This window comes from Cibotium barometz, chromosome 39, assembly GCF_041138505.1.
Source record: "Cibotium barometz isolate CiBa-2024 chromosome 39, ASM4113850v1, whole genome shotgun sequence".
In the NCBI taxonomy this organism is placed as follows: Eukaryota; Viridiplantae; Streptophyta; class Polypodiopsida; order Cyatheales; family Cibotiaceae; genus Cibotium; species Cibotium barometz.
The window spans coordinates 48669815-48775030 of NC_141084.1; the positions used below are offsets into that span (position 1 = coordinate 48669815).

Below are 105216 nucleotides of genomic sequence, written 5' to 3' on the forward strand. Positions count from 1 at the left end.
GGCATTCTATTTCCCTCAAGTCATTACAATCTTGCTACAAACCCCAAACAACACAATGATGTTACACACTTGTGAGCTTTGGGGATTCCATAATAATACGTGTGGGTGTGTTGGTTGGTGTAAATAATTTGATTGCATGCTCTACTCACTTGTGATGCCCCCGAGCAGAAGAAATGGCTGACTGGCAAGGTCCCTTGAAGAAGATGAGTGCAAAATGTTAGCATGCGCTTAGGCCCATACAATCTAAGCTAGGCTACGGTCCTCATCCTAAAACAGATCACAGCCAGAGAAATGTTCTCCTAGCTCATCACGTCCAACCACTTGGTTTAGCAATATAAATGCCTATGTGGTACCTTCACAAGCTTCCACAACAATACTTAAAATGAATACATAAAATAATCATCAATATCGAAAACATGATCAAGTAGTGGTACATCAAACATGTATTGAGAATGAGTAAACCTTTGCAAGCTCAACGAGACATTCACTACTCTCCATTGAATCTCCGAACAGCATTTCTCCAATCTGTTATGATCCTTTGGATAACTTAATCCAATGTTATTTAAGTCTCATCGAATGGCTTGCTTCGGAATGATAAGATCTCAATAACTACAAGGATTCTCTTTTATCTCCAAAAGTTTGGCACCACATAATGATAGTCGAGAAAACTTGTGAACAAACTTGTTCAGGTATACAAAAAGTCCGTGATTCTTTCACACCACACGAAACTTGACCTCTAATTATACTTATAACACCTTGGCATAAATAAACAAATTGATCTATGTGCATTCGTATTGCCATCTCGAGTCGTATTAATTAAAGTCAAAATTCCATCAAAAGGTGTGTTTTAAATGAGGGCAAAAACATAACGCTGACGGTTTGCATAGGCATTATAATCTATTTCCCTTGAATCATTACAATCTTCTTACAAACCCCAAAAACGCAATGATGTTACACAGTAGTGAGCTTTGGGGATTCCACAATAATACGTGTGGGTGTGTTGGTGTAAATAATTTGATTGCGTGCTCTACTCACTTGTGATGCTCCCAAGTAGAAGAAATGGCTGACTGGCAACGTCCCCTAAAGAAGATCAGTGCAAAATGTTCAACATGCGCTTAAGCCCATATAGTCTAATAAGCTGGGCTACGGTCCTCATCCTAAAACAGATCATAGCTAGAGAAATATTCTCCCAGATCATCACGTCGTACCACTCAGATGACATCCGTCCAACAACATAAATGCCTATGTGGCATCTTCATAGGCTTCCACAACAATACTTACAACGAATATAGAAAACAATCATCAATATAGAAAACATGATCAAGTAGTGATACATCAAACATGTATCGAGATTGAGTAGACCTTCGCAAGCTCAACAAGACATTAGCTTCTTGATAACTTAATCCAATACTATTAAGTCTCATCCGATGACTTGCTTCAGAATGATAAGTCTTAAGATCTCAGTATCTCTAGGGATTCTCTTTTATCTCCAAAAGTTTGACACCAGAGAATGATAGTGGAGACAACTTATAAACAAACTTGTCGAGGTATACAAAAAGTCAATGCTTCTTTCACACCACATGAAACTTGACCTCTAATCATACTTACTTATAACACCTTGGCATAAATAAATAAATTGATCTATGCATTATCTTTCAGCATTTGTATTGCCATCTTGAGTACTACTGCATACTAGTTAAAGTCAAAAGTCCAAATGTGATTTAAATGATGGCAAAAACATAACATTGATAGTTTGCATAGGCATTATAATATATTTGCCTCAAATCGATTACAATCTTGCTACAAACCCCAAATAACACAATGATGTTACACAGTAGTGAGCTTTGGGGATTCCGCGATATTACGTGTGGGTGTGTTGGTTGGTGCAAATAATTTGATTGCATGCTCTACTCACTTGTGATGCCCCCAAGCAGAAGAAATGGCTGACTGGCAAGGTCCATTGAAGAAGATGAGTGCAAAATGTTCAGCATGCACTCATAACCGCCCTTAAAAACTAACACAAAAAATTTACAAAAAACCATTTTCTCCTGAAAGACATTACAGTTAAATCTTTTGGGAATACACATATTGAAAAAAGGCTGTGTCAAGCCATAACTGCTTTGCAGCTGTGCAAATAGCTGTTACAACAAAAATCACTCAAGATTTACTAAACTTAGACGAATGGGAAACAAACTTCTTGTGTCTCGCCAAAACATCATGATGTATGCAAGCCTAGTTCACAGATCTTACCAAATTAGCAGCCAATTGTGAATACAATAAAAGATGGCCTTTTGCAACGACCATGTAAAACTACTCTGATGTAGCTCTCCAACTGGGTTCTCTACCCACTTTCTAACAAACAGAAACAAGGCTCATAGTACTTCTCGGACTTCTCGTACCCAATCATGCCTCAAGGCATGCAAAGCTAGTCTGCAGATCTCAGTTGCGCCAGGTGGTGCACACTGGGAATCTGCATATGTAAGTTCACAAACATGCTTTTTAGCAACTAGAGTAGCCCACCAAATTACTGCATAGGATACAGCATTATTTCTGTTAAAAGTTGAAAGTGTAGCACTAGCCATACCTTCACACCCGATGCCGTTATGCAGTTTCTAGCAATAAACCCCAGGACAATCCTTGCAAGCTCATCAGGAACGTCTTCCTGCGAAGTGAAAACATCTCAATATGACGTTAAAAAGACGCAAGTTGCATGCATGCATTTGGGAGATGGTGTGAATAAATTGTGCCAGCTGTAGGAGTAAGTCTCAGACCTGAATTGCGTGGCCAGTGTTTCTCAGCACAACCATCTGAAACTTGCCTTGCATCTGGCCAATAGTCAATGGCCTAGAGGAGCCCAAATGAAGCATCATCAATATATTTCAGTTTCAAAAAAACTACATGGTAAGAAAAGCAAAAACCATTCATTTAGAGAAGGAAAAGACGTTTACCGGTCTAGTCTGTCCGTTCCAGCTAACATCAGAATCTTTGGCACTGGGCATGATAGAAATAAATCAGACAACCCTTTATACCTGCATTGATTTAAAAAATTTGAAGTTTTAATTTAGAAAGAGACTGACTCAACACTTCATGTGTGACCATTTGTGCTTGCATTCATAGACCACACTTAGGTCAAGCTAAACATCCTCGTTCTAACGAAAACTTCTTAGCCTTTGTATAGATTGAGCACATAGAATGGCACAGCAGATTGATGGGGTTCCTAGCGAATGTGGCGATACCCCTGTACAGTCTGACCGTGAAGGATGCAGAATATTTCAACACATTAATTGGACTAATCCTTTTCTTTTTTAAACACTTCTTAGTTTGGCAGAACTGTTAAAGGTTTGGTGTGTTTTGAGAGCTCATATACCATCCTTTCCAATGAGCTTCAGTCTCCTCGAGTGGTGTAAGCCAAACATAACTGCAGCAAATCACACAAGATGGATGTCATTTGTATCGAAGGCAAAAGTTTTAAGAAGGCTTATCTGCATCAACAGTAATACCTCATGAGCATGCATCCAAAAATCAGAGAGACGAAACTTTTGCATTGTGCAGCATCTCTATGGATCAATGGCTTGACCAAAAGAAGAAAACGAAGTCATACTCATTGATCTTACCACTGTTTTTCCTCATTGTACTTGAGAGTTGAAGCAACAGAAATGCGTGCAGAATCAACATTTCTCAAAGAGCCTCCCCTTACACTCCATTCAATCTAGCAAAGTAACTTAAATGACATTAGATTCAACCTTAAACACATGGCCTATCTGAAGTGCCAGCAATAACTTTTAGCCAACCATTAAAATCCTCTCAAATGCATGTATCATGCAAGCACTACTAGTTACAGTTAGGGTCTTGGCAGAAAAAATAGCCTATGTTGTGAGTGCTGATCTATAACAGGACAAAGAGGCTAAGAGAATTTGAGGCAAGGTGCCAAAACACATGGTAGTAGGCCGCCTATGGAACTATCAAAAGGGTGAATGCAAGTTGTGCAAAAACGTGAACTAATGCAAGTAGGCCGACCCCTCTGTAGGAAAAATGGGGGAGAGACAAAGCTAAAAACTGAAACTGAAATAAGAGCAAGACTAGAAGGAGACACAAAGCATAGACATACCTTGAGATGAGTGTAGACAAGACACAAGATTGATTGATTATTGATGTGACACCTACAATTTATAGGTGAGAAGTACAAGATTGAGTAGACTCACTTATGGGATAAATGTAGAGGTACCACATGGCACTAGACTCAAGACACAAAGACTCAACTGAAACTAGACTAGAGAAATAGTACACCTAGTGTGCACTTATTTCCAACACCCTCCTTAAGTGGACACTAGGAGGAAGACAAAAAGACAAGACTATGACATGACAAAAGATAAGACCAAGACAGAGAGACTAGACAAGGATTGAGAGACAAGCTAGAAGACAAGATGGACAAGACTAGAAGACAGACATAAAGACTGATAGACTGAGAGACAAGACATGAGAGACAAAAGATCCTGAGACACCCCTTATCCTCATATGGGTCCACAAGGGTAGGGACAAGAGTGGATCATAGACAGAGAGAGAGAGAGAGACAATCAGCTAGTAGAGTGGTCCCACAGAGAGAGAGAATGTCAGATAGACATGAGAGAGACTGACAAATAGAAGATAAATGGGGACATAGACAGAAAATGCCAAGAGAATGTGGGTAGCTAATCCACAAGAGAGAGGCATATAGACTGATAGATAGAGTGTCAAAGACATGTGACAGGATGGACACACAGGATAGACACATAGACAGAGAGACTGACTGATTGTAGATAGACAAAGAGATGGACCTTGATAGATAATCCCTCCTCAAGGGCAATCCTCCTGCTAGAGTGAGTAATGCAGGGGTGCCTCTTGGATAGGGACAAAGATAAGTCCATGTAGACAAATAGACATGACATTACCCCATGATCTACACCATTGGTGATCAATGGTGGTAGATAGCATGAAAGCATAGACAAATATGAGAGAGATGGGAAGGTCTTACCATATTTGGCAGTGTCTAATCCCGTACAAGATAGAGAAGTAAGGGAAGGTCTTACCACTTGCTGAGGATGTGAGGCAAGGGCAGTGTCTAATCCCTAAGAAGAGAGATCTTTGTAGTTTGATATTTTCGAGAGGAGATAAAAAAAATTCAGAACTGAGATTTTTAATTTTCAAGAGATAGAAAGAAGACTGAAAATAGAACACAACATACACTTGATTTCTGCTTTAAATTTGCTGCTGCAGGTCTCGCTGGTCCAATGGACAGCTAACCCACATGTGAAGATGAAGAGGAAATGGGAAATAACAAAGGGGGAAATGCCCTTTGCACAGATGTTGCAAATCAGGTCCAAAATCAGCATTGGAGTTTGCCTTCACAAAAGGAGGTGTCGAGCTGATGTCGAGAAGACCAGAGATCCAAAAAATGACGAGTTGTTGCATGAGTTGAATGTCCAGGAGGTTCACGACTTGAGAAGACATGTTAATGAGGAAGAGAGTGCGGGGGTAGCTGCTGCATGTGCAATACTAGAGGACAGGCCGCCGGCAGTAGAGAGAGAGAAGGTAGAGATGCATGGGCCTGACATGGGCAGGCAGATCTGAAATTGTGCCTTGAGCTGCTGCTGTAGAGGTTGCCGCTATGTGAAAAAACGAAGGGGAAGATCAGGGCAGCGATGAGGGTAGGGGCAGCACGGGCTGCACCTAGAGAGATGCCATCGAGAGAAAGAGTCGCCCAGCTGAAGGAAAAGATTCGCACCATAATGAAGAGCCTTATGCTGATGGAGTAGATGAAGAACATCGTCAGGAAGAAACAGGAACCCTTCAACTGGAGTATGGCGAGGCAGAACTGATGGAAAACAGGAGTGGTCAGAATTCTGTGGCGGGCAGAATAATGGCGACCAGCAGAAAATGGCGGGGTTGAAGTGAACTGAAGCTTGAGGCAAGGATGAGGGGAGCCAGGATAAACCTGCTCTGATACCATGTAGGAAAAATGGGGGAGAGACAAAGCTAAAAACTGAAACTGAAATAAGAGCAAGACTAGAAGGAGGCACAAAGCATAGACATACCTTGAGATGAGTGTAGACAAGACACAAGATTGATTGATTATTGATGTGACACCTACAATTTATAGGTGAGAAGTACAAGATTGAGTAGACTCACTTATGGGATAAATGTAGAGGTACCACATGGCACTAGACTCAAGACACAAAGACTCAACTGAAACTAGACTAGAGAAATAGTACACCTAGTGTGCACTTATTTCCAACACCCTCTCCCCCCATTCTACAACTCTTCTATAGATCTTTTGAACCAACGACACAGGGAGAGAGCACTCATCTTAAAGAGCATCGTATTCCAGCATCGCCACTCAACGTTGCAAAAGAGAGAAAGCCAAGGTCAACATGACTTTAGAGCCCCCGAAGTCTATGGAAGCCAAACAATACAAGTTGAAGCAACATTAATACTGGTTTGTCCAAGAGCCAATTGGGGAAAATGAGCAAGAGAAACCATTCGCAGTTTACGCAAAGAGAGGAGCCAACTGCACAAGAAAGCTGTGTGGCACTACTGCATCCAGCCTCTCAGCGCCCCCAGAGGGTGTGGATGATGTCTGTCCAAAATAGTCTATACCAGGAAGTTGACCTCAATGGCCTCAATGTATTGGTGCGCCAAATATGCCATGCCGCAATTTTGCTGATGAGTTCCCATCTCTGACTCACACGAAACTCTGAGGTCCACTAGGACACTAGGACCGAGGAGGTAAAATGTGAGCTGAATTCCAAGACAAAAGCCATCCTCCTAGTAAAGTAAAGTCACTCCAACTCCCATGGACAGCAATCATGCCCCACGTGACAAAGCAGAGAGATTGTTGGGTTGAGAGGTGAACAATCGAAGAATCCTCCACCAAACCTGTTGTCCCTTTGGGAAATCCCAAAGGCAGTGGCATTGCGACTCTTGGAGGGTGCCACAGCGAGAATGCAAGAAGCTGGAAGGCTTGCATTGGCTAACCAATAAGCTGCGGAGGGCGGAAAGGAACAGCATTCCAAGTCAGATTACTCTCCAAGAGCCAATGCCAAAAGTCCAAGAGAAAACTGAAAGAGAGACTCTCTTGGATACTACTAAGGTTTCAAGTGCAAAGCTGAAAGGTGTAAGGATAGGCTAGAACAAAAATAGAAAATAAATAGGGTAGTTTGATACTCAAAGCAAGGAAAAAATAGAGTTAAAGAGTCGTGCATGCCTTGCCAATTTTGGATTCATCTTTGTAAATAAAGGGGCATTCCCCCCCCCCCCATAGTAAAATATACTTCATCTTGGAACTTGTGTGTGCTTTTGTTAATCTCAATCAACTTAATCTCATTTTTTAGTTATTGCATAATCTTCTTCCTTATGGCCTTCCATACTAAGTTTGATTCTAGATAACCAATGGCCTCAAGGAACACATTGACTCAAAAGTTTACTTATGATATCACAATCTATCGGCAAGGAGGGTAATTTAATGAGCTTTGCACATTGACTCGAAAGTTTACTGATGATTCACAATCTATCGGGGCAAGGAGGGTAATTTAATGAGCTTTGCAGCTGCCATCAAAGTTCATTGCATGGCCTCGTGCTAGAATCAATTGGGGAAAGGCCTATCGCTTCTGGTTTAGCAAATCTCTCCTCCCAACATGGGGAGAAGACATTACAAAAAGGACTCCCTTTGTGCAAGCAGCAGATCCATATGTATTAGTTACAAGCACAACATCAGAGTGATTGGCACTACATAGAACCAAGGAGGTTAAGCCTTTGCTCAAGTCATGTAAAACTAAGTTCCTAATGAAGCCACACAAGAGGGGATTTGTCAGTGGGTTCTTTGACTAACATTCTTCTTGTAGACAAAGGAAAAAAGCATGATCACAACCTCCACAAACTGGAAAGGAGTATAATATTGAGATCATAATGGTGGCTTGTCTTAACTCTATGGTACAGGTACAAATCAGACGATGTTAAAATGTACTTGGAATCACAGCAGCCCATTTCTGGAAGGGGATATAAGGAGACAAGCTTGTCTGGCCAGCAGCAGAGAGGTACATAGTCATGGTATGCTACACATGTACATGATGTTGGCATCCTAGACTGCATGGCACACTCACACAAAGTCACTTCTTAAAGGGAATACAATAAAAGATCCCCCAGCCCAGCAGTATGGTAATATGGTGGTATGCAAGCGCTCCTGGAAAAAATGAGTAGCCTCAAGTGTGCTGTGCAAGGCCATAAACCAGTAAGTAATGTAGCAACAAATCCACTTGCACATCTTAGACAGGTTTCATACTAGCCCCAAAGGCATGTGAACCTTTGGAACTCTGATTAGATTAGATTGTATTTTCTGAATTGAATGGTGTTTATTTATGCAATAGAAGAATGTCCATTAGCAAAGATAGCACATCAATCACACGCACCGCCTTCTCCACGGATGAGAAATGAAGGGGACGACTTGATAGGAAACTTTGCATGTAAGCCAAGGATGCCAATGCGGTACCCTGCAATGTCCACAAAACTCTCATGTGTTTCCCTAGAGTTGCTCAAAGAAAAAGCAAAATCTGTTTGTCAAGCATTCGCTACCTCGACCACATCTAGCACTACAAGGGCTGCCAAAGTGCGAAGTCTCCTTTTTGCTGCACAATGCACCGCTACTGCACCTCCCATACTGTAATAAACCCAACCAGTTGCAGAAGATGAAGGTTAAAATGTCAGTTTAATGTACCATACCAAAGGAAATTTATACATTTCACATTTTACCACAAACTTGTCCTGTGGATAGACTTTCTTCATCAAAAACTCCCAGTAAAAGTAAACAGACCTGTGCCCAATAAGGATGATGGCCGGAGCATCATTTCCATAAAGTGTATCTATGACATCAAAAACATCACTGCAAAGGGTCTGCTTTCACAAAGAACAAAATAAATTTGATAGCATTTAAAAGAAACATTGTTTATAATGCAAAAGAATTTTGTATTTATTTAACTTGCCTCGATCGAGAGATCAGTATCATTGCTTGTCTCTGATAAACCATGGCCCCTTAAATCCATTGCTACTACTCTTACTTTGTCTTTCATTAAACCCGCTGCCAAGGCAAAGGACAGTCTGCAAGTCACAGAGCAGCATTACGCAAGACAAAAAGAAATCCAATCTTCATCTCCACACACACACACACACCCCCCTATGCGGGCAAAAATATTAGGTGACTTTTCAGAGTCAGCAAGTCATTAGTGCTAGAAGATTGATTACAGCCTTCTTGAGCCACACATTATGAAAAAAAAAAAACCAATCAAGATGATAATAACTCAGTTTTATCGATTGGTGGTGCTGTTGCCTTTACTGTGATTAATCTACCCCAAATTCTTTGAAGGATTTTCACACATGGTCACTGTTTGAAAGGTGTGATACATACAACAAACAAATCAATTTAGAAAAGAAAAAAATATCCATTTCAAGCACTCATTTTCCAAGGTCTTGACTGAGCAAAAAAAGGGGAGAGGAATCACCTCCTTTCTTTATTCAAGACGATCTTTTCATCTGCAATTTAAAAAATCATTCTCTCTAAGCACATAAACACTGCCATGAATCATGGATGTCAAACACTTCACATCTTTTCCCAGAGCGCAGGTCAGAACAGAACCAAAGAGACACATGAAGAGGATGGGCATATTCAACAAAGTTGCTGATCAGAGCACAACTAGAGCAACCACAGCTATGGCATATCCTCGTGTGGACATCCCAGCTAGCTGCCTCTAGGCACCCGCATGTGACTGACACTGCTCGTCCGAGATGTAAGACCCCTTCCCCGGCGCTGAGTCGATCCCTATCGAAGTCAGGCAGCTAGGGAACACCCTTTCTGATCTCATGGTGTCTCAAGAGGAGATTGTCACACAATCGTCTATGTAACCCTATCAATCTCTAATGTATATTAGAACTCCTCGTCTCAAAGAAACTCATGATTTTAGGATTCCTTTTTGTTTTTTATGTTATGCATCTTGGATCACAGTCCCACTTCTTGAAGTGTATTACTTTGGGTCTCATCGGCCAATTAGGTTTCCCCCATAGTTGCCAAGAGTTTCATAAAACACATTTCAAAGATGTTTCATAATTTCAGACATTTACAAAGCGTTTTGTAAAAGTTTCACATAAACATGGGGTTAAAGGTCAAGTGTAAACTTGGGACATGCAAAAATGAGCCCTTTGCTTCCATGGAAAATAGATACGAAATAAGCCTTACATATGCAAACATTCATTTATCAAGCTTCATTGAAGCAATCATCATTAGAGTTCAAGCCTAGTTGATTTTCAATCCCATAGAGTGAAGAGAAAAATGAGTTACCAAAACAGCAATTGACAAAATAAAATTAAAAAATTGGAAGTAATTTTTGTATCATATTAAGATATCCACTGAGCCCTTAGCAGGCATTTACACACATATCAATCTGCTTATATACACTACCTTCCCAAGCTCCTCTATTTATCTATCTCCCTCTCTATATGCATATTCAAATTCATAACTTTTAGGAGAGGAGAGATTTTGACCAGACTTCCCATGGACGAGTATCTGACAGCAGTGAATACACAATTCCGCTATCACTAGAGGGTCCAATACTCTTTCCCAAAAGCCAGTTAGAGCAAGAGATATAGCCCCCAAAGACATCCCTGCACCACCTTGACATTTTGGACCACATGGGTCTGATAGCTGGGCAACTCCTCCACACAAGACCTGCATCTAGGACAAATGCCTGCAGAGAACCCCCTTGCCAACATTTTTTTCTCCAATGGTAGGGTCCCCTCCAAGAGCCCCCATACCATCATCTGATGAGGTAATCCAGAGTCCCATTCCACTGCGAAGTTCGGTTTCCATAATTTGTTGAGATGAGAGAAGTCCACCTCATCCTTCATCAACTGCTCACTGGCAGTGTTAGGGCCAACTAGCAGGAGAACACCATTCACCCATGCCCAACCAGATCTCCAAGCCTTCCAGTTCATTATACAATCGACTTGAAGACCTTCCAGTTTCATCAGAACCTTTGCCAACACTTGTTTATCAAACTTGGACACCCCAAATATCACTACCATCTGCTCCACACTATTCCCACCCAGCAAGAGTCCAAGTCACTCAAGTGAACAATTTCCTTATTGTTGAGCCTCTTAGCCACCTGTACATCTAGAAGAGCTGAAGGGGGCTGGAGCTTGTGAGACCACCAACTGAGTATCCTGTTCCCTGTGCACCTTCCTGAACCTTGCCACTCCACCAAGTACCACAGCTCCTTCCAGCTCCTCACTAGAAAAAACAGAGAAAGCTAATCCTTTACGACCTTAAATAGGAGCCATAGAGAATGTCTTATTAAGTCAAGAGAGGACTTCCCATTTACCCTTCAGCTTCACCTCCATGTGATGAGTTAGTTCTTTCAACATCCAAGTCCATGGTTGGGATCGATCCAGAATGGTGTCTGCTACTTTACCTAGTCTGTCTTTAGCATGAATAGGAAAATTGATAATGCCCAACCCTCCACATCTTCCTCCAATCTGGGAAAGAAGGGGTTTCTTATCCCTCTTGTTTCTCCAAAGAAAAGCTTTGACCACCTTAAGAATCTTGTTCCAATGAGACATTTTAAAGTCCAAGAGAGGAGTAAAGAACTGCACAAAGGCCAATATTACTAACTATAACCCTAGAGTGAAAGGGAAGGAGCACAGAATCCCATTTCCTCAACTTCACAGTCAATACCCATGTCACGTGCACCCATGCACTGTGCACAGTACATGGTGACAAACTGGCTCATCAACAGTGCAAGAATCATGTGAAGAAGTAGTACCTTTTAGGATATTTTGTCATATGCCGTGACCCCTTTGTGAGCCCCAGTCGTCTGGAACATGTCAGGCACGAGCTACGTAAGTCAGTCTCCCAGCCGTAGAGGTTAGTATCAGGACAATCCTCTTAACCCACTATGGAGAATTAAGCAAGTGTTCATCATATAGGTGCATGTAGAGGTCAACCATAGCAATAGGATGCATTGTAGGCATTCAATTGCACTCCATGTAGAAGGGGCCAACCCTAAGGCCAGCCCCAAGGCAGCCCCAAAGATGGGCAAACCTTGCAAGGGGTGGCCAACACCCCTAGCCATGCATATGGTACCAGTCGGCAGCCTATTGGGGGGGCTAAGAAGCAGTCGGCCAGGTCATGCAGCCAGCCGACCAGCCCAAAACAGGCCGACCAGCATTAAATGCTATTCATGGGCTTTTCCTGCAGGCCAACAGCATCCTTAGGCAGCCGACCAGCACCCAGTAGCCATACAAAAAGGCAAGATCTGTTCAGTCCCAGAAATCAGCAGGTTAAATCAAAGATTATCAAGCAAAGTCAAGCATGTATGCTTAGGCTCCAGCCTTTGCATACCTAAAGCCACTCTTGCGCTTTCAGCCCAAGGCAAAGAAGCTCAGTCTCTTCAGGAGTATTCACCACACCAACCCTCAGTCTCGGGCCGGTGTATTCTCTCAAAGATAGCTTCACGGTTGCCTACTGCTTATGCACAGTTCTGCCTAGTGTTTGGTCACTTTGTCCTTGTGTTTGGCACTCAGTTAGTCAGTTTGTCCCCTCAGTCTTGTGGACACAGTTCAGCTTGTATACAATTCTCCAGAAGAAGAAATAAAGCAAATACTCCTGCTTGCAGGGGGGGCCCTTCACTGGGTAATTTGGGACCCCGTCTGGTGTCGTCTCTACTACATCTCTTTCAAATTCACGTATGTTGTTTAAAGGATTGCTAAAGACTCACTAAACTCAGGTTTAAAGAAAGGCTTCGTTCTTTCACTCGGCGCATGCTACATTGGTATCACAGCTTGGGACGTGATTCAACCAGGCAACCTACGGTGAGGGCATCCTATGGATGGTAAAGCTGAGATCGGGAAAAACCACTTGCCCATCCACCATGGCATCAAGCTCCCAAGGCATCACTAAAGAAGAAGAACCACTCAAAGAAAGGCTTCCGCAAAAAGAAGATGAAGACAACCAAAAGCTAAAGGAGCAGATAAGGCAACTCTAGATTCAACTCGAAAGAGTGCAGATGGAAAAAAAAAACTGGTAGAATAACAGGCAACCTTGGCCCAGCAGGAGACACCTAAAGAACAAAGTTCCTCAATGGAACAATGGTGTTGATGGATGACCGAAAAGAAGAGCGAGACCGTGAAGCAAGACTAGCTGAAGAGCTGACAAAGAAAGTCAAACGCAAGGCCAAAGAGGAACGATTGCGGGCGGAGCTCAAAGCGAAGGCGAACCACGAGCGACAGGCCCGAGAAGACTTGAGGGACCAGTTCCAACGGACACTCCGGACTCTGGTAACTTCTTTCCACCCTTCTCAATCCTCCACAACCCCAGCCATAGCCTCGACAACAGTTATCCATGCTTCACCGAACTTCACCAAGTACGATGGCAAGTGCAACCATTCGGTTGTGACTCAGTTTATTCACCAGTTATTTGCCCACTCTCCACTTTCCAAACTCACAGAGACCCAAAACAAAGTCCATCTGGCGGCTCCACACCTCACAGGTGATGCAATCACTTGGTGGCAACATTGGTCCCGTTTGCACACAGATTCTTACATTGGCTTACAGAACTATGACTCGGATACCTTTGTGTCTGATTTGAAGACCAGATTTCTACTTTCACAGTACATGACAAATCTTGAAGATGAGTTCTACAAACTCACCCAGAACGGTTCCCTTGTGCTCACCTACTCCAACAAAGTGATCAACTCAACAATTGGGCAAATCCAAGGAGGAGAAGCTCAAGCAATTCATTCGGGGATTGGATCCAAACATTTGGTTCCCCGTTCGAAATTTTGAACCCCCGACTTATGACAGGACTTTGACTCTTGCGCAAAATCATGAGATGATGCTCAATGGAGACGAGCCCAAGACCACTCTAGCCACCCCCAAACCTCAGCAGCAACATATGCAGACCACCCAGCAAAACCAAGGGTCTAACTAGCAAGCAGGTAAGGGGGCTCCCAACAACAAGGATCAAACGAAGAAGAGGTAGGATAGCTCTTTTAGTGGGAAGGAGCGACAAGATGGACCTAAGAAGACCCCTGAAGAAAAGATCAAGGAGGGCCTTACTAGAGGATTCTTACAATCACATGAGAAGGAGCAGTACTTCAAAGAGAACCGTTGTTTTTTCTACTGTTACAGGACTGAGTATTTTTCCTCTTTTTCTTAAGCATTGTGATTATGTTTAAGCATGTTTAGCATTCACTGATCATGTTTTACTTTGTATGTGCATGTGTAAGTTTGTACACTGTGTGGATGCAGATACATGTTTGGTGTGTGTGTGTACATGTATGTGCATGCTCATATGTTTGTACACGTGCATGTATACGTTTTTGGGTATTTCTCTTACCTTGTTGCAGGTGCAGTAGTTGAGATCTCCTTCTTCTGTTGGGCACTCAAGGCAGCCTGTGGGGCAGCATAGGGGTGACCAGAGAAGCCCTACAGAAGGGGTTGCAGCCAGTACAGCAAGGGGCAGCCAGGTCACAATGTAGAGGTGGCCAAGCCTAGCTAGTCAGCAGCCAACGCAGCAGGTGACATGGCGCTGCCATGTGGCATAGGCGGCTGATGCAGGTAGCTGACGTGGCACAAGTGGCTGATACAGGCGCTGATGTGGCAGACTGCAGGCGATGCTTGATGGCAACTGACATGGCATAGGCGCTGATTGCTGAGGCAGCCGACTCTAGCACAAAACGGCGATCAGTTGAGCCGGCGCCCAAAACAGCTGCGACCCCCCAAAAAGCGTCGAAGAGAAACGCCGGGCAGCCAACAGTGTGCAAGAGAAAAGCTACGTGGAATTCGAAAAACGCATGTGCCGTGTAATAAATTTTTATAAAAAAAGAAGAGAGAAAAACCTTCGAAGAGTTTTTAATAAGTGAAAAGCACTCATACGTTTTTTTTTTCTCTAAGGGGGAAAAGCATAGCTTTTCACCCCCAAACTCGTATAAAAAGGGAGCCGAGGCTCTTGTATCCCACAACACAAACTGGGTGAAAGTTTGAGAAGATCTCCTCCACGTGAAGCAAGGAGGCATCTTCTCGGGAATTGTACAAGGGCTACGCCGACCTCCAGTGATAAATAAATACCTGCGGGGGCGCCACGCTTTGGGGCCAATTGGTCATTTGTGCCGGAGCACTCTAGCTCCACTTATTCTTTTTCTTCTTCTTCCAAGTTTATTATTCCAGTTCGTAAAGAGATTTAAGTGTGATTAAGTGTGCTCACCGCCCGTCAAGTTTCTGAAGGCCGGTTTCAAGGTTCCGTTGCCGGGATTCATCGTCAACTTTTTCAAGGGGCGAGCCTGTGGTCGACACATTTAATTCTATGATTGGAACTAGTGCGGAGATGAAGGATTTATCTTCGGAAGAGGACGACTACTTCGATGAAGATGAGGAAAGTGAGCAAGAAATACCTTTCGATATGCCAGAATTTGAAGATGATGATGTCACCTATGAAGCAAAAATGTAGAGCTTGATGGAGGGATTAATGGAAAAAGCAAAGGACTCAGTTTTCCACAAAACTTCAAAGCTGATTCTAAGCCACGGAAGCAGGTGTCTCAGAAGAAAGCCAAGCCTCAACATTGCCTTTTGGTCTTACGAATGCTCCAGTGAATTTTAACAGGACGATGGATCGACTCACTAGCATTCTAGTCAAGGCCCACATATGCCAAAGCATTTGAGATTCTTCACCTTTCCGGCATCTTCCTTGGACTCCATTTACATGTCACTCTCTCCACCTCATCTTCTCAAGAGTAAAAAAATATTAATGGTAAGATATTCTTCTAGAAATTGTATATCCTACTATGGTACATTTTCCGACCACACCGTGCTTTTGTGGGCACCTTCTTTGATGATATGATTGTGTTTTCTCATTCAGAGAAGGAGCATTGGGAGCATTTGACCAGAGTGTTTGAGGAACTCAGAAAGCATAGGTTGGTTGTCAACGGAAAGAAGAGTAAATTTTTCATGCAGGAGATTCACTTTCTTTGGCACATAGTGTCTAAGGATAGCGTCAGGATGGATCCAACGAAAATTGAAGCGATAAAGAATTGGCCGGATTTGCAGACTATACATGATGTGCGAAGTTTCTTAGGACTTTGTTCATATTACAGGAGGTTTATCCGATTCTTTGCAGAAATTGCTTCACCTTTACGTCACCTGACCAAAAAGGATGTAAAATTTCGATGGACAGAGAAGGAAGTGGAAGCTTTCAACAAGCTTAAGGAAAAGCTAATCATTGGTCCAGTTTTGGTTCTACCAGATCTACATAAACCTTTTGTGGTACAGTGATGCATGAGGGAATAGCATCGGAGTTGTTCTTATGCAGGATGGACATGTTATTGCTTATGAGAGTAGAACTTTGTCACCAGCAGAAAGGAATCTACAAGTGTATGAGAAGGAGCTTCTTGAGATTATTCATGCTCTTTCTACTTGGAAGCATTGATTTCATTGTTCAGAGTGATTATCAGACTCTACAATACTTCCTTACTCAAACGAAGCTCTCAGAAAAGCATATGAGATGGGCAAATTTTTTGTCCATGTTTCACTTTCAGATTGTTCATGTGGATGGCAAAAAGAATGTGGTTGCGGATGCCTTGTCTAGGAAACCACATGTGGCCGCTGTCTCTATTATCTTTCATCATGAACTTGATGATATGCGAGAACAGTATGCTCATGATACAAATTTTGAGCGGATTTTTGATCGTTTGACTGAAGAAGAGCACGTTGATTGTTATTCTCTCAAGGAAGGATTTTTGATGATGCATGACAAATTGTGTGTCACATCTCAGTTGAGGCAGAAGGTTTTGACAGAATGCCATGCTCCGCCTTATGCAGGCCATCGTGGTATTGAGGCTACAGTGAAAGCTTTGGAGGCATTCTTTTATTGGCCTACTATGCGTAGGGATGCTGATGCTTTTGTTCGTGATTGTATCATTTGTCATAAGGTGAAGTATGACCGTCAAAAGACACCTGGGTCACTTCATCCTTTGCCTATTCCAGATAGACCATGGGAGAGTATTGCTATGGATTTTATCTTTGATCTTCCTAGGACAAAGAATGGGAATGATGGCATTTGGACTATCGTGGATCGTTTCAGCAAGCAGGCCCATTTCATTCCAGTTAGGAAGAAGATTAATGCAGAGCAAATGGTGAGGATATTTTTGACAAATATCTTCAAGTACCATGGGATGCCCACATCTATTGTCAGTGACCGAGATCCTCGAATGATGAGTTTATTTTGGAGAGCGTTGTTCGAGAACATGAAGACTTTGTTGAAGTTCTCATCGTCTTTTCATCCACAAACAGATGGGCAATCGGAAATTGCCAACTCAGTTGTATTGGATCTTCTAAAGTGTTATGTTTCAGATCATAAGGGGCAGTGGGAAAAGTATCTTCCTTTGGTGGAGTTTGCTTACAACACCACCATTCACACTTCGATAGGTAAGGCACCTTTCGAGATTGTGGAAGGCGGGAAGAAAGTACCTCCGATCCTACATACAAAAGATAAGATCTTCAAGGCAGATCGTTTTGTGGAGAATATGGATGAGGCTTACAAGAAGGTCAAGGTGGCTCTTCAGAGGACTCAAGAGAAACAGCAGAAAGCAGCAAACCTTCACCGTCGATCATTGGTTTTTGATTTGGGTGATTGGGTGCTTTTGAGATTCGAGAAGGCTAGACTCAAGAAAATGAAGGGTAAACAGAGCTTATATCCTAAACTGAGTATGCGGTACTATGGGCCTATTCAGGTGATTGAGAAGATGAGTGATGTTTCTTATCGTCTTCAGTTACCGTATCATTGGAGGATTCATAATGCATTCCATGTGAGTCTTCTTAAACCTTTCAGAGGTGAGGTGCCTACAGATCAGGTTGATGAGACACAACCAGAAGTCGAAGAACTAGATGAGATTCTTCAACCAAAATAGATTTTGGCACATAAAGAAAGAAAAGTCAAAGGAAAAGTTTCACGTCGATATCTGGTGAAGCTTGTAAAATATTCACCTATGGATTCGAAGTGGATGGAGGAGGGTGACATGGCAGATTCACCGAGGATACTACAACTTTACCTCGAGGCTTTTGGTTTGAAGCCTACCTTAGAAAGTGCTTCAACACGTTTAGTTGTGGATTCTGGAGTACTACCTGTTACTCAAGAGGGGGGTGACTCCGCTTCTTTGTCACAGAGTTCACTTGGATGAGATCTGGAAGTCGCTTGGTGTTCTTATCAGCACACCCGAGATACTGAACTGACAGTGTATCTGCCTATGGGATTTCTATGATATATGTGTACTAGTCAAATGGTTTGATTCATGGATATACGAATCTTTTGAGAGAATGGGGACGCCTATTCCAGACTTTCATTTGATATGCATCAGTGTTTACTCATGTTCCTGATGTACTGCTGATCGTGGGTCCTGTGGGATGGCCATGAGCGGAGCAGGTAAAGCATCCAGGGGGACATGACTATTCACGAGGTGGATGCTCTTGATTTATGTTATTCAGATGTTCTGTTTCAGTTGGCAAATCCTTTGAATGAACAATCGAGGACGATTGCTTTGTTTTAAGAGGGGGGTATGTTGTAGGACTGAGTATTTTTCCTTTTTTTCTTAAGCATTGTGATTATGTTTAAGCATGTTTAGCATTCATTGATCATGTTTTACTCTGTATGTGCATGTGTAAGTTTGTACACGTGTGTGGATGCAGATACATGTTTGGTGTGTGTGTACATGTATGTGCATGCTCATATGTTTGTACATGTGCATGTATATGTTTTTGGGTATTTCTCTTACCTTGTTGCAGGTGCACCAGTTGAGATCTCCTTCTTCTGTTGGGCACTCAAGGAAGCCTGTGGGGTAGCATAGAGGTGACCAAGGGGGCAGCCGGGTAGAAGCCCTACAGATGGGGTTGCACCCAGTACAGCAAGGGGCAGCCGGGTCACAGTGTAGAGGTGGCCAAGCGCAGCCAGTCAGCAGCCAACGCAGCCGGTGACGTGGCGATGCCACATGGCACAGGCGGCTGATGCAGGCAACTGACGTGGCACAAGTGACAAGCGGCTGATACAGGCGCTGACGTGGCAGGCTGCAGGCGATGCTTGATGGCGACTGACATGGCACAAGCGCTGATTGCTGAGGCAGCCGACTCCAGCACAAAACGGCGATCAGTTGAGCCGGCGCCCAAAACAGCTGCGACCCCCCAAAAAGCGTCGAAGAGAAACACCGGGCAGCCAATAGCGCGCAAGAGAAAAGCTACGTGGAATTCGAAAAACGCATGCGCTATGTAATAAATTTTTATAAAAAAAGAAGAGAGAGAAAAACCTTCGAAGAGTTTTTAATAAGTGAAAAGCACTCATACAAGTTTTTTTTTTCTCTAAGGGGCAAAAGCATAGCTTTTCACCCCCAAACTTGTATAAAAAGGGGCCCAAGGCTCTTGTATCCCACAACACAAACTGGGTGAAAGTTTGAGAAGATCTCCTCCACGTGAAGCAAGGAGGCATCTTCTCGGGAATTGTACAAGGGCTATGCCGACCTCCAGTGATAAATAAATACCTGCGGGGGCGCCACGCTTTGGGGCCAATTGGTCTTTTGTGCAGGAGCACTCTAGCTCTAGTTATTCTTTTTCTTCTTCTTCCAAGTTTATTATTCCAGTTCGTAAAGAGATTTAAGTGTGATTAAGTGTGCTCACCGCCCGTCAAGTTTCTGAAGGCCGGTTTCATCTACCACCACACAGGACATGCCAAGAAGGATTGTACCAAATGGCAAGTGAAAAAAGGCAAACAACCAACCTCTACAGTGGCTACCGCCACAGCTATACCACCCCCTCCACCCCCGCCCTTAACCACCAATGGTCAACTTTTGCCCGCTTTGAATGCGGTACCCACAATGGTATTCGATGATAAGCAGAAGAGTGGAGTTGATGAGGGTCAGAAAGGTCTTATTCGAGCTTATGGCACAGCGAAGGGGCAACAATTTGTTGTTCTCTTCGACATGGGCAGTTCAGAAGATGTCATTTCTCTGTACTTGGCGACCAAGATGAAATGTGCCCTTGTGCCGTATCATTTGGATGTGGACCTCCCGGCCTATGTACCCATATTTCCTAGAAAGCTCACCAGTTTGCCTTCACAGTCTAGAAGGCTTAGTTTCACAAGGATTTCATTGTCTCACCCCTTCTCGGGTGCGACATGATTCTTGGGATTCACTGGTTCCGCCAGTATGCGCCCAATCTTGATTGGAGGTTGGACACCTTCACTATCATCGAAGGTTTGCTTGAGCCTACTATCATTCGTGGGGGATCGGAGCATTCAAGGTATTCCGCTTATTTCCCACCTTCAAGCTAGTAGAGCTATTAGAAAGGAAGCTGAGTGTGGGATGATCTACATCCGTCCATGGCAGATAGCGATATCCACCACGACTCCATTAGAGCCACAGATGATAGGCCTCCTCCAGCAGTTTCGGGAATCAAGACATCATGTTGAGGAATGATCTTCCACCAAGACCTCCACCCTCTCGTCCCGAAGACAATCGTATAGATTTGGTACCTGGAGCTGAGCCACCCAGTAAGTTTTCGTATCGTCTTTCCAAGGCGTTGGAAGAGATGCAACTAGCACAGTTGCTTAGGTCTAGTTTCATCAGGGTTTCATCCTCTCCATTTGCTGCACCAATTCTTTTTATGCAGAAGAAAGATAAGAGTGCACGTCTCTGTGTGGATTACCAAGCCTTGAACAAGTTGACAATCAAGAATAAGTTCCCCATGCTAAGGATAGAGTATATCCTTGAAAGACTCAATGGTGCTAAGTAATTCACCAAGATCGACCTCAAAAGTGGCTATCATCAAGTCAGAATTTTCAAGGCCGATATCCCAAAGACGGCCTTTCGAACAGAACGAGGTCATTATGAGTTTGTGGTCCTGCCTTTTGGTTTGACCAATGCACCGGTGACATTCAACAAGATGATGTCACGAGTCTTCGCCGTACTCATCGGTATATGCCTATTCACTTTTTTGGATGACATTCTTATTTTTTCTGCCACTACAGACCAGCACCTGAAAGATGTGCAGAAGGTCTTGCAACTTTTGCGAGACAACGAGCTCTACATTAATGCAAAGAAGAGCATATTTAGAGTTGAAGAAGTCTAGTACCTGGGCTATGTGATCGGTTCCGACGGAATTCGCCTTAGCACCATTGACAGATTTGCTCAAGGAAGTGGGACTAGAAGTCTAGAAGACAGAAAGTTTCAGTCCACAGGTAAGGCTTTGGAGGTGGTCTTTGCTCTGCAAAAGGCAGCTTCTGAAGCACTAATCCTTAAACTCCCATTATGGGATGATTCCTTTGAGGTGATCGCCGATGCCAGTAATCTCGCCATAGGAGCAGTTTTGCAACAAGAAGGCAGACCCATGGTGTATTACCGTAGAAAGTTAAATGATGCAGAAAAAAATTATTCTGTCTATGATAGTTGCTAGGGGTTATCACGGCCTTGAGCAATTTTGCAACAAGAAGACAGACCCATCGCGTATTACAGAAGAAAGTTAAATGATGCAAAAAAAAAAAAAAAAAAAAAAATCTGTCTATGACAAAGAGTTGCTAGGGATTATCACAACCTTGAAACAGTGGAAACCTTTTCTTTATGGACAGGAATTTACTGTGATGAAGATAGACCACCAGGCCTTGAAGTGGTTGCAAACTATGCCAAGTGCCCAGTGGTGCGCCAGTGGAGTCAGTGGTTCCAACAATTTGGCGGAATGATTGAGTATGTACCAGGTAACCACAACCCTGTAGAGCATTTGCTCTGAGTCACAAAGGTAGTATTCAGACAGTACAGGAGTCCATTGTGTTGGAGATACAAGGAAAAGATTTAGACAGCATGAAGACATAGTATATAGATTGTCTAGAATTTGAAACTCCTTACAGTATGGCCCTTATTTAAAACTGGGTCATTATACCATTCAGGACGGTTGGCTCTTTTACAAGGGTTGGCTTTGTGTTCTCAGGGAGAAAAGACCGGCACTCCTCCATGATGCCCATGATTCTGGTCATCGCAGGATCAACAGTACCTTGGAGAAGTTAGAAAGATCGTTTTATCGGCTGAAGATGTGCAGGGATGTGTAAAACTATGTTTTCGCATGTTCCATATGCCAAAAAGTGAAAGTACCTCATATACCAAACAAGCAGGGTTGCTTTAGCCATCGCTTGTCCCTGAGGGTCCGTTTCACGATATTTCGATGAATTTTGTACATCTACTGGATCTCGGAATACTCAGTGTATGATGATAGTTGACAGATTCAGTAAATTTTGTATGCTTATGCCATGCAAGCAAACAGCCACAACAAAAGACATAGCTTTTTCTCCGACATTGGTATCCAGTTTGTAGTTTGCCCACGGACAATTACTTCAAATTGGGATCCAAAGTTTACATCTCACTTCTGGCGAGCTCTGTTCGACAACTTTGGTACCAAATTGCAATTGTCCAGTGCATTCCATTCCCAGACCAATGGCCAAACCGAGATTTACAATCAGTTGGCTTTCGATGTGCTTAAAGTGTACTGCCATGATCAGCAATCAAAGTGGGAGCTTCTGTAATTCGCGGCGGGTGCCCGGGGGACTAGGGCCTTTGACACACTTGTTGATACCATCAATGCATATTAAAACATTTAAACATGGCCACAGCCTTAACATATATATCCATCATAGCCTTAACATATATATCCATCATCATCACTTTGCATGAAACATATATATCCATCATCATCACTTTGCATGAAACATAAAAGCTAGACAAAACATCCACTAATGCTGAAAGTGGAGCTTGCACGTGTGACACCGCAAAGAGGCCGAAATGGGCTTGGAGTATTTTATTACCCAATGAGAATAATATCATGTACAAGCTTTGAGGGCCTTACTCTCCCCACAGGAGATGCCGGATTATCCATATACAAATGCCATAACACAGCCCAACACGAGGCAACCAAGCCGGAACACAGGCTGTAGAAATGCCGAGCCGACAACATAATCCATATACCTCCATGTGGGTACTGATTCTTCCCCAAAAACCACGAGTCTTCATGCAATAGAGCTGGTACTGCAAGCACAACTCTCCATTCAGCTGGTACAACAGGTACAATGGCTGGTACAATCGGTACAATGGCTGGTACAACAGGTACAGTGGCTGGTGCAACAGGTACGGTGGCTGGTATTGCAAGTACAGCAAGTACAAATGCTGGTATAGCATGTACAGTGACTAGTACAACAGGTACAGTGGCTGGCACATCAAGTACAAAAGCTGGTACAACCGGTACAATGGGTGGTACAGCAAGTACAAGGAAGAGTATAGCCAGTACAATGGCTGGTACAGTAGGTACAAAGGCTGGTACAACAAGTACAATGTCTAGAAATCATAATAAATGATTAAATACCCTTGCCTTCAGTATTTCTTCGCGATGGAAGCCTCCAAAACAGTCCCCAATAGCCGGTATTCTTCATGAGCAGCCTTCAAGAGAGAGAGAAAGAGAGTAGCCATCATTAGGGAAGCCTTCAACGGTGGTAGAGGCTAGTGTGCAGCAAGAGAGCCTCTATTAATGAAGAGAGAGGGCTCCAATTTATAGATTTGGGCCTCCCATGAACTAAAATGGCAAGAGAAGGCTACAATGACGAGTGGAGAGCCACACAATAGCTGAAGTGACAAGTGTGAGGCCACTTGTCTCACTTTGATCCACTTTCTAACAAGTGTCAGGCCACTTGTCTCAGTTTGATCCACTTTCTAACAAGTGTCAGGCCACTTGTCTCACTTTGGTCCACTTTCTTGCCACATGTCCCAATCTAAGAGATGGGTCCTTCCATAAACTTTATCTCTAAAAATATCCCAACTGGTAGACATTTGTCATAGGCACTTTGCCAACTCTTGGTATCTGCTCCATTCCAGATGTAATGACGCGAACAGAATTTCCATCGGAATCGGGCCAAAAATAGCAACTCTCCTAAATTTTAGGAGTGTGGTCCTTTGTATTCTAGGATAATCCCCCATTCCCAAAGCTTGTACTTTCCAAATATTTAGACATCCGGGAGTCCACCAGACCCCTTTCATACTGGGAAATGTCCAGGATGGTGACATCCTCCCCAGCTTCTTAAAAGTTGTCCGCAACTTTAAGCTTCAAGTCATATATTCAAGATATAATCATGTCCCATCAAGTGGGCGAGACGAGACCGTCTCAAAAATCCAATATAACTGAAGAATTCCATGAGTGAGACTAAATAAGTCTCTATAATACCAATATCAAAATCATGTCCCAAAATAAATGGGCGAGAATTCTGTGGAAGATATGCTAGACACAAGCACAAGAGCCAATTGTGTCTCAATCACCAATATCAATGAGATAATCATATGCCAATGAAAATCACCAACCAAGTGCTAAGACACTTAAATAAGTGCCATGCACAAGAAACTAGTGCCTCGCATAGAAACATGTGCTATGCACACAAACTAGTGCCATTCAAGAGCACAAACCATGGTGACAGAAAAGCTGGTTCTCCATAGTTCTGGCAATCCTTTCTCCCAATCCCAATAGTTCCCACGTTCTCCCATACAATCCCAACTCTGATCAACAAGCATGGTGTGGAAACAATGAAACACTCACTCCACAATCGCAATACGAATCCACGTGTATGGTGGAGTGTTCATTGAATTGCCCTCTCACAATCCCAACATGAATCCACATGCATTGTGAGATGAACAATGAACCTCTTGGCCTCTGTATGGGGAGATAGTGATTCTAATATGGCTGAAAAAAAATAAAATGAATCCATGTCCCAAATAAATGGGCGAGACAAAACAGTCCCATAAGTCCAGATATCATAATCATGTCCCAAGTAAATGGGCGAGACAAATCAGTTCCATAAGTCCAGATATCATAATCCATGTCCCAAGTAAATGGGCGAGACAAAATAAGTCTCCTGCCAACAAGACATCGGTCCACATGACCCTTGGTATAGACATAAGTCCCGTGCCAACCAGGCATCGTGTCCACTTTACCACTTACACTCCGTGTTGGTACTCTGACCACACACCTTGGATGAGAGGTGGACTCAAGTAACAAGATAAAACAATCACTCGCAGGCATAGATAGCCTGGTGTTCCATAAGCATTTCTGCTACACATAGTTTATAGGCATTTCGGCCACCAACTCACACTACCCTCTCACATGCCCATGTTCCCTTCCATCTGCTCTCTATTGTTCCACCCACACATGGTAGAAACAATCTTCAAGAGAGCACGTAGGACAAGAGAACACTACACAAGGTATGTTGTGCTTGTCACTACCCTTTGAAGTGCCCATGTTCCCTTCCATCTGCTCTCTATTGTTCTACCCACACATGGTAGAAACAATCTTCAAGAGAGCACGTAGGACAAGAGAACACTACACAAGGTACGTGAACCATGAGTTCCATAAGTCCAATGCATCCCAAATAAAGGGAGTCATAAACATAATCCATAAACCTGAGGATGGATCCAAATCCCTAGAAAAGAAGACCAGGAATCCATAGACCTGTATACCATAATCCTTGAATACCATAACTCTTACCACATACTCCGTGCTAACCACACACCTTGGAGTAGAGGTGGACTTTTATCCATAAAAGCATCATATCCATGAGATATCCAAATATTCCTTCTCTATAAACTGGGACAGATTCGTGCATAATCTTATCCAAGAAAGAAATCTCCATAGATATAATCCATCCCAATAAAGGGAGCCATGAAAAGAATTCATCCCATTAAAGGGAGCCATAAACAATGTTTCCCTGAAACCATCTCAAGGCAAACAACAACACATTTCTCCTTGCATAGCTATACAAGGATTAGTGAACATCAAAAACACTTCATAGCAAAAGTACTAACTTTGCAAACTCAAAGTATACTTAGCTTTTCCTTGCCAGGTTGGTCATGAAGCCAAAAGAAATATCTCGTCACCATATCCTTAAGATATCCTGAGATATATCTCCATATAGCTTGCCTGTAAGCTTGATAATATAATCTACAATATTCATATGGAAAGAGTGCTAAACGTGTGTACATAAAGCCAACTTCACACTTCCAAGATAAAATTTTGTGAATTCATAAATCCTTAGATCAACAAGCTGTCTACTACTCATGCTCATGCTCTTGCTTCATAAGCTCTGAAGTGGTTGGCCATGCTTAATAGCAATGATGGTAAGTGTGGTCCCCACTTGAGATCTTTTCTCTTCCTTATTGATAGAAGGAAGCCTCTGCTTCCAAGAAAGCCTATGCTCTGATACCAATGTAACTCACGGCGGGTGCCCGGGGAACTAGGGCCTTTGACACACTTGTTGATACCATCGATGCACATTAAAACATTTAAACATGGCCACAACCTTAGCCACAGCCTTAACATATATATCCATCATCATCACTTTGCATAAAACATAAAAGCTGGACAAAACATCCACTAATGCTGAAAGTGGAGCTTGCACGTGTGACACCGCAAAGAGGCCGGAAAGGGCCAACCCCCCCCTTGGAGTATTTTATTACCCAAGGAGAATAATATCATGTACAAGATTTGAGGGCCTGACTCTCCCCACGGGAGATGCCGGATTATCCATATACAAATGCCATAACACAGCCCAACACGAGGCAACCAAGCCAGAACATAGGTTGTAGAAATGCCGAGCCAACAACATAATCCATATACCTCCGTGTGGGTACTGATTCTTCCCCAAAAACCACGGGTCTTCATGCAATAGAGCTGGTATAGCAAGTACAACTCTCCATTCAGCTGGTACAGTAGGTACAATGGCTTGTATAGCGGGTACAGTGACTGGTACAGTCGGTACGGTGATTGGTACTACAAGTACAACAAGTATAAATGCTGGTATAGCATGTACAGTGACTAGTACAATAGGTACAGTGGCTGGTACATCAAGTACAGAAGCTGGTAAAGTGGGTACAATGGGTAGTACAATATGTACAACAAGTACAAGGACTGGTACAGCCAGTACAATGGCTGGTACAGTAGGTACAAAGGCTGGTACAACAAGTACAATGTCTAGAAATCATAATAAATGATTAAATACCCTTGCCTTCAGTATTTCTTCGCGATGGAAGCCTCCAAAACAGTCCCCAATAGCCGGTATTCTTCATGAGTAACCTTTAAGAGAGAGAGAAAGAGAGTAGCCATCATTAGGAAAGCCTTCAACGGTGGTAGAGGCTAGTGTGCAGCAAGAGAGCCTCTATTAATGAAGAGAGAGGGCTCCAATTTATAGATTTGGGCCTCCCATGAGCTAAAATGGCAAGAGAAGGCTGCAATGACAAGTGGAGAGCCACACAATAGCTGAAGTGACAAGTGTGAGGCCACTTATCTCACTTTGATCCACTTTCTAACAAGTGTCAGGCCACTTGTCTCACTTTGGTCCACTTTCTTGCCACATGTCCCAATCTAAGAGATGGGTCCTTCTATAAACTTTATCTCTAAAAATATCCCAACTGGTAGACATTTTGTCATAGGCACTTTGCCAACTCTTGGTATCTGCTCAATTCCAGATGTAATGACGCGAACAGAATTTCCATCGGAATCGGGCCAAAAATAGCAACTCTCCTAAATTTTAGAAGTGTGGTCCTTTGTGTTCTAGGATAATCCCCCATTCCCAAAGCTTGTACTTTCCAAATATTTAGACATCCTAGAGTCCACCAGACCCCTTTCATACTGGGAAATGTCCAGGCTGGTGACAGCTTCATCTCCCATTGGTATAGTCGATTCTCAATGACACTCACTCATCCAATGTTGTTAGAACTCCGTACCAAGCAACCTTTGGTCAAAGATTTTAGATCCTTCTACATCGCTCGAAGCGTGGTTCTGGACGCCATCTTCGCCAATTTTATACAAAGTTCAAAGACTGAGGGACCCATGAAGCCATTTGGCTAGATGAAGAATTCTTCCTTGAGTATCGACGCTTATTGGCGGACTATCTCCAAGCTATGAACCTACTGTCAAGCTAAGCAGGAGGGAATGTCATGTGCACCCATGCACTGTGGTACACAGTGACAGACTGGCTCATCAACAATGCAAGAATCATGTGCAAAAGTAGTACCTTTTAGGATATTTTGTCATATGCCGTGGCCTGTGAGCTCCAGTCCAGAACATGTCAGGCACGAGCTATGTAAGTCAGTCTCCCAGCCCGAGGGGTTAGTGTCAGGACAATCCTCTTAACCCACTGTGGAGAACTCAGCAAGTGTTCATCATATAGGTGCATGTAGAGGTCAACCATAGTAGTAGGATGCATTGTAGGCATTCAATTGCACTCCATGTAGAAGGGGCCAGCTCCAAGGCAGCCCCAAAGATGGGCAAAGCTTGCAAGGGGTGGCCAACACCCCATGCATATAGGACGATTGGGCAGCCTATTGGGGGGGCTAAGAAGCAGTCAGCCAGGTCATGTAGCCAGCCGACCAGCGCAAAACAGGCCGACCAGCCCAAAACAGGCTTTTCCTGCAGGCCGACAGCATCCTCAAGCAGCCGACCAGTAGCCATACGAAAAGGCAAGATCTGTTCAGTCCCAGAAATCAGCAGGTAGAATCAAAGATTATCAAGCAAAGTCAAGCATGTATGCTTAGGCTCCAGCCTTTGCATACCTAAAGCCACTCTTGCGCTTTCAGCCCAAGGCAAAGAAGCTCAGTCTCTTTAGGAGTATTCACCACACCAACCCTCAGTCTCGGGCCGGTGTACTCTCTCAAAGATAGCTTCACAGTCGCCTTCAGCTTATGCACAGTTCTACCCAACGTTTGGTCACTTTGTCCTTGCGTTTGGCGGTCAATCAATCAGTTTTTCCGCTGAGTCTTGTGGACACAGTTCAGCTTGTATATAATTCTCCTAAAGAAGAAATAAAGTAAATACTCCCGCTTGCAAGGGGGTAATTCGGGACCCCCGTTGCTACAACATCTCTTTTGGATTCATGTATGCTGTTTTAAAGGATTTCTAAAGACTCACTAAACTCAGGTTTAAAGAAAGGCTTCGTTGTTTCACATGGTCCTAACTCAGCGCATGCTACAACCTAGTCCACCAATGATTTGTTTGTAGCATCTACCCCAACTGGGCACCCCAGATGTCTCACAATCTGACCTTTGTTAACCACTTTACATCCCCATCTGCCTAGGTCAAAAAAAAAATCCTCTATTAAGCTTATCATTCTAGATTTGAAAATATTAAACTTAGAACCTAAAGCCCTGGATTCTTTAGCTCCCCCCAATATTCAATAAAGAACTCAATTGAAAGTCCATCCCACACTGGAGTCTTGTCATGCCTAACTTTTTGGTAATTGAGCCATGGACTCTCTTCTTTCCATGGCCTTTCTTTTGCCTACTTTTCGGATGACTAGCTACAATTCATCAACAAATTTTCTCCAAGCATGAGAATCCTCGTAAGGTCTCCCTATAGCCCCTAGAGAATCATGCCTCAAGAGTCAAACCCCTCATCCCTGAGAAGAGAGTAATTGACCATTAGCTTCCTTTTAGGGAAGGGCAATTTCCCACTCCCATCCCCAAAGAAGGATGACACCCCCAAAGAAGAGGAAAGTGATCAAAGAGGATCTCAGAAGTGGCTATGGACAACTTGAGAGTATGAGGAAGCCAGTTTATCCCATTACCGAAGTACGTTGTATCTTAACCCAGTCCCTTAGATCGTGTAATTCACCCCGCTGGGTGGGAGCACGTATTGGGCACCATCTTGTAAATAACAATCACTTAAAACACTTTATGAAATGGAAACATCACAAAACAGAGACAAAGCTAAAAAATAGAATATGATAAAGACACCACACTAGGGCTGGAACCTTGGCCATAACCTTGGAAAACCCCCCTCAACACCAAGTATATTATTGGAGTATTTTATTTGTACAATGCTCCATGGGCTATGATTGCCAGTTTGGCCATAAACAAAAGATGAATACAAATACCAAACGATATGTCGAAGAAGAATCCGTCCATGAAGACTACTTCAACAATTTCCCGTCTTATCACTGGAGATATGCAAACGCATCACTGGTGTTCCCGGTCCACACACGACACAGTGTACCCGTACCAGCACCTGGCTTGCACTCTCACAACGAAGAAATGCTGAAAAACAAAGGACTAGCCCTGGGCACAATACCAGGCAGTGGAGTCGTTGACGTCAGAGCAAGACGGGAGTAACCAGCTGGACATGGGTGATGACCATTGGCACACGGCTGTGAAAACTGCCAGACAGCACCAAAAATCGTGTACACCACCAGGCCGATTGGCGATCAGCGGTAGATCAAGCCGACCAGCTATGGGAACCAGCCCAGCTGTCCGTACAGGTTATACTCCTAGTCATACAATCAGCCAGGAGGTCGGACAACCAGTTTTGTGCACGTGCCAAGGTGGAGTGGGTCGCTCTCAGCTTGCTGAATACAGTTATGGCCTCAAAATCTCGAATGGTTGTGTGTAGCACCTTCTATGAGTAAAAACGATGGAGACGTGGGCGTGTAGGAAAAACGACGATTTCATCTAGGAGAGGAGAGGAGAGGAAGCTTACGATCATGCAAGGGTAGGTGGTCAACTCCTTGAGCCACCCACATGTGGAATGCCCATCCACTTCTGGGGCATCCAACCACTTACGGGGTGTACACCCACACTTGCAGGCCACAAGAGTGCTTAACCGGGTGCCCACCCACTTTTAATGAATGTGAACCTGCAAGGGATATAAACATTACGAAGCATTTGTAGGAGATTTACACATTTTGTAGTGGACATGTATGTAGGAGTTAGGAGTTTATTAGTGCTAGGCAATTAGTTTTATACCTTAGTGTCACTTATATGCTTTACGGTGGCACATGGCACTTTGTACTTGGGCCCCTTGGTCCTTAGATGTAGGGGGGCACTTTTTATATTAGGTGCAAAAGGATTCCCTCAAACTTTAACATGGACGTCTTCTTCCACCGCCAACTTCTCCCCGAGTGCAAGTCGACTGTTGTGTTTTTATCTCTGTTTGTATGAGCTTTCCATTTGCTCGTCTTCTTACCCTACACCAACAATTGGTATCAAAGCTTGTAGGACAATAGGATTATAGGTGTGTGTCGAGCTGTAAGCAAAGCGGAAGTCTCAGTTTTCTCATGACTTGGATATCGTGGGCAAAAGTGGCAAGTCGAAGTTTGACTGTGTGAGCGGTGAGTGTTGGCACTTGGGTGGTTTTTGCTGGACACGTCCACAACAGCTGTAAAAGCATAGTCATAGCAGTGGTGTAAACTTGAAGACCAACGGTGCATGTACTCTATATCAGAGTACGTGGCAGCGTGTGGCTGTGACGTGACCACCAGAGGCATGCATAGAAAAAGCACCTGCAATGATTGGTTGTTCCTTCATGGCCTTGCTTCTTGGCATTCGTAGCCTTACTTCTCGGTCGACTTCACTTTGCAAGCCCAAACTTCGTATGAAATTGGTCAACTTCAGTTCGTGTGTCCGCTTGGTGTGTGTGCCTTGTCCACACACTGCGCCTACAGAAGACTATGCATGAAAGAAAGCAGAGAAGACCCACCCCTGATCCTTGCCAGGCCTCTCTCCTGAACCTCCAGGGGTAGCTACCTGTGTGCAAGCCAATCTCCAAGGGACCTGGCAGGTCCTATGCTCAATGCGCCCCATGATACATGTGGTCAGGCCCCCAACATATGGTCACTAGGTAAACAGATCAGGGGATTCCAAATCAGTGGATGCCGAAGATGCTCCTCTGAGGCAACCAGAGCTAGCTGCCTAAGGGCCGGCCTGAAGTGATCCCAAGCGTGAAGTAAGCTGTCCTCAAAATCTCGGCTGAATCCGCCAGCCCGCATCTCTGTGAAGATCCATCTGGTACTCTGCAGCCAAGGGTCCCCTAGGCTCAAGGTGCGGGCTGAAATCCACGCCAAGAGGAAGTCCTTCCAAGGCTCACCACTAGAAAGGAGTCCTCTAACAAACAATCAGCTTGCCCAACAGGGTGCACGCCTCGGTCCATGATGCCTAGGGCCCCTATGCGTCGTGGCTGAATGATCACTCTCCATGCCACCTTGGCTCGGGCAGGCCACCCGTCATTGCCAGCCCACAAGAAGTTCCGGATCAACCGTTGTACTCGACCAATGCATGTTCGGGAGAAGGCCCAACAAGAAGTAATGTACCACATGGTGGCAAGAAGGACCTGGTTCGCCACCACCACTCAACCAGCTAAGGAGAGTCGCAGAACTCCAGTACAAAAGCTTCTTGCGAATGCTCAGAAGAAGACGGATGAGTTGCTACTCCGGAGAGATATTGATGCCCACTTGGCATCCAAGACAGCGGACTGGAGTGCCCCTCAAGATCCACTAGAAAGCCTCAACTGGGTGCCAAGTAAGGGCGGTTGCAGAGCCTACCCAGAAACCACACGACTTGTCAAAGTCACGCAGTAGCAGCACGCACACCACCCTAGGGCATTGAGCAACGTCAGTGGTTGGGCTCCCATCTCCTAGCCGTTGCTCCCCCCCAAAAACCCGGCCGGAGGAGGTATCTATGACAAGGTGCCATCACACCCTATATATGGCTCTTCACCTTCCCATGCTCTTGCATATGGGATAATCCACCACAACTTCTAGTCATGCGACAACCCGAGAGTAGCTACGAGAATTGCCACCTCCAACACCCTCCTTCGATTCGAGCACCTCGATCAAATAGAGATTAGGACCGCCCAGGACCACACAAGCCGAGCTTTGATACCATGTCAAAGTCACGCAGTAGCAGCACGCACACCACACCCTAGGGCACTGAGCAACGTTGGTGGCTAGGCTCCCATCTCCTAGCCGTTGCTCCCCCCAAAAACCTCGCCAGAGGAGATATCTATGACAAGGTGCCACCACACCCTATATATGGCTCTTTGACTTCCCATCTCTTGCATATGGGATAATCCACAACTTCTAGTCATACGATAACCCGAGAGTAGCTACGAGAATTGCCACCTACAACAGACTTGTGCCAGTTGATTTGCGTTCCTGATGCGCGACAAAAGATCTCGATTGCCTCAACGAGTCTCTAGAGATTCCTCACATCTCCAGATAGGTAAGCTGCTGTGTTACTGAGTCCACCAGCTCCTCCTGCATATATGGAGGGGAAGACGCAATCCCTGGAGCCCTGTCTCCTGAGCTGAGAGAAAATTGCTCATGGCCTCGGCAATGAATAAGAAAAGATAAGGTGCCAAAGGACAGCCCTACCGGGGCAAGCGGGAAAGGGGAAATCTGTCACCTCCGGCTCCCTGAACAAGAACCTGATGTGAGAAGCTGAGTACAGTCCTGAAACACCACGAATCCACTCCACACGGACCCCCATCTGGCGCATCGTGCGCATTAGAGAGTCCCCTCCAAATTGAGTCCCTGGCCCACACATTCCAACTAAATATGCTTGGATGGTGATAGATTGCACCCATGAAGAGGTCACTTTTGCACTAGTAATTCATTCCAGATTCTTCTCTCAAGACTCAGCCACCAATAGGAAATTCTCACTACCCATTCTGTCCTTTTGATACTCCACCATGTTAAAGTCCCCAAACAGCACCCATTCTTTCTGGTTGTCCAAATGAAGAGAAGCCATTTTAAAGGGGAAATCTGTCACCTCCGGCTCCCTGAATAAGAACCTGATGTGAGAAGCTGAGTACAGTCCTGAAACACCACGAATCCACTCCGCACGGACCCCCATCTGGCGCATCGTGCGCATTAGAGAGTCCCCTCCAAATTGAGTCCCTGGCCCACACATTCCAACTAAATATGCTTGGATGGTGATAGATTGCACCCATGAAGAGGTCACTTTTGCACTAGAAATTCATTCCAGATTCTTCTCTCAAGACTCATCCACCAATAGGAAATTCTCACTACCCATTCTGTCCTTTTGATACTCCACCATGTTAAAGTCCCCAAACAGCACCCATTCTTTCTGGTAATGAAGAGAAGCCATTCCAGAGATTAGACCTTTGCTTAGTGCCATTGGCACCATACATTTTAACAACCCAAACCATGTCTTCCACTCCATTGATCTCCACCACCAAGGCTCTCCCTGAAGGGTGATTAGCAATAACCACTGGATCCAGAGACTTGTGTCCGAAGTCATGACCCCAATCTACCTATGTTCAAGACCCCCATAAAACACTTGAAGCCCTTCGAAGGATGATTTCCTCTTGGCCTTCTTCCCAAAAAAGTAATGTTCTTGCACCCCTGACACCTGACACTTCAGGTCAGTAGCAAGATATGCCACTTGCTCTCGGCCTTAAGCCCTTCACATTCCAAGTGAGGCTTCTCATTGAGAACTGTCCACAATAATAGCATCCCCCTCTTCACCTCCCAACTAAGAGCCTGGGACCACTTCCATGTTCCCCACCCCTTGCTTCCTTCTTCTCCTCTCATCCAATCTCACCTGAAACTCAAACCTCTGTTGGGAAGAGGTGGCACTGTCCTCACTCCCCAAAACATTGTAGGAATTATCAGAGAAGGTAGGAGGAGAAAGGAGGTAGCCCTTTTTCCTACCAGGTTTCTTACCAAGTGCTTTCTGACATCAACCCCATTACTATCTTTTCCCCTTATTCATAATACCCCCTTCCCCTACCAAATTCTCACCTTTCTTTGAGTCCAAAATCACCTTCCCTTTTCCCTTTGCATCAGACTGACCTTGAGCACTTACCTGCAAAGCCTGGCCATCCTCCTTTCCCTGCCCAGAAGAGGGAGTTACAGAGGAATCCAGACCCCTCTTGAGAGGTGCCCCAGCATCAAGACCCTTCTCCCCCTTTAGACCTTTAGGAACCAAACAAGATCTGGCATACCGATCAGACTTACCACAATGAAAGCAGGCCCCCGCAAACGAGCCAAAGTTGAGCTTCGCCTTCAACACCTGCATGTGTACCAGCTGTATATCATGTCTTAAGGGGTCATCTTCTCCGTATCTAAGGCTATACACACTTTGTTGGAAGCCTTGCCAAGAGAGGATGGCACAAACAATGGTCTTCCCAACGCACTGGCAGGCCCTAGCCAAGGAGGAAGATCCACCAACTTCACCAATACAGGATAGGCCTTAATCAAGCCCTGACATACAAGCATAGGACCCCAAGGGCAGCACATGCACAAAACTCTTCTTGAAGAACAGTGAAGCCTTTAACAAAAGCTTATGGAACCCAACAGGAATCAATAAAGAGGACGTTGAAGAAACCCTTACCCAAGTAAAACAACTGCTGGATCACCTTCGTTTGAAGCACCTCCTTCTCAAGCCAAGTCACCAGGTCCTCTCTAGGTGGTATTTTGCCAGTGCAGAAAATTGTCAGAGCACAAGTCACGAAGAGCCCAATTCGCCTTTCAACAAAGGCTTGAAGAGTGTCCACTTTTGATCGACCCTTCAGAACCATTGGCAGCACCTGCTCCTGGTTTGAGTTGTCCACCCCACAGTGACTCCACAAATGATCTAGGCCTCTTCTCTCTGAGCCTCCTCCTCCATGTTCTCAAACGTCCTCTTCATGCACTCCTCCCTCATCCCCCCACTCCGACTTCCACATCGTCTGGCCCCCATAAGCTCAGTTCCACTCCATAACTTGGCCCACCCCCCCTTCAGCCTGCATGGCGGTGACCGACATCCCCACCACATACACCTACAATGAAAGCACACCCATAAAGTAACTAGCATTGACATTCTCAATGACAACACATCCTTCTTTCTAGGTTTTTCTAACCTCCTTGTTATACACTTACATTCCCTTGGTTGAGAACCTTTAAAACATGCCTAGAAACTTGAGAGCCTGACAAAAACAGGTTTCGTATAACGAACTGTTTCGTACAGTTCCAAATATCTGTTGACGCAACTATGCCAGACATGTTAATACAATTTTTTTCTTTTTTCAAAGCTCCATCTCACTAGAATGCAAAGGTATTGAGGATGAAACTATTTTTTATACAAGCTTTCAAACATAAAAGTTTCTTCTTGGTTCCCCTATTTCCTTTCTCAAGCAAGTTAGTATAAGTCGTGAAAGATCCTGAAAGGTGCGTGTGTGTGAAATTATAGCTAGATCACAAATTGTATTCTTGAACATACAATGTTTAATAATAAAAAACAACTCTAATGTAGTTATATAATTAAACAACTTGAGCATAAATTATGAACAGTAACTTTCACAAATTTGCAATGTTTCTAGAAAAGAAAAGACGCCCTCACAGAGTGAACTACATTGTATTTCTGTCTAGCCATTCACTTACCCCGAGTAGCCGCCTCCATGAATACAAAAGACGACAGGGCCTTCTGTTCCAGCCAAGTACACATGAAACTTCTGTTTGCAACAGATCAAATCTGGTTTAGAGAGTGTTTATATACATCGAACAGCATGCCCAAATATGCAATCGTTGCACAGATTCTTACCCACAAGCACACAGAAGTCAAGCATAGCAAAGATTGATATCACTACACTATACAAGTCACATCGTCAGTACTCAACGAGGATGCAAATAAATATGAATTATAATATACTTGGATCCAGACGCCCTGCCTTCAAGATCCCATCCATCCTCTCATCTGGGAGTTACTTCAGCACCACAAAGCAGCACCCCTAGGATTGGTATGAAGCGTGGAGTTCTTCCCTTGTCTTGGACTTGGGTGGTGGTGCCTCTCCTCTTGCTAAGTGGACTGAGTAGCAGGCACGCGTCTCCCCTTTCCTTGGGCTTGGCGGTGGTGTCTCTATTCCTGCCAAGGGGCTTGAGTAGAAGACAAGCGTGAAGTTCTCCCTTTATCTTGGACTTGGGCGGTGGATGGTTCTTGCCTTGGCCTTGAGGCTAGGGTATGAAGCCACTGTTTGATTTGTTTTCATATACCTGGAAATATGGTGTTTCGCACCCTCATTCTTGTATCTATCTATACATGGTATAACACGCAACTGGTATGATCGTGTAACACACAACAAGACCGTCTTGATACCTTTATGTTAGTGAGCATGAAGCAATCCACTTTAATCTTTATTCACAGGAGACAGAGCTGAAGAGAGAGAGAATGCAACGACCACACTATATTGGGTCCCAATCTACCCACTTAAGGGCCCCCTCCTGCAACCAAGAGTATTTACTTTATTACTTTGGAGAACTTCTGTTACAATGCAGAAAACTTACTGAAGATGATTGATGGAGAAATGCCAAACGCAAGGACAATGCAGACCAAACGTCTGTTGAACCATTAAACAGGTTGAAGACAACTGCAAAGCCACTTCACAGAGCCTTATGTGCCCCCACATCTGCTGAGGGAGATGTCCTGCTGAAGGCTGAATGCTGAAGAGAGCTTCAGGCTGCCTTGGGAATGAAGCACAAAGAGTGCCTGGCTAAGATAAATGTATGCACAAGACCTAGGTCTCAAGCACACATACTTCTACACTTTTCTATGACTGAATTCTAGAAAGAATGAGATGATTTATGCAATGGCTGAAGGGATGCTTATATATGGGCTTATGCTGCTGGTCGGCGCATAGAATCTGCTGTCGGTGTATTCCAAAATTCCCACGACTGATGAAATAATCATTGAAATGCTATTTGTCCACCATCGCTTCACACGTGTGGGTCAGGGCTCCTGAACTGACGGCGACTGCTGTCCCAAGCCTTGTAGGGCTGCTGACTAGATCTTAGGCCCCTGCCCCTTGTATGCCTTTTTTACATGTGGCCCATGGTGGCCCACAAGGAAAGGTACATGGGCTGGCCCCAACAGCTGGCCTAGAGCCTTAATTCTTTGCTATACCTAAATGCTTCTATATGTATGCTATGCTAGGCTGACTTATATGCACTGATTGTTCGCCAAGTGGGTTAAGTGACAGACTCTGACACCAAAGGATTGGAAAGACCTATGTAGCTCGTGCTTGCCATGTCCCTAGCTTGGAGTTCACAATGGGGTCACGGTATTCCTAAAAAGGGTACTATTTCTGAGCAAGTGTAGCATTGATAATGAGCCCATGTGTCACATTGCACGTCAATGCATGGGTGCATGTGACATTGCCTCCTACTTAGCTTGGCAGTAGTTGCATGGCCTCCAAGTAGTCTCCCAATATCTGTGGGTACTCTTGGAAGAATTCCTCGTCCAACCAAACGGCTTTGTGAGTGCCTCGGTCTCTGAAATTGGTTGTCACATGTGGAAGCTATGGGAGTCTTCTTGTCGCGTGCACCCTGCACTGGGGTACATAGTGACACACTGGCATATGATCTTCAGTGCAGCATTTGTACAGAAGGAGAACCTTTTCTAGGATTATTTGTCATACACCGTGACCCCATTGTGAGCCCTCAGTCCAGGGATAGTCAGGCACGAGCTACGTAGGTCAGTCTCTGAGCTTTAGAGGTCAGTCAGTTGTCAGTCCTCTTAACCCACTTGGAGAAAGCATTCAGGAGCATGTATGTGTCAAGCTTAGCATTAGATGCATGTAAAGCATTTTAACTGCATTCATATAGAAGGGGGCAAACCCTAAGGCCAGCCCCAAGGCAGCCCATACTTGGGCTTTGCCTTGCAAAAGCATCCAAGGGCTTTGCCAAGCAGTCGGCCAGCAGCCGACAGCTGTGCAACAGCCCGACCAGCATCTTGTGGCCAGCCAACAGGAGCTAGAGAATCGACCAGCATTTAATGCTATCCGACTGGCATTTTTGCAGTCGTGAAGGTCCTTTCTACAGCCGACTGGACACTTCTCAGTCGTGGGACTGTTTGCATCAGCCGACAGCCTCCGACTGCTGTTTGTGGAGGTATAAAAGGCATGGCCTCATTCCCACAATATTCATTCAGATATTCAGCAGTGAAAATCAGCGCTCAGCAGTCCTACTCATCTCCAGGCAACAAGGAAGTTACTCTACATCTCAGCCAGCATATGTGCAGTCCTTCAGTCATCTGGACTTGCATTAGTGGCCAAGGAGAGTCTTCAGCAGAGCCTCGGGATAGCTGGATACTCCGCTGACGTTTGGCCCTCCTCGTCCTTGCGTTGGGCATTCATATCATTTGTACTCAGCATTGTACAGCATTTCTCCAAAGAATAATACAAGCAAATACTCCTGCTTGCAGGGGGGGCGCGGGGGGGCGCGGGGGGGGGGGGGGGGGGGGGGGGGGGGGGGCTTCAGTGGGTATTGGGACCCAATCCGGTGTTGTCTTCTACATTCTCCTATTCTCTAAAGTTGACGCTAGAAATTCTCTCCACAGAAAGGTATAAAGAAGGCCCTGTTGCGCGTTATCACGATCAACCTCGGTGCATGTTAACATTGGTATCAAAGCATCATGTTGGTAACCCAACTCGGCTACCTAAACAAAAGAGAGTATCCGGTGGATGGTTATACTTCGGTCGGGAAAAGAAACCCAGGCCTCCACCATGTCAGGAGAAACATCACATCACGAAGAAAGCCAGTAGGAAGGAAAGGGGGCACAAAGCTTCCAAACAAAAAAAGCACTTCCCGCCAAGCATAGAAGAGCTCCTGAAAACGATGATGGAGCAAATAAATTCTCTAAAGATGCAGCTTGCCGCCGAAAAGGAGAAACCCAAAGAAGGCATCTCAGATCTAGCACAAGTCCTTCTACATATTGAAGAACGACGAAGAAAAGACGACGAAGTAAAAAGAAAAGCAGATGAAGAAAGAGAATTGAGATGTGCAGAGGAACATAGGGATAGGGAAGCCACACGCAAATTTGAGGAAGACCAATGCCGTAGAGAGAAGGCTGACCGAGAGTTCCAGCAAAGACTCGACTCGGAGTCTATGCAAATCCAGAATCAACAAACCATGGCACAAATTCTGGCGGCTCTCCCTCATCAAGCAGCACCTTCCTCGTCCTCCTCCACTGTCATACGAACCTCTCCAAATTTTAGTAAGTATGATGGTAAGTGAAATTTTAGTAAGTATGATGGACACCTTCGTGGCTGATCTCAAAGCCCGTTTTCTTCCACCATAGTACATGACCAATCTTGAGGATGAATTTTACAAACTCACTCAGGGTGATTCCCCTGTTTTGACCTATTCAAACAAGGTCATTACACTGGCCCAACAATTGGGCATATCAAAAGAAGATAAGCTCAAGCAGTTTATTCGAGGTCTAGACACTACCATTAGATACCCAGTGCGGAATTTTGAGCCTCAGACTTATGCCCGGGAACTAACCCTCACTCAGAATCAGGAGCTGATGCTGAACGGAGGTAAGCCCAAGCAGGTACAGTCTACCCCAAAGCCCCAACAGCAGTCATCCACCCAACAGTCATCTACCCAAGGTAAGGGGGCTCAGAACAGCAAAGACCAAAAGGACCAAAAGAAAAATTATTCAAGTAAATCGGGCCATAAGAAAGATTCTATGCCCAAGAAGACTCCTGAGGAAAAAGCTAAGGAGGGTATAACTGGAGGTTATCTCTAGCCTAATGAACAGACACAGTACCGGACAGAGAACCGTTGTTTCTTTTGTCACACTGTGGAACACAGGAAGAAAGATTGTCCTAAATTCCACGCATCCACTTCCATAGTAGCCACCATTGGTTGAGTACTTTAGGTACGGTGCGATATGGTACGAGTACGTAAAGTACGCATAAAGATAAGTACTTTAAGTACGCTCAAGTTTTTTACTATATATATATAGTGAAATAAGGAATATCTAGCATCCATACAAAAATAGCATGAAAGAAAATGGTAATGCTAAAATGAAAACTAATCTATTAACTACTGAGCAATGACCACTGACTAAAATAATTAAAAAATGGGCCAAATAAGTGTTGTATGTTGAACCTCATATTTGGTACGCAGACCTTATCCGTACGAGGTACGGTACATATGGAGTGGTACGGAAAGTACTGAAGGTACACATCGGATGAGTACGGGTACGGAATGCAACTATGCCATAGAATCATTCACACCTCCGCCATCAGCCTCGAATGCCGTTCAGCTTTTACCCTCTTTGAATTCAGTGCCACCAATGGTATTTGATGATAAGCAGGAGGGGGAGGTTGAGGGCAAGACAAAGGCTCTCATCCATGTCTATGGCACTTCAAAGGGACAGCAGTTCATTGTCCTCTTCGACAGTTCTGAGGATGCCATCTCTCCACAGTTGGCTACCAAGATGAGTTGTACTTGGACGTGGACGGGTTTACTCCTGGTCTACGTACACACATTACTCATAAAGCTCTACAATTTGAGTTCCAGGTTAAACGGACCACATTTCAGCGGGATTTCATCGTCTCCCCTCTCTTAGGGTGTGACATGATCCTCAAGATCCAGTGGTTTAGACAATATGAACCCATTCCTGATTGGAGGTAGGACACTTTCACCATCATTGAAGGCTTTCCTGAGCCTTTCATGATTCACGGGTATAGGAGCATTCTTGGCATTCCACTCATTTCCCACATTCAGGCCCAAAGAGTGATCAGAAAAGGAGCAAAGTGTGCGTTACTGCACGTCCGCTCTCAATCTAATGCAGTTCAAGAAGCACCCGCAGGGGAGAAGCTGATGGTTGGTCTTTTGTCTCACTACAGCAACATCATGTTGTGAGACGACAGACCTGAGGACCATCGCATAGAGTTGGTTCTTGGTTCAGAACCTCCCAGCAAGTTTCCCTACCGCCTTTCTAAGGCATTGGAGAGCGAGCTAGAACAACAGTTACCTCAGTTACTCCGGTCCGGTTTTATCCAACCATCCTCCTCACCATTTGCCGCTCCCATTCTATTTGTCCAGAAGAAAGATAAGTCTACACGATTATGTGTGGATTACAGGGCGCTCAACAAGCTAACAGTGAAGAATAGGTTCCCCATGCCCAGAATAGAGTACATCCTAGAACGACTCAATGGTGTAAACATTTTTTCTAAGATAGATCTTAAGAGTGGCTAGCATCAGGTTCGGATCTTCGAGGCCGACATTCCAAAAACGGCCTTTAGGACCGAGCGTGGCCACTACGAATTTGTGGTGATGCCCTTTGGTCTCATCAATGCACCAGCAACGTCCAACAAAATGATGTCTCGAGTTTTTCGGGATCTCATCGGCAAATGCGTCTTTATCTTCTTAGATGACATTCTTATCTTCTTAGGGACTGCAGAGCAACATGAGCGAGATTTGGCACAAGTTTTGTAAATCTTGCAAGACAATGAGTTGTTTATCAATGCCAAGAAGAGTGAGTTTAGAGTACAAGAAATACATTACCTGGGATACATCATCAATTCTTCAAGTATTAGCCTCGACCCTGAAAAGGTACAAGCCATTCTTAGTTAGGATGTTCCCATTACAGCCTAGAAAATCCGCTCATTTGTGGGCCTTTGCCAGGCCTATAGCACACATATGGACAAGTTTTCTGACTTTGTAGCACCTTTTACTGGCTTACTCAAGGGTGTGAAGACTCGTCGTCAGAAAGTGTCCATTCACAGGCAAGGCTCAAGAGGCATTCCAGGCCATGAAGAAAGTTACCTTTGAGTCTCCAATTTTGAAGTTGGTGTCATAGGATGATCCTTTCGAGGTGATTAATGATGCCAGTAATCTTGCCTCCAATTTTGAAGTTGGCGTCATGGGATGATCCTTGCGAGGTGATTACTGATGCCAGTAATCTTGCCTCCAATTTTGAAGTTGGCGTCATTGGATGATCCTTTCGAGGTGATTACCGATGCCAGTAATCTTGCCATTGGAGCTGTTTTACAACAAGATGGTAGGCCATGGCTTATTATAGCCACAAGTTGAATAACGCCGAGAAGAATTATTCGGTGTATGACAAAGAGCTCTTGGGGGTGATGACCGCTCTTAAACGTTGGAAGCGCTTCCTTTACGGGAGGGACTTCAAAGTTAAGACAGATCACTGGGCACTTAAATGGTTGCAAACCATGCCTAGTGCTCAATGGAGTGACAGGCAGTCTCGATGGAGTTAATTGTTCCAACAGTTTGGAGGAATGATTGAATACATTCTAGGCAAGCATAACCCCGTTGTTGATCCTCTTAGTCGTAAGGGCACTATTCAAACATTGTAGGAGTCCACTGTGCTTGAAATTCAAGGCAAAGACTTAGACAGTATGAAGGCACAGTATCCGGATTTGGCAGAGTTCGGGACTCAATATCAGTTGGCCCTCAGCTCCGACCCAAGCTATTACAGTATACAAGATGGATGGTTGTTTTACAAGAACCACCTTTGTGTACTCAAAGACAAGTGTCAAGTCCTCCATGATGCCCATGATTCTCTGGTTGGGGGTCATAGAGATATCAACAGTACCTTGGAGAAGTTAGAGAGGTCATTCTATTAGCCTAAGATGCGCCGGGATGTCTACCAACATGTCCAATCATGCCAGATATGTCAAAAAGTGAAAGTACCTCCTACCAAACAGTAGGGTTGCTACAACCTTTGCCTCTTCCTGAGGGACCCTTTCATGACATCAGTATGGACTTCGTAGGCCCTCTTCCCGCCTCAGCTGGATCAGACGGCTAAAACAAGTGGGCAAGCGTTGTCCTAAACTCTCAATAATCCGAAGTTTCAGCCCATTTCCAGTCATTCAGAAGTTAAGTGATGTCTCTTTAAAGTTAAAGTTGCCGGAAAGTTGGACTATGCACAATGTCTTTCATGTTTCTTGGCTGAAGCCATATGTAGGTCCAACATTCCAGGATATCTCAAAAGAGCAATAACTAGATATGATTGACGAAGCTGAAGTTATAGCACCAGAACAGATTCTCCTCCACAGATGGAAGCATGGACCCGATCGAAGAATACGACAATTCTATACGAAGTTTAAGGACCATGGAACCCATGAAGCACTTTGGCTCGATGAAGAGTTCTTTCAAGAGTATCCCCAGTTGTTGGCGGACTACTTGGAAGCTTTGAACTTGCCGCCAAGTTAAGCAGGAGGGAATGTCACGTGCACCTGCATTGGGGTACACAGTGACACATTGGCATGATCTTCAGTGCAGCATTTGTACAGAAGTAGAACCTTTTCTAGGATTACTTGTCATATGCCGTGACCCCATTGTGAGCCCTCAGTCCAGGGAAAGTCAAACACAAGATACATAGGTCAGCCTCTGAGCTTTAGAGGTCAATCAGTTGTTAGTCCTCTTAACCCACTTGGAGAAAGCATCATTTAGGAGCATGTATGTGTCAAGCTTAGCATTAGATGCATGTAAAGCATTTTAAGTGCATTCATATAGAAGGGGGTCAGCCTAAGGCCAGCCCCAAGAGGCAGCCCATACTTGGGCTTTGCCTTGCAAAAGCATCCAAGGGCTTCACCAAGCAGTCGGCCAGCAGCCGACAGTTGTGCAACAGCTCAACCAGCATCTTGTGGCCAGTCGACAAGAGCTAGAGAACCGACCTGTCTGAGTGGCATTTTTGCAGTCATGAAGGTCCTTTCTGAAAGGATGTGCACAAGCGGAAGCAATGAACATGAGAGAGAAAGATTGCAAGCAAGAACTGAGCTTTATTAGCTTGAGGTTATAGAGTACAAGAGCCAGCAAATAGGGCAAGGAATGATATGATAAATGAATAAAGGGAGCACCTCTTATATACTAGTATATGAAGCAGTCGGCTGTAGGAAAACAAGCTGACAGCTCCACGACAGCATAAAAGGAAGGATGCAACATTTTAACACCCCCTCTGCATCGGACAGATCTGTGTGGATAAAATAGCATCTAGCAGATCTGCTCCTGCGAGCTCCTCCTCATCCCCCGTCTTCCTTCCCCTGCTGCTTCTCGCCGTCGCGCGCCCCCCTCTCCCCCCCCCCCGCCTGTCCCCCGCCGTCTCCTCCGCCTCTCTCCCCCGCCTCCTTCCTCGCTTCCTCCCCTGCCATCCCCCCCCCCCCCCCCCCCCGCCCGCCTTCTCCTCCCCCGCCATCTCTCCCCCCCCGCCTCCTTCCTCGCTTCCTCCCCCGCCATCTCTCCCCCCCCGCCTTCTCCTCCGCTTCGCGGCTCTTCCGCCCGCCTTCTCCCTCACCTCCCCCTCCGTCTCGCCCCTCCTCCCACCGCTAGCTCCCCGCCTCAGCTCCCCCCCCCCCCCCCCCCCCCCCCCCCCCCCGGCTCCGCCCCCACTATCCTCTCTCCTTCCGCCTCCATGTTTCCTCGTAGGGTTGTGTCCCTCCCGTTGGTGACCCCAGTCTCTGGCCTTTTCCCTCTGGAGGACTCCATGGAAGCCGCTCCGACTACCCCTGCCGATTCCGGTCTCCGTCTGGAGTTCACAGATGCAGATCATCAGTTGTTTGTTTCCACAGTATCCGCTCTTGAGGCCTCCTCCTTGGTCTGCAAGATAGTGGGTAGCCGTCCGATGCGGAGAGAGCTTCGCGACCTTCTGCAAGGCAGCCTCGTTGGCGTGCCTGCCAAGATCGTCAGCGTCGATTTTTTGGGACGTGGCTACTACCAGGTGGATTTCGAGTCCCCCCCAGGCAGCTCAGACGGTGCTGGCTCGGAGCCCCATTGCCCTCCGCTCATCCCGGGCGTTCCTGGCGCGATGGACTCACAGTTTCGACCCCGCTTCTGACCCGCTAGCAGGCGCGACAGGTTTCCCCATCACTATCTGCTTTCCTAAACTCCGCAGGGAGTACTTGCCCCTCTTGTCATCCATTGGCAAGGCGTTCGGGCAGGTGGTGGAGACGCCTCAGACAGCGGCTTCAGTGATAGCTCGGGCAGCAGGACTCCCGGCCATTCGTGTTGTGGTTCCGTCACCGGAGTCCCTCCCGAAGACGATCCTCCTCCCTTGTCTTTCTGGAGGACACCTGATACAGCGCGTGGAGTATTCGGGCCTCCCCGGCCAGTGCTACATCTGTCGGGAGATGGGCCACCTCGCATGCGCCTGTCCCCGCAAGGGGGCTCATCCTTCACACTCTGCCGCCTCTGGACCCCCTTCAGGAGGCCCGAGGGGTGGCCATCCACCTCAGAGATCGGACATCCCTGGCTCGTCTCAGCAGGCGCCATCATCTGACGAGCAGGCCCCGGCGGAGGATGCCGCGCAGACCCAGGAGGCTGGCGGATGGCAGGAGGTTCGCCGGCGGAAACGCCCGGCCCGCAGGGACCGTCGCAGACGCCAGCAGGCAGCACATGGTGGACAGGCTGGCGGACAGGCGACTCCGGCTGGCGTCCAGGCACCTACCCGCACTTATGCTCCAGTCAGGGATAGGCGGCCAGCAGGTCCCACCCCGATGGACGAGGATTCAGTCTCAGTGCCCGTTGAGGCCGCCGGTGGAGCCCCCCACGTGGAGACCCCGCTCCCGCCTCCCCCCGCGGGGGGCCCGCCCCCTCCCTGGAGCAGATTCCTGAGGATCCCGGGCCGCACTCTGCGACCCCCGGCCCCTCTTCCCCTCACCCGGAGAGCACTCCTTCCACCCCCCCCTCTCCCCCCCCCAGTCCCCCCCCCCTCCCGCCTCCCCCGGCGGCCCCCCCTGACACCTCTCCTCTGGCAGATGCCTCTCCATCCTCTCCTCGCTCTCCCCCCTCCTCTCCGCGAGCCACCATCCCTCCCTCGGCCTCTCCAGGATACTCCTCCAGACCACCCACTGCCCCGGGGCAGCGCAGCTGGGTAGGCCAGAGTTCAGTTCAGCGGCTGTTCCACCGCCACTCCGGGCCGATGGAGATGGCGATCCTAGCTTCGCCCGCCACAGAGTTCTCTCCAGCCTCCCTTGGGGGGCCCCCGCGAGTGATGGGGCTCCCAGTGGATTACGGTTTTTTCAGGTGTCTCCAGTTGGATGCTGGCCCGTTCGAGACACTGGTCGCGCCCTTGCGAGTTTGCGTGGTGTGCCATCCCTCTCGTTCTCCTTCAGTGGTGAGCAGCATGGTGGCCTTCTCCTTTCCTCTCAGTGTTGCCCCAGACACAGCATGGGATTGCAACTCTGTAGAGGAAGTTTTGCGTGATCAGATACTGGAGTTTTCTCACCACTTCAATGACTTGGGGCTCACGGACCTATTGCAGACCCGATTACACTCAGCCCGCATGAGCTTGTTTGGTATAGGAGATTGGCGGGCGGATCCGGTACACACCTCAGTTGAGGCGGTGCTACTGTCACATGCACTCTGCACTTAGTGCATGGTGACAAGATGGCTCATCATCAGAAGTGCAACATTTGTACAGTTTTAGAACCCAATAGGATGATAATTGTCGTACGCCGTGACCCCATTGTACATCCTCAGTCCAGGATAAGTCAGGCACGAGCTACGTAGGTCATTCCTCAGCCTTAGTGGGTCAGTCAGTCAGTCAAGTCCCTTAACCCACTTGGAGAGAATCATTCATGCATGTAGAGTCAGTAGAAGCCTTAGGGTTTGCATCAGAAAGCACTCTGCATTTTGCATAATATGCATACATATGCCTGTGCATCATTTAGAACATCCCCAAAGCCTTAGGGAATTTACTGGATTTATCTGGTATTTTTCCCATATTTATTAGTATTTATTTATCATTATTTGCATTATTGGGCATTTATAAATATTAATTTTATTAAATGACCAACCTCCAGTTAGTATAAATAGGCTTGCCTAGAGCCTCTTTTGCTCATTCAGTCTTCATTGTGCTAAGAGCTCTCCTCTCTCTTGCTTTCAGCCTAAGACTAATCCAGCCCTAGTGCCCATAAGCTTTCTTCTCCAGCCCCTTGAGATCCATAGCTTCAGCCCAGCCCTAGGTGCCTGTCCTCAGCCTCTTTCAGCCCTGAATTCAGCATCAGTTCATGCCCTAGATTCAGCATACCCCTCAGCTCAGTTCCACGCCTGAAAACCAGCAGTTGGCAGCCTTCATACCTGCGTTTTGGTGCAGCAGTACAGCAGTCTATCTGCGTTTTGCTCCAGCCGTACAGCAGCAGACCTGCAGTCCTCTGTTGCTCATGCGTTTCAGTCCACAGCCCTCTCTAGACACCTGCGTTTCTGTCCACAGCAGAATCCAGCCCTGAAGCAACAGTCTACAGCAGTTTCCAGCCTTGAAACAGTTGTTTGCATCAGTGTCCAGCATTCCGTGCATCATCAACACATTCAGCAGTCATCTGGTGAAGGTAACTCAGCATTCATATGTGTTTTCAGCATTCTAACAGTGTGTAGAACAGTCCACCTTCTTCTTCTTTGAGCCTCAGGTGTGCAGCCCTTCCTCATGCCCTTGGGAGGAGTGCATAGGCTCGAGATCAAGTCATTGAGGTGTTTCTACAGCAGTGTACAGATCAGCCATACTCCGATCCTCCGAGATCTTGCGTTTGGCTTATCTACAGTCCAAAGTCATTCTCTCTAAAGTAATAAAGCAAATACTATCTCGTTATCGGGATAGGGGGCCCTTCAGTGGGTAATTCGGGACCCAATCTGGTGTACAGTGTTCATATCTCTCTCTCAACTCTTTAAAAGTTTGAAGTAAATGAAATGGATTGCTAAACTCACGAAACTCAGGATACAGAAGACGGTGTGAGCATATTGTGTGACAGGATCAACCAATACAAAGACTTCCGCTGCATATCACATTGGTATCAGATTCAGATAGTCCACACACACCGTATCCTAGCATGGGGGCATCCTCGGATGGTTAGATTGCGTTCCGGCACGACCACCGACTTCAGCATCATGTCTACACGAGAGAGTACTCATCAGCCGGAAGACGTCTCCCCCGAAGGAGACCTTGCTCTTCCGCCCACAGCAGACACCATAGCTCTTCTAAGAGCTCAGAACCAGCTACTCATGGAGCGTCTCCAACTCTTGGAGGCAGCAGTAGCACGTCCTTCGACACCTCCAGCAGCACCCGACTACATCTCCCTCTTCTTTCAGATGGAACAACAAAGGAGAGAGGACGAGGCCCGAAGGAGAATAGAAAAAGAAGAAAGACGGGACTATGAGGAAGCCCAACGCAGGATCGACGAAGACCGGCGTCAGGCTGAACTCGCCGCTCGGGAACACCAACGTGAGCTTGATCGAGAACGTATGTTACTCGAACACCAACGGGAAAAGGAGGCCATACACTTGAGGTATCAGCAGCTCTCCTCAGTCTCCCCAGTCATAGGTGTCACCAGCCAGCATCCCGCAGCAGCAACCACCATCATTCGCAGTCAACCGAATTTCAGCAAGTATGATGGTAAGTGTGATCATTCTTCAGTTAATCAATTTGTTCATCAATTTAATGCTCATTTTCCATTAGCTAGGATCACAGACCCACAAGACAAAGTCCACTTAGCGGCTCCCCATCTCACTGGTGAGGCAGTCACTTGGTGGCAGCATTGGTCTAGTATTCATACTGACCAGGCCACAGGTGTCACAGCCTTTGACTGGGACATCTTTGTCCATGACCTGAAGACCAGATTTCTCCCGCCCCAGTACATGACCGGTCTGAAAGACGAGTTCTATGGACTCAGACAGAACGGTTCCCCAGTGCTTCAGTTTTCCGGTAAGGTTATTACTTTAGCACAGCAGTTAGGGTTATCTGAGCAGGCCAAGATGGAGCAATTCATTCGTGGATTGGACTCCAACATTCGGTTCACAGTTCGTAACTTTGAGCCAAGTACATATGACCGGGCTTTGACTCTCGCTCAGAATGAAGAAATGAAGCTCAACGGGGGCAAGCCCAAGCAGACATCTCAGTCCAGTACCAAACCCCAGCAGCAGCAATCAGCTGCACAGACAGGGAAAGGTAACGCATCTTCTAAAGATGCTACGAAGGACAGCAGTAATAGCTCTAGTTCAGGGGGTAAAAAGGATAAAGAACCTAAGAAAACCCTTGATGAAAAGGCTAAAGCAGGCATTACTGGAGGTTATCTTCCTCCAGAGGAGCAAAAGAAGTACCAGTCAGAAAATAGATGTTTTTTCTCTCATATTATAGGGCATGGTAAGAAGGATTGCCACAAATGGCAAGCGGCACAAGCTACCAAAGCTCCTTCTGCCACAGTTGCCACATGTTGGGTTTTATGCTGTGTATGCACCCAGAGGAGTGCTAGTGATCATCAGTAGGTTACTGGGGCACTTTTTACTTCAGTTAGTGGAGGTTTTTTCCCCCAGTTTAGTTCAGTTTCACTTATATGCAGTTTATAAGTGTTTTGGTCCACCCGGCACATTTATGGCCGATCATGTGAACACTTATCCTTTAGGGGTCACTATCATGTGGCTTGTACTTCACTTTTTTATTATTGAAGTGTACTGCAGTCGTGTTCACTCCTTCACCTTGGTTTCCACGCCTGTTTTCCTTCTGTAAACCCTAACCCTAACCCTGTTAATTCTTCAATTGGTATCAGAGCTGTTGAAGCTCTGCTTAGCACTGCCCGTACACTGTGCCGTACAAGTACTGTTGCTGCCCGTACATCTGTGCGCCGTACAGCAGCTTCAGTACCTTCTGCCCGTACTTCTGAGCGCCGTACAGCTGTGCGCCTGCTGCCCGTACACCCATAGTGCGCCGCCTTCAGCTTCAGCTGTGCGCCTACGGCCCGTACATCCAGACTGCACGTCGCCTACAACTACAGTACTGCTCCGCCTTCAGACTGTACAGTCAAGCGCAGCCACCATCACTTGCTGCCCGTACACTTGCATCCGTACCTGGCGACTGTACACACCTGGCGACTGTACACACCTGGCGACTGTACCTGACGTGTCTTCAGTGAACCTGCTCGCCCGACTGTACCTGACGTGTCTTCAGTGAACCTGCTCGCCCAACACAATACTGTACCTGCCCGTAGATACCAGCTGAGTACAGCGCCGCCTTCGACTAGCTTCTATACAGTCAGCGTTTTTTTGTCACCTGCACAGAGAAACGTGCACTGTGTACTTTCAGTGCAGCATTCAGTGCTGTGTATTTGAGGACTGTACCTGCTTGCTTACAGAGGACTGGTTTCGTAAAGTACCTGCAGAGTACAACAATCAACTCAAATCTCAGCTGGTAAGCATTACAGGTTTTGAGTTTTGGGCATTCTTATTTTTCTTTGTGAAAAATATACAGGCACAACAGGCAGATTTTCTAGCAAGAAAATATACAGATTTTTGCGAAGTTTGGGTGCAGCAAATTTGGGCATTTTTGGGGCATTTTGGCATTGTGTACGCCATTTGCTGCTCTACTCAGTCATTGGTGCATTAAGCTGCACATTCAGAGGATTGAGAGTGCAGGCAGATTTGGGTGAACTGTATTCAGTGGAGTACAGTTGTTATCAGGGTTTTTTCTATTGGGTTTTTTGGTAAACAGGTACAACATTGTGCGTAAAGCATAATGGCAAATCAACAGCAAAGTGATGTATTCACATATTTGTCTAAGGAAGACAAATTGGATGGCACGAACTACTCCTTGTGGAGTTTTATGCTGAAAAATGTGCTTGTGGCAAAAGGTCTGTGGGATTTTGTTAGTGGTGATGAACCACGTCCAGGTCCATTGGCTCCAGAGACTCCTCCCCAAGGGGGTGCTCGTGGACGAGGACAACAGGTACAGGCTCCAGGACAGCCATTGCCTGTTCAGAGAACAAATGCTCAAAAGACATGGGATGCCAGGGATGCACAAGCATTGTCACTCATTGCATTGTCAGTTCAGAGGTCCATTATACCTCATATTCGTTCAGCTGGCTCTTCACAGAATGCATGGGTGACTTTGGAGCAAATGTATGCTGCTCGTAATGAGGCTAGGATCTCATTTTTGAAAAGAGAGCTGGAAAATCAGAAAATGAATGAAGGAGATGATATGTCTAGCCACTTGAACAAGCTGCAGGATTTGAGAGAGCAACTCATCAATGTGGATGAGATTATTCCTGAGACACAGCTTGTGTCCACCATCTTGCACTCTTTGCCAAGATCTTACTTGGCTTTCCATACCTCTTTGAACCTCAGCATGAGGAATGCTGTTGAACCCCTCAAGTATCAGGAACTTGTTGCTCTCTTACTACAAGAGGAGCAAATGAGGAAGAATATGAATATGAACACAAATGCTGAACAAGCATTTACTACAGGTCAAAAGGGGAAAGGGAAATCTCAGCCAAAGAGTGCAAATCAAAATTCAGGTGATGGTGGTTCTTCACAGGATACCAAGAAAGGTGATGGACAGCCCAAGAAGAAGGGCAAATGTCATTACTGTAAGAAGCCAGGTCACTACATCACGGAATGTAGGAAGAGGATTGCCAAAGAGAAGGCAAAGGAAGCTAGGATGTTTGTTAATGATGCTCCTAAAGCTCCTCCAGAGACTGCTTCTTTTGTTGAGGACAGGGATTACTGTTTTTTTACATGCAGCTATGATGCCTCTTGGTCTTCACAGGCACTCAGTTTGACAGAGCATGCATGTACTTGGTATTTTGATAGTGGTGCCTCAAAGCATATCACATCTCGCAGGGATTTGTTTAGTCATGTTGGCCCTGCCCCTGTTGGCAAAACTGTTCAGTGTGCCAACAATGCTTCATATCCAGTGTGTGGCATTGGGGAGATTCAGCTTACAGCCATTGATGGCTCCATTCTCCGCCTTACAGATGCCTTATATGTACCAGGGATAAAGAAGAATTTGTTGTCCATTTCTTCTTTAGCACATTGTGGAATGCAAGTCCACTTTGATGATGATAAATGCATGGTCAGAGACAAAGCAAATGCCTTGACCTTGATGCTTACTGGTACATTATGTCATGGACTTTATGAGTTGGATGCATTTCAGCCAGTGGATCAGTCTGCTTATCATGCATTCACTCTTACTCCAGCTATGGTTGATGCGGAGTTATGGCATGCTCGCATGGGGCATGTAAATTTTGGTAGTCTTATGCTTATGCAGCGACATAATATGTTTACAGATCTACCTCTCATGGAGAAGCCTCCAGATCACATTTGTGAAGGATGTATTTTGGGAAAAATGCACAGGTTTTCCTTCCCACGTGATCAGGCTCTAAGAGCAACTGCAAAGTTGCAACTTATACTCAGTGATCTTTGTGGTCCCATGCAGACGAAGTCATTAGGTGGTTGCTTTTATTTTGCAACATTTATTGATGACTTCTCTCGTATTTGCTGGGTCTATCCTTTGACACAGAAATCACAGGTATATGATGCATTTTTGGCCTTTGTAGCACTTGCTGAGACAGAGTCAGGATGCAAAGTGAAGACTCTCCGTTCTGACCGAGGGGGGGAATATATGTCACATGTGCTGAATTCCTTTCTTGGGAGTAGAGGTATAAAACATCAGTATACTACTCCTTACACTCCACAGCAGAATGGGGTTGCAGAAAGGAAAAATCGGTCACTCATGGAGATGGCCAGATGTATGCTAAAGGCAAAAAGACTACCACATATCTTTTGGGTGGAAGCAGTAATGTGTGCTTGTCATATTTTGAATCGATGTCCCACAAAGGCATTGGTTTCTATTACTCCTTTTGAGGCTTGGCATGGCCGCAAGCCTTCTGTATCGCATTTTCGTATCTTTGGGTGCCTTGCATATGCACACATACCCAAAGAGTTGAGGAGGAAGCTTGATGATAAAGCCACAAAATGCATTTTTGTTGGGTATAGCCGTGAGAGCAAGGGCTACAGGTTATATGACCCACTATCCAGGAAGATATTCATCAGTCGGGATGTGATTTTTGATGAAAAATCAGAATTATCCATGGCTGGTTATGAGGCAAATCAGGCTGAAAATGATGTGTTTGAAGGTCTACTACCCATGGAGTTTCATTCCACAGTTGGTGATCCAACTCATGAGGGTACTGGACAGCCAGCAAATGATGTAGGTGGTGCAGAAATTCAGCAGCCAAATGAGCCAGAAGCTGAACCAAATATGGGACAGCAGGCACCACAGGTCAGACATATACCTAGATGGTATTTGAGGACATTACAGGACAGCCATTTAGAGGGTCCTCTTGCTGGTCGTACTCGTAGGGAGACAAGGACCAATGAGCATGCACACATCATGGATTTGAATCTGGTTATGGCAGCCAGTTTACAGGATGATGATGAGCCTGATTCATTCGTGGATGCACGAGATAATGTGCATTGGAACAAAGCCATGCAGGATGAGATTGATTCTATTAAAAAGAATCAAACATGGGATTTGGTTGATCTGCCCAAAGGCAAGAAAGCCATTGGTACTAAATGAGTCTACAAGTTGAAAAGACATGCAGATGGATCCATTGACAGGTACAAAGCCCGTCTAGTTGCAAAGGGCTATGCACAGAAGAAGGGCATTGATTATGAGGAGACATTTGCTCCTACATCCCGTATGTCGACACTTAGGTGTGTCATTGCATTGGCTGCACATCGTGGTTGGGTTGTTCACCAGTTGGACATAAAGACTGCATTCCTACATGGGGACCTCGAGGAGGAAGTTTATGTATTTCAGCCCATGGGATTTGCAGAACATGGTCATGAGGGGAAAGTATGCAGGCTGAAAAAGGCCTTGTATGGTTTGAAACAAGCTCCACGAGCTTGGTATGCAAAAATAGATGCTTTTCTACTCACTCAGGGATTTGTGAACAGTCCATCAGAGACCACTTTGTATGTGAAGAAAGAAGAGACAGATCTGCTGGTCATCAGTCTTTATGTGGATGATCTCTTGCTCATGGGATCAAATGATGACAAAATTGCTGCATTTAAAGACATACTGCAACAGACATTTGACATGTCTGACTTGGGCCTTGTACATTACTATTTGGGCATACAGTTTGTGCAGGATAACAGAGGCATTGGGTTGTTGCAATCACGTTATGTTACTAAACTTCTGGAGAAGTTTAAATTTCAGGATTGCAAGCCTATTAGTACTCCTATGGAGCCTGGGATGAAACTGTCACTACAAGATGACAGTGTTTCCTTTGATGCCACTACATATGCTCAGGCTGTTGGGTGCCTCATATACTTGTGTAATACAAGGCCAGATATTCAGTATGCAGTCTCTCAGTTGAGCAGATTCATGCACAGCCCACGGTTGTCACATTGGCAAGCTGTGAAGCGTGTATTCCGTTATTTGCAGGGCCCCTTGTCTCTTGGGTTGCTTTATCCTGAGGGGGGTGACATGCAGTTACATGCTTACAGTGATTCAGATTGGGCTGGTGATTTTGATACCAGACATTCCACTAGTGGGAATTGTTTCTTCCTTGGCGCTTCATGCATTTCTTGGCTAAGCAAGAAACAGACCACGGTGGCCACTTCATCTTGTGAGGCAGAGTACAGAGCAGCCTACACTACTACTGTTGAGTGTGTTTGGCTGCGTCGTCTTATGACTGATATGGATATTTCAGTGGAGAAGCCTACACCTATCTATACTGATAGTCAGAGTGCCATTGCTGTGGCCAGGAATCCTGTGTTTCATGCTCGCACGAAACACATTGAGATTCACTATCATTTTGTTCGGGAGAGACTCCAGGCAGGAGATATCAGTCTGATCTACTGTCCTACAGATCAGAATGTGGCAGACATCTTCACCAAGGCATTACCACGTCCGAAATTTGAAGCATTCCGCAATGCTTTGAATTTGTTTTCCTTTTGCTGGATGATGTACAGTGATCACATATCACTCCAAGGGGGTTTGTTGGGTTTTATGCTGTGTATGCACCCAGAGGAGTGCTAGTGATCATCAGTAGGTTACTGGGGCACTTTTTACTTCAGTTAGTGGAGGTTTTTTCCCCCAGTTTAGTTCAGTTTCACTTATATGCAGTTTATAAGTGTTTTGGTCCACCCGGCACATTTATGGCCGGTCATGTGAACACTTATCCTTTAGGGGTCACTATCATGTGGCTTGTACTTCACTTTTTTATTATTGAAGTGTACTGCAGTCGTGTTCACTCCTTCACCTTGGTTTCCACGCCTGTTTTCCTTCTGTAAACCCTAACCCTAACCCTGTTAAGTCTTCACCACAGCCTCCCCAGCTCCTCCAGCCCCGCCTACTACCTCAAATGCAGTTCAACTTTTACCTTCCATGCATCCTATACCATCCGTGGTATTTGATGCTAAGCAGGGGGGTGAGAGCAATGCTGCTCAGAAGAGCCTCATCCGAGCTTATGGCTCTGCCCAGGGCCGACAGTTTGTAGTCCTTTTCGATATGGGTAGTTCTGAAGACGCCATCTCTCCCCAGTTGGCTAATAAATTGAACTGTACTTTAGTCCCATATCATTTGGATGTGGACGGGTTTACACCTGGTCTTCGCACCCACATTTCCCAGAAGGCACAGCAGTTTGCCTTTGAAGTTCAGAAGGCCTCATTTCAACGAGATTTCATCGTCTCCCCTCTGTTAGGGTGTGACATGATTTTAGGAATTCAGTGGTTCCGTCAGTATGAGCCTATTCCCGATTGGGGGCAGGACACTTTTACTATTTGTAAAGGTTTTCATGAGCCTGTCATGATTCGTGGGGATAGAAGCATTCTTGGCATCCCATTGATTTCACATCTCCAGGCCAGACGAGCTATCCGCAAGGGAGCAGAAGGAGCACTCCTTTATGTTCGTGCTCAAGCAGACCCTCCCTCATTAGTAGCATCCATTACATCTTCAGTCCCTCAGTTAGCAGACCTCCTATCCAGACACCAGGACATTATGCTTAGGGACGATCTCCCACCCAGTCTCCCACCCTCTCGCCTTGAGGACCATCACATTGATTTGGTCCCTGGATCAGATCCTCCTAGCAGGTTTCCCTATCGTCTTTCCAAGACTTTAGAGGGCGAGTGGAAAAGCAGTTATCTGAGCTTCTCCGAGCCGGATTCATTCGGCCTTCTTCCTCCCCATTTGCTGCACCTATCCTATTTGTCCAAAAGAAGGACAAGTCTGCACGCCTTTGTGTAGACTACAGGGCATTAAACAAACTCACTATCAAGAATAAGTTTCCTATGCCCAGGATAGAGTACATTTTGGAGCGTTTAGACGGTGCTAAGTTTTTCACTAAGATCGACCTCAAGAGTGGTTACCATCAGGTCCGCATTTTTGAAGCTGACATTCCAAAAACAGCTTTCAGGACAGAGCGTGGTCACTACGAGTTCGTAGTCATGCCTTTTGGGCTTACAAATGCACCTGCAACGTTCAATAAGATGATGTCTAGGATTTTTGCCGTCCACATTGGGAAGTGTGTCTTCGAAAGTCTATCTTTGGTGTTAAGGAAGTTCAGTATTTGGGCTACATCATCGGTTCCGATGGGATTAGACTGGACCCCTCAAAGGTTCAAGAGATCTTAGATTGGGATATTCCTAAGACCGCCCAAGAAATCCGTTCATTCGTAGGTCTTTGTCAGGCCTATAGCACACATGTCCATCAGTTTTCCAACTTTGCAGCACCTCTGACCGACTTGCTCAAGGGGGTGAAGACTCGCAAGCAGAAAGTCTCAGTTACAGGTAAGGCACTTGATGCATTCCGTGCACTCCAGAAAGCTGCCTCAAAAGCACCTGTATTAAAGTTAGCATCATGAGACGAACCTTTCGAGGTCATCACCGATGCCAGCAATGTAGCCATAGGTGCAGTCCTCCAGCAGGACAATAGACCCGTGGCATACTACAGCAGAAAGTTGGATGTCGCCGAAAAGAATTATTCGGTATATGACAAAGAGCTTTTGGGTGTGATCACAGCGCTCAAACATTGGAAGCCTTTTCTTTATGGACAGGCTTTCACAGTGAAAACAGACCACCAAGCACTTAAGTGGCTTCAGACTATGCCAAGTGCCCAGTGGAGTGATCGACAGGCCAGGTGGAGTCAAATCTTCCAACAGTTTGGAGGTATGATTGAATACATCCCTGGTAAGCATAACCCAGTAGCAGATGCTCTCCGTCGAAAGTCCAGCATCCAAGCAGTCCAAGAAGCTACCATTCTCGAAATCACGGGGAAGGACTTGGATAGTATGAAAGACCAATATGTCGACTCCCCTGAGTTTGGTACTCAGTATAGTTTGGCCCTCACTTCTGAGCCTGGCCACTATTCAGTACAGAACGGTTGGTTGTTCTACAAGAACCGTCTCTGTGTTACTCGAGAAAAGCGTTCCGCTCTTCTCCACGATGCCCATGACTCCTTAGTTGGAGGACATAGGGGTATCAACAGTACCCTCGAGAAATTAGAACGGTCCTTTTATTGGCCAAAGATGAGGCGTGATGTCTATGCACATGTACAAGCCTGTAAGATTTGTCAAAAAGTCAAGGTTCCCCATACAAAGAAGGCAGGTTTACTTCAACCTTTGCCTATCCCCGACGGACCTTTTATCGACATATCTATGGACTTTGTAGGGCCTCTACCAGCATCCACTGGATCCCGTAACACTCAGTGTTTTACCATTGTGGATCGCTTTAGTAAGTTCTGCATGCTCATCCCATGCAAGCATACGGCCACAACCGAGGACGTAGCCCGTCTGTTTCTCAAGCATTGGTATCCAATTTGTGGTTTGCCTAGCACCATAACATCAGACAGAGATTCCAAGTTTACCTCGCATTTCTGGAGGGCATTATTTGAAAACTTTGGAACTAAGTTGCAGTTGTCTAGTGCATTCCATCCCCAGACAGATGGCCAGACAGAAATTTATAATCAGTTGGCCTTTGATGTCCTCAAGTCATATTGTCATGACCAGCAGTCCAAATGGGAGCACTATCTTCCGTTGGTCCAAGCTATCTTGAACGACACGCATTCATCCAGTGTCGGACGGACTCCATATGAAGCAGCCTTTGGTTGCCGATTTTCTTCTCTTTTGACGAGAATGGTGTCTCCATCTTTAGAGGCTAATAAAACCACGGAAGCATTTTCCGAGATCATTGAGTCAGTCAAGGACCGCTTGACCAAAGCTCAGGAAGCATATAGCAGACAGGCAAATAAATCTAGACGAGATGTCCACTTCAAGGAAGGGGATTGGGTCTATTTGCGTATCATGAAGCAGAGATTGAAACAAGTGGGCAAACGTTGTCCCAAGCTTTCATTCCGTAGTTTTGGCCCTTTTCCAATAGTTAAGAAGATAAGTGATGTCTCAATGAAGTTAAAGTTACCTGCCAGTTGGACAATGCATGATGTTTTCCATGTTTCTTGGCTAAAACCATATGTTGGTCCAGAAGTGTTTGATGTTTCAGATGAACAGCAGCCAGACGTGGTAGACGAGGCAGAAGTTATTGAGCCTGAGCAGATCCTTCTTCATCGATGGAAGCATGGTTCCGGTCGACGGATTCGTCAGTTCTATACGAAGTTCCGAGATCGAGGCACCCACGAAGCCGTATGGCTCGACGAGGAGTTCTTCCAGGAGTACCCCCAGTTATTGGCGGACTACTTGGAAGCAATGAACCTGCCGCCAAGCTAATCAGGAGGGAATGTCACATGCACTCTGCACTTAGTGCATGGTGACAAGATGGCTCATCATCAGAAGTGCAACATTTGTACAGTTTTAGAACCCAATAGGATGATAATTGTCGTACGCCGTGACCCCATTGTACATCCTCAGTCCAGGATAAGTCAGGCACGAGCTACGTAGGTCATTCCTCAGCCTTAGTGGGTCAGTCAGTCAGTCAAGTCCCTTAACCCACTTGGAGAGAATCATTCATGCATGTAGAGTCAGTAGAAGCCTTAGGGTTTGCATCAGAAAGCACTCTGCATTTTGCATAATATGCATACATATGCCTGTGCATCATTTAGAACATCCCCAAAGCCTTAGGGAATTTACTGGGATTTATTTGGTATTTTTCCCATATTTATTAGTATTTATTTATCATTATTTGCATTATTGGGCATTTATAAATATTAATTTTATTAAATGACCAACCTCCAGTTAGTATAAATAGGCTTGCCTAGAGCCTCTTTTGCTCATTCAGTCTTCATTGTGCTAAGAGCTCTCCTCTCTCTTGCTTTCAGCCTAAGACTAATCCAGCCCTAGTGCCCATAAGCTTTCTTCTCCAGCCCCTTGAGATCCATAGCTTCAGCCCAGCCCTAGGTGCCTGTCCTCAGCCTCTTTCAGCCCTGAATTCAGCATCAGTTCATGCCCTAGATTCAGCATACCCCTCAGCTCAGTTCCACGCCTGAAAACCAGCAGTTGGCAGCCTTCATACCTGCGTTTTGGTGCAGCAGTACAGCAGTCTATCTGCGTTTTGCTCCAGCCGTACAGCAGCAGACCTGCAGTCCTCTGTTGCTCATGCGTTTCAGTCCACAGCCCTCTCTAGACACCTGCGTTTCTGTCCACAGCAGAATCCAGCCCTGAAGCAACAGTCTACAGCAGTTTCCAGCCTTGAAACAGTTGTTTGCATCAGTGTCCAGCATTCCGTGCATCATCAACACATTCAGCAGTCATCTGGTGAAGGTTACTCAGCATTCATATGTGTTTTCAGCATTCTAACAGTGTGTAGAACAGTCCACCTTCTTCTTCTTTGAGCCTCAGGTGTGCAGCCCTTCCTCATGCCCTTGGGAGGAGTGCATAGGCTCGAGATCAAGTCATTGAGGTGTTTCTACAGCAGTGTACAGATCAGCCATACTCCGATCCTCCGAGATCTTGCGTTTGGCTTATCTACAGTCCAAAGTCATTCTCTCTAAAGTAATAAAGCAAATACTATCTCGTTATCGGGATAGGGGGCCCTTCAGTGGGTAATTCGGGACCCAATCTGGTGTACAGTGTTCATATCTCTCTCTCAACTCTTTAAAGCTTGAAGTAAATGAAATGGATTGCTAAACTCACGAAACTCAGGATACAGAAGACGGTGTGAGCATATTGTGTGACAGGATCAACCAATACAAAGACTTCCGCTGCATATCACAGCTACTGATTCTCCTCCACGCCACCCCGAGGATGCAGCCTACCTTAAGATACATCTATGCAGAGGATTGGTCTCACGCCTATGCCCTAGACAGGGCGAAGGTGGAGTGGGGCTGGACACAGAGACAGGTCACCCTCTTTTTGGAGAGACTCCGCACCCGGACAGACAGTGACTATTCTCCCTCCAAGCCGGCGCCCAAGACTCACAGAGTGGAGGGCAGCTCATCCGGGCCGGCTGAGAGGGGTGAGCCAGTGGCGGCTGCTTCACTTGCCATAGCTCATCCATGAGGATCCTCTCATGGAACATCCAGGGTCTTGGTGGACCTCGCTGCTACATTGGTCGGGGCAGACTTCGCCAGGAGATCCACAGGGCTCTCGTTGGAGGACCCATAGATATCCTTTTCATCCAGGAGCACCACCTTTTTGCCGGGCGCGTACCCGCACCTGCGGGAAGATCTTGCCAGGCAGGAGTCACACTTTTTGGTCACCGGCATATGGCTCCCAGGGGAACCAGGGTGGAGTATGCATCTCAGTCAGCGAGCAGCTTCTATCCGAGGTTGTGGATTCTGGCACTCTGGTCCAGGGTCGAGCGCAGTGGATCATCCTTCGGGTTGGGGAAGACCACATTGGCTTCCTCAACTTCTACGCCCCTAATGGGGCGACCGGGAGAGCTGAGTTCTGGAGCACCATTAGGCAGTCCCTCCCCATGGCAGACCATTGGTGCCTAGGGGGGGATTGCAACATGCTGGAGGATGCAGAGGACAGGATGGGGGGCAGCCAGGAGACCATTCATGGGCCGGAGCTCGCTGCCTGGGAGGAACTAGTGCTGTAGGTGAGAGGCCAGGATCCGTGGACTCTCTCGGAGTTTGGCAGGTTGCAGGGGAGTTTATCTTTCTCGCGCTCGGATAGACGCGCCACAGGAGTTAACCTTCCCCGCATCGACAGGTTTTACATTGATGAGTGGGCTTGCGATAGAGGTGGCACTATGGGTATACTTGCAGGCTCCTCGTTTTCAAACCACTTTCCAGTGCTTCTCCAGATCGAGGACCCTACGAGAGGAGAGCGAGGCCAGAGCGTCCGGATTCCAGATTGTCTCATAGAGGAGCCCGAGATTGCGACCAGAGTTGAGCAGGTCTGGCAAGAGCTCCAGTTCAGGAGAGGATCGGCAACCAGCAATCTTGACAGGGGTTTGCAGGAGATCAGTAGGATGCTCAGACAGGCTGCCCTGGACCGTCTGGAGGCTTTCAGAGAGCAGGAGAGGAGCCTGCGGAGGAGTCTAGCTTCCCTTCAGAGACTTCAGGAGAGGGATCCTACAAGCCCTTGGATTTCAAAGCTGATGGAGTCAGCTCGCACAGAGATCAGATCCATCGAGGAGAGGAGGGTGGAGTTCCGATTCCATGCTTGGGCTTCTTTTTGGACACAGGCTGGAGACAGAGTGACTCCAGATTTCTTTGAGGCGATAGGGCCTCGCTTCAGACGAGAGGGTCTCAGGCGTCTTCGGCAGGCTGATGGCCAGGTAGTGGTGGATTCCCCCAGGGTTCGGGCGATCGCCACAGATTTTTACAGGGATCTGCTCTCTGCTGAGCCAGCAGATGACAGGGTGAGAGAGGCTCGGGAGGCAGTCTGGAGCTTCACGAGACCGGTTGTGCCGGCCCATTTACAGCACTCCCTTCTCTCCCCCTTCTCGATACGGAACTGGAGGCGGCTCTTCAGGCACTTCCTCGGGGCAAATGCCCAGGAGAGGACGGTCTCTCAGTGGCTTTCTTCCAGAGGTACTGGGGTCTCTTGCATAGGGGTTTTAGACTGGCATTCCAGGAGATCATGGAGTCGGGAGACATGCTGGACAGCATGGCAGAGGGGTTGATTCACTTGATCCCCAAAGAGGGAGGAGACAGATTGGAGATTAGACAGTGGAGACCGATCACCTTGCTAGGCACGGCCTACAAGGTCCTAGCTAAGGCGATCAGCAGGCGGCTTCAGCCTCACCTTCCGGACATCATCCACTCCACGCAGACAGGCTTCATCCAGGATAGGAGCATCCTGGATAACATCTTCTCTTTCTGGGAGGCTACGGCTTTGGCTAGATTTCGGCAGGAGGATCTGGCAGTGCTCCTTCTCGACTTCGAGAAGGCATATGATCGGGTGGACTAGGCCTTCTTGGAAGGCACTATGGAGAGGATGGGCTTCCCCCCTCAGTGGATCCGTGGGGTCTCTGCACTCTACACATCGGCTCATAGCCAGGTGCTGATACAGGGCGTGCGCGGAGAGAGGTTCCAGCTCTTGCGCTCGGTGCGGCAGGGGTGCCCCTTTGCGCCCTTTCTTTTTTCTTTTTGTGGCGGAGGCCATGAGCACTTTCTTGACGGCACAGGATACAGGTTTGCGGGGCCTCCAACTTCCCATCCGCACCTCGGAGGAGCTCCTAGACTCGGAGTTTGCGGATGACACTGCTGTCTATCTTCAGGGAGGGGAGGAGAACCTCCGCCGCTTCGCCTCAGCCATGGACAGGTTTTGCAGAGCTTCGGGCGCTTTGATCAACTGGCACAAGTCGTGTGGGTTGTGGGTCAGTTCTGTGCCCCCCCCCCAACTTGGAGGCCAGTTGATGGGTTTCAATGGCTGCCCCCCGGCACTACAGTGCGCTATTTGGGATGCTATGTGGGCATTGACATATCTCCGGAGCAGCAGATAGCCCCCCTTCTTCTGAGCATTCGGAAGAAGCTTCTGTATTGGAGTACCGCTCGTTTATCTCTGGCTGGCCGAGTGGTTGTGGCCAACCAGGTTCTGCTTGCTACCATGTGGTACATCACTTCTTGCTGGGCCTTCTCTCGGGCGTGCATTGGCCAGGTGCAAAGGCTCATCACGAACTTTCTTTGGTCCGGTGGCGACGGGCGGCCCGCCAGGGCCAAGGTGGCATGGGCTGTGATCACTCAGCCGAGGGAGAGAGGCGGCCTGGGCATAGTTGATCCTATTTGTCAGAGCCGAGCTTTGCTTGGCAAGTTGGTGGTTCGTGGCCTCCTACCAGGCGTTGAGCCGTGGAAGGAGTTTCTTGTTTCCAGGATTCTCAGCCGCACTCCTTCTCTTAGCGGCCCCTAGACGCCCAGCATCAGGTGGATCTTTACAAAGCAGCGATCCAGAGGAGTGGGCCTTGGCTTCGAGGAGCGTTTTGCAGCTAGCCTTCTGAGGGCCTAGGAGCATCTGAGGCCGTCACTCTTCGAGACTCCCCCGGGCACCGATGAGGAGCGCCTGAGGCAGCCATTGATCTGGAACCCCTTGATCCGACTTCCCAGTGGTCATATGGTTGGATCGCGATCTCACGTGTCGTGGGGCCCGTTGAGCTCCGGCCCAGCCCAGTCCATTGGATATGTTTTCAGCAGCTGCCTCTAGAGGTTCAGGAGAGGAGACTCAGCGGGATGAGGGGCAAAGAGTTGATGAGGCAGGACATTGAGGTGGCCATCCCCCGGAGGAGTGGCGGAATCCAGTACAGGACCCTCCACCTCCACAGTGGATGGGCGTCTTTACTCCGCATGAGATCCTTCTAGCGGTCTGCGGCTCAGCAGAGAGAGTCGCCCCACTCACCTTCGAGGTGGGAGAGGGAGGCCAGCTTTAGAGGACCCGACTAGATTTGGATGAGTTCCAGGGTTGTATCTTTCAGAGGGTGCGGGTGGTCGGCTTTCATCAGAGACAGTGGCATGTAGACCCCTCACCGGCCTCGATAGGGGAGGACTATTCTTGGAGATTATGGGCTTGGGACAGCAGGCCTCTTATTCGCCTTCAGTGGGATCCAAGCGAGTGGCTTCGGCGAGATCCCTACTCGGCCCCTACCAGCCCAGGCACCCCCTTTTTTCAGTATACAGCGAGGCTGGGGCGGCTGATCCAGAGGCACAGGATAGCGGGCACCCCGGCGGCGGCCGAGCATTGGCGCGACAGGGGCTCTCCCCTGCCTTCCTTAGGGACTTCTGGCAACGCCTTTGGGCCAGCTTCCGGCCCCGGGAGGTGACGCCTTTTCTCTGGCTTACAGCGCATAGAGGACTGGCTGTGGGGGCTTGGCTAGCTTTTGGCAGACACCCAGCATCCTGCCCCCCTCGGTGCGGCCATGCACAGGAGTCGCAACGGCACTGCTTATGGGATTGCCCACAGGCACAGCAGGTCTGGCAGCTCTCAGGATGGTTTTTGCAGGCTCGCCAGGTGAGATGATGGTGACGTGGGGTGCGGTGGCTTGGGCCACAGACAGCAGCCCGGTCCTTGGATACGAGGACGTCCCTGGCAGTGTGACCATCTAGGTCTCTGACAGGGCGATGGCGGTGGTTCCGACGCCAGACTTCTCTTTGGCAGTCTCTCAGGAGGGGGACGGGCACAGATGGGAGATGATCAGCAGCATGACGGCTTGGCACATATGGAGAGCCCGATGCAGGGAGGCCATAGACCGCCAGGCGACTCCACCGGCGGAGGTCATACAGGCTCTCTGGGTGGACATCATTCACACCTTGAGAGGACAATGGGAGAAACTTCGGGGCGACTCGGATCGCATGAGAGATCGCCGCAAGGCGTTCCTCCGCACTTGGCAGCCTGGCCCTTTCCTCATCGCGAGGAGCGAGGATGTCACCTGGCACTACAGGCCTCCAGTTTGGCTCTTCTCACCTCCCGCATGTACTACTAGGTAGCCCCCCCCAGAGAGCGGCCAGCCACACGGGGGTGGAGCTCCGGTGTTCACTGTGTTTATTATCCCTCCTTGTGAGGTGAGCTTTGTAGCCTTATGGCGTTTTCTCATTAACTAATAGAAGGATCGTTTTTTCAACAAAAAAAACACCCCCTCTGCATCTTGAAGTGTGCAAAAAAGTCAGAAGAAAAACTGATGACGAAGGTGCGACCATGGACACCTCAGCATGGCCAGTACTGAGTACACCTCGGAAAATGCACATGTCAGCTTGTTGTCTTCACAGAACATAATGCCACTATAGAGAGCAAAAGAAAATCTGCTTGGCTCCAAACTCAAAGTAGAACTGTGAACACATCACATACAATAACCTCGAAAAAATGAACATGGAACACATCCTGTCCATAGTCTCTGCTAACCAATAGTTCTCGAACTCATCTGAACCATGAAGGAAACTTGGTTGATCTTGGAACTCATCCAGACCATCAAGTGAACTTGCCTGTCTTTATACTTGGAACTCCAACACACAGGTCCCATGCTCCAGATTTAATATCAGAGATCTTTTGAAAGCTCCCTCACCCGCCCACAAGCCGTTTCTGGAAGACAGCACGTGGGGGATGCCCTTAGGATCAGAGCAGGACACCAGTCACGTTCTCTCCAGACTGTAAGACCTTGGGAGAGCTAGGGTTGTCACTAGACGAGTCTGTGTCAATGTTATGTGACCTGTCTTTGCCCTTCTTGGAAGACTTGCCCTTGTCCTTGGCTTTGCCTTTGTCCTTTGACTGACAATCCTTTGACACGTGGCCTTTCTTCCCACACTTGTAACACCGACTCCGAACTTTCTTCTGCAATGTCGAGAGTGCTTGATCAGGTCCAATAGAAGATGAAACTTTCAATTTCCCTTGAGAAACTAGGATGGATTCCTCTTCCAAGAGAAGAGTACACAGATCATCAAACTCGAGGGAAGAGGTTGTGATCTGAACCCGCAAAGCTCGAGAAACCATGTCATAATCTGCAAGAAGCCTGATGAGGAGGAGAGCAGCTAACTGAGAAGAGGTCAGGGCAGTACCTATTGCCACTAATTGGTCATGAATTACCTTAACCTTCATCACAAATGACTGCATGGAAGTCCCTGCTGTAAACTCCAGAGAAAAGAGCCGACCCAATACATTGACAGACCGCATTGTAGAGTCCCGTGCATATAGGTCTGTCAGTTTTCTCCAAACAAAAGCAGCACAATCCAATGTTTGCACGGCGGGGGAGACCTCTGGTGAGATGGCTCGTACAAGTGCAGAGTGAGCTTTTGAGTCTTGATTCTCCCAAGCTGAAAGTTCGGTGAGAAAGGCATCCTCCTCGTCCTGAGTCCACTTCCTAGAGCTGGTAGGGCGTTGGGGCTTTCGTTCGTGGCCCTGAACAATCTCCCAGAGACCCTTGTGTGTGAACCAGACCTTCATCTGTAGCTTCCAATGATCATAGTTTGTACCACTGAGCTTGTCCTCCTTGTTCGTGCAGGGGGGACCCATGTCTGCCTCAAAGAAGCTATGTCTCAAACAACCTCTATAGCTAAGCAAACCACCTGCTCTCTCAAGCACCTTTCCACAGGATCCAACTAGGGACTAGTAGCCCCCTCTGAAGATGCAGGTTGGACAGCAGCAAAAGAAACGCAAAAACACACCACTGGGAGCCGCCTACCGGAAAAGGGAGGGGATCTTGGAGGGAGAGGAGCTGATGTGCCACTTGTCTGATACACTCGCTGAATCTACAGCTAGACCTCCTCCACTTGCCTCTGTAGAAGAAAACGCAGCCTGGGGGCTGGCCAACAGCAGTTGGAGAGGTTGTAGAGCAGGAAAACGCAACTAAGAAAGCAGAAACGCAGCCACTGTTTGAAGGATCTACAGCCTGGAGAATCTAGGAAAGCAGAAAACGTAGAGGAACAGATTGTGCAGTAGCCAGAGCCTAGGCGAATGATACCATGAAAGAATGTGCACAAGCGGAAGCAATGAACATGAGAGAGAGAAAGATTGCAAGCAAGAACTTAGCTTTATTAGCTTGAGGTTACAGAGTACACGAGCCAGCAAATAGGGCAAGGAATGATATGATAAATGAATAAAGGGAGCACCTCTTATATACTAGTACATGAAGCAGTCGGCTGAAGGAAAATAAGCCAACAGCTCCACGATAGCATAAAAGGAAGGATGCAACATTTTAACACTTTCTACAGCCGACTGGACACTTCTCAATCATGGGACTGTTTGCATCAGCCGATAGCCTCCTGGGGGCAGCCGACTACTGTTTGTGGAGGTATAAAAGGCATGGCCTCATTCCCACAATCTTCACAGTAGTGAAAATCAGCGCTCAGCAGTCCTACTCATCTCCAAGCAACAAGAAAGTTACTCTACATCTCAACCAGCATATGTGCAGTCCTTCAGTCATATGGACTTGCATCAGTGGCCAAGGAGAGTCTTTAGTAGAGCCTCGAGATAGCTGGATACTATGCTGATATTTGGGCCTCCTCATCCTTGCGTTGGGCATTCATATCATTTGTACTCAGCATTGTACAGCATTTCTCCAAAGAATAATACAAGCAAATACTCTTGCTTGCAGGGGGGGGAAGGGGGGGGGGTGCCTTTCAGTGGGTATCGGGACCCAATCCAGTGTCGTCTTCTACATTCTACATTCTCTACTCTCTCCCTATTCTCTAAAGTTGATGCTACATATTCTCACCACATAAAGGTATAAAGAAGGCCCTGTTGCACATTATCACGATCAACCTTGGTACATGTAACACTTCTTTCAGCTCTAAACACCATCTTGGAACAACCTGATGCAAAACGCATACAGAGCATAGAGAAGAGAGAGAGAGAGAGCTGAGTATTCAGTATATTCATATGGTACAAAAAGGATGTACAATCTTGCAACCATAGGCTTCCTTGAAAAGGTGTACTTCACCTAATCTAACTCTAATCTAGTGACCCAATCTATGGAGGACTGAATGGGCAAAACAATGAGCAAGTAATGCTATTTATAGGTCTTGGAAGCACAAGTAGGCTGGCCAACCTGCTGTCAGCTAGGCCCCCTAGACCAGTCCCCAATATTGGGGCAGCCGACTCTAATCTTGCTCCATAGTTCTTGGCCAACAGCTTCCTGGGCGAACCCACCGCCTTCCTGCCCATGCCTAGCAATATATGCTCCAAATTCAGGTTCCACAACTGGATCTTTATCTGCTGCCTTTCAAGAAATAGCCCTGGGTTAAAAGGACAAAAGGACCAAATGTACGACAGATCAAAGCAAACCGTAGAGCTGTCGTTGCAAGGTAACTGTCCTCATCAACGAATCTCAAGCAAAGAAATCCTCCAATTTAGACCATACTTGATGAGCATTGGTGAGAGTTTGCACGGCCGATGAGACCTCCTCTGTAATGGTCCGCACACAAGCACTGAATGCGCCTTCGAATCCCAATTCTCCCAATCTTGTAATTCCGCAACAAATTCATCCTCTTGATCCTAGAGTTCTGAGGATGCTTGGGCTTCCTCTCAGTGCCCTAAACAATATCCCACAAACCCTTGTGGATGTACCAGATCCACATTTGAAGCTTCCAATGGGCATAGTTGGCTCCTTTCAACTTGTCATCCTTGTTCATACAGGGGGGAGCCATATCCACAGCAACAAGAAACACAAATCTCAGCTCTAAAAGACTCCTCTCAAGTGCTTTCCAACGAAACGAGGCTCCAAAACCAATCAGCCCCCTCTCAAACCTGAGAGAGACAGAGGCTGGACAGCAGCAAAACAATCCAAGAAACCACTGGGAACCTCCCACCGCGGAAGGGTAGGGACTGGTGGAGGAAGAAGAAGATGTACAGCCACTTGTCTGGCAACTCCACACGCAAGAAGCTCACCACAACTGATGCTGAAAACAGAATACGCAGCCAATAACTCCAACGCTTGCTTTTGAAGAGCAAAACACAGCCTGTAGGGCTGGCCGACAGTAGCAAGAGGGCTGGCAGGACCAGAAAACGCAGCAAGGCAGTAAACCGCAGCAACTGGATATGTTGATTTGCAGCCAGAGAAGCTATGGAAGCAAAACGCCCAGTAGAATAGAAGATGGGGAGCAGTTTGCAGAAGGATGGAGCAGCCTGAACCAAGCGAATGATACCATGTTGGAGAATGCACAAGCGGAAGCATCAACAAAACTAGAGAGAGAGTAGAGAGAGCTTGTCGACAAATTCACCTTTTATAATAGCTTGAAGCTTTACAATGGCAATAGCCAACAAGAGAATGTTGAACTTGTGCAAGGAATGGATGGGAAAGTGCACAATGGGGAGACTCCTTTTATAGTGTAGCGTGGAAGCTGGCCGACAGCTCCACGACTCCTAAAATAGGAATAAAATGACTAAAATACCCAATAAATGGGACAACCCCAAATACACAGAGATGCATAAATTATAACATATATGATGGTGAGTGAAAATATGTACAAAAGGCCCTCTGATGTGAGGAGACACTGAGTAGAAGACCGGTGCAGAAGCAAAGATGATGTCAGAGCTGAAGGATGGTTGATGACGGAGGCTCGCATCGATGTGAGGCAAAGGCACTCCGTGAGGTGGTCGGTATTGAAGGCTCACGTCGGTGGATGCAGAGGCACTCTGAGGTGGTAGTGGGCAGTGGAAGGTGAAGTGATGCAGACTATGGTGACAAGGGTGTTGCAGTACCGGAGGGGTGATGAAGAGCAAAGACGGTTGCCGTCCCAAGTGATACACGCTCTGATGACGATGGTACTGCAATACCTTAGTGAGAGGTGAGGAGCAGAGAGGGCTGCCGTCCCGACGATGTGAGATGGTGAGCAGAGAGGGCTGCTGTCCCAAGGTAAACTGTAGAAGTAAAACGATGTACTGTAGTAGAGAGTGGGCTGCTGTCCCAAGGTAAAAACTGTAGAAAAAACGATGATGCACTCTATGTAGAAGAGAGGTCTGCTGTCCCCATGAACTGAAGATAAAACGCTGGTGTGCACTGTGTAGCAAAGAGGGCTGTTGTCCCCATGAACTGAAGATAAAACGCCGGTGTGCACTGTGTAGCAGAGAGGGCTGCTGTCCCCATGAAGTGAAGATAAAACGCTGGTGTGCTCTGTGTAGTAGAGAGGGCTGTTGTCCCATTAGCTGAGGTAAAACGCTGGTATGCTGGAGTAGAGAGCTGATGATGATGAAGCAGATGTAGTGCATGCCCCGGCAACAGCAACACCAACAGATGTGGTACTTGATGTGTCTATGAAGTGGTACCACATGATGAATGAAGAGGCTATGCTATATATAGTAAGGGGGGCTACTGGTCGGCCCAGCAAAAGGGAAATTGGCCAGCAAGAAGACCTAAAAAACATAAATAAAAGCTAATAAATCCAGAAAAAAAACCCTTTTTAGGGCTGGATAAATTGCCATTTTCACACACCCCCTCTCAAGCCAAAAAAGGGGACCATGAGAGAAGATGAAGGATACCATGGTCCCACATTGACACACTGGCAAAAGGAATGTATCCCCCTCAAAGGCTATATAGTCTCTAACATTCAATTTACAGATAATTTTATGGGAGGATATGAGTTCTTTATTAATCAAGACTCGATGACACTTCGCCCGCAGCCCCCCCGCCGTGCCGTGCGGTGCCGTGACGCCCCCGCAGCCCCCCCGGGGCCGTGCCGTGACGCCCCCCGCATGGAAGCAAAGGCTGATAAAGTCATAGAGAGAGATCGTGATGGCAAAGGTGGTGAAGGTGAGGTGATGTAGATGGGTTGATCGTGTCCCAAAGTAAGATCTTGAACGGGGCTCTCCTCTCAGTAAGAATCGTGTCCCAAAGTAAGATCTTGAACGGGGCTCTCCTCTCAGTAAGAAGTCCCATTCCCTGTGTGGTCCAGATCAGAGTTTGGAGAATCAACTTTTGGTGAGAAAAATTGGTCCTCCGAGAGTGCGGGTAGACGATCCATGTTGTGTGCTGTCGAGGTCTTCAATCCTTTGTTCACGATAGTTTTGATACCATGTGAGGGAAAAAGGACAAAACGACCAGATGTACGAGAGACCAGAGCAATACATAGCATGAAATGGGTGAGTGAGTGTATCTATGATGGTGAGTGAAAATATGTACAAGAGGCCCTTTGATGTGAGTTGAGACTCTAAGTAGAAGACCGGTGCAGAAGCAAAGATGATGTCGGAGCTGAAGCATGGTTGATGACGGAGGCTCGCGTTGATGTGAGGCAAAGGCACTCCGTGAGGTGGTTAGTGTCATGTGCATCATAGCAGGATGGACTCGTCCTAGTCCTGTAAAGATGAAAGAACAAGGGGATCATAGACAGCAAGAAAAGCCATCTTAGCATGAGACTTCGTACTCTCCTCTATTGTTGGTGAAGTATCTGAGCCATCTGCCGTGGGTGAAGTGTCTGAGCCATCGAAGGAGGACTCCTGTTTTGCTTTAGCTTTGGCTTTAGCTTTGCGGGAAGCAGCCTGTCGGGCAAAACATTTGGCCTCTGAATGACCAAGTCGGCCACAAAACTCACAAGATTCCTTCATCCTGGAGCCCTTGATGCTCTTAGAATTGTCAGAATCGTCATCGTCAGAAAATGACTTTGTGGTGACTTTCTGCTTGTTGTTGTTGGAGTTCCCTTTTCCGCCTTTGCCTTTGCCCTTGCCCTTGTTAGAGGCAACAAAAGCAGACTCCGACTTGCCTTTTCCGCGAAGCATGCACTTGTCATGGAGATAACTCACAACTTCCTCAAAAGGGGGGAGAGGATCACGGAAATAAATATTATCCGTGAAAGAATCAAAGGAAGCACGCAACTTACCAAGTGGATGGGATTGTTGATGGTGCTCCCGTACTCCTCAAGTTGCAACTTGATATGGGAGAACTCTCCAATCTTCTCAATCAAGTTATCTAACTCAATGATAGTAAGCTTCTCCAAATCTGACTCCAATTTGGCAACCTTCACTGTCGAAACTCTCCCATACCTCCTCTGGATCTCTGTCCACATCTGATGAGCATTACTCCGGGAGGAGACAAACTGTGCCTGTATTTATGGAGTCATGCAATGGATGATGATAAGACGAGCCCGAGCATCCAATATGCTTTGCAAAGCAGGGTCTACCAAGTCAGGTGTGGAGATAGCCATCCACCACTGGCTCCTTCCAGGAACAACTGAGTGTAGAAAGACCAAATATGATAGTAGCTTCATGGAGTCACTGACTTGGGGAGGGTTGTAGGATGGTATGTGGTAAGGGGTGGGAGTAAGACCTGGATGAGATAAACTTAGAGAGGAAAGATTGGGAATAGGAACCACCTGCGGGAGCACGGGATCCACGTTGTGATGGAGCGGGAGAAGAGATAGAAGAAGGAATGGCTGTAGAGATTCGAGAAGGGATCTCTCGAAGCCATGTCTACTGAAAGAAACAAAGTACCTCCTCTCAAGTTGTGCATAGCAAGAGAAAGAAGAAAGAAAGGGAAAGGAGGGTGGGAATTTGAAAATAGAAAAAGCAGACTATCTCAGAGTTCCTATCCTCAGCACCTATGAAGAGGGTTTCAGTTAATAACAGTAAAAATGCAAAAAATGCAGAAGCTGTTTGTTGGGTAGGAGGGAAGCTAGCCTGCACACACATACACATGCACACAACCTCAAGCACAGAGAAACGCGAGAGTGCTGGAAAAGATGTACTCTATATTATTATGAAAGTACGATGTGAGTACATAAAGTAGCCTAGGGCAAGGTGCCCAACACACATAAGTGTGTTCACACGCGGAAAAAACCTGTGTCCAGTCACAGGGAAAAAGTGCCCGTGAGTAAGCTGTGTTCACACCTAAACTAGCCGGGAGTGGTCATGACCAACAAACCCCTGGTGTGAACAGGGACAGGGTGTAGCAGACTACCCTGGAAGAGGCTGTAAGCTTAAAGCTTCGCAGAAAGCTTCAAACTTTTCCTTGAACCCATCTGCTATATTGGCATGGTAGACACATAAGCCAAATCAATCTCTCCTGCATGGAGCCTTTCCCTAACATAGTGATAGTGAACCTCAATATGCTTTGTGTGGGCATGAAATACTAGGTTTCGTGCAATTGCCAAAGCACTCTGACTGTCAGTGTAAATGGTGGTAGGGGACTGCTATCCAACACCAAGATCGGCTAGAAGGCATCGTAGCGCATTCCACAGTAGCTGTAAAGGCTGCCCTGTATTCAGCTTCACAACTAGAAGTGGCCACTGTAGGCTGCTGCTTACTGAGCCATGAGATGCATGAGTCACCAAGAAGAAAACAGTTACCACTGGTTGACACTCGCGTGTCATAACAACTTGCCCAGTCACTGTCTGTAAATGCAAGCAAGCATAGTGTAGAAGAACTCCCATAAAACAAGGCAAAGTTTGCAGTGCCTTTGAGATAGCGAAAGACACGCTTACACGCTTGCCAATGCATAGTGCTCAGACAATGCATGAATCTGCTCAACTGGGAAACAGCATACTGTATGTCCAAACGAGTAGAGCATAAGTAGATAAGACATCCCACAGCTTGCTGATAGGTGGCAACATCAAAAGGCTCACTAGCATGCTCAAGTGATAGTTTTAGACCTGGTTCCATAGAAGTAGAAACAGGTTTACAATCTGTCATGTGAAAACGCTCATGAAGCTGCTCAACATATCTGCACTGAGATAACATGATACCACCCTCAAAAGGTATAAACTGTATGCCCAAGTAGTAATGTAAATGCCCCATGTCTGTGACATCAACTGCATGCTGCAAATCAGCTTTAAAAGTTGAAATATCACCCTCTTCAGGGCCAGTGACGAGCATGTCATCCACATAAAGAATAAGGATGAGAAAATTGTTCCCAATGTGGCGTACATAAAGTGTACTCTCAGCTGAACTATTCTGAAACCCTTTGGCAGTCAAGTATGTATGAATTTTGTGGTACCAAGCACGAGGGGCCTATTTAAGACCATACAGTGCTTTATGTAAACAGCATACTTTATTTTCTGCACCTTTTTGAACAAAGCCACGAGGCTGAGACACATAAACTTCCTCCTGCAAATCGCCATTCAAAAAAGCAGTTTTAACATCCAACTGATGTACATGCCACTGCTTGTGGGCAGCCAATGCAATAACAATACGTATGGTAGTCATACGTGAAGTGGCAGCAAAGGTCTCCTCATAGTCAATGCCCTCACCTTGGGCATACCCTTTGGTGACCAAGCGAGCCTTATGGCGATCAATTGAACCATCAGGCTTACGCTTAAGTTTGAAAACCCATTTTGTGCCAATAGCACGCTTGCCCAGGGGCAAGTCACATAACTCCCAAGTACCGTTTTTGTCAATGGAGTCTAGCTCCGAACGCATGGCTGCCACCCAATGGTCATCCTCCAATGCATCAACATGAGAAATGGGTTCCTCATTACAAGCGGTGGCAACAAGAGCTGTATCCACATAATGTGAAGATGCATGGCGAGAAGCAGCACGTGTACGACCTGGCATAAATGTAGACTGTTTGCTATCACGCAAAGTGTCAACCAGCCATCTAGGAACAATTTTTGACTTCCTAGTATCTGCATCTTCCTCTGCCAATGCATCACCCAAGGTATCTTGATGAATTTAAGGCATTTCAAGATCAATTTGGGGCAAGTTCAGCTGCTGATTTGCTGGTTTTCAGCAGGCATAGGTGGCTGTAAATGAGCTGAAACTGGCTCTACATTGTCCACGTTTGAATTGAATAAAGGCAACAAAGTATCAAAGACATCGTCCGGGGCCCAATAGACGGCTGTTTGGTGCATGAGACAAATGGTTGAGATGCATATTCGTCAAAGATAACATCTCTTGACACAATGATCTTGCCTGTATTAGGCACATAGAGTCTGTATCCTTTACTCTCAGTACTATAACCAATGAAAATGCATTTGATTGCCTTTGCATCAAGCTTATGTCTTTGATGTGTGGGCACATGCATATGTACCAAACACCCAAAGACTCTCATATGAGTCACCACTGGAATCTTGCCATTCCATGCTTCATAGTAGGCAGTCTTAGATTTCAAGGCTTTAATGGGGCAACGGTTAAGCACATAATTGGCACACTTAACCGCCTCAAGCCAAAACTTACTGGGCACATCCTTGCTTTTGAGCATGCAACGTGCCATCTCCATGAGTGTACGGTTACATCTCTCTGCAACTCCATTTTGCTGAGTATAGGGGGTAGTACACTGATGAGAAATACCATGTAACTGCATGTAAGCTGTGAACTCATTTGACAAATATTCCCCCCCTCGATCTGTACGCAATGTGACAAGCTTGTGTCCACCAGCATTTTCAGCCATGGGACGGAAGTCTCTGAAAGCTGCAAAGGCACCTGACTTCATTTTTAAACCATACACCCAACAAAACCGAGTGGAGTCATCAATGAACGTGATGAAGTACAAGTGTCCTCCAAAAGATGGAGCCCTCACGGGGCCACAAAGATCACTATGAACAAGCTGTAATGGTCGAACAGCCCTCATAGCCCCATCTTTAGGAAAGGAATTCCTGTGCATCTTTCCAAGGATGCATCCCTCACATACATGCTTGAAGGAAACCTGCATAGGAGGAAGCTCATGCACCATACCTTGCTTCTGCAAGTGTACAAGAGATGGGAAGTTCAAGTGACCAAACCGAGCATGCCATAACTCAGTGTCACTCAACACACGGGATGTGGAGGCAATCATAGCATCATGAGAATAAGTACTCCTGTCATACATATCAAGCTTATACAAGCCACTACATAATGTCCCAAAAAGCATAAGAGAAGCTGAATCTCTGCTGTTGTCATACACTGAGCAACAATGATCAGAAAACTGAACCTTAAACCCAGATAATGCAAGGGCTGAAACAGAAATGAGATTCTTCTTAATGCCTGGTACATATAAAGTGTCACAGAGAGTAAAGCTATCCCCATCACATGCTGTTAGCTCCACATTGCCAATGCCTTTAATGGAGTAAGAGACATCATTGGCACACATAACTATGCTACCTGGAGGTGAATCCTACAAATTGGCAAAGAGATCTCTGCAAGAAGTGATGTGCTTATAAGCACCACTGTCAAAGTACCAATCTCCAACTGAGATAGACATACAAGAAGCAGGCAAACTGCATGTAACCACTAATGCATATCCCTCATGAGCAAAGTTTGCCTCTTCTTTAGTGTCCACAGTAGTAGCCAAACCTTGCTCCTTTTTCTTTTCACTCTCAATGCGCTTCCTACATTCCTCAATAAGATGGCCAGGTTTTCTACAATAGTTGCATCTCTTCTTTTTCTTGTTGTCACCCTCTTTAGACGAGGTAGAATCTGAATGGGCATGTGGTAACTGGTTTGCCCTTAGGTTTACCACTAGATGAAGCCCCAGATTTATCTTTGTTTTTCGATCAAAGGCACCAAATGCTTGATCCGCAGAAAGCATAGTGGTCCTATGAGAACGAGACTGCTCCTCCTACAGTAAGAGAGTCACCAACTCATCAAAGGTATACAAGTTTGGATTATCCTTCATAAGTAGACGAAGAGTAGTAGCAAAACCCTGATAGGATTCTGGCAAACCCTGAAGCACTGTAGATACAAGTGAACCATCTGGAATGACCTCATCAATATTGATGAACTGCTCTCGCAAATCCTTGATGCGGGTAAGGAACTTGTCCATTGAGTCACCCTCATCCATATGCTCAGACTCAATCTTCTTGCGAAGATAGGCAACACGGGCCTCATTGCGAACCTGATACAAAGAAGCAAGTACATCCCATGCACCCTTAGAAGAAGTGCATGAACGAATGTGCGGTATAACCTGCCTTCTGCATGAGAGGGCAATCAAAGCATGTGCCTGAGCATCCTTGGCATCCCATCTGAGCTGTTCTGGAGTGGGTGGCAAAGGTGCAGAAGATGTAGCACCACCTGAAGATACATCATCACCTGCATCCATGATTCCTGAAGTACTTGCTGCTCGTGCAGGAGCAATGGGCCTGACATCAGCCCCTGATACATAAACCCACAAATTCTTTGCAACAAGTACATGTTTTATCATGTATGCCCACATAGGATAGTTGGTGCGATCCAACTTATCCTCAACGGAAAGCATACCAAATAAATCACCAGTATTCAGACATGGTGGTCACAAGTGTGTTCAAACAAGTAGTAATGCTGCAATAATGCTGTAACTCCCAAAATGTGTGCAATTTTAGGTCAAACCTTGCAGATCTGGAATTTGAAGTTGTTTTGGACAGTGCAGAGCAGGCACAGTTGCAGGTACAGTCGTCCGATACAGGCGCATGTACGGTCGTGCGGCGGCGGCTCTGTACGGTCGTACGGCGGTGGGCAACAGCACAAGCACCAGCCATGGGTAGGCCATGGGAGGGCTGTAGGACAGTCCTAGGGGGATAAAGAGGGTAGCCGACTGGTTATCCAGCCATGGGGCAAGTGTGGGGCAGCCCATACATACTGCCCAGCCTCCAGTACAGCATGTAGACAGTGCCCAGCCCCCCTAGACTCATGCGCCTAGTGCCTAGTATTTATTGGAATCATGCGCAGCATTTATTGGTGATATATGCTATATTTTATCAGTCGTGGAGCACTTTTGGGTCAGCCGACTACAGCAAACTGGCCGACTGCTTGTCTTGAGGAGTATAAATACCAAGGACACAAATCATTTGTGTTATCTCATCATTTGCCAAGTGCTGAAGCTAAAGCAAGGGCCAGGACAGCCCAGATCAAGCTAACGCAGAAGGGGTGAAGGATTGCAGGTCAAGGGCAGAGATTACTCTCAGCCAAGAAAGATTCAGTCGGTCTTTTATTTTCAGTATTTTACATCATTCTAATAAAAGCAAATACACCATTCGTGGTGGGGGGCCTACAGAGGGTGTTCGGGATTTCGGTCTCATAGGTCATTTTGGCCTTTTGAAGACGTTAATATATCATTTCATTTCTCTCTCTATTTTTCTGCACATCTACATTCAGTTTTGTGCATTAATTTCTGTCAAATCCCCACGGGATCTCCTCGTGGAACGCTCCTGGTACGAGACTCGAAACCTGCAAACAAACAAACAACAAGGGGGTGCAGGCCTAACTCACCTCCCAACCATGACAACCGTGGGCAAGCCTGCACACAGTCTTGGCTATCCCCACAGAGCCACAAGCTGAGCTAACTAGGTTGACGTACCGACCAATCTCCACCTTGCGACTTTCCATACCACCACGAAGCTACCCTCGCGGGCCTCGAGATTGCTGCCGGCCTCAGCTGTGTAAAGCAGGTGCACATCTGCACTAGATCCAGGCTCCAGACCATAGAGCTCTCACAAATCACGCAAGACTCTATATGACTAATGACTAACCTTGGCTACCCTTTTATAGGCTCTTGGCCGGTCATCGGACGTCCACACTTGGGTGCCCGCCCGTCCATACTTGGGTGCCCGCCCGCTAGTCTATCCCTAACTCAACTCGTCAATCAGCCTGCCTAGCTCCAAGCTTCCCCAAACCTCGAAGCTAGTCTTGCGTCCGTGTAGCACACAGTAGATACACACTGTGCACATGACATACTTCCCTTCCTCTAAGAGCTCACTCCTGAGCTCACTAAAAAGCCAGGGTAATCTCTCTGAAGAGTAGTCAATGTCTCCCATGTAGCGTCCTCCTCAACACGATCCTTCCACTTGATCTTGTATTCCGTGATAAGCGTATTACGCAATCTTCTTTCACGAAATCCAAGAATCTTTTCAAGTTCGTGTGGAACAAATGTCATGTCCTCAACATCTATGATTTCTTGAGGAGTAATGTCAAATCCAATTCATATGCAACTGAACCAATCCTTCGTGTAATACGAAATGGTCCACAGTATCTAGGGGATAATTTCGGAGGAACAACTCAAAAACAAGTTTCCAAAAATCACTCGTAAACTTGGAGTCCCTATCACTGACTATGTCCTGCGGTAACCCGTACAATCTAAACAATTGCTCGATAAACTGCCGTGCTAATTGCATAGCTGTAATAGTCTTCAGGGTCGATAAAAATCAAACCATTTTTGTCAAGCGATCTACCACAACCCAAATAGAATCATGGCCTTGATGTGTTCTTGGCAATCCGGTAATAAAATCCATGGAAATACTTTCCCATTTATTACCTGGGATTTGCAAAGGATGCAACAACCCAGCCTGTCTAAAGCGTTCAGCTTTATTTGCTCTGATACCACTCTCAAATCCCCACCGGATCTCCTCGTGGAACGCTCCTGGTACGAGACTCGAAACCTGCAAACAAACAAACAACAAGGGGGTGCAGGCCTGACTCACCTCCCAACCATGACAGCCGTGGGCAAGCCCACAGTCTTGGCTATCCCCACCGAGCCACGAGCTGAGCTAACTAGGTTGACGTACCAACCAATCTCCATCTCGCGACGTCCCATACCACCACGAAGCTACCCTCGCGGGCCTCGAGATTGCTGCCGGCCTCAGCTGCATAAAGCAGGTGCACGTCTGCACTAGATCCAGGCTCCAGACCATAGAGCTCTCACAAATCACGCGAGACTCTATATGACTAATGACGAACCTTGGCCACCCTTTTATAGGCTTTTGGCCGGTCATCGGACGTCCACACTTGGGTGCCCGCCCGTCCATACTTGGGTGCCCGCCCGTTAGTCTATCCCTAACTCAGCTCGCCAATCAGCCTGCCTAGCTCCAAGCTTCCCCAAACCTCGAAGCTAGTCTTGCGTGCGTGTAGCACACGGTAGATACACACTGTGCACATGACAATTTCATCTCGCGACAAGTGTGCTGTTTTCTGAGCATTTAAGTTACCGTTCTCACCCGAAGCTTCCGCATGTTACAGTGGTATTAGAGCCTACTTCAAGTGTAAAGATTCAGCAAAGAAACCAGAATTTTTTCTCGCTCGTGTGGTTGGTTTTCAGACTCCGGTGGACCACCCTTTTCGGAGTGACTCCTGTCCCTCGAAGGACGGTTGGTTTTCAGCCTTTGGAAGTCTCCCACACATAGTGGATGGTCAAATTGCGCTCCAGAAAGGAAGTGCATTTTCCTGCTATGGCGAGCTTCAACGACGAGAGACCAAGAACCTTGGGACCAGAGTGCACCAGGCAGCCCAGCTAGGGCACCAGGCTTGAGTGTTACAGAGATGTTCCAGCAGATGATGCAAGCAAGACCAGACGACCAAGTTGGAAGAGCAGAAGGCACAAAACCTAGCTCTGGAAGAGCGTACCCGTTCTCCAGCGTCGCGTTTTCCATCTCCTCCCTCTCCTTCCGTATCCCAGATTCCAGATCCTCGACACAGGGACCCTCTCGCGGGGTCACGACTGCATCCGAGCTCTTTGCTTGAGTTGCAGATGTGTGCATTGGAGATCCAACAACGTGAAGACGAAACCATGCGACGCGTGGAGCATGAGCATTACCTTAAAGCTTTGGACGCCAAATTGTCACCAACGATGCCCTCGAATCATTTTCTCGAGAAAATGAACTTCCGTAAGTATAATGGTAAACTCGACCCCACAACTCTTTATTCATGGTTGAATCAGTTTGAAGCTTACTTTGCCGCAGTTAGAAAGACAAATAGTGACAGAGTGATCTTAGCCAGTTGGTACTTGGAAGGTGAGGCCATTCCTTGGTGGACCCAATGGGCTCATGCCCACAGCAGATTAGGTATGGCAGCTTATGTGTGGGACGAGTTTGTCCGCGACCTTAAGCTACGGTTTCTACCGCCCCACTACCTTGAGCGACTCAAAGACGAGTTCAGGGGAGCGCGTCAGAACGCGCAACCAGTCCTTCAGTTTGCCAATAGAATTTCAACTTTATCTTTGCAATTAGGCTTATCTGATTCGGACAAGAAAGGGCAGTTTTTGTATGGCCTTGACACGCAAATCCAGTGGGAGGTGCGTATGTTTAGGCCAACCACCTTCGAAGACGCACTCTTTATGGCCGTGACTTTGAGGTTTGCACTGACCACATCAAGCATTACGCTGCATTCAGACAATGCCAAGTGCACAGTGGAGTATCCGACAACACCGCTGGAGCCAGATATTCCAACAATTCAGTGGTATGATTGAGTACCTTACAGGAAAGGCCAATCCAGTGGCCGATGCTTTGAGCAAGAAGAGACAAGTGACTTCGATTCAGACCACTAGACTCGACCTTGTTGGTACAGGACTAGATGACATGAAGCACACGTACGCGAATTCCGAGGAATTCGCGTACACAGTGGGAACAGGCATTAGATGCCACAGAACCATGCCACTTTCTGATACGTGATGGTTGGCTTTTCTACAAAGGCCGACTATGTGTCATGAAGTCGTTCAAGGCAACTCTTCTCCATGATACCCATGACGCCATTACTGGTGGTCATAGGGGCATGAATTCGACTCTGGAGAAATTGGAACGGCAATATTATTGGCCAAAGATGTGAGGCGAGATGTGTTTACATATGTACAACGCTGTGATATTTGTCAAAAGATGAAAGCTCCTCGGGGAAAGAAGATAGAGTTATTACAGTCCTTGCCAATTCCTGAGGGCCCTTTCCAAGATATTTCAATGGACTTTGTCACGAATCTGCCTCCGAGTCCGAGTAAGCATAATACTCAATGCTTAACTATAGTTGATAGATTTAGCAAATTTGTTATGCTTATTCCTTGCAGGGCCAATGTGACCACCGAGGATGTTGCCCAGCTGTTCATTCGGCATTGGTACCCGATTGGCGGGATTCCTAGGACCATAGTGTCAGACGGAGATGCCAAATTTACCAATCATTTTTGGAGGGCACTGTTTGATAACTTTGGTACTAAATTGAATTTTTCCAATGCATTCCACCCACAGACAGACAACCAGACAGAGATATACAACCAGTTGGCTTTTGATGTGCTGAAGTGTTATGTCCACGATCAGCAAGGTAAGTGGAAATCATATTTGCCTTTAGTTCAAGCGGTTTTAAATGATTCTTTTTCTACAACTATTGGCAGGACTCCATATGAGGCAGCGTTTGGAAGACCTTTCCAGTCGTTTTTGACCAGGACCTCGTCTTCGGTACCTGAAGCGAACAAAGTGACGGAGTCTTACCAGGAGATTTTAGAGTCAGTAAAAGACAAGTTGGCTAAAGCGCAAGAGGCCTACACTCAACAAGCCAATAAAGACCAAAGGGATATGAAGTTTTCGGAAGGGGATTGGGTTTATCTTCGGATTATGAAGCAAAGGTTGAGCCAGGTGGTCAAGCAATGCCCAAAGTTGTCTTTCAAGAGCTTCGGACCCTTTCCCATCCAGAAAAAGATTAATGAGGTTTCCATGCAGTTGAAGCTACCTCCGAGTTGGACTATGCATGATGTGTTTCACGTCAGTTGGTTAAAGCCATATGCAAGTCCGATCCCTTCAGAAGTTAAAGACGAGGCGGAACCAGATATTATTGATGAAGCAGAAGTTATGGTTCCAGAACAGATCCTTTTGCACCGTTTCAAGCATGGCTCAAGCTGAAGACACAGACAGTTCCTCACGAAGTTTCAGGACTGAGAGACCAACGAAGCGGTATGGCTTGACAAAGTTTTTCGAGGACTATCCGGCATTATTGACAGGCTATGCAGCTTCCGTCAAGTTAAGCACAAGGGGATGTCACGTGCATCCTACACTTGGATGCCACGTAGACATATCTATACAGAAGGTGCAGGACCTGGGATGGTAAACTGGTCCCATGTGAGCCCAATCCAGGACGAGTCAGCCAAGGTTCCATCCCAATCGTCCGAGGTCAGGTGTGCATTGTCCTGCACATGAAACAGTGCCAATCTGCGCTGTGAGTCTCCCTCTGGAATGATGTTAGTGACTGTGTATCTGGTATGATACCGGATGCCAAAACACTATGTAGACAATTAGGGTTTGCAGTTAGGAAAAGGGACCAGCCCATAGGGCTGCCCCAGGAACTCATGTGGGCATGGGGAAAGTACAAGACAATCCCCATAAGGGCTAGGAAGGCCCTGGCTGTACCCACCAGCCATGGGTAGCCATGGGAGGGCTGTAGGACAGTCCTAGGGGCATACAGAGAGTTGCCGACTGGTTATCCAGCCATGGGGCAAGTGTGGGGCAGCCCATACAGGCTGCCCAGCCTCCAGTACAGCAGGTAGACAGTGCCCAGCCCCCCTAAACTCATGCGCCCAGTGCCCAGTATTTATTGGAATCATGCGCAGCATTTATTGTATTTTATCAGTCGTGGAGCACTTTTGGGTCAGCCGACTACAGTAAACTGGCTGACTGCTTGTCCTGAGGAGTATAAATACCAAGGACACAAATCATTTGTGTTATCTCATCATTTGCCAGTGCTGAAGCTAAAGCAAGGACCAGGACAGCCCAGATCAAGCTAACGCAAAAGGGGTGAAGGATTGCAGGTCAAGGGCAGAGATTACTCTCAGCCAAGAAAGGTTCAGTCAGTCTTTTATTTTCAGTATTTTACATCATTCTAATAAAAGCAAATACACCATTCGTGGTGGGGGCCCTACAGAGGGTATTCGGGACCCAATACTATGTCCTCTTCTCCCTCTCTCTCTCTCTATTTTTCTGCACATCTACGTTCAGTTTTGTGCGTTAATTTAGTCGCGACAAGTGTGCTGTTTTCTGAGCAATGAAGTTACCGTTCTCCCCCAAAGCTTCCCCATGTTACAATTCCAAAACACATTAGGGCAGGAACAAAAAGTGAACCAGAGGAGAAAACAGTGTTACCTCCTTGAACACCTGAAGTCTGAGAGTGAATTGTACTCCTAGACCCTCCTCTATTTGGGTTCACATAATGCCAGGGATCGAGGGTAGCTGGTAGTACCATATGTTGAACCTGTGCTACAGAAGAAGATACCCAGGTAGAGTGAGGAACATAAGTACTAAAAGGCACATACAAACCTGACGCGGTCACTGGCAGGGTTGATGATGATGGATCTCCGAACAACCGAGGAGGTACCTGTCCTTCCTGAGAAAAAGTCCCATACCGAAGTCCAGGCTGTCGGCTAGAATGAGTAGCAGGGCTCTCCAGATGAGACTGAATACCTGGGTCCAATACTGGCACTCGCTGTAGGCATGTATCCTCCTCTGGAAGTGACACCTCATGAGCTCGGAGACGAAAGACGAGATGCCAAGGGTGTAGAGGGTGAGTAGGTAAAAATAGGCTAGTCGTCTCCCAATGAAAGACCTCGAATGGGGGCTCCCCAGTGAATAAGGAGTCCCATCCTCCGTGTGATCTATATCTAAATAAGGAGAATCAACATCTGGTAAAAAGGCTGGATAAAATGGCATATTTCCACACATTGGCCCCATTCAACCTCTCAAGAATATAATCTATTCGAGGAGTCAAGAACTTACTCTTGATAGTCAACTTATTGAGTGCACAATAGTCGACACACAATCGAGAAGAACCATCTTTCTTCCTGACGAACATCGATGTTGCAAATGGTGACACACTAGGGGCGTATGAAGTGTTGGGGTAACCATGAGGTAACGCAGCATGTGACAACATAGAACGGACCTTCTCCTGAATGGTCCTGTTCATCCTCTCTGTTGTCCCGTTTTGTGGAGGATCATAAGGAGTAGAGAGCTCCCTCTTGATGCCTTTAGCATCACAAAAGTCCTGAAACTGTTTGGACATATACTCTCCACCATTGTCGGAACGCAAAGCCTTCAATGTTTTGCCAGTTTGATTCTCAACAAGAGCAACAAACTTCTCAAACACTGAGAATGTATCACTCTTCAAACGAAGAGGATAAACCCACACCTTGCGTGTGGCATCATCAATAAAAGACACAAAGTATTTTGCCCCTCCCAAAGAAAGCTGAGGCATCTCACATACATCTGTATGCACAAGCTCTAACTGAGCATCTTTTTGTCCAAGAGCTTTCTTGTGGGGGCATTGGAGTTGCCTGCCATATATACAATGCTCACAAAACTGAAAACTTGAAAACTTTAGAGAAGGCAAGTAACCCAAACGAGACAATTGCTCCATTCCTTTGACACTCATGTGTCCCAACCGGCTATGCCACATAGAGATTTCCGGCAGCTCGGTTGCATTTACATTAGCATGGTGACAAACACCTGCATGCATGAAGTAAAGAGTGTCCACCTTAGAGCCTCTGGCAACAACCAGTGAGCCCTTACTAATCTTCCACTTTCCACGACCAAATGTGGTAACATAATTAGCATCATCAAGCTATCCAGTAGAAAGCAGGTTCTTCTTGATCTCAGGCACATGCCTGACATCATGGAGCATAAGCTGTGAGCCATCTGAAAACACAAGCCTCACATCACCTCTGCCAAGAATCTTGCATGCATGGTTATCACCCAAATAAACTACTCCTTCATTGCCAGCAGTATACCTGACAAACAAGTCTCTGCAACCTGTGACATGAAAGGAGGCACCTGAATCAATGATCCATGAGTGCATACCATGACCATCTCCTGTAAGAAGTGAACGGGCATGATTTTTCAGCCTTATGGCATGGAACAGGAGCCACCAATCGGTGATATGCAGGCTGGACAGCAACCTACAAATGATGGTCATTGGGTACGGAGGTCCACAAGACCCTCCAGAGCCCCTGACAGGTTTGTTCCAGGGGTTGACTACTTGATGCTCACTGACTGTGGGGAGCCCTCATGTTATAAGGAGGCTTTACAGAGGGCAAACAAGGCTCTTTGGGAGCGTGCCATGAAGTCAGAGATGGATTCTCTGCACAAAAATGGAACATGGAAGTTGGTGCATTTGCCTGCAGGCAAGAAGGTTTTGCCATGCAAGTGGGTTTACAGGCTCAAAGTTGCACCTGATGCAAAGCCAAGATACAAAGCCAGGTTAGTGGCTAAGGGCTTCAAGCAGGAATATGGTGTGGACTTTGATGAGATCTTCTCTCCAGTGGTCAAAATGACCACACAGAGAGCTGTGTTAGCTTTGGTTGCACATGATGATCTGGACTTGATTCAGATGGATGTGAAGACTGCTTTTCTTCACGGTGATCTCCATGAAGAGATATATATGCAACAGCCAGAGGGTTATGCAGTAAGTGGAAAGAAGAAGCTTGTATGCAAGTTGAAGAAGAGTCTTTATGGACTCAAACAGGCACCAAGAGAATGGTATCATAAATTTGATACATTCATGAAATCCCAGAAATTCAGGAGAAGTGACATAGATCACTGCTTATACACCAAGAAAGCTTTGGATGGCAGTCTATTGATCCTCATCTTATATGTTGATGATATGTTGATTGCCGGGAAATCTCGTAAAGAGATGGATGCCTTGAAGAAGAGGCTACATCAAACCTTTGATATGAAGGATTTGGGTGATGCAAATCACATTTTGGGTATGCGGATACTTCGGGACAGAAATCAGCATGTGTTGTATTTGTCTCAGAAGGAATACATTAGCAAAGTTTTGCAGAGGTTCAATATGGACGGGGGGGAAGAAGACTAGTACTCCTTTGCCTCCATATGTGAAACTCAGTGCTATGGACAGCCCACAGTCAGATAGTGGCAGGGCTGATATGGCCAAGATTCCGTATGCTTCAGCTTGTGGCAGTCTCATGTATGCCATGGTTGCTACTAGGCCGGACATTGCATTTGCAGTGGGAGTGGTTTCTAGATACATGGCCAACCCTGGCAAGAAGCATTGGGAAGCAGTGAAAGGTGTCATGAGATACCTGAAGGGCACACAGGATATGTGCATTTGCTTTGGCAAACAAGATGCATTAGTGCATGGTTACACGGATTCGGATTATGCCGGTCATCCAGATAACCGGATGTGTTTACATTCACAGGAGGTGCTGTGTCATGGATATCCAAGATGAAGAAGTGCACAGCCTTATCTACTACAGAGGCCGAGTATATTGCAGCCATAGAGGCTAGCAAGGAGGCATTATGGCTATCTCGGTTAGTGGTTGATTTGGGTTATACAGGGGATATTCCACTGTTGCATTGTGACAGTCAGAGTGCCATCCAGTTGGCAAAGAACCCTGTCTTTCATGCAAAGACGAAGCATGTGGATGTGAAGTATCACTTCATCAGAGAGGTGATAGAGAACAAGCAAATTCAGCTTGTTAAGATTCATACGGATGACAACCCGGCTGATCGGTTGACAAAGAGTTTGCCTCCGGAGCGGTTTGCTCATTGCAGACACTTGATGGGCATTGGATGAGGCCAGTTTCAGCCTTGACATGGCCTTGTATATTATCATGTACATGCTGATTTTTTCTTTTCCTTTACTTAAGGGCACTTTGCCTTTAAGTGGGAGGTTGTTGGGGTAAAGGCATTATGCCCACCCTTATAGTGTGTACAAGCCCATAAGTTATAGTACATAGTACACTTAGTACTTTTAATGTACTAAGTGCACTATATGTACTAGTGCAATATACATGTGTGATAGGGGAGTCACACACTCATTCCCATGAGTTGACTTATCCCCACATATATGTCTCTCTCTCTCTCTCTCTCCCTTCTTCTCTGTGTATGTCTCCCACATGAAATGTAACGCGCGGAAGCTCTGGGTAGTCTTCTTTCAGCCCTAAACACTCTTGGAAACCTTCTGATGCAAAACGCACCATCTGATGCAAAAACGCAGGTAGAGAGAGAGTAGAGAGAGAGAGTGAGAAGTGCTGGAAATTCAGTATATACTATGGTACAAAAAGGTACAGATCTTTGCAGCCCTTGGCTGCCCTCTTGAAAAGGTGATAACACACCCAAAACTTGCCCTAGACTAGGATCCTAATGACTCTCACCCCTAGTGGGTGGAATGAATAAAACAAGGAGCAAGGGTGCCTTTATATAGGCCTTGGAATAAATGGTGAACTGGCCGACTGCTGGTCGGCCAGTTACATGTCCAAAAAAACCCTTTTAATGCAGCCCAACTGGATGTGCTTGTAGTCCTTGATGCGCCTGCTCTGCTGCCACACCTTCCTGGCCTTGCTGACGTCAGCCGACATGCTTTCTGGTACAGCCGACAGCTCCTCTCAGCCGACTGCACCCTGGTTCTTCTCCACATCCAAACTGGCCACTTGTGCTCCAATCCTTGGCTCTGTCTGGTTCTGCTCTTTATCTGGCTGCCTCTTCTGGATCTAGCCCTGAGAATGTCCATGGCATCTATGATGCACATGACATCCCCCTCTGCTAAACTTGATGACGGGAATCCAACCTGCTCTTGGATGACTGTGATCATCCCAATCCTGTCCCGAAGTCCCTCTGTCATCTTCCATCCCTGGCAAACCTTTTTCTCTGAAAATCCGTTCTGTTCTCCAAACCACTCTGTCTCTGATGAAGATCTATGCATCTGGTCTTCCTCTAGTCCACAATCCATTCCTGCCCTGACTCTGAACACCGTCTTGGTCTTCGTTCCTGGAACTGAGTCTGGCACTCTCACATCACCCTTGGAGGATCAACCTCCCTTGGGACCGTTCCCTTAGAACCCATCTGGCTCACGGAACTGCCATCCCCATCTGGCACTGTGGAACACCACCAACAAACCTCCTGGGAGTTCTTCCCGCTTCTGTGCTCCTCGCCTTGGGCTTCGAATCCGTGTACTTTCCTGTACCTTGGACCTGTACACCATCATCTGGGACTGAATCAGTGTTTAGCTTTGCTGAGCCTGATGCTCTGATACCAATGTAACGCGCGGAAGCTCTGGGTAGTCTTCTTTCAGCCCTAAACACTCTTGGAAACCTTCTGATGCAAAAACGCAAGTAGAGAGAGAGTAGAGAGAGAGTGAAAAGTGCTGGAAATTCAGTATATACTATGGTACAAAAAGGTACAGATCTTTGCAGCCCTTGGCTGCCCTCTTGAAAAGGTGATAACACACCCAAAACTTGCCCTAGACTAGGATCCTAATGACTCTCACCCCTAGTGGGTGGAATGAATAAAACAAGGAGCAAGGGTGCCTTTATATAGGCCTTGGAATAAATGGTGAACTGGCCGACTGCTGGTCGGCCAGTTACATGTCCAAAAAAACCCTTTTAATGCAGCCCAACTGGATGTGCTTGTAGTCCTTGATGCGCCTGCTGCTGCCACACCTTCCTGGCCTTGCTGACGTCAGCCGACATGCTTTCTGGTACAGCCGACAGCTCCTCTCAGCCGACTGCACCCTGGTTCTTCTCCACATCCAAACTGGCCACTTGTGCTCCAATCCCTGGCTCTGTCTCGTTCTGCTCTTTATCTGGCTGCCTCTTCTGGATCTAGCCCTGAGAATGTCCATGGCATCTATGATGCACATGACATGAAACTCTAACCCTAATTCTTCTTCTCCCATTCATGAAGCCAGATTGCAACAGTTCTTGGAGTTGGCGCGGGGGATCCGAGCCTGGGAGGAGGTCTATCTTGTGGTCCTCCGATCTAGACGAGGGGAGCTAGAGAAGGAGATTGTCCCGAAGAAAAAGCTTCTGGAACTTGTCATGGAGAGCCTGGTACTTCTCTGAAGCACTGGTCATTGTCCGGACAGTCTGGATGTATATCATCGCACATTATGCGCCTTTCCTGATTTCTCGTTTAGCCTATAAGTGGCTTATGAGAGGAAAATTCAAGATTCTTGGCTCACATCAATGGGGCTTTGGACACATTCCGGATAATCCGAAAAGTGTGCCTATCCCAATCAATATTTGGCTGGAACTTGTGAAACCACTGAATTCCTAGAATTATGTCTGCTCTTACAAGAGCGGCAACCATAAAATCTCGCACAAACTCTATGCCCTCTATCACTAATTTAGCACCTTGAGTTTCAAACTTGATGCTCGTCGTCATTCCTATGATGAATCCCTCAACTTTCTTATCTACCGAAGTTAGGACGAAATAGGCTGGCCAAGCAGCCTGTTATGTGACCACATCCTCCATGTTGCCGGTGTCAAACAAGACGACTCTCTCGCCACCTACGTAGCCAGAGGTCTTGCGCAATTCGTTGCGCTCATACTCCTCGTCTTGGGCACCCTTTTGCTTATCTTTGAGCTCCCGGCTAACGATTACACCAACCAAAGAACTAGGGACAGCCACTGGGGTTTGTGGGGGAATTGGGCTCACCATGTAAGCCGTGGAGGCTGGGGTGGTCGTCTGTGGAGTGGTAGTCTTCTTCGGACAATCCTTAGTAGTGTGCCCTTTTGTGTGACAAGAAACACCTACCCTCCTCCTTGAACTGAGATATCGCCTCAGCACTCAATTTCCCACCGGTCTTGCCTACCTGAGCTTTTTGGTCTCGAGTAAGCTTGGCCGTGTTAGTCAAGTTCTTGAAGCCAAATGCTCCCGTGCTTTGTCCTAGGGAAGACCCCGTCTGGTTTTGGTCTTCTCTCCGAGGCGGATACTTAGGAGTGGAAGGCTGGGAAGTCTTGGGCTTTCCGCCATTGTACTTCATTTCAGCACTCTATGCAAGAGAGAGAGTGCATCCTCAAAGGTGGCTAGCAGAAACATATGCACCTCCTACTGGATTTGCGTGTGAAGGCCATAATGGAATTGCCCTTTCTTGTGCTTGTCAGATATGCCCAATTGCAAACAGAAGTTCGAAAGCTTATTGGCAAACTGTAGGACTGGTTGCGCGTTTTAACACACCCCCTTAACTCGTCTTCAAGTTGCTCAAGGAAATGGGGTAGTAGAAACCGCCGCTTAAGATCGAGAACAACATGTTCTATGTTGGACTGGCATGATGGAACTGTGTGGGAGTTGCACGACTTGACACCCTTGGCGGTAGACCGATGACTCATTCATGAACAAAGGCTCACAAAAATGCACAATGTCGGCCTCAAGTCCTTGCACTTGTCTATACATCATGTCCACGTGATATCCGAGTGCAGGATGCTCTTGATACGCAACCCCAATGTGCAATACATAGTCACACAAGTCTTGGGACAACAGTCAACCTTTTATTCATGCTTTGTAAGCATTAATACTAGGGTTCAGGAGTCCAGATCTGAGTTTTCAGCATTAAAAATTGAAATCAATATAAATATTCATCCACAATATACATAATAGTAGATCAGGTTGAGATGCAAGTCTCCTCTTCTGCTGTGCATTTTTAGATTGTGCTTGTAATTAGCATTAACTAGACTTCTAATAAGCATTAGTTAAAGCATAATCAAGCACACTTCCAAAGGCATGTAATAACTCCAATTACATCATGCTAAATGTCTAAGTCTGTCTAAGTCCTAGTAGACCGAGACGACCCTCCACACGACAGCTCTAGATTTGAGAGATCCTCTAGACACATGGTGCTCCACTATATGTAGTGGATATAGAGACTGTATGTGTGGTCAAAAATATGGAGGAGATGCGTTGATCCTTGTTGGCCAAGTATAAGGCTTGTACCTGAGATACAACATCCTCTCTTTTTTTAGCTGGGATGTTTTCCTCGTGGATATTTTGTTCTTCGTAAATAGATTGTTAATCTTATCCCATGATACAGTCACCTCATGGATGTATTGTGACAATTTTGGTCTCATGGACACTTTGGTCTTTTGCTGTCTGAAGCAGGTCTTGCTGCCCACAGGCTGTCCATAACCCCCTTATTCTGCCTCAAACCTCTACATCAATTCCACACTGAGAATTTCCATCACATGCGTTCACCTACTAGTGCAACCCTAACTGTCTGTACACTCAATGAAATTGTTCCTTCATTGAATGGTGCTCAACATGGTCTGCAACTCTCCTAGACTACACTGGACATGGCCTCAGTAAATATGGCACATGCATATGAGGCATGATGCATGTGACAGTTTTTCTGTGAAAGGGTCTCCCAAGCATTGATGTTTTCCACTAAATGCAAGTGTCTTCCCACTTCCCACATCAATAACCATAAGCACTGTAGGTTCCAAAAACTGGAAAGAAAATATATGTGATTCAGTTAAAATATGAAAAAGACTGACCAGAGCATATAAAACATTATCCTCCTCTCCAGATGTTTAGAATTGCCTGCTTCTATAAGGTCTTTTATTGCAGCTGCTCCCAAATTTCGGGGAGACTAGCATAGATGTGAACTATTTTCCATTTCTCTCAACTGTGGGATGAGAGAGGTCTGCTGGGGACCTGTCTGGCCTTTTTATTCTTGTGTTAACTGATGGGACACTTGGAGTTGTTTTATACCGTTATGCAGATCTTGGATGGGTTGGGTGTGATCATTCGTCTGCCATCGGAGATGTAACTTTCCCAGATATCCTCTCCACAGCCTATATGATGTTGAGAGATCCCCCCAGCTACTTACACTACAGGATAGCTGGGGGGATGCCTTGCTGAGGCTTAATGTATGGATAGGAAGAAACATAGAGGTCCTCCCACCCTTTATGATGTTGAGAGGCTCCCTAAGCTACTAACACTTCAGGGTAGCTGGTGGGTCGTATTGAATGTGCTCACTATTTGAACACTTTCCACACAAATAAAAGCAAGCCAGCCATAATGCCAATTTAATTTTAATATCAACCTTCACTGCAAAGACTTCTTGAAAAACACTCACATCTCCAGAGCTCGAAATTAGAATATCTCTTTCTTCGTCAAAGTGGCCTGTCCATGGTAAGGGTGAAAATTTGCTAGAAGCAAGCCTGCAAGTGCAAAGACACAGGAAAGATGATGCAACCAACATCGGCCACAAGATAGCATACGTAGTGCCATGCTTTGAAGGACTCCTGTATGCCAAATCTAGAGATTAAATTTGCCCTAATTTTAAACCTAGCTAGAGGAATCCATATGATTTTCAAGAGTTTGATGTAGACACTCTCTCCATCATGTGGTTTCTTTGGATGATTAACAACAGTACGTATTTCTGCAATGTGTTTTATCAATTTGATCAGAGAGAAGGTGCTTGGGCTCTCTGTGGGGGAGGGTTTCTTTGAATGATTAACAACAGTATTTATGTCTGCAATGTGTTTTCTATATAATCAGAGAGAAGGTGCTTACTGTGAGGGGGCTCTCTGTGGAGGAGGGATTGGACTGGTGCTGCCAATCTTGTCCATGGCGCCTTCAGAAATCTTATGATCGTGGCCAGCTGCACAATGACTTCCTTCTTCCTCTTCTTCTTCTTCTTCGGGGAGGGCAGCCAGACTACTTGGAGGTGTCTCAGATGATTCCTGCTGTTGCATCACTGTTGGGGTTTGAGAAGAAGAAGTCTGCTGCATTTTTTACAAGTATGAAGTAAAATAAATAAAGAGTTGTAAATGATGACTACTAAAATAATAATAAAAGCATGGTGAATTTATATCCTACTAACTGCATGCGTTAATAAACTAATTCTTCTTAATTTTTGCTTAGGGAGGCTTTTTTTTAAGAATATCCTCCTCTCTCCCTCTTTTACCTTTATTCTTTCCTCTTCCTCTCTCTCCCTTTTTTACCCTATTCTTCCCCCCTCTCTCTCTCTCTCATCGAAGAGGAAATCCACAAACTCTTGGATGTGGGATTCATCTATGAGATTTAACACATGGAATGGGTGTCCCCAAGTGTGGTAGTTATTAAAAAGAACAGCAACCCAAGGGTTTGAATCGATCTTAAGAAGGTAAACGCTACCACAGTGATACCCACTTCCCTACATTGAGCTGAGCATGTATTAGAAAGAGTAGCGCAGAAAAGTGATGATTGATAAGACGGCCTTTGCTACTCAATGGGGTATTTTTGTTTACAAAGCCATACCTTTTGGACTTACTAATGCTCCTGCTACATTCTAAAGATTAGGAGCACAACTTTCAAGGATCTCTTCTGAAAATGCTTAGAAGTGTTCGTGGATGATTTGTGTGTGAATTCCTCTCAGAAAGTACATATAGATTACCTAAGGAAAGTCTTTGAGCTATGAAGCTATATTGGATTTCTCTTAATCCCAAAAAGTGTTAGTTCATGGTGCACCACGATGTAATTCTTGAACGCATTATCTCCAAGAATGGTGTATCTGGTGGATGAGAGTAAGATCAAGGTCATTCGTGAGCTTCCAAGACCCTTAACTCTTCAAGGGTGTCCAGAGATTTATGGATCACTGTGGATACTACAGAAGATTTATCTTCATGTATGCTGAGTTAGCATGACCTCTTTATAGGTTACTAATTATTTTTATGTGGATTGATGAGTGCGAAAAATCATTTGAAAAATTAAAAGCATTATCGTCAACTTCTATTCTTAGGCCACCAAGATGGGATGTGATTTTTAATGTACACATTGATATCTCTGGATTCACCTTTGGCTGTATCCTGGCACAAGCAAGTGAGAGCAATATGGACTTTCCTATATGTTATGTAAGCAAGATAACTAAATGATGCCAAGAAGAATTCCATGACCACAGAAAGAGAAGGTTTAGCTATGGTCTACATAGTGAAGAAACTTACGCACTACCTTCTTGGTAACAAATTTGTGTTCTTTGTGGATCACTAAGCCCTCTTATATTTGGTGAACAAACCGTGTGCCACCGTCCATATCACCTAATGGTTGTTGATCTGATCACCAAGCCCTCTTATATTTGGTGAACAAACCGTGTGCCACCGTCCATATCACCTGATGGTTGTTGACTTTATGGCCACATTTAGAAAAGGTTTTTTTAGCATGTTTTGGCTGACCATTTGTCCCGAGTTGGTAGATGACCTGCCTGATGTCTGTTTATTTCAATTGAGCGTAGTACTAGATTGGAGTCATGAGATAGCCCATTTTTTATCCAGTGGTTTGTTCTTGATCACTCCTGATCAGGCTCGCAAGTTGGTTAAGAAAGCTACTCCATATACGCTTATAGCTGGCAACTAGTATGGGTAAAGCAAGGATGACATTAGTCATACCGCTTGACATACCCAAGCGTGCTACATCATTGTGGCCACATTCATCATTCTGCTTTGACATACCCAAGCTCGCTACATCATTGTGGTCACATTAGTCGTGTTGCTTAACATACCCAAGCTCGCTACATCATTGTGGCCACATGTTATTACACCAAATGGGCATAGGCCAAGGTAACAGTGAAAGCTAATGCTAGATTAACAAGAAGTTTCTTTATGAAAACATCATCACTTGTTTGGAGATTGTCAATGAGATTGAGGCACGCACTTTCTAAATGAGATAATGGCCTTCTTATTAGATGAATTCAAGGTAATCCATAGGAAGTTAACACCTTATTATCTACAAGCAAAGGGACAAGCTTAAAGTATCAACAAGGTTTTTTGCTCAATCCTCTCACCACAAAGATAATTGAAGCCTCGCGCACAGACTAAGAGCAAATGCTTTTAGCTACTTTTTGGGCTTATCGTACAACTTATAAACCTACAACTCACACAACACTTTTTCGCCTTATTTATGGCCTAGATGCTATCACCCCTATTGACTTGTTAATCCCTACACTAAGGGTAGCAAAAGAAGCCAATCAATCTTGATGGATATGATTTGTTTAAACAGTTAGTAGAGTTGGAAAAGTTGGATGAGGTAAGGCTATATGCACTGGTGGGAATGTGGACAGAGAAGTGCTAAAGAAAGCACCGATTTGATGCCAATGTGAAGAAACACAAGTTTCATGTGAGTGACCTAGAAACATAAGTTTCATGTGAGTGATCTAGATATAGAGACGCAAGTTTCAAGTGAGTGACCTAGTATTGATGTATAATATCAAAAAAAGAAAAAAGAAACTAAAACTTCATGGACTAGGACCTTACAAAGTGGTTGAATTCTCCAAGAGCAGTGCATTGCGCTTAGAAACTCTGGAAGGTGTCCAAATGGAGATTTTCATTAATGGCAAACAAGCTTCGCTTACAACTCATGGGAATACATGAGGCCCAAGAGGAGGTTAAGTAGCAAAAGGAGCTTTAAGCCCAAAAAGAGGCCAACGATAGACTAGAAAAACTTAAACTTGTAGGAATTGAGGAAGAAGAGAAATGTAAAGTTAAGCCCGCATGATTATGGTTCTATATACCATAGGGTAGCAACTTTGTACGTAAACTAGGTCTTCTAGATTACGGTGCAAGATACAACCTAATGTCTTATGAGATTTGGACTTCTCTTAGGAAACCCCATTGTCTTCCACAAAGTGCAACTAGTTGGTAACCAAATGGTGAATTTCTCGGATGCGTGTAAAATGGTGTTTGACATAGTGGATCACCCAGCATAAAGAAAATTATTTGTAATGCCTCTCATGGTGCTCTATTAGAAGAGCTCTTGTTGGGGAGAAATTGGATGGGCCACCACAGATGCATGGTAGACTTGGATTCTAAAACTACTTCATTGAAAGTTTTCAATCAATAAGTCAATATTCTCCTATCCGAGGATGAAACTATAAACCTACTTGATGAAGAACGATGGAATGCACTGCCTGCACCCTGGAAAGTGGAAAATCTTCCACCCTGACTACCCTCCCACTGAAGGCTCCTAAAAAATATCTTGGACTTGCTAGTCAAACATTTCATACAAACAAGTCATCACTGGGTCTCAACACACAGATAAAAAGTCCTAAGACAACCCTAGGTTCAAAAATCACAATGTTGGCTACCCAAACGATTCTTAAAGCTCAAAGTTATCCAACAAATGATTTAATTTGGGTACCCAAAGCCAATGAACCTAGACCAATGACCTCGAGAAATTTCCCACAAAAGAAGAAAACCCAAAACAAAAAAAATAATGTTTCTAGAAAAAAGAGCCCAATGGGACCTTATGCACTAAACTTGATGCACACATGTCAAGTGTGGGTCCCTAAGTAACTTCTCATGGCTTAAGGAGGGCAACATCAATTTGGATCCCCAACCCTATGAAACTCACAACACGGAAACAATGGCTTCAAGTAGAGGCTCACCTAAGGATTTAATGACCTCCTTTCGTTCTAAGGAGGGAACATCCAAGAACTACCCAAGGTTTTAGAATTAGAAGGCCTCTTACCTTGTAAAAACCCTCTCTCCTTGACACACACAAACACATTCACAGGGCCTCACAAGTTAAATATAAAAGTAAATATGATTACGTTGCTCCTAAACATATATCTACCTCCAAAAAAGGTAATGCAAGCATGTAAAAACATATACTAATGTTCTTGACTCTCTAATATATGGCTTCGAGCACCTCTCATGGGTGTGGGAAGAAAACTGTTGGAGAACAATCAGACATGCACAAGAGAACATACCTAGAGAATGAAGGACCCGAGGGATGCCACATCACAAAGACAAAGCAACCTTGGTGATGGCAACACCTACACCTTCTCTATAACTCTCTAGAGTGCTTCATGGTCTTTTGACGATGATCATTAGAGTCAAAGCAAAACTAGAACAACTAGGGCTATTGATGGTGGCATCAAATATGGGGGAAGACTTCAACAATAAGATCATTTTCTAATACCTTCATGGTGGCGTCTCCCAGTCTATTAGGATTTCTACACTCCAATAGGATGATAATTCCTACACCATATGGCTCACCAAGTAGCTTATCCAATTCACATATTCCCTACACTCAATGGATCTAGTTATACACCTTAGAGTCTTCAACCTCGAGCAACCCGAAGCCCATTGGTGGGAATTCCTATTGTCAACACACAATGGTGTATTTTAGAATGTGTGGCAGAGTCCTATCACTGCTTCTCCAGGTGGGGGGAATGGATAAGCACATCAAGATCCCTAAAAACCTTTGATAATTGTCACACCAAGGGCTACAAGATGATTGGAGTGGTATGATCTAGAAAGACCTAAAAATCTACTCCAAGAACCATAAGCATACAATCTATAACCCGTACATCTTTGTCCAATCCTATCTTGTACACCACCACCCTACCCATGACCACTACTAGAAGATGTAAGAACCCATTGCGTGAGTTCACATCCACTAAGGAACTTCTCTTACAAATGCCACCTTTGAAGTTCCAAAAAGCGAACACATCCATGGGCCACTAAGGATGAGCTTCTCTTACAAATCCACCTTTGAAGTTCCAAAAAGTGGATGCATCCATAGGCCACAAAATATGCCTATCCTAGTTACGAAAGAACCTCTCTAGGGCATCTTCTTCTTTTGAGGAAGCTAAAGATACGATGTCAGTAGAACAAAACCTACCTTTATCATATGCATTGATGGGCCATAGCTTATTTGAAACTCATAGGAAGATGTCTAGTTCCATGGACAAACTAGATCTTATACAAATACAATATAATGGATCCATTCACCAAAATCTCAATTACAACAGGAGATTGAAGCTATGAAGATAGAACAAGAGGTATTAAAAACTTAGAGCAAAAGGAGAGCAATTGCAATGATAGTGTGATTGACTTGAAGATCAACTCAGAACACTCAAGGTTTAGCATAAAGAGGACCAAGAATGGAACAAGCAACAAATAGAGGAACAAAGCCCTGACAAAATCCAAGAGAAATTGTTCACCTAAAGTATGGGTTAGATGTAGCAAGGTGGCAAAAAAAGAGGAAAATGATTATTGTTGGATGCTCAAACTAGAGACTGTAGCATCACAACTACAACAGACAAAAGAAGAAGGAGAGAATAAAATCAACAACATGCAGCTAACAATAAACAATCTCACCAAAGAGAAGTTTGACTTGGATGTAGCAGTGTCAAAGCTAAAATCAAAGAAAGAAGCAATAGCACAGCAATAGTAGTATAGGAAGGAAAAAGCAAGCCCATGAATATGAACCAACTTGGCAAAGACGAAGTAGATCAACAATAAAGGGAGCTTGGAAGGACAACCGTTCAAGTAGTCCACAATAATGCATCACAATTACCGGAGTATTGCCTCACCAAGGACAACATCCTCCACAACCGCATAGTTGCTGATGATCTCAACCCTCTCATAAGGATATGGTTAACAGGTTTCAATACTTCCCTTAGGCTTTTTTTGAGAGGCAATGTGTAAGGTGGTCACGCTGTTACGTGTACCAATGGAGACTGTGTAAGGTGGTCACGCTGTTACGTGTGCCAATGGAGACTGTGTAAGGTGGTCACATTGTTACATGTGCCAATAATGCCTCTTATCCTATCAAAGGTATTAGTGAGAGTTCTCACTACTATTAGTGGTTATATTGTGTACTAACAATGTCTCTTATCCCATTAAAGGTATTGGTGAGATAGTTCTCACTACTTTTAGTGGTGAGGATATTTATCTTTAAAATTTACTTTTTGTTCTAGGAATTCAAAAGAATCTACTTTTTGTGCCCACTCTAGGTAGCAAGGGCGGCTCTTAATGTTGAATTTGCATATGATAAATGCATTGTCTGTGATAGAGAATAGGACAAACATATTATACTTACTGGATCTTTAACCACTTGTGGTTTGTATAAATTGGACATGTATGAAGAGTGTGATGTTTCTTGTCTCACACTTCTAATGCAAATGAAAGATGCCCAGTTATGGCATGCTAGGTTTGGCCAAACTTCTATTGATAGTTTGATGCTTTTGCAGAAACATGGGATGTTAAAGGATTTTTCTCAACTTGATCCACTACCAAGATATATATGTGAAGGATGCACTACCTATTTAAAAGAAAACTTATACTTTGTTACATTCATTGATGACTACAACAAGTATGGCTGGTCTTACCCTATGAAAGAAAAATCAAAGATATTTCTCATTTTCAACACTTTGTTATATGGATGATAATGAAATTGGCTTAAAAGTTCAAACTGTCCATTCAGACAGAGGGGGGAAATATATGTCTAATGCATTTAAAGATTTTTGGCATAAAAAGGAATTAAGCATCAATGTACGCAACTCCTTATACACCATAGCAAAATGGTTTTCCTTAGAGTTATTCTGCTGATGATTTACAATTTAGCCTTCCAGCCTCTATAGACTAGGCAATCCCTACGGGACCATACACCTCATCATCGATATAGCTGGCGAGGACTCAAGCCGGCCTATCACCCTCTCAGGCTCCATCGCTTGATCTTCCAGTCCCTCAGAGGGATGCCTACGTGCTAGGGAGGGCTTATTCACCATACTAGCTTGGGCCCGCAGAAGTAGGCAGCATCACAATACTTGCCTCAATCGACAAACCTCATCTTCCCAAAGGTATGAGGGATACCTTGGGCCAACTCCGGGCCTTGCTAACATCCCCCCCCGGCTACACAAGCATGGAAATGGGGTTAACGTTGAGGCGGGGAGAAGATGTACCTCTACTTTTTAACTTAATCAAGATAACAATTGCTAAACTAAACCATACAATATGATAGACGTCATCGCTTTCTTGAGAAAACAACAATTTAACAGAATTTTGGTATTTTCGAAGCAAAGGAAAGTGGCATCTTCTTTCTTAATTTATTAATGTTAACATTAAAGATTAATCAAAAACCTCTTTTTTAAACGATGACCAAGCTAACTTGGCCATTAATTCCTTGTGGGGCTCCCAAGGAGAGAGTTGGGGCCGCATGGGGTAATCTCTCTAGGTTCGTTGTGTGCGCCTCTCGAGTTGATATTTTGACATCTTGGTGGGGGGCCATCCTAATCACCTTCTCATAGCCCTTGTCGCCTGCGAACATAACGCTTTTGCCGGATCACAAATTGGAGCTCGTTTGCTCACTTTATGAGCAAAAAACTCCTAGGTGTGAACCACCTCTAAAAGCCAAAAAGGCCCTACTAAAGTCACGGGGGGAAGGTGTCCTTTAACTGGAATTTCAGGGCAAGAGCTTGGGCTTAGAGGGAGAGAAGGGAAGTCCTCCCTTAAGTCTATTGACACCGCCGGGCGGGGGGGGGGGGGAGGGGGAGGAGAGAAGCTAAGGACACCCTCCACTCAACACAAGGGTGAGAGGGTGTCTTTTTTTTTTGGTAGGGCTTACTTGGAGATGGGAAAGAAAGGGGCTTACTTGGAGATGGGAAAGAAAGGGGCTACAAAGGGCTCTTGGGCAGAATCCCGCACAGAGTGTTGGGTACAGTCACCGCATAGAGTGTCAGGTACGGATAGAACAAGGTGTTGGGTGTCGACTATTAAGGGAGCTGGGGATTTACATAGGTATTGGTATGGGCACGGGTGCAAGGAAAGGAAGAGCAAAGCGTGGTGCAAAGGATAGTGTATGGTGAAAGTACATCGGCCTATGGCTACACGAGTCTGGGGAAAGGAAGGGTACTTGTGCGTGGGTAAAAGCTGTGGTACGCATGTACCTTCCGAGTCAGTGGTTCCGGGTCAGTGGCAGTATGGGCATCCACGTGGCGGCCAGTGGAGACCGTACATTGGGACGGTCAGCCTTTGGTCCTTACGCGGCTATTGTATGGGCGCCTGGGTATGTGAATGACATCTTTTTGGAGCGGGGATCCTTTTTTGGGGTGTCGATCTCGATATGCATGCCGAAGCGCTCGGCGGGGTGTGAATTTTTTTTCAATGAAAATGTCCAGGGTGTCTCCTTAGTTGTGGGGGTGTAAACTGTTTGTCAATCGGACACCGAGTTCCTTAAATTTTAAGATGTCAGATCTTGGTCTTTTGTACTACCACTTGGGTATACAATTCATACAACAAGATGATGGTATAGTCATTAAGTAGCCAAATTACATCAAGGAATTGCTTAAAAGGTTCAATATGGAAAGTTACAGACTAATCTCTACACCAATGAAGCCTGGTGTAAAGTTTATTCTACAAGATGCTGGTGAACCATTGACATAACCACTTATGATCAAGTTGTTAGATGCATAATATACTTATGCAACTCATGTGACTAGACATTCAGTATGGTGTGTCATAACTTTCAAAGTTTATGCATTTCCTAGACACTAAGCATTGGTAGGCAGTTAAACATATCTTCAGATACTTGCAAGGCACTCAAGATCTTGGATTGTTTTATGCCAAGGGGGGATTATTTAGAGCTGTAGGCCTTTAGTGATTTTGATTGCATAGGAAATTAAGATATACAACAATCCACATATGGAAACTATTTCTTTCTTGGTAATTTATGCATTAGCTATTGCAAGAAGATGCAACCAAACTATGGCAACATCATCCTACAAAGATGAATACAGAGCATCATTCCACTGTGATAATTTGTGAGAATCCCTACCCTCAATATACTATAAAATATGTCTTCCCAAAGGATGGTAATAATGTACACATATATTGGGTAGAGAGTGCCACCTAGGGTCATTATACACATTGATCTAGTGTTCGGTTAACTAGCAACATATGTCCCATTTTTGCTAGAACAACCGTATACTAGGAAATTCATAAAAAAAACCTTATACTAGGAAATGCATATGAATCCTCATATGGGGTCCCTTCATAATTCCCAAAAGTAAGAAATGATTGGTGTCTGTACAATGTGTACATCACGCTCTAATGGATTACTCCTCAATCATGACTATTCGATCACATGAAGCAAATATTCTCTGCACCCTTGGAATGACTCTATCATTTCCTAGAGTCTAATTTCCCAATTTTTTCTAAGATTTTTCAAACAAAATTTTGGTTTAATCACTTGTTTATTCAGGTCCACCCTACCACCTGCTTTTTAGTGGTGTATCCAATTTCTACTTCGACCAGATCCATAGGCACAACCTCCAATCCCATGGGTATGGCATACTTCCCTATGTCCTATGGAGCCGGTGTGAGTTCACATACATATAATTAATATTTTTAATTCATTACTCACACACCCTACTGAAGTAATGAACGAAACAGTTCATGCCACACTCCATGACATATAAGTCTTTTGAAAACTGACATTGCACTGAAACCTGTATACATCAAAAGTACATAAAAATATACATATTGGGAATCATATCAAAAAATCCGAAATATCATCCAACTAGCAAATAAAAAGTAATATTAGACGTATATAGAAATATCTCCTCACACCATGCCTCTACACCTCGAACTAGGAAGATATACACCACTAAGCCCGAGTACTCTAACTTGTGCTACCGTCCGGCAAGGAGCCCACAAGTCTCACATCCTAGATTGGCAGGAGAGCCGATGGCCATATCCTTCCCAAGGCATGAACACTCCAGGTTACATTCGCACCAAAGTCTTGTGATGTATGTGTTCATCCTAGACGTGCCTGGCATAGTACACTTTGGAGCTGCCTCTATCCTCACACTAGGAAATTCAAAAGCACACCCATGTCTACTGAGATGGGTCAAGGTCCCGAATGACCATCTTCACGATAAGACTCACCACTCAGATGACATCCACTATGGCATCACATTAACTCATTGGTCACATCAATGAAAAATACATAGAGACGACATGATCAAATTGATGCTGCCTTTGTCGACCCCCATACATCTGAGTGCACCATATCAAGAGCTCTCTTACTTACATTCTTGTCATGTGGAAATGCATTATTTATTTGCTTTCCAATTTGACATGCTTCACATAATTTATGTGTTCTATCCACCTTAAACTTTGGAAAACCTGTAAATAACTTTTGAATTCTACATAGAATTTAATCATTGTTTATTCACGTGAGCAATACGTTTGTGCTGAATATCTATATTGACCACAACACTTGCACCTTGTGAAAACATATTAGCTTTCACCTTAGGCATGCTTACATCCAAATTAAACATTTTGCCCACTCTTTTTTCCTTTGCAACCAAACGGCATTAGTTTTTAAAGTCCTCAACATAGTAGCCCTTAGAGTTAAAGTATACCTACAAACCCTACTCAACCATCTTCCTAAATTCTCCCCTTAGGAAGAAGGGAGAAGAGTTCATTAACTAGAATTATCTCTTAAAGCTAGAAAAGGATGAAGATTGGACATTTAAAAGTACATTATAAGAAGAATAAGTAGTCAAAATTCTCTAAGCAAATAGTAAATATACTTGGCTTTTACTCTCAATTGAGAAAGTCATCAAGTTAAGATTCTTAAAAGACTTTACATCACCTCCTTTTTCCTTATTCTCTACATGGGCTTCTAGTGGAAACAAGAATTTCCTTTCCTCAATCTTTACCTCTTTGCAGTAGTTGTTGAAATATACAAGTGAATAGGGTGTGTGCGGGAACAAGCCCTTGGTTAGAGGCTGTAAAAGAGAAGATGTAATTGTGAAAGAACCTGTGAAAAGGTGAGAAGAATCTACTGGGAGAGAATAAAGGGTAGCATGAGAAGATTTAGGAAGTGTGGAGATATTCTGGGAAGTGTGGAGTTATTCTGGGAGATATTCAGGGAAAAGAGAAGAGGTGGAGAGAATCAGGCAAGAGGTGGAGATATTCTGGGAGTGAATCATGGAGAAATCAATGGGATTTGATGCTTGATGTAAACTCTATAAATTGAGGCATAGCCCTAATGAGAATTTGCTGGTTTTTGAGTATCCATGCCTACATTAATCTATTTGCTAATTATTCACTAATTACATCTTAATTATTTGCTAATCACTTTTGTTAATGATGTTGATTCTAGTGTTTGATCCACCATAGCTCATCATTATGCTCAAATTTCAACATGGTATCAAAGCCATGCCTAGAATCAATTAGGTTTATGAGCCCATTAGTTAATTAATCAAGATTAGTAGATAATTAGAAAATAATCCAACCAACATGTAAAAGAAGACTATAACTTAATGTATGTAAATATGGTCCCCACCATGAGCAAGGTTGAACATGGCTTTTGTGGCCTTGTTGCCTTCTAGCAAAGATAACCCAATAGATTTTTGACTCTCAATGGGGACATCATAGAGGGAAAGAATATTTAACTTCTCCAAAGTAGTATAGCTATCTACTCCTTATTTGAGTGCCCAACCTCTTGATCTCCAATCTCATCACCAAGTTTTGTATCAATAATGTTGAGAATCTACATTGAACCAACAAGAAGATATACACATACACAAATCAAAAAAGTATCCATACTACTTAATAACCTCATTAGATAATATACCATGCTATGAAAAAGAAATTATTAACCACATCTTAATCAAGATATACTATGAATTGAGTAAAATGGTAGAGAACACATCTCTTTTACTTTACCTTTCTAATCCTATCACCATATCTTGTGGTGTTGGCCAATTCTTCATGAAGACCAGTCTTCACAAAACAAAGGTAGTTTAGAGTAACATGCCTTCTACATAAGTATAGGTAGAGGACGAGGTAGAGGTCGAGGCCATGGCCAAGTTGGTGGCCGAACATGTAATCAAAATTATGGTTAGCAACAACAATAGTCCCATGAATCA

The 105216-nt window shown here is 45.7% G+C and overlaps 1 protein-coding gene across 2 annotated transcripts; it reads right to left on the reverse strand.

Moving 5' to 3' along the window:
• Window positions 1-2027: 2027 nt before the first annotated feature.
• LOC147616188 (esterase/lipase/thioesterase family protein) lies at window positions 2028-93407 on the reverse strand. Of its 2 annotated transcripts, none has more exons than XR_015262693.1 (13): window positions 93090-93407; window positions 92650-92734; window positions 36281-36351; window positions 9012-9126; window positions 8843-8922; window positions 8605-8689; window positions 8442-8522; window positions 3615-3709; window positions 3368-3418; window positions 2949-2991; window positions 2772-2844; window positions 2585-2662; window positions 2028-2470 (listed from the first exon to the last, which is right to left on the reverse strand). XR_015262693.1 is itself a non-coding variant. In XM_086778838.1 (13 exons), exons 1-13 carry the CDS (start codon window positions 93305-93307, stop codon window positions 2426-2428), a joined length of 1158 nt encoding a protein of 385 aa, XP_086634964.1. In that variant the 5' UTR covers window positions 93308-93407; the 3' UTR covers window positions 2028-2425. The 2 variants fall into 2 exon arrangements, 1 of the variants encoding a protein (XP_086634964.1); XM_086778838.1 differs by having other exon boundaries at window positions 2949-3029.
• Between the last annotated feature and the right edge of the window lie 11809 nt (window positions 93408-105216).

Excerpts from the sequence above, each read along its gene's own strand:
- LOC147616188 (XM_086778838.1), bottom strand. The coding sequence starts at position 93,307 with ATGCAGCAGACTTCTTCTTCTCAAACCCCAACAGTGATGCAACAGCAG. Across the intron at positions 36,352-92,649 it reads TAATTTCGAGCTCTGGAGAT|AAGTTTCATGTGTACTTGGC; the intron begins GTGAGTGTTTTT and ends TGTTGCAAACAG. Across the intron at positions 2,663-2,771 it reads ACACTGGCCACGCAATTCAG|GAAGACGTTCCTGATGAGCT; the intron begins GTCTGAGACTTA and ends TTCACTTCGCAG.